Source organism: Stenella coeruleoalba, assembly GCF_951394435.1.
Source record: "Stenella coeruleoalba genome assembly, chromosome: 12".
In the NCBI taxonomy this organism is placed as follows: Eukaryota; Metazoa; Chordata; class Mammalia; order Artiodactyla; family Delphinidae; genus Stenella; species Stenella coeruleoalba.
This window is the reverse complement of record NC_137158.1, coordinates 61,531,158-61,675,336: the sequence shown is the minus strand read 5'-3', so window position 1 is coordinate 61,675,336 and position 144,179 is coordinate 61,531,158. Positions and strand designations below refer to the sequence as shown.

At 41.2% G+C, this 144,179-nt stretch overlaps 2 protein-coding genes across 3 annotated transcripts; one reads left to right on the top strand and one right to left on the bottom strand.

Moving 5' to 3' along the window:
* Positions 1–31,653: 31,653 nt before the first annotated feature.
* On the top strand, positions 31,654–90,189 carry SLC2A12 (solute carrier family 2 member 12). Its single transcript, XM_079938906.1, has 5 exons — positions 31,654–32,037; positions 51,011–52,351; positions 70,915–71,037; positions 74,705–74,837; positions 86,517–90,189. The coding sequence occupies exons 1-5, from the start codon at positions 31,923–31,925 to the stop codon at positions 86,668–86,670; spliced, it is 1,866 nt and encodes a 621-aa protein (XP_079795032.1). The 5' UTR covers positions 31,654–31,922; the 3' UTR covers positions 86,671–90,189.
* Positions 90,190–90,359: 170 nt separating this feature from the next.
* TBPL1 (TATA-box binding protein like 1) lies at positions 90,360–120,304 on the bottom strand. 2 transcript variants are annotated; one of them, XM_079938908.1, is made up of 7 exons: positions 119,674–120,304; positions 96,432–96,504; positions 94,849–94,931; positions 94,619–94,682; positions 92,993–93,096; positions 92,806–92,900; positions 90,360–90,990 (listed from the first exon to the last, which is right to left on the bottom strand). In XM_079938908.1, the coding sequence occupies exons 1-7, from the start codon at positions 119,793–119,795 to the stop codon at positions 90,911–90,913; spliced, it is 621 nt and encodes a 206-aa protein (XP_079795034.1). In that variant the 5' UTR covers positions 119,796–120,304; the 3' UTR covers positions 90,360–90,910. The 2 variants fall into 2 exon arrangements, with proteins under 2 accessions (XP_079795034.1, XP_079795033.1); XM_079938907.1 differs by having other exon boundaries at positions 90,375–90,990; positions 96,432–96,610; positions 119,674–119,807.
* Between the last annotated feature and the right edge of the window lie 23,875 nt (positions 120,305–144,179).

Here is a 144,179-nt window from a genome sequence, read left to right as displayed (position 1 = left end):
AAATAAAATAAAAAATAATGAAGTAGTCAATCCCTGTGTTTTACATAGAGAGAAAAGCTGACTCCATTCTATGGAAAGTCAAGGGCAGAGAGCTATGCTCACATGTCCCTTGGAAATATGGAGCTTTCAAAGTTCCATATATTTTTATTGCATTAAAGAAGTTCTGAATTACTGTGAGAATTGCTTCTAGTGTTTCATCAAGGGTAAAGGGGTAGATGCTGGGTTTGGTCATTGTTGAGAAACTTTTAAGTCAAAACTGTGCAAAGCTCCAAATTTATCAGTAGCCAAAGGATATATAAATCTGTTTGAAATCAGGATTGGGCGAATGAGTTTTATTTTATTACTAAGTGCTGAATCTGCTGCCTTATCATGTTCCAGCTATAGGTTGGATAAAAATATAATTTCAGACAGACATTCTCCAGTTTGATCATGAGATTTATCAATAAGGAACAATTTATGAACAATGGCAACATTTGGGATTAAAGGACATTCATAATTAAGACTTTGTTTCTAGAGTAAATGTCATTGTTTTGTTAAGATTTAGTGTTCCCTTAAAATATGTAACTAGGGTAAACTCTGAAAATCAGTTCCCAGGCTTCTTCACTTATGTTGTATTCCTTTCACGTTCTTGCTGATTAAGGACCTTGTACCACTTTAGTAAAATGTAAAATGATGGCTTGCCTCTTTTATACCACCGGCTTCCTCTGATCCCTCCTCTCCAACCCTCTAAGGAAGTTCTGTAAAGGAGTTTCCAAAAGCCAAACTCCTTTTCAATCTTCTATTATGTATGTCTGTGGCAAGATGTCAAAGCAAGATTCTGTAAATTCTACCCTTAGTCACTCCCCTTTCCTTGCAGGAAAAACTTTTCATCAGCAATTGGTATATGATTCCAAAACTGATAGATTCATCTTACCATTGAGCTGAATTAAATACAGTAGCAATGGTTAATATTCTGCAGTAAAAGTTTTAAAATCTTAACATAATCTAATCCTTAAAATAAGCAGCTTTTTTCTCTAAGGTAATGCTGAGTAGTGTGTGATGCAGCTGAAAGAACATGTCCTTGGCTCAAATTAGGCTTTCATCCTTTACGGCCCCTATGGCCTTAGATAATTTTTCAGATACTCAATTTCCTCATCTATAAAATGGGAATAAAAAGATAGTTTGTGAGGATCCAATGAGAGAGTGGATTCCAGACATCAAATATTCCATTTTAGGTTTCTGCTTTTCTTTTTCTTCTTCCTTTAAATAAGTGTGGATTGGTTGTACTAATCCTATAACAGAATACACTTAAATAGCGCCCATTGTACTAGGCACAGTGAAGTATACATATTTCATTTAAGTAGTCAAAGATCGTATAAAGGAAGGGGATGGAAAGGCCCTTGGATTCTGCTCTCTCGTCTTTCTGCCTTACCTTTCCTATGTTCTCATTCCTTCCTTTTTCAGCCTGAGCCTCCTTCTATTCTGTCTCGAAGGATGTCCTGTGGAGCCCTTGCGTTCTTGGCAGTCAGCCCATCCTCTGCTGGAGTGTTTTTTTTTTAGCATCTTTATTGGAGTATAATTGCTTTACAATGGTGTGTTAGTTTCTGCTTTATAACAAAGTGAATCAGTTATACATATACGTATGTCCCCATATCTCTTCCCCTATTTCTTCTTGTGTCTCCCTCCCTATCCCACCCCTCTAGGTGGTCACAAAGCACCGAGCTGATCTCCCTGTGCTATGCGGCTGCTTCCCACTAGCTGTCTATTTTATGTTTGGTAGTGTATATATGTCCATGCCACTCTCTCACTTTGTCACAGCTTACCCTTCCGCCTCCCCATATCCTCAAGTCCATGCTCTAGTAGGTCTGTGTCTTTATTCCCATCTTACCCCTAGGTTCTTCATGACCTTTTTTTTTTTCTTAGATTCCATCTATATGTGTTAGCATACGGTATTTGTTTTTCTCTTTCTGCCTTACTTCACTCTGTATGACAGACTCTAGGTCCATCCACCTCACTACAAATAACTCAATTTTGTTTCTTTTTATGGCTGAGTAATATGGACCAGCACATCTTTTTTAAATAGGGTGGACCATAATTAAGTTACCCTGTTTTTATTTCAAAGGGAGAAAAAAATATATTTTTAAAGCAACAGCTATCTATTATCACCAACATTCCTGTTTTTGAAAGGATATTTTAAAGATTTTCTTTTCTTTTAATGTGGACCATTTTTTAAAGTTTTTATTGAATTTGTTACAATATTGCTTCTGTTTTATGTTTTGTTTTTTTGATGAGGCATGTGGGATCTTAACTCCCCGACTGGGGATCGAACCCGTACCCCCTGCATTGGAAGACAAAGTTTTAACCACTGGACTGCCAAGGAAGTCCCTTTAAAGGATATTTTAATACCAAAAATATTTAGAAGAGCATAATCTCAGAATAAAGGAAAGCCCTTTAAACTGAGTGACTTTACCTTCATGAAAAACTCTCTGGATGTTTTTTATTTTTCTCATTTTGTTTCAGTCTGGTAAAAATGTGGGTCCAGGGGCTTCTCTGGAGGCACAGTGGTTAAGAATCTGCCTGCCAATGCAGGGGACACAGGTTCGATCCCTGATCCGGGAAGATCCCACATGCCACGGAGCAACTAAGCCCGTGGGCCACAACTACTAGAGCCCACGCAACTGGAGCCCATGCTCTGCAACAAAGAGAAGCCACCACAATGAGAAGCCTGTGTACCACAACGAAGAGTAGCCTCCGCTCTCTGCAACTAGAGAAAGACCACAAGCAGCAATGAAGACCCAATGCAGCCAAAAATAAATAAATAAATAATTAAAAAAAAAAATATATATATATATATGGGTCCAGGGCTGGCTTTTAAAATTCCCTCCATTTTTTTTTTCTTTCTGTCTTCTCCTTCACTTTATTTTTTCTTTCTTCCCCCCTTATCAAAATATAACTGCCTTGGGCTTCCCTGGTGGCACAGTGGTTGAGAGTCCGCCTGCCGATGCAGGGGACACGGGTTCGTGCCCCGGTCCGGGAAGATCCCACATGCGGTGGAGCGGCTGGGCCCGTGAGCCATGGCCGCTGAGCCTGCGCGTCCGGAGCCTGTGCTCCGCAACGGGAGAGGCCACAACAGTGAGAGGCCCGCGTACCGCAAAAAAAGAAAAAAAAAAGATGTCATTAAGAACCCACATCTCTCCTCTGTTATTCTAGCTGCGTAAATCTGACACCCCTTCACGTTCACGAGATTGTGGCAAATGCTATCTGGGTGACCGGTTTCTTCATCCACATCCCGGGAGAAAGCCTGTCCACAGTTGTGTTTATCATTATAGTTGGATGCTGGCCTTCTTGGCAGCAGAACTATTTTGAAAGTCATATCGAGTCAGACATATCTTTCATCAGGCAGCTGCCTGTGCCACCAAAAGACCCATTTTGAGGAAGAACGTTAAGGATTAACTATTTTGTTACTGGCCAGAGTCCCATCTTTCCAAAAAAAGACTTCTTTCTGACATGGTACAATGCCTGAGTTCCTGTGCTAAACTTCCAGTGACGTGTTCAGGGAAGGAAAAGTTAAACTATCTTTCTTCTCTTTTATCAATGATGAATTTTAAACCAATCCACCAAAAATGCCTATTATTTAAATTGCAAATGCTGTTTTAACAAGAAGAGGAGAATAAATTTTGGAATATTTATTTGCATTTTATTCTTAATTCCGTAAGAAACCTGAGGAATGAGAGTTGCTTTTCCTCCTCTCACATCCTAAGAAGCTAAATTCCATGTGCTCCATGGCTTCTGGGATATTTTTATTGCAGAACAGAAGGTGGAAGTCACTCAGCATAAGCCCTTCCCTGCCTCACCAGGCCTTCTGTTCTGGAAGCCCATTGAGAGTGGAGGAGCCATGATTGGTCAGACAAGGATGCTGGGGTTTTAGTTTGGGGTCCATGATGGGTGGGTGCCTTGAGCCCCAAGAGGATAAGACCTCCCTTATAAAGTAGCTCAAAACTGGTAGAGGAACTGAATACTGATGCAATGGGGAGTCCACTTATTCTTTTTCTTGATGATTCCTCCCATATGGAGAGACCTCCACAGGCATCAAACACCTGACCTCTCTTCATCCATAACTCTCAATCCCCCAAGGGAGGAGAAGCAACCACTCTGATGAATGAGTTAGGAGAAGGAATTAGACCTGCACATCCCAGGTCTTCTCCATTTTTCTTTGCTCTGTTCTACTGTCAGTTTTCCAGGATGTGCCCCAGTGCCTACAGCAGCCTTGGCTGGGTGGGTGAACCAGTCTAATTAGATGGGTGAATGAGTTTAGATCTGGAGTTTTAGTATTAGCAAACCATTTGGCCATTTTCCCCAACATAGTTTTATCAGTATCTAAAGTGGTATTTTTATCTCCATCTGTACTATTCCTACATCAATTTCTCAGTTGGTCCTGAACTTAAGCAGGGGGCAAAAGGGGATGCTGTGTATTAACCCCTCAGACACCAACAGCTAAGAGTCATGACCTTGGACACCTAGGTCACAGAACTTCTTGTCCACTTTGAATAGCCATTCATTCATTTATTCAACAAACATTAACTGACTACCCACCATGTGCTAGGCACAGTTCTCAGCAGTGGGAATGTAACAGGTGGGTGTCTCAACCATCGCAATGATGTGGTGAAGACTAGAAGTTTTTCTATGTTGACTCACCATGTGAGTCTTCAGATCCTCAATGACACACCCCTCCCCAACATGGCTGATGTATTTAATTTAGAACAAATAATATAATCTTTCTCACATGTAAGTACTGTAGGTCATATTCATAACTGCTCCTAATAATTTGTTTATTTTGAAAGGGTAGCTGTTACTGAGAGATTTGGAGGGTAGGATAGGAAGGGGAAAGCTAGGGCCTTCCCTCAAACTGTATAACAGCTACATGGACAGTGTAAACGTTGATCATGTTTTTGCACAAAACTACTCTATTACTTCGGGAAAAAAATCCAAAACTCAAGTAAATTAGGTTCAAAGAGAGGAAGGTCAAATGTTAAAAAAAAATAATAAAATAAAAGGCTAAATGTAGCATTCTGTTCTCTCCATACAAAAATTGTTAAAAGTGTTGTACAGAGAAAGAAATCCAAACATGCCAGTTTAATGGTTGTCAGATTTAATGCAATCTCTAAATAGCTGGATGGGCAAAATATCATATTTCTGAGGAGTGAATATTAGTTAATATGACAGAATAAAAACAAAAGATTTATCTTCCTCAAGACCTTTGAAAAATGCATTGCAGTCCCTGTTCCTTACTTATTTCAGAAACTCCAAGGAAAAAGATTTGAAGACCCTAAAATCATACAGATTATTCTTATTGTCACTTCTAATTCTTATCTTTGACTAGGGCAAAATGCCAAAAACATTTAAAATTTTTCCATTCTCTTCTCATTCACCGTAATGTTTGCCAAACCCAAAAGGGGAGTGTGAGAAATAGCTTTAGTTAAGATTTTTTTTTAATATGTGGGGGGAAAAAAAGACATATGACTATGCCAGTTCCTACGATGCTCTAATCACAGAATGTTGGGTTTAATTTGCATAATAGTTGTTGCAAAACTTGTTCCTTGGCAAGTAGCTCTGGCTCTCATCAATGTCATGCAGTGGGCAAACACTCTTCTGGTCCAACTTTCTTATGGCCTGGGCCCCACTCCACCCCTATTCCACTGTGATCTATTTCCCTTCTAGGAAATTCCAAATTTAGGGTTAGTGGATCTCCCCAAGCAAATTTCGATTTTAAGGATATGCAAATAAGAAATCCAAATGAGCAGCATGAGCTAGGAGAAGACTTCTAGGTAATTCTATATCTGTGTCTGTATATATGAGACCACACTGCGCCATATTTGTTTGTTTGCACATCTGACTCTCCCACTGGACTGAAAATTGTGCAGCACAGTCTCCTTCTTATTCACATTTGTAACCCTTGTCCCTAGCTCAGGTCATAGTATGCAGTAGGTAAGCAATTTATTTTTGATGAATTAATAATGAATGAATGTTTTCACATTTGGACACTTTGACAATATATGTTCTGTCTTTATACATATCAATGGCTACCTCTAATTCCAATTACATCTTTCCTCAAAAAGTACTTTTGAAAGTTGAATCTGAGTAAGCAAAATGGAAATGTAACTTCCATGGAGTGTAAGCAGAAAACAACAACTTTATTCTTCCTCTTCATTGCCTTTCAAACCTGCCCTGGGGAGGTATTTCTTCTCTGCCTGTTGAATAAAATTTAAGGCAGATCCTAAGAATCTTGTAATAACTCTCAGAAAATTTTAAAAAAGAAAATAAAAAAAGAAGACCTCTAGTTACTTCTAATTATAGTAACAACTTTATATGAATATCCATATTTTGGGTTCCCTGTATAGTAAGAAGTCCAGACTTATTAAGTGTAGGCTTCTTTTTTACCAGCTCAGGCTGCCCTTGCGCTGGAAACTTGCGGAGGAAAAGAGGGGCGTGGTCAGTTTCCTCTCTCTTTCTTTGAGCTTCTTTCTCCTCTCTACCAGCAGATCTGGGGCTCTACCTGAGGATGGGTAATGGAGGGTCCAAGCTGACTTTTCTCTTTGAGCACACCTGAGGGTTCTCCAGAGGCCCCTCATGAGACTCCACATTGCCCTGAAATGGGTAATGCATTCCCAACTTGGACAGTTGTAACAACACCTACCCTCAGCACCAGACCCGGTGGGCTTCCCTTGCCGTGATACGGACAGGATTACCTCACTGGGCTGCTCTCTTATGTAGGGCTCCTTCCGGATGGATTTAGTTACAATCCTCACTGTCTACTTGGTCCACAAAGCATCCTTGAGTACACACCACCTCTCCCCACCACAGTCTTCTTTCCTTTCCCTCTCTTCATACGTGTCTTCAGCTTAGCCTTTAAGCTTTGTTTTCTTATGTATGACCCAAACATGTTCCCAAACACTAAGAAACACTCATTAAGTTTTCCAGATGTGTCTCTGAAGCCCTTCTCACTAGGCTTGAGTAAAGAGGAAGTAGCCCTCTCCTTTCTATATGTCTGGCGTCGGGGGAAGAAAAGAGGCTCAGTCTGACAGCATCTTTTTTCAAAGGAACTGCCTCTTCAACCTTAACCCCTTACACCCTATGGTGGATGTTAAGATGGGAGGGTCACAGAAACAAATTTTGATCACCTTCCTTGCTAGCCCCACGCAGGAAGTGCAGCACCTCACTTAGGAATGTGGGAACATTTGCTACCTATTATTTTCAACTCAACCTTTTCAGGCTGTAGTCAAAATTGAGAGCAGGACTTCCCCTGGTGGCGCAGTGGTTAAGAATCCGCCTGCCAATGCAGGGGACACAGGTTCGAGCCCTGGTCCGGGAAGATCCCACATGCCACAGAGCAACTAAGCCTGTACGCCACAACTACTGAGCCTGTACTCTAGAGCCCGCGAGCCACAACTGCTGAGCCCGCCTTGCCTAGAGCCCATGCTCCGCAACAAGAGAAGCCACCACAATGAGAAGCCCGTGCACCGCAACAAAGAGTAGCTCCCGCTCACCACAGGTAGAGAAAGCCCGTGTGCAGCAATGAAGACCCAACACAGCCAAAAATAAATAAATAAACTTATAATTTAAAAAATTAAAACAAAAAACATTGAGAGCAGAAGTGTCCCATGCATCCTATACAAACACAAAAAACAGAGTTCACAGTCACCTACTCTTTCAAACCCAGACTCTTTTTAAAATAAAGGGGTTAGGTTTCTGGTTCAAAATGTTAAGCGAGTATATGGGTTATGAATAAAGAAATACAGGAAGGAAAACAACAGGCAAAGAGATTTTGGCTGATTTCTGGAATACAGCAAGAAGACTGGGGATTGAATGACAAGCCATTCTGAACGCCCTCAGGAGAAGGCATCAGGAGAGGTAGCAGCTGTTCTTTGCAGGCTCCAGGGAGGCTAAGCTCAGTATCAGCGGGTCCAGGGCAGGAGCGGGAGGCATCCATTGGAAGGCTTTCCGCAGAACGTGGTACTGGCGGCCACCTTCCCATCTGTTTTTCCTCACCTCACACTTAACAAGCCACTGGCCAATACTGTCTTTAACACTAGGGGGAAAAATACTGTCTTTTACACTAGGGGGGAAAAAGCACAGAGATGTGGTATCTAAAGAAAGGGATGACCTATCATACTGGGTTTAGGGCTCCAAGAGTGGACACTGGAACCTTAGAGTGAAGTTCTAGCCTTTTTGCCAACAAAATTAGCCAATGTATTTCCTACATGGCTTCCACCCAAAAGTGAACCCTATCATCAGTGCATGTGTGCGCATGCACACACAGACACACACACAGAGACGCACACACACATGCACACACAGACAGACACACAGAGACGCCCACACACATACACACACCTCCTCTACAGCATGCTGGTTTCAGGAAGAGCCTTGTTGGGAGAACAGACCTACTCAGTGCTTTCGGAACCCATGCCAACCACTTCCATTAATCAGTCTAACCCTTCATATAGAAACAGGAAAGAACAAGCAAAGACCACCAGACCACAGCCAAAGGGATCTGGGCAGACCCCAGAGGCTGTCTGTGGTGGAAGCAGGGAGGACCCCAGTCTCTCACATCTTGTAGAGAGGACTTCTTGATCTGGGGAGCAGCTGAACACATAGTGGGGCACCCCAGCAGGGACACCCTGATTCCTTTTGCTCTTGCTTCTTATAAAGTGAGCATGACAATGGTCTTGGATGTGAAAAATAAACATTTTGGCCTGGGGTACTGAGAAGTCTGAGCTTAGAACCTGGTTATTTAGGAACCTTCTGGGCAATGCTAGCTGTCCACATCTGGAGAATTTTAGGGGCTGCTAAGTGAGAAGTTGAGTTTGGGTACCAAGCTCCCACCCCAGTGGAGGCAGGCGGAGCCCTTGATTACAGAGGAATCTTCAGGCTCTGCCCTGAGAAGAGTGAACCATCAGGCTCAGCCAGTTTGTTGCCAGGTAACCAAGCAGCTTCCCAAAATTAGTCATCAAAAGAGAAGGACCAAGAAGAATAAACAGAATGATTAATTCTGGAGAAATCACAGTTTACCCAGGGAAACAAAGAGAATTGAAAAAAAAAAAAACTTTATTGTGCCCACCTCCCTCCCACAGTAACAGTACCCACCTACTCGCCTTCAGAGTAGAAGAGTTGAATTGTCAAAGCCAACTCACTTGAATCACAGATCTCATCTAGCACCAACCTTCACTAATAACTCAGAGACTACAGGCAAGAAGCAGGCACAGATGTGGCACTTCTTTTGGAAAAAGCCTCAATCTGTCAGACACAGCTTTTTAGAATGCTTCTTTCCCCCTCATTAGAATGAATTTTGTTTTCAGATTTCTGAACAAGGTATGTGGCATAGTTGCATGTTGTCCATTCCCCAACAGTCATGCTGCAAAACTCCATAAATTTTAAGCTTATTTACAGTAAGCAATCTTGACCTGACACATTTTCCTCCCTGGGATTCATTTTAAGTTTTGCTGAGATATACCCTCAATATTTTTTTTCAGGGGGTAAATGGTAGAACAACATCTGAGATATGCATTTCTGAGAATGCCTTTATTTTGCTTTCCTGTTGGAGTAATGATGTGGGTTATTATATAGCTCTAGGTTGTCTTAATTGATCACCTTGACACCTGGCAGCTCTCTCTCTCTCTCTCTGTCTGACAGTAAATATCATTAACATATTTACCAGGAGGTCTGGTCAAGGTCAACCATGCCCCTCCCATACCCACTCCGTTGGGAATAGGCCACATTCCTGCTCCTAACATTTCCTTCCCAACCATCATCCTTCCTATTACTATAAACTATCTAGGCTCCCATCTAAGGCCAACCTTCTCACTGGTGCATCAGATCCTATGCTCTCTTATCTATTAAAGCTTATTACTCCCTTATCTATTGAAGGTTACTGTTGTCCTCTTTCTGTCCTGTATCACTTTATTTTTTGCTCTTCTCTATTGGATCACTACCACCAGCACACAAATGTGTAAGAACTTCCACGTCTTAAATAATCTCTCTCTCTTGATCCTGCATCCTTGTCCAACTACTGCCCCATTTCTTTTGTTTCTCTTAATAGAAAAACTCCTCGCAGAGTTGTCTATAGTTCCTGACTCTAGTCCCTCTCTTCCCATTCTCCTTTGAACCCATTCCCAATAGGCTTTATCCTCATTATTCTACCAAAACTGTTCTTGCCTAGGTCAGGATGATCACATGTTACTAAGTCCAGTGTGGGAATGATCAGTCCTCATTTTCCTTGACTCATTAGCAAAAACCCCCACAATTTGAACATAGTTGACCACTCTCCTCTCTGAAACACATCCCTCACAGGACATTCAGGTCATCACACTATTGTGACGTGCACATATCTACTTCACATCTCTGTCATGGGCCTCTTATTCTCAGGAAGAACAGAAAAATAAAGAAGAGGAAATCTTCCAGAGCATAAATTAATGGAAAAAATATTTTAAAATAAAAACTGTGTGTGAGAGCTTCAGGGGATATGATTAAGAGACCTGGGATGCAGACTGACTCTAGGGTGCATCCCTTCATGATCCCCTGTTCCTGGTGTTCACACTCTGCTATAATCTCCTCCCATTGAGTGTGGGCTGGACTTGACAATTTCTTCTAGTGAATTGACTATGGTAAAGGTGATGAAGTGCCACTTTTGTGACTACGTTACCTTATTCAAGGCCTTTTCTTGCTAGAAGACTAGTGCTAGGGATTCTGTCTCCCCAGCTGGCTCTGAAAAAGAGAACAGCCGTACTGAAGGTCTGTGTGTGGCAAGTATCTGAGAGGGGCTTCCAGGATTTAAAGGTGGCCTTCAGTCAATAACCCCCAATAAGCCAGGGCTCTGAGTCCAACAGATGCAAGGAAATGAATTCTGCCAAATTTGGAAGCAGATCCTTCCCCAATCAAGCCTCCAGATGAGACTGCAGCCCAGTTGACATGATTGCAGCCTTTCGAGATCATGAGCAGAGAATCCGGCTAAGCTGTGCCAGGCTTCTGTCCTATGGAAACAACTGGGATGGTGTATGTGTTTTGTTTTAAGTTGCTGTTTAAGCTGTGATAATTTGTCATGCAGCAGTAGATAACTAATACATGGTAGCTCAAATGAAAATCTGGTCAATGGGAGTTCCAGAAATAGAAAATAGAGAAAATAAAGGGGAGAAAATAATAAATGAAATAATACAAGAATATTTCTAAAATATAAAGAAAAATTTAATTATTTAGATTGAAAACTGTTGCAAGTGACAAGTAGGTAGGGAGAAAAAAGATTCATACCAAGATATAAAATTTCAAAATACCAGCGATAAATAAAAGAGCTTAAAAGATTTTAAGAGAGGGGAAGAAAAATACCACAGTCTCTCGAGAAGGAAAGAAAATCAAGTGGGCATCCTATTGCTGGATGCCTTCAAAGTTCTTATTTTAACCTAGTTATATACTAACCCACACCATTACTCCAACATGAAGGCAAAACAAAAGTATTCTCAGACATGCCAAGCTCAGAAAGTTTTCTACTATTTACCTTTCTGAAAAAAAATATTGTGGATATACTTCAGGAAACCTTAAAATGAATCAAAAGGAGAAGGTATGAGGTCAAGAAAGAGGAGACAAACCCATGATGAAGATTATGCAGTGGACTGGGAAAACAACCTGTTCAAATTAAAACAAGAAGTCAAAGAAGGTCGGTGAATTCACCTTGACAAATATCATTAAGAAGATAGATGACCTTAGTGAGAAGGTAAAGGCATACACTTCTTTTAGGAAAACACAAAGGCAATTACAAGGTAAAAAAACAAACATCTATAAGAAATTCAAGGTTCAAATATGAAGCAATCTAAAACGTGGTATAATTTTGAGCAATTGATAGAGTGTAAAACAATAAATTATTTGATTTTTAACATTTGGACATGTTTTTTTCTCCTAGTGTCACAGCTTTTAGTGACATATGAAAACATTTCTTTATGTATCCTGTCTTATTACTTCACTTAGTTCTATAGAGAATAATATATTCATAATCATCTTGTTGTAAATGTTGTATAGTGAATATCAGTTTTTAAAATCACTCTATATGTTACCAAGGCTGTTGCCCCAGAATCACACCCCTGCCCCTCCCTTGAATGGGAACCAATTACTCTTATCTAAGTTTCAGGAGGAAGCTGCAAGGAGAAAAAAACAAGAACTGGTTAGAACTACTTAGGTCCAAGGTGGCAGAAGATTTAACTTCCATTAGACCTTGAGCCTCATTATATGCTCATTGTAACCCATTAGCATGCTAAAAGACACACCCACCAGCGCCCTGAGAGTTGACAATTGCCATGACAACAACTGAGAAAGCCCATACAAGGACTGAAAATGAGCACGGCTGCTTCAGTTCCAGGTCCAAACCACACCCCTGTTCTTGGATATGTCATGAATATTCCTCCTACTCTTTCCAAATCCTTTCTTTTTACCTTGACCCTCCTATACATCTTACGTCTCCGCCCAAATTGGGTTGAGAAGCTGATTTGTGAACTAGGTTTCTGCTTCTCCATTCTTTGGCCATTGAATGAACCTCGTGCTGTTCCACTCTCAGCATTGGTTTCATTATTGGTGGCACGAATCCAATTGGAAAAAGAACCTCTCTGGCTGAGACAGAGGGTCTCAGCCTGGGCTAGAACCCCTGCATGGGTCCAGTCGACTAATTCCGTAACACATAGACAAATCATGAATACATTAATTAGAGCCGAAGACACTAGAAAACGTAGATGCGATAAATATTGAGAATGTAAAAATTCGTTTGGTTAGAAAAGTTGGGAGGTGCTCTAGGGAGAACTGGAGGCCTGTGGAAAAATCCAACAGGAGAACTAAAAATAACTGTAATGAATTGGGAGGAAAGAAGAGGGTTGAGGAGATTTGTGTAAGTGAAGGAGCCAGGGGGGACTGAAATGCATTCTGCACTCTGCTCACCCACCCTTGTGAGTGAGCGGGACAGCTTGAGGAGCTCTGTCTACTTTGCTCCAGGACTGGGTAAGGAGAGGAACAGCCCCTCTGGGTGAACCTAGAATCTGTTCCTCTGGATTCTGCCAATCATGCCCCCAAATGCTCAACACTGTGACTATGTTGGGGGCGGGAAGTGCCGTTTCTCTAGGTGTGGAATCACAAAAGCCCCATTCCCTCCCCAGTTCTGGAGGGGAGCTCTTCCCTCCAGTAACTGAGTTCTTTTCAACCCCAGCACGGACTCCATTGGCTCTGCCTCTCAGGCAGCACAATTCTCCTGGATCAGCCCAGGCCCAGGCAACACAAAAGCCAGGGGGAGGGGTGCCTTGTGGGTGCCTGGCAACCGCTACTTCCTGCCGCGCCACACAAAGAAGGCTGGCTGGGAACACTGGGGCCTGGCTATCTTCTGGGATGGGGGAGGAAAACACACCCGAGCAGCAGGACACCAACTGCTATTTTCAAAGAACCAAACCATTCTCCTCCCTCTCCTAGCTTCCCACACAATCTGGGAGTCTCTGAAAAGAAAACAGTATTCCCTGCTTTGTCATCCCTCCAAGAGGACCAGGTCCAAGTTTCCCAGGATGTTAGCTTCCCCAGTGGAAGCAGCTTATCAGTCAGTGAGGGATCTTTCCTAGATCTACTCAGGACTACTAGGCTGGGAGCCCGGGTCTGCAGCCAGTGGACAGGCAGGCAACCCCCCAACGCATTACGCATTTCAGTCTTAGAATTTTCTTCGTCTGGTGAAGCCCCTAACAAGCCTCAGGTTTGGGGGAGCAACGTCTGGTTTAAAGGCAGCCAGAGAGGAAGAGAGTCAATTTTTGATAAATCCAGATCTGGTCCCCCAACTGGAGACTGGGCCCTCTTCTTCTTCACTGGTCTTCCTTCCGTTTGGGGGACCCCTGTGTGCGGAGTAAAGGGAAAACTGAAAGAGCCAGCTGAGCCTAAGAAACGTATTCTGTGGAGCAGCTCCACTCCCTGCTTCCCGCCCTGATTTGCTAAGGTCACTGCAAACGCGCCCGAGTTTCCTCTGTGCAGCTGTTTGGTCATTCCTGGGTTTGGTCTACCATAGAAGAAGCAAACTCAAGGCTGTTGGGCTTCCCTAAACCCTCAGTGGCTTGCTCGGGATCCTCCCACATTGGGCAAAGTGGGGCTCCTGGTTTCCACCGGGGCTTCCTCCACATTACGGTCCCTTCACTTGTGTCCTGGGCCGTTCCTTCAAGGACCAGGTAAGAGCCATGTCTCTTGGATGGGGTCCCAGACCAGAGGGTACTTTCTGTGCCTCAGCACCCTCTCCCAGGAGGCCACACCAAGCTCCCTGAAGCCTGCACGAGGGCAGTCAGGGCTTTTCGTTGCTGTGGTAAATTGCCATCTGTCACAGCAGGCAAGATATGGGTCGCTGAAGTCAACCCATCCATGTCTGGCTCCCGTTTTCAGGGAAGTGAACAATGGGCCCCTCGTCCCTCTCTTCCCCTTTTCTTTCACCTGATTCAGTGGATAGGAGAGCATTTGGAGAGGGGGAGGGAACACAGGGTCCACTGAGGATGAAGCGCTCAGCTGTGCATTCGCGCATGCCCGGTTTAAATGAGCAAGTTCTGAGCCGCTTGTTGCTACATCTCCCAGGCCAGATGCTTCTCTACTAAAGACTCTAATTCCAGTTTAAATACAGACCCCAGCCTTTCAGCAGCCTTTGGGAGGGGGTCTAGGGAATTGACCTACAGCATCCTCTGGTTTTCAGTGGACCCTAAATCCTTTTCTAAAGTTCTCAGATATTCAGGCACCATGTCTGAAGAAAGGTTTCTCCAAGCAGAGTCCCAATTGTACCCACCCCCCAAATTCATATGTTGGGATCCTAACCCCCGGGACCTTAGCATGTGACCTTATTGGAATTAGAGATTTTACAGATGTAATTAGTTAAGGAGGTCATACTGGAGTAGGATTGGGTCTTTATAAAAAGACTGGTGTCCCTATAAAAAGAGGACATTTGGACACAGACACACACAGGGAGAACTCCATGTGCAGACTGAAGTGATGCATGGCTCTGCTGATAGCTTGATCTCAGACTTCTAGCCTCCAGAACTAAGAGACAATACATTTCCGTGTTTAAGCCGCCCAGTTTGTGGTACTTTGTTACAGCGGCTTTGTTACCTTGCTAACTAATACACCTGGGATATTTCATCAGTGGATATCACTTCTGGCCTTGGCAATCTGTTACTGTGGCACCATCTACTCAATACTCCCACTTTTCTCAGCCTGGGACCTACAGTCACTTATTTCCTGATTGATTTCCACCATGGGCTTTCCCCCCCACCCCTTCCCCCCACTGCCACCCCAACCAATTCCAACAGCTTAGCCTGTAACTCAGACTATCTGACCGGGCTGGAAGACACTGGGGTTGCTCTTATTTTTCTAGAAAAGATTCATTTTTAAAAGAAATTAAGAATCTGAGATAGGCCTCAAAGATCTCCAACTACATTCTTCCCTTTTACGATGCTTTCCTGGGTTATGTAGCAAAATAGATCTCTTTAATAAACTCAAACAAGGCCATCTTTGTGTTCTCTTTCTGGCTTTTTTTGGTAGACACCTAGCCTAGTGTCTGCACGGGAGTTTTGAAGCACTTTATAGGGTTTTTTTTTTTTTAAGTATTAGTTCAAAATCCACTGGTTTTCCCCAATCGACAGTCACTTATGAAAGTCCTCGCTCAGCCCTGTTGACCAAAAGGGTCAAGGCCTTGTCAAAAAATCAAAGGCCTCCAGTTTTATGGATTGTAATCAGCCATGGATTTTACAAGAATTCAAATAAATCCTAGAACTCTTTTTCTCATGTAGTTGTTATGAATTTCATTCTACATCACAGGGTGTAAGAAATGTCACAGTTTTCGAATTCCTATAAATCAACTATATAAGCCCCCGTTGGCAGAACATTCAATCTCAGTCATCTGGGAGCTCCTTCTCTCCCAGGTTGGATGAATGATGTGGAGTTTTCACATGCTTCAGAGTGTTGAGAAGCAACGTCTGGTCACTGGTCAACAGCGATCATTGAGGAGCCCTCCACCTTACAAGCCCCGTAATCCCTTCACAAGGTGGTTTCAGTGCTTTGGTGCCACACTTGGACCCAGGGGTCTTTGCTGAAGTGGTAGTCATGGCCCTTTCAAGTGCACCAGGTAGCCATTGTGACCAAAGCCCTGGCACCCCTCCGGGGCCCTATGGAGGAGACATTGGGAATCCTCACCAGTTGTGGTACCACAAAACCCTCTGTCTCTTCCCCAAATTCTCAAGACCCTGCTTGTTGAGGGTTTCTCTGACTCTTCAGGCCTGTTCTGAATTAAACAGTACCCCCTCCCCACCAGCATTCATGTCTTCCCTGGACCCTCAGAATGTGACCTTATTTGGTAATGGGGGCTTAACAAATGTAACTAGTTAATACGAGGTTATATTGCAGTAGGGTGGGCCCTAATCCATTATGACTGGCATTCTTATAAGAAGAGCAGAAAGGACACAGACATAAAAGGAGAATGCCAAGTGACAACAAAAGAAGAGATTGAAGTGACGTGTCCACAAGCAAAGGAACACCAAGCGTTGCCAGCAACCACCAGGCGCTGGAAGAGGCAAGCAGAGTTCTTCCCTGGAGTCCTCAGAGAAAGCATGGTCCTGCCGACACCTTGATTTCAGACTTCTGGCTTCCAGAACTACGAGAGAATACATTTCTGCCACTTGAGGCCACCCAGTTTGTACCTCGTCCCAGCAGCCCTAAGAAACTCATAGAAGCCCCAGGCACTGGCCCACCCGCTATCTGCTGGGCAATCCAGCGCCGTGCCCCTCCATTAGCAGGGACTTTAGCAAATCAAAAGCCGGGAGGAGGTCACTGCTGCTTCCAGTCTGCTGCTCAACAGCCCCGATTCGGGGCACTCCAAGCCCTGCTTCATTCTGGGAGCCCAGGTGGGGATGGGCCAGGGGTGGGGACACACTCAGTATCTTCATAAATTGTCCATATGAAATTCACACAAAATTTGGAAAGCTGATGGGGGAGAAAGATGAATGAATCTTTAGATAGGAATTTTTCCATCTCCATATATATTCAGACCCTACCTTTCTGATATCATTACCCACCCCTGAACGGCTCAAACTCATAAGTAAGCACATACAAACAATGGCTTCAGGCACTCAAAAGAGCTCTCACAGATTCATGTTATTCACCGGGGGAGGAGCAGAATTGCCCCTCCCTTTATCAGGCGCTGAGCCTGTTTAAGTTTACAGATGCTCTGCGGGGGTAGGGATGGGGGAGTACCTGTTTTCCTTTAGCCTGAGGTTCCTTCCTAGGCTCCTAGTGGGGAGTGGAGGTGTAAAGAACACGTGGTGCAGGAAAAGAGATGGGTGCGAGCCACAGCCCCTCAGGCCTCCCTGGAACTCAGCGGATGGCCAGCCATCAGAATTTACAGAGGAGAAAAGCTAGCCTTGGGGCCCCTCAGGCAGCCCTGCTTTCCTGCCTCCGCCTTTGTCCTGAGCATGTGCACAGACCATGACCTCAATTCCCCAGAGGTAGCTGAGACCAGCCGCCACAGTTGTCACATCTGTAGGCAGCACAGACACAAAGAATAACAGCTCAGGAGCTCAGGGCTGGCCCCAGGCTAACTTCCTGCCATCTACCCACCTACCTCCTGTTCCAGAAGCAAACTCCTCTCACCGCTGGGCCTCCAACAGGAGTTCCCGGGGCACATCCTTCCCTCTCATTCCTGAACCTTCTTCCCCATAGTCCAAAAGAAAGGACTTTTCCCTCCAAGCCCACCCAGTCTCATCCCTGAGCTCCAAGTTTTCATTTTTGGTTTCTAGAACTGCCTCTTTTCAGGATGATTGTGGGAATTTCCACTTGCTTCCTGAAATTGCATCCTTCATTTAGAGGGGTTGACCTTCTCTGACCCCAGCAAGACAATGGTATCCACACACAGAGGACCAGTGTCGGCACCGTTCCCCACGCCAGAGCTAATTTAGTCGGGTACCACACCACCTGTGAGACATTCCCAGACAAGTTCAGATTGACTTTGGCCAAATCTAGTTCAGTTGTGTTTTAAAAAAAGAAAAAAAAAAAAAAAGAGTTTATTTTTAAGAGTAAGTTTAGGTTCACAGCAAAACTGAACAGAGGGTACAAACATTTCTTTTTTTTCTTTCTTTCTTTTTTTTGCAGTACGCGGGCCTCTCTCCCGTTGCAGAGCACAGGCTCCGGACGCGCAGGCTCAGCAGCCATGGCTCACGGGCCCAGCCGCTCCGCGGCATGTGGGATCTTCCCGGACCGGGGCGTGAACCCATGTCCCCTGCATCGGCAGGTGGACTCCCAACCACTGCGCCACCAGGGAAGCCCCAAACATTTCTTATATTCTCCCTCTCCCCACTATCAACCTCCCGCACTAGAATGGTGCCTTTGTTACAACTGATGAACCTACATTGACTCATCATTTTCATCCCAAGTCCACGGTTTACATTAGGGTTCACTCTTGGTGTTGCACATTCCATAGGTTTTGACAAATGTGCAAAGATGTATCCACCATTACAGTATCATACACAGCAGTTTCATTGCCCTAAAATTCCTCTGTGCTCTGCCTATTCATCCCCCCTCCCCACAATCCCTGGCAACCAATGATCTTTTTATATCTCCATAGTTTTGCCTTTTCCAGAATGTCAAATAGGTAGAACCATACAGAATGTAGCCTTTTTAGATGGCTTCTTTCACTTGGTAATATGCATTTAGGGCTCCTCCATGTCTTTTCATGACTTGAGAGTTCCAGTTGCTTTTTTTTTTTTACAATTTTTCCAATATGAGGCAGTCATTGGGCCTGCCTGTTCCTCATGCCAACTTCAGGTCTCAGGTTCCAACTCATGTAAACCTCTCTCCTTCTTTCCATCTATCATCAATCTATTTTAGAACAAGAATTCAGAAATGAGAAAACTGTCACAAAAGATGCACATTAATGTGGTTATTTGAACTTAAAAAATGAGTTTAAATATTTCCTCATGGAAAATAAGTTGTTATTAGACAGTTTGGTTTGACACTGAGGTCTAACACAATACGTGACAGATGTTATCCACAGACTGAATCTATAGTTCCTTGTTTTTAGTGAATATATTTAAAGGATATATACACTGTACAGTACCCTGGAAGATAGCGACTTTGTAAATATTTAAATTTATGGTAAAACATTTAGCTGTCAGCTTAAAAATATATGAAGAGGTGCAGAATTTCTCACGAGTTTTCCAATTTTTTTTTTTATGGTGTACTTGAGCAGAAATGTTTGAGGGCCACCAGCTAGAAGAAATTGTGTGAAAGAGTGAAATTGGCTTCATATTTTTGCCCATCAGCTACTCTTCAGGACATCGCAGTATGACAACTCAATACTCTCATTACCCAGAATAATCCAGAAAATATTCCATCTGGTTCCAACTCTATGTTAACTAAGGCAGGGAAGTGTGTAATGCATATAAGGATGATGATTAAAATAAAATTTCTCTCAGGAGGTTCATGAAAACTTTGGTTATCTAATTCCCTGACCATAGCAAATTTGCCCATTCTATGCATTTTTAACTGCCCTCTATGGGATTTAAAATGTTTCAGCATGTAGAGTAGGAAATGGAAAGTAGGTACCTGGGAGAATAACAAGGAAGAAAATTATATTTACTAGGGCTTATTGCCAGGAAAGAGATGGAGGGGCTAGAAACTGCCTCATGAATGTTCTTTTTTCTCTTTTTTTCTAAAGAAATTCTAAAATGCTCCATTTATTGTGAGCCACGCTCAGGATAATGACACTTTTAGATCTTAAGAATTCCATTAGAATTTCTTTCCAGGGTGAATGCCTTTCGTATTCAAGAGAGTTTCAAGTGGTAGATTCTGCGATCCAGATTCTTCCTCAGATCTCAGAACAAGACAGAATGACATAAGAATTCTGGAGACAGTGAAAATTATATGAACCCAAAGAGCCCATTTATGACTATAAAGCAAAGTGTCCTTACGAAATAATATTTGGGTCTGGAAAATTGTGAAAAGATGGCTGTTCTGTGCGGGAAGAAGAAAGAAACCTCAATCAAAGGCTTCAGTCTCTGAGAGTCACGTCTAGAGAAAAAGAATATTAGAGTCAAAAAGAAGGTCAGGCACAGGTGCAATGAATATAGTCAGATCAACTGGAAAGGTCTTGGGTTCTTGCACAAGAGGGCCTCTTTCGTCATCACCTTGCATTGGGCCAGGGTCAGAGTAAGCATATAATAAATATTTGAGGATAGGTGGATGAGTTTTTGAATGAATGCACATGTTCCCTTTACTCCGGGCAGGCGGGCAGGAAACACGAATGAACGGCTAACCGGAGCCACAAAACTCACAGAGCAGTTGACAAAAGCAACTCCTCAGATCGATTTGGTGCTCTCTTTTCCCAGTAGACAGCTGGCAGCTACTTACTGTTGGCAGTCTCCTGCTCCCTTTGGCCCCTTGCAGCTAGAAACATGCTCTTCCCTCTATCTATCAAAAGGGGGCAGCAGAGGACTTCCCTGGTGGCGCAGTGGTTAGAAATCCGCCTGCCAATGCAGGGGACGCAGGTTCCAGCCCTGGTCAGGGAAGATCCCACATGCCGCGGAGCAACTAAGCCTGTGAACCACAGCTACCGAGCCTGTGCTCTAGAGCCCGCGAGCCACAAGTACTGAGCCCACGTGCCACAACTACTGAGCCCGCGCGCCTAGTGCCCGTGCTCCACAAGAAGAGAAGCCACCTCAATGAGAAGTCTGCGCACTGTGGTGAAGAGTAGCTCCCGCTCGCTGCGGCTAGAGAGAGCCTGCACGCAGCAACAAAGACCCAACGCAGCCATACATACATACATACATACATACACACATAAATAAATAAATTAATTAATTAATTAATTAATTTACTAAAAAGGGGGCAGCAGAGAAGAGTTAATTCAGGTACCAGGGTGGCTGTGAGCAAAACCACCCCTAATAGCTTAATGCAGATTGCCCAAATTGTGTCCTCCTAAAAGTTCATTTTTTTTAAATTAATTTATTTTTATGGAGAAATTAAGGATTAAAACTAAGGATTTGGGAGAAATCTACCTTAAAATTATTTCATGTCTATACTGAAAATTTTCTTAAATATAAAATTTTTTTTGGTGTGTCAAGTACAGTATATAATATGGAAAATTTCTCAAACTTTCTGGCCGATGAAACAGCCTCTGCAATTTTTTTTTTTTTTTTGTATACAGCAGGTTCTTATTAGTTATCTATTTTATACATATTAGTGTATCTATGTCAATCCCAATCTCCTAATTCATCCCACCACCGCCACTTTCCCCCGTTGGTGTCCATACGTTTGTTCTCTACATCTGTGTTTCTATTTCTGCCTTGCAAACTGGTTCATCTGTACAATTTTTCTAGATTCCACATATATGTGTTAATATACGATATTTGTTTTTCTCTTTCTGACTTACTTCACTCTGTAAGACAGTCTCTAGGTCCATCCACATCTCTACAAATGACCCAATTTTGTTCCTTTTTATGGCTGAGTAATATTACATTGTATATATTTACCACACCTTCTTTATCCATTTGTCCGTCAATGGGCATTTAGGTTGCTTCCATGACCTGGCTATTGTAAATAGTACTGCAATGAATATTGGGGTGCATGTGTCTTTTTGAATTATGGTTTTCTCTGGATATATGCCCAGGAGTGGGATTGCTGGGTCATATGGTAGTTCTATTTTTAGTTTTTTAAGGAAACTCCATACTGTTCTCCATAGTGGCTGTATCAATTTACATTCCCACCAACAGTGCAAGAGGGTTTTTGATTCCTCAGAATGTCTGTTAACATCTCAAACCTCTGTAGAAGATGAATTAGGAAGTGCTTTCCTAGCCAATCCATTCCCATCTTAATGCCAAAGTTGATTCTCTCCACTTTACGATATCAACTTTCTTTACCAACAGGGAAAGAAGGACTGGGACGTTGACCCCTGCCATTTCATAGAGTAAACTCTCTGAAGATGGAGCTTGAAAAATAAAGATATACCCCCAATCCTTTATATTCTTGACACTCTCTCTTCTCCCCTTCTCTCCTGGTAGTAAGATCAGCCCCAAAATTTGTCTGAGAGTTAGAGATCTCACTAGGGGCCTCCAGCTGGACATGTGGCTCTGTGAAATGTTGAGTCAGGTCATGCTATTGTAGAGGCTGGAGATACGTGGACCTTTCTGGTTTATCACCACTCTATCAGTTGCCAGTCTATTGTCATATGCTGCTTCCGTCCTTATTTAGAAAGAGAGCCTGATTTGAACGGATAAACAAATAGACTGAGCATTAACTTGATTCTCTTCTACAGTTGTTATTGCTGTTTCATTAGTAAGTAAATTATATTCATATAGCACCTGAACAGTTTTCAAAGTGATTTCAGATACTTGTCTGATTTTATCTTAACTAAAATCTTTGAGACAGTTTATGTTAGGGACTCTTTGGACTCTGGTCAACATTAGCCAAAAACAAATTTGTAGCTGGGCTTTGGAGTGGTTTATAGGACTGCAGGAAAAAATAGGAAGAACGAAGTCTTGGGAGAAACCAGGAAAGTTCTGGAGAAATAGGTAATAGTGGGTAGAGTTTTCTGTTCTGCCATCAGGAATGACTGACTGTTCCACCCAGGTATTGACCTAGTGTTATCTCTCAAGACTCACATTCCAGGGATAGAACATCTAATTGTCATGGCAGGGGGTTACAAGCTGACCCCTCGGCTAGAGAGTGGTGCACATTAGTTGACAGGTCCTCTAAAATGGCACATCGTTTCCCAACAGGAAATTACAAGGATTTTGCTGAAAGAAGGGAGCTTGGCTGCATGGTAAAAAAATTAGCAGCTTTAGGCAAAGCAAGTTCATGTTTTCCTATCCTAGAGATAAGCAAAGAGCCTAGATGGGTTATTTGAATGGCCTCAAGTCATGTGGATAATAAACAAAAAACACGTTAGAATTTATATGATCTTACTCCTAAACCAGTAATATTTTTCCTAGTATTACTTATACTTCCATGGAGCCCTTGGGTGCAAAAACAGCTATCATTTATTGAGGATCATTATGGTCAGATATTGTTCTAAATAGTTTCTTTACATGAATACATTTAATCCTCACAGGAACCCTATGAGTTGGGTACTATTATTATCCCATTTTAGAGATGAGGAAACTGAGTCATAAAGAACTTCCAGAGACAGTAAGTGGTACAGCCAGAATTAAAACCAACTAGTCCAAGAAGCTACTTTCAAAATGATGCTTTAATGAAACAACACATGATCAATTTGAAGTTTGATTGTTTATACCCTCTTCTCCATCTTTTTCTTTTGTATTTCTTTCTGCAAATATTTAGTGAGTGACTCAAGGTTTCAGACACCACGCTGGACTCTGGGGGAGTGGCAATGAACAGGTGGTCACAACGCGCCCTCACAGTGGTTACCGTTTAGTAGGGAGAACAAGTTGGGAAATCATCACAGCACTCCATGCTTCTCCTTATGTCAGCGCTGCTCTCTGTGCCATGGGAGCAGAGAGGTGCATCCTGGGCCCAGTCTGGGGGAAGGGAGGACGGAGAAGACTGAAGCCTCTGGCAAAGGGGGATGGGGAGGGAGTGGGGAGGGAGGGAAAAGATCATACCACCCAATCCCTCAAGTACTGAAGGCAAGTATAAAACACAGCCAGACTTCATAGAAAGCCAAAAGCCAAGACCGTTCTCCTGGGGCCTTAGAGTTCCACCTCTCTGCTTCACTCTATGATTTTTCATCCTCCTGCTCTCTTTCTGCCGAGCTTTCTCTTATTTTGCGCATCTCCTTTGCTCCCTCTACCATAAATCTGGCTTGCACAAACTTGGCCTGCTGTGACTCTGACCCCAGGCCTCACTCCATATTAACCCAAACATTCACCCACCATTGGTGGATACAGTAGAGTGGCCCTCTCAACCTCCGTTCCACCCTCCTTCTTGTTGGGTAGATTAGAAAATTACATTTCCCAGACTTCTTAGCAATCAGGATCTAGACATCAGTTAGAAGCATCTGCAGGAAGGTAGATATGATGGGGAAGCTATTTTCTCTGCCCTTTTTGGGGGGGTTTCTACTAGCCTATGAGATCAGGTGATGTGAGATTTTCCTGAGGCAGCATTCGACATCTATAGCTTCTGGGAGAATGCAGTTATGGGGGTAGTTGTGTTTCAATCTGATCCCTGGATTTAAACAATGCAGTTTGAACTCATTGCTCCATTAGGTGGCCTTAGATATAAGAGCTCAGCTGATAAGTCCACTGTATATTATTCTGGGAGTCATTTCTGAATGCTTGGAATCTGATCTTTCAGGCCTTCCAATGATTTTATAAGCCCCTGATTCTCTGTGTCAAATTCCTTCCTGCTTAAAATTCCCACACAGAGCTCTGACTGATACAAAACCAGTCTCTAATTTAATTTAGAGAGAGAAGGCCCTCAAAGAGAGGATCCTGGTCCATTCTTTTGGTTCCCGGAACGTGAGAACTCTATTCATGGTTTAGTCAGTCGTGGGCAACCACAGTGAGGAGTGAGACAAGAGTGTCTAAAAGCCAATGAGGTCAAGGAGGCACTGATCAGCTAGCCCACCAGAGAGTCCAAGAAAGGACTAGACTGCAGAGCTTCGAGTGAAGAAGCAGCAGGAGACGGGCCCAGGGAAGTCAGCTGGAGCCAGACCATGCTGGGCATTTTAGGTCTCATTAAGACATTTAGACCAACCCTAAGAACAGTTGGAAGCTGGTGAAAGGTTTAAAACAACTGGAACCATTTAAGGGTCTACATTTTAGAGAAAAGCCTGGGCTGTATTATGGAAAATGGGCTTTGGGGATCAAGAATGCAGGCAGGGAGACCTGTTAGAGGTCATTGCAGCTGTCCACATGGGAGATGGGGAGGTAGTTTGGATTCAGAGAGTGACAGCGGGGATGGGAGGAAGGGAACAGATCTGAGAGATTTTTAGTAAGTACAGTCATCTGAGAAGACCTCGATCTCCCAACCATATTCATAGGGTCAGATACAAATTTTGAGGGGCCAGAAGTTTATTAAAATTGGGGTACTCCAATCTTTAAGAATATACAATTAGGTCTGAAAGTGAATATTTATTAAGATCAATTACAAATGTTTAAAAAGCAATCAAGTATTACAAACACCACACAATCCAGAAATTACCTGATACATCTCTATAATATTCCTTTCCCCCCCTTTTCTTCATAACAGAATTTTTTTTTTTGGCAATATTACTTTCTACAGAGAGAAGAGAAAGAACCCAATCTCTTCTCTAGCATGGCCCTCCTCTGTGACCCACATACTCCTGGCGCTGGGAGCCATATGACATAGACACAGGACACGGATAGACAACCTCCAGTCCTGAGCCCCTTCATCATCATGCCACATGAGCGATAATGTGGAAACTGTGCAGCGTGAGTTGGCACAGTATGAAGCAGGAGAATTCCTGGGAGTCCTTCCTTTACCGGGAGAGATAGCAAGAGCTTAACTACTCACCGAAGTGCCTGTGAGTCATCTAAGTGAAACCCAAACCAAATATTTTTCCAGCTTAACTGCCCCTAAACCAGATCCCAAATATCCCATGACCACTCCTATGTCACCTACACAAGGAAAAGGTGACATAAAGGATATCAGTGTCAGAACGCAAAGAATTAGGGGTCTTCACTGATTGCAGGTAAATATATTACTTTTGCAAATTTTAAGAAAATATACGATCCTGTGAATGCATTGCTGGGCCCCTCCCATGACCTTGGAAGGGCCAGTGTGAGTGAGGGGCCCTGAAGCTTAAATATTGTTAGCTTTGTGGTTGACCTGCCTCTGCATACGTCAAAAAGGACTCAGCTAGATGAGTTCGGGAACCAACTCCAACTTGGAGACTCTGCAGTCAAAAACAATTCCCCAAGTCCTGTTCTGAGCTGATCCAGCCGCCCCAGGGAAACATACCTCACTGTGTATGTCTAGCAGCCAAGGGACATGGCGGCCAGACCACTGCACCATTTTGCCAGAACAAAACCACTAAATCCTGTTGCTTCATGTTGCCAGCTTCTGATGCAAAACCTGGGGTGGGTGATATGTTAGGCAGAGCCTGGCCCTAGGTGTAAAGGAAGCCCCAAGAAGGGTCTTTCCAAGCTCTGTGTGGGAGACAGTCAATTTTCTATGTAGTGCCCTTCTCGCTGACCAGCAGATAGGAGACAATTAATGAAGGTGGACCAGTCTTTCAAGACAATAAAGACTGCTGTTGTCACATAGGATTGAGCAGTATTTTTCCATCATTATGGCATAAAAAGAAGGAAAACCTACAGGAAAGGCTTAGTCATTGAACAACTTTCTGTGGATGCCTCCATCCCAAGAGCATGGTAATAGTACTGAGGAAAATTTAAAAATTGAAAATATTGATAATTTGTTTGGAAAAACAGGTAATAGAATGGAGAAGGGTACTCATCTTATATAGCTTAGCTCTACAAAGGCAGATGTAGGCCAAACTAACGAATAAGACATTGCAATTTAGAGGAGGATTATAATTTGAACAGCCCCATTAATTGCCCAAATGCATCTTTGTGCAAATTACATTTTAATTTTGATTTTCTGGAAAACTTGTTTTATAAATAAACAAACTTCTGTTTAAATGAATGGGAACAGCCCACCTATAGTTGTGCAATGTATGGATTGCACAACAGTATATGGCAGCCCTAAATTTGAAGAACTTTTCTTCAGATTTATACTTATTAGATATACAGTATTATAACAATGTTAAGAAAATACTTTTTCAGAAAATACTTTTTACACGATTTACCCATGATTAGAACTAGTCTAAATTCCTTATGTGACCTAAGATTACCATCCCAACGTATTTGTTATTTTCAACTTTTCCAAGTTCCCTTCTAGTCTCTATGAATACACATATATATATATATTTTTTTCACATATATATTTTTAAAAATTATTATAGTGGTAATCAGCATGAAATGTTCTACTCTGATTTTTCCATTTAAAATAATAGAAACAATATTTTGTTACACTGCTATATTGTCTTTCTTTTAACAATTTATTTTATATAAGGTGAACATATAATGAATTTAACCATACTTCTTTTGTAATTTGAGGAACTTTAATCGATATGTTATGATTAGTAATATTCTGCACATTACAAAAAAGTTATATTGAAAACCTTTAGAAAAAGGAGTTATTTGGATAGTATAAACATGTAAAATAATAAATATTCCTCCAAAAAACTGATACGAAGATGAATATTTTATTGGAGGATGGCTAATTAAGACCTGAATTTGTATCTGGGTATTTTTTGTCTAAAGATTGTATTTCCCCATTTGTGTTTACACTGTAATGAACTATTTTAGGATAAAAACTCCGGAAGTACATTCTACATAAAATAGGGCAATGGGATGCACCACAGAGAAGCACCAGGGTGTAGTGGAAAGCATGTGAGTTTTGGAGTCAAACGGACTTGGACCGCTGTGCTTTGAAATGTTATGTTCTGCAAAAGATTTGTGCAAGAATTACTCATAACAGCTTTATTTACAATAGCCAAAACAAAACAGCCCAAGCGCCCATCAGTAGGAAAATGGATAAATAAACTGTGGTATATTTACCCATGGAATACTAGTCAGCAATCAACAGAATAAACTACTAATACACACAAACATAAGGATGAATGTCAAAATTATGCCCAGTGAAAGAAGCCTTACACAGGAGTACATACTGTAGGATTCCATTCTATGAGGAGTGAGAACAGGGAAAGATAACCCATGTGGAAAAAATCAGAGCATTGATTGCTTCTAAGGGTTAAGATGTAAATTTACTCAGAAAAGACATAAAGGAACTTTCTGGATGATGTTCATGTTCTGTACTTAGTAGAGGTTTGGAGTGTACATATGTATGTGATTTTCTGAATTTCTATAATGGTACCCTTGTATGAACATCATTGTATGTAAAATGTCTCAAAGGGGAAAAAAAAAAGAACCTAAACAAGTATTGGACTCTACTTCATGATACACATATCAAAGTATCCCAACTTGCTTGAAATGCATAAAAATTAAGATGGATCAATGGATGGATAGAGGGATTAAAATACAGATACATAGATGAAAGGGTGAGCATAGTAAAATGCTGAGTATAGAATCTAGGTTTTCCTGTATGATTGAAAATTTTCAGGATGAAACATTGGAAAGTGTTGGGTTTTTTGTTTGTTTTGTTTTTGATCTGGACATGTTTCAAAAACCTCTGTTTCAATTTCTGCAAAATGAAAGTAATAGTGTTTACTTCACAAAGTTGTTGCGAGGTTTAAGAAAAATTGCCCTAAAAATAGCCCTGGTATATACATAGTAGAGGTCCACAGCCTTGTGATGCTGTTTGCTTTCTCTTTCATCCCCTCTTATTTGTCTTGTCAGTTTATAAGCCATAATACACATTTTTGGATTTGGTAGCATTGCCTATGAACAGGTGGTCTGAAAAGGTATGCAGCAAAATTATTGGAATTATGGGAAATGAACTGTCCATCTGCTGATTACATATTCCTTAAGTGGAGGAATCACTTTTAACGATAGTAGTGGCTCAGACTCTATTAATGGAGGGACAGCCTGTGGTGATACTTGCTCTAAAGAGAGTGCCAGAAAGGAGAGAGAAACGACAAAGTGTTAGAGACAATTGTCAAATGGATTTTTAAAAACTACATAGTTATCCAGCTCACTAAATGCTCCATTTGTGAGCATTCATTTATTTATTTGTTTATTTATTTATTTGCTTGTAGAAATTTGAATGGAATGAAGTGAGGAAAAGGACTTTGCTCATACCCCTCAGCTCTGGCTGCCCATCTCTTTCTTCCCAAAGTAGTTTGCAGGGTAGGTTTTTCCATACACTGTAATCTTTTTATTTATTTATTTTTGGCTGCCTCGGGTCTTAGCTGTGGCACGTGGGATCTTTCGTTGCTGCGCGTGGGCTCTTTGATGTGGTGTGCAGGTTGCTCTCTATTTGTGGCGCATGGGCTCTCTAGTTGCAGTGCATGGGCTTAGTTGCCCCGTGGCATGTAGGATCTTAGTTCCCCAACCGGGGATTGAACCCGTGTCCCCCGCATTAGAAGACAGATTCTGGACCACCAGGGAAGTCCCTGCACTCATTTATTTAACACATATTTATTGAGGGTGTGCTGTATGCCTGGCACTGTGCTAAGAGCTGGAGACACAGAGATGGATGAGTGCCTGGGACAGACATAGGTGCCTGCCCTCATGGAACTTACATTCTGGTCATGCTAAAGTTAGCTGGATTTATAGGGATCAGTCTGTTAGCCAGCAAATATTTACTGAGTATTCATTCTGGCCAGGCACTTGTAATATCCATAGCAAACCAAACAGAAATGGTCCACTCTGTCAGGCAGATTTAGTCAAATCACTGCATGTAACTATAATAAAACTGTAACATGATAAGTGTGCAAAATACTGTGAAGGAAAAGTACAGGGTTCTTCAGGAAATTTCGGCAGGAGAATATGCCCCATTAGCCTAGGTGAAAAGAATTTTTCTCCTAAATTTTCTCTGAGTTTAAGAGAGTAAGTTGAGCACAGAACAGAGCTTGGAAGAGCCAGTGGCCCACATCAGGTCAACAGTGGAATGAAGAACAGAATTAGGGGCACCAGGAGCCACGTGTTCAGTCACATAATGTGCTTATTCCTTTGGATTTCACCTTGGTTTATGCCTTAGGAGCTCCTGTGTGGTTCGGCTACAGAAAGCAAAGTGAGAATGGTTGAATTGCTCTTCACCCCAGTAAGGGATTCTGGAATTAGGTTTATCTTCTACTTGGTCAAAGACTATAACAAACACCCTAACATGTCCATGGTGCCAGGAAGCTGCTGGAGACACGGGGCCTGAGATCATTAAACAAAGCAATTATACAACTGACCCACTGCAAAAACATGTCTACCAACTGAGTTCGTTGATTCCCAGCAGAGAGTAGATAGAAGCCAAGCGAATACAGAGAGCTGATGAGAAATACATGTGTCTCACAGACAAAAACTGTTGCTCCTACAATGATAACACATTCTGGAAACAAATAAAAAACCAAAGCATCATTGTACCACACATTCTTTAGTGGGGACAAGCTGATCTGTTGGAGTCTGAACTACTCACTTCTGAATCAAAAGGGGGCTGGGCTGGGCTTCCCTGGTGGCGCAGTGGTTGGGAGTCCGCCTGCCGATGCAGGGGACACGGGTTCGTGCCCCGGTCTGGGAAGATCCCACATGCCGCGGAGCGGCTGGGCCCGTGAGCCATGGCCGCTGAGCCTGCGCGTCCGGAGCCTGTGCTCCGCAACGGGAAAGGCCACAACAGTGAGAGGTCTGCGTACCTCAAAAAAAAAAAAAAAAAAAAAGGGTGGAGTCTGGGCTATGCTTAAAGTACTGCCATTTTCCAGCACTAGCAGCAGAGACATAAACAGGTGCATAATCAATACTAGTTGAATCATCACAGGTTTGTTTCCTTTGTTGCCTGATTCCCCGAAGGATAAGAAAGATACAGAAATATCTAGTGATGAGCAAAAGTAATGTACAAATGATAAGTTAATTTAGAGCTGTGTTAGGATCCAGCCAAAATGCCAAAAGTGAGTTCTGTGTAGTTCAGCTTCTGCCTATACAAGCAAGAACTCGTTTCTCTGTCCAGAGGAACGACTAGGACCAAAGCTGTATTTCATGTCATCTTCTTAAGGTCAGGAAGGGCTGAAAGTGACGGAAACCAAGAAAATCAGAGAAGGACAAGGCTGGGAGGTTGGGATATAGGCAAGTTATGGCATTAGACCACCTGGCTTCCTGGTCTCAGCTCTGCCACTGACTAGCTGTGATGTTTGAGGCAAGTCACTTTGCCTCCATTTTCTGCTCTGTAATATGGGTACATGCCTCACAAGTTTTTTTTCCCCCCAAAATGAATCATTTGGTAAGACCTTTATAGAAATATACTCACAAATCAGGAAAAAAGAAAATCTTCCTTCTCAGGCCCTGCTTTTGTTTCCGATTGGACGACACCACAGCCACACCATGGTCCATTCACTCTGGACGCTCAGAACTGGAAATGCCCCTCCTCCTACAATCAGGCTATCAGGCATTGATCTCGACAGAAGATTCAGGGTTGGTTCCTTCCTTAAAGACAGCTATGCATAAATAAACTGTGATAGTTTGCTGCAACCCCAGGGTATAAAAAGTCCAAAGAACCCGGGCATTCTGAGTTTGTGTACACTTGGTCTCAGGCCTTGATTTGTCTGACAGGCCTTGGAGAGGGAGAGTATATACCGCACTCGCCTAGGGCAAAATCAGGTTGAAACAATGAAGATGTTTCATGCTTTGTTGAATATGCTAAGTGTCACTGCTCTTGGAATAACCGTCTTGCTGAAAAATTGACACACTTTTCCTTCTGGTATGTCTTTGCCTAAATTGTTCCTCCCTGTGCAAGATTAACTAATACCATCTGTGAATATTCTTGGCCCTCACTCTCAGCCTGGGCTTGAATCTGCCTGATTCTTTTCTGTGCCTCTTTTCAAAGGTGCAGGAATACAAGAGCTGCCCCCCCCCCCCCCCCCCCCCCCCCGCCCCAACGCCCCCAGCTAAGCGCCAAACACTGTCAGAGCTCCGGTTCCCAAGCCTGGAAATCCTTTGCTTCCAGCTCTGCATCTGAAGGCAAAAAAACAATCCTCCGGAGATTCGGCCCTCCCACTGCCTGTGATAGGCTGCTTGGAATAGCAAGAGCCTGTGTCACCGAAAAGGGCAAAGCTTTCGGAAATAGAAACAAAGTTGGTCACAAATCACATTGGCTTTGCCCGAAGTTTTTTTTCACCTTTCTTTAGCATGCGACCATGGGGAAAGTGACCGCTCGTGTCAGTGGGGGAAGTCAGGGTGGTTTAGTGCCCAGGGAACGGCTGTAACTTCTACGTGACCATGGTACCTGTTGAAAACGCAGAGGGCCCCAGTCTGCTGAAACCGAAGGGGCCAGCAGTCGAGACTGATGGCAGCGACAGAGACAGCGGCGGCCGGCATCCTCCCTGGGCGAGAGGTAAAGCGAGGCTGCAGGGCTCGGGGACCGCGAGAGGAACTAGCTGGGCGCGTGTCTGTGTGTGTGTGTGTGTGTGTGTGTGTGTGCGCGCGGGCGCGCACGTAAGCGTGCTAGATGCCTGGAGACGAGGGGACAGGATCTGCTGGGAGGAGTGACAAGGAGCTCTGATGTGAAGGTTGAAGTCCCACTACTCATAAGCCGGGTGCCCTCCGCCGTGTTGACGGTATGATGTATAAATCTTTTTCATTTGGAGAAATTGACTGGCAAGAAAATCACACGTGTAAACACACCCACACACACCCCCGCATACACACACTTTTTCATTTATTGTCACAAATGGATAATCTGTAACAATTGGACATTATAACCACCATTCCAAAAATCAGCATTTTAAGGAAGCTTCATAAAATTATTAGTTATATAATGAATAAATACAACTTTCTTTTTAAGTTCCCAGCATCTGTTTGTAATGAATTTGAGCATTATTTACAGCCTAACACCTCTGCTTCGTCGCTCCTGCTTTCTTTAAAACTGGCCTTTCAGGCTGAGGTGTGTTTCATACTTTTCCTTGCGGAGGTGAAATTTGGAAAAGTTTTAATTTATTTCAGTTATCTTTGCTAAACCAAATGCCTTTCTTCACTCCCACATTTACAATTTTCACAAACACATTGCACACTTTTAGTTGCCTTTTCCTCTTCAGTTAGTTTGTTCTCAAAGGAATAGGAACTAATCGTAATATGAAATGAAATCAAACACAAATACTGCCCTTCTTCCCACCGCTTCCCTCAGCTCTGCTCCCTCTAATCATATAATACATTCCCACCCCATATATTGGAATTTCATGTATAACCAAAAACACTAAATGATATGAAAGGCATTTTACCTTTCACCTTGGGATGGATCTGTGTACTTATGTTTGCACAGCGGGTTTGATGATCCTGGAATTGAATCCACAACCCCTCTCAAGGAGGAACTGAGCGGCCCCTCCTTGGGAACTGAGACCCTCTCCTTATCCCCTGCCCTCTCCCTGCTCAGCCTTCCCTTGCTTCCCTCCTTCTAGTCAAGAATGAATATCTGGGGTCACCTTACACTATGCCTCAGCCCTCTCTTCAGCAGAGCTGTCCCTTTGTCTAAGTGTGATCTTTGGTTCCTAAGTCTAAGAGGAGACAAAAGAAACTTGTATTCAGGGGTAAAGAGAAAGAGTGGCAAAGTTCTTCTCTCTGAATTCCGGCAAGATTGAGCTCTAGGGTGAGCTGAGGTGGTGATATTGACAAAAGGGTTAACTAGATAGGGTCACTGATAAATGTCACAAAGAAGATGAAAAGAAATTTGTCCTGGAGGGGCCTCCATGGTAACAATAAAAAATGGACTATTTAGTTTTGATATGTCTTTGAAAGCACAGTGTACTACTCTTAATAGGTTAAATTGCCCAAGTTCACAGTGATCCCAAAGGAAGGTAACAGGTATGTGTGCTTGTAAAGGTTGAATACACACACAAAATTCAATTTATAGTGCAACTGTTTATGCCATTGAAAAGAAATGATAAATGAACAAATACCATAAATTATCTTTTACATTTAATTTTAAATGAACCTTTATCGTGTAGAAGAGGAAACCTAAATGTTTTTCTTAAATCCTTAATTAATACAGCTTTGATGGGTGCTGTATGTCGTTTATATTTAGACAAATACAAACCTTTTATTATTACTTTTGTAAGTTTTCATAAATTATCTTAAGCTTTCTTGGTACCCAAAGGCATTATACAGATCTATGTGTATAATGAATCCATAGTACGGACTTGCTCTATGGTTTTGACAAGTTATTTCACCTCTCCAACTGGGATTGTATTTTTGTATGATTTACGAAGATGTTGAGGTTTAATGAAATATTTGACAAATACTCCTTTCAACTTCTTTATATTTTAAACTTCCATAGTTTCATCCAGGAAATTCTGAGTATTTAAAACATGCTTAAATTATCCTACTTTTCCTGCATTTGAAGGTTGTTCTTCAATATAGCAAGTTGTTCTATATTCCTAGATGAAAAAATTAACGTGCAAAGAGGAATGAGTTATACAACCCAGGACAAGGTCATTAAAACATTTGAGATATTGAAAAATGAAACAAAACAAAAACCTTAATCTCTTTGATTGTACCCCCTTAATGTTATTGTGGGTAATGAAAAGTGTTGGCAGGTTTTCCTTGGCTAACCCCTCTAAACTGGAAAGAATGCTCTGTTTCAATGGCTAGAAGCTAATGAATTTAAATTCATTTTCAAAAAGCTATGGCTCAAAGTGGGTACATTTTTAGTAAACCTTTTAGTGTTCATAGACACGTTATAATTGACCTTGTAGGGCAGGTTGAGCTCAATTTTAAATCTCGCTACCTCGAGCCAACAACAGATATAGGTGAGGTGAGGAACATGGACTGCTGGGGCATCTTACACAAGGAGAGCATGAGTCCAGAAGATGTGTGGTTGGCCCACGTTCACGCGGTGGCTGATCAAAGCTGACCCTGGTGGCCTGTGGCCCAGGGGGCCTGCTCCTTCATCTCAGGATCTGGGTCTCCCAGGCTCTTCTAATTCATGATTCAAACAACTGGCTAGGAGGAGGGTTTCCTTAAGTCCCCCATTACCCCACCAGTGCTGCATTTTCCTCTCAGATCTGCCCAAAAGGTCAGAAACCAAGAACAATAGTCACCGTATGAGTGTCGGTTCTCCGCGCTGCAGATCCAGCTGCCGAAAGCAGTGGAACCCAGATCGCTAGAACTAGACTCCGAACCAGCTGAGATTTAAGAAATGCACACTTCTGCTAATGAGGGGAATACCCTATGGCAGTTGTTCTCAAACTTGTTTAAAGCTGTGAACTCCTTTTTGCAAATGGAAGCTGAGTAGGTGGTCAGTATGTTAAGACAAGTAAACGTGGTGCCTCTTTAGTGGAAAGGGGAGAGGTGGAGGAAGAAGGACCTGCAGCCTGGCTGCTTCCCTGCTCCTCTCTCATCCCTTGTGGCCCTGAGCCGGCTCCTGGGTCAGCATCACATTAGCAGACCTCAGGTCCATCACCACTCCGGTTATGCAGGCCGTGTTTTTGAGGTTGGGGCATATTTACTGTGCTCCTGTTGTGAGCCTTGGGCTCTCAGGATTAGCCTAAAACAGACCCTCTTGAATTGAGTCAGGTCTGGCTTTCTCAGGCTTCCTCAGGCAGCCCAAGGGGAAGTCTACTTGTAAGACAGACTGAGGAGACTTTGGGGAACAAACATCACAGGGGGAGAGAAGGTCAGACTGACCAACTTGACCTGTTAACAGAGCTTTGGCTGTGAGACCAACAGACTGGTCACATTGGGAAGACCCAGGCCTTGGCCATTCCCATTTTTCCAGGCTTTCCATATATTAAAAAGTGACATCTGAAACTAATATAATATTGTAAATCAGCTATACCTTAAAAAAAAGCAGAGATAAAATTTTTGATAAAATCTATACAGTATTAAGTATCAAAAGAAAAAGTGACAAAACCCTTGACAAAAATCGTGTCCTTAAAAACATGTGTATTTAACAAATTGATGGCAGTTACAGCGGCAAAAAAAAATGTTGTGTAGCTTGATATTCCCAAGGAAATGACGGAATTTATAGACACTTGAATTTATGAGGGACAATAGATTTTTTTTGACTGGAAATAAGACCAGATTTAAAGATAACCATCTCCCCTTTCTCTTCAGTCAGCTTATCTCTGGGGCTGTACCTTTAACCTCACTTGGAAATCATATCAAAAGTCTAAATTTGAGGCTTTTTGTGACAGTGAGGCATGGGCAAATGGCTTCTCTGGGATCTCAGAAGGGAGAGGCTCTAAATAAACATGGCGGGAGCTGTTTCACCGCCAACTCTGGGTGGTGTTTGGCTCGCGCAGCAGGGCTCTTTTCCTCTCTAATATCACATCACAGAGAGAGCAGAGAGATTGCCGCTTGCCACAAACCACCTCTAGGCTGCTGCAGCAAAAGGCATGTATTGTGAGTGCCTGTGTTGGCAGGGCCTGGCAGACAAGGCCAGGCCAAGGAGCCACCAACATTGCCATTGACCCAGAGGGCCTGAAATTACCCAGCAAACACCAGCATGCCTGAACAGGTTTTATAGCCAATGACTCTTCCGATAGGTCAGTGCCTCTGTCCAGTTGTTAAATATTTTAAACATTACCCTTCTGTCCGGTAACATTGCCAGCGGGACCTGAGTGGCTGCGTTCTTAGGAAAGAGACTGGTGGTAGCTGGTGGGACCCCACTGTGATCCCTCAGGTATGTTTTTTGTGAATTCTCAAGGAGGTCCTTTTCAGTGGTCTAGACCTTGTAGAAGCTGATAAAAACAGAACTCAAAATACAATAAGTCCACCCTGGAACTGCCTGCGGAAACTCCAATTTACACGTATGTATCTGAGGTGAATCTGAAGATGCAGTCTTTCGTTGCTGTAGATGTGTGGTATGGTATTTTTCATTCAAGAATACTTAGTTCTTCAACCTGGCTTCATTGCCTCATCTCACTAGGAGGAACTGAAGTATAATACTGTTTAGCCTCAGGGTTCAAAAAGTTCTAAAAGTTCCAAACAGGCCTGCATGGGTGTGGAATTAGCTTTGGGCTTTTAAAGGTTTGAAGCAGCTTTTTATTCAGGTTGTATGAGCAAGAACTGGCTTTATAAGATTCTTAAATTGAACGGAGTCGGGACTCCCAAGTTCAACTTTTTTCTCATGAAGTCTTCCCCAAGAGGATGAGTTAGTGAATAAAATAAGGCAATGAGGGCTTCCCTGGTGGCGCAGTGGTTGAGAGTCCGCCTGCCGACGCAGGGGACACGATTTCGTGCCCCGGTCTGGGAAGATCCCACATGCCGCGGAGCGGCTGCGCCCGTGAGCCATGGCCACTGAGCCTGTGCGTCCGGAGCCTGTGCTCTGCAAGGGGAGAGGCCACAGCAGTGAGAGAACCGCGTACCGCAAAAAAAAAAAAAAGGCAATGAAAGGCACGTGAAAGTACACCAAGTCACGGTGGTAAGAAAGGAGAAAAGCTGAAATGTGCTTCTTCCCAAGGAGCTATTTGACCAAATACCAAATGAGGATAATTTCCCATCCCATCTTCCCTCAAAAAGTACCCAATCTCTGGGACTTCCCTGGTGGTCCAGTGGTTAGAACTCTGCGCTTTCACTGCTCAGGGCCCGAGTTCAGTCCCTGGTCAGGAAACTAAGATCCCACAAGCTGTGCGGAACAGCCATACAAAAAAAAAAAAAAAAGGCACAGAACCTGAAATCCCTCCAAGTATCTCCCAGATGAAATGTTAAACCAAATATATTACTTCCATAGTAAATCATAGATTCACATGGGTTTTGTTTCTATTTTATTTTGTTCTGTTTTGGCTCCTTGGTATTACTTCTCTTCCTGCGTCGCAGCACATTCATTTCTGCATTTGCACAATGGCTATGCTTCAGGGATATACTAATTTTTCTATACAATTTAGGTAGAAGTAATAAGACAAATAATTTAGCACATTATTCTCATTTTAGGAGTTTTCATTCTTTTTGAGCATGACTCACTGTATACTGTTGTACCAAAATATCAGGGAGAAAAGCAGTCCTTTGTTTGACTTACAGGAGTATTTTTTTTTCCCTTAAGTAAATCAAGGGTTATTAAACTTTAAACTGGTAAATTGTGCTTCCCTTGGAAGTAATTGTTTCTCAAAAACATTCATGACACAGGTCTGCCTGGCATTACTAGGCTCTGGGGCTGTTAGCTGCAACCATATTATTTTATTTATATTATTATTATTTTTTATAATGTATTGCTCCTGCATGCACCTGTTTCCCACACGTTGTGGAATTTGGGAGCCATGTGCAATGCTAATTTAGATGTGACATCTCAGCCTCAGATGTGCAAGGTTTTTTAAGAATAGGGGAGGGAATTCCCTGGCAGTCCAGTGGTTAAGACTCCACCCTTCCACTGCAGGGACAAGGGTTCGATCCCTGGTCAGGGAACTCAAAATCCTGCATGCCGCGTGACGTGGCCAAAAAACAAAAGTAAAATAAATAAAATAAAATAGAGAAGTGAAGAAAACAGAATAGGGGAAAAAGTTGTAATTTTAATCAGTTGGTATCGTGAAAGAACATCCCTAAGCTAATGAATATTTCATTTCTATTGGGACACAAAATTGTGGAAAGCCCAAGGCAAAATCACAGGAAGAGTTTTTAATGATATAAGCCCAATTGTGTAGGTATTGCCAAAAACAGAGGAATTCAAGAATTTATGAAAAGGCAGAATTGTTATGCTGGAAGCAAGGTATCACTTTACTTCCTTTGCTATCAGTAAGAGACTGTTTCAAAGTTCTACTTCAGTGTTATGGAGATTTTCCCCCATAGACTCAGACTAAACAGATCTTTGTTGAATGATTTTTGTGGGCAACCCAATGAGGTAATATTACCCCCCAGTTCACAGATAAGGAAACTGAGGCTAAGAGAGCAACAGTTAGCATTTACCAAGCACTTACCAGCATGCACCAGCCACTCATCTATCTCATTTATTCTCATAACAACTTTATGAGTTATGTAATATTATCTTTATTTTAGGAATGAGGATGCAGAGGAACAGAAAAATTAAGGGACGTGTCAGGGTCTAGCTGGTAACTAACCAGACGCTCTGACTCCAGATTGTACCTTCAGCATCCAGCCAAGGTACCTCTGGGAGAGAAGCAAAGTGACTTGCTCCATGTAGCATGGATAATAGCCCAGAGATCCAAGCCTCAGTATCCTAAATCCAAGCCAGGGTTTTGCCCACTTGAATGATAATACCATCCAGCACCAATGTTTCTACTGCCTGGTCTGTTCCATGATCTGATCTGTGAATTTGGGTACCCAGTATACGCCTTTCAGAACTTTTTTGCATTCTGTTTTAGCTATTCTCTAATTTTCCATGTGACATGTCTTTTTCTATAAGATTATAAATTCCCAGATAAAATATATATTCTTGTACTTATCAGAGCTCTGAGCTAACTGCAAGTGTTTAGAAAGTACTGTGTAGCTCATAAGAGGGAGGAATTATGCCTTTTCCTCTGTATTTCCATTAGGGATCACATGCAAATGGCACAAGTACAGCCATCTTGTAACCTAGGAAATGTGTCAGCACTGTGATTGGATTGACCACCGTGCTGATTGCACTGTCCATATAGTTGAAACTGTTTGCCATCTGTGTCCAAGACAGTACTGCCATGGAGTACATGCTTAATTGTTAAATCAGTGAGTGAGTGAAGAAGTGTTTGTTGAGCTGAACTAAAGAGCATTTAATTCTGCAATACTTATTGACCACCTACTGTGTGAGACCACCTACTGTGTGAGAGGTACAGTGCTGGATACTTCACAGTAAAAAAACAAAAAGAAAGATATCTAAGACATTATCCAGGTCCATAAGTTTTACCAAGTCATCAGAGACATAAGAGTCTAAATAATGACAAGACAATCATTTAGCAAATATTGAGTGTCTCCTAGAAATCAGACATGATGCTAGACCCTGGGTCCAATGGTGAACCAGTGACATTCATGCGATGCAAATACTTACTAACAATTGGTGATGAGAGAGAAGAGATCAGGAAACCTACAAGGGAGGAGGTGGTCAGACACATAATGCCACAGTAGAGCACAGGGGGCAGCTCAGCCAGTTTTTGAAGGATCCTGGAAGACAGCATGGCTAAGCTGAGTCAAGAAAGTATCACTGAGGCCAATAGATTTACAGAGAGAATTCTAAGCAGAGAAGATAGCTTGTATACAAGCTGTGTACAAGCACATTCAGGGAACTATGAATATTTTTGTCTGATGAAAGCACAGAGTTCAAAGCAGGAGAAAGAGGGTTATGAAAACATCTGAAGGTGTAAGTAGGGACCATGTTATGAAACCTTTGTGTGATAAGTATCATGAGAGGAGGAATTCTTCGGAAGAGATCCTACTGGTTTATAGAAATCAAGAAAAGTTTCTGAAAGTGATGATAGTGGTGAAAGAATTAGGGAGTCTTGGAAAGCTCCACCTGCATGGCTGTAAACCCTTCCGCTCTATGGGATCACCATTCCTTTAATATTTAAACAAAAGTAGCTCCAGCTCCCATAACGTTATTTCCACACGCCCTCCACCTTGCTCAAACCCTGCCCTTGCTCTTCTGCCCTCGCCCATCCTCAAACACACCCAGTACACCTTAGGAGTCTTGTGGTTTCTGATCCCATTTTTTTTTTTTTTTTTTTTGTGGTACGCAGGCCTCTCACTGCTGTGGCCTCTCCCGTTGCGGAGCACAGGCTCCGGACGCGCAGGCTCAGCGGCCATGGCTCACGGGCCCAGCCGCTCCGCGGCATGTGGGATCTTCCCGGACCGGGGCACGAGCCCGCGTCCCCTGCATGGGCAGGCGGACTCTCAACGACTGCGCCACCAGGGAAGCCCTCTGATCACTTTTTGCACCAACTTGCTGTTTCCCCTGGATTTTTGCCCTTCAGTTCCTGCAGCTTGTCTTTTCTCTTATCCCTGCTCCAATCCATGCGTGGATTACAGCCCTTTTCCTTCATATACTCAAATCCCATTCACACAAGTACTTTGTCGATTCTTACTGACAATTTGAAGAGAGCTATAGTGCAATTAAATATTAGGTGGGCCCATTCATAAAATTCTCCTGTCAAATCCACCATAGGAAATTTCTTGTAAACCAACTTTTCTAAAAGCTACAGGCCTCTTGCACTATTGTTCCCTTGTCTTCATTCCCCATCCCCCAGAACTTGACAAACTCTCCTGACCTTTTCTTTCATTTATCTTGTTTCTGGGTTCTGTTGGCCATTCTTTCTTTTCTTTTTTTTTTTTTTTTTTTTTTTTTTTTGCGGTACGCGGGCCTCTCACTGTTATGGCCTCTCCCGTTGCGGAGCACAGGCTCCTGAAGTGCAGGCTCAGTGGCCATGGCTCACGGGCCCAGCCGCTCTGCGGCATGGGGGATCTTCCCAGACCGGGGCATGAACCCGTGTCTCCTGCATCGGCAGGCGGACTCTCAACCACTGCGCCACCAGGGAAGCCCTAGGCCATTCTTTCTTGATCCCACTCTCTCTCTCTCTCTCTCTCTCTCTCTCTCTCTCTCTCTCTCTCTCTCTCTCTCTCTCTCTCTCTCTCTCTCTCTCTCTATCTCTCTCCCTCTATCTCTCTCTCTCTCTCTCTCTCTCTCTCTCTCCCTCTCTCTCACACACACACACACACACACATACACACACACACACACACACACACACACGAAAATTCTTGCTTCTTGGCCTTTTCTCCTGTTCTCCCTCTCTCTCCCATAGCCCACCACTGTATTACCAACATGACGCACGGGCTTTCCCCTTGGCCCTGAGGTGGCCCTCTAGGTATTCATTTTTAGTAAATAAAGTGCTCTTCCTAAGAACTTTACATCCACAGGCTTTACAATATTATTTTTTCTGCATTTCATTTCCTTAACTAAAGAATTTTTAAAGCACTGAGGGTGATTCTCAACCATTTTTGAGTACCTGGACTCCTTTTTTAAATTGAAAAACCTGGACTCCTTTATTTATTTATTTTAATCAATTAATTAATTAATTTTTATTTTTGGCTGCATTGGGTCTTCGTTCCTGCACGCGGGCTTTCTCTAGTTGCGGCAAGCGGGGGCTACTCTTTGTTGCAGTGTGCGGGCTTCTCATTGCGGTGTCTTCTCTTGTTGCGGAGCACGGGCTCTAGGCATGCAGGCTTCAGCAGTTGTGGCACGTGGGCTCAGTAGTTGTGGCTCGTGGGCTCTAGAGCACAGGCTCAGTAGTTGTGGTGCACGGGCTTAGTTGCTCTGTGGCATGTGGGATCTTCCCAGACCAGGGCTTGAACCGGTGTCCCCTGCATTGGTAGGTGGATTCTTAACCACTGCGCCATCAGGGAAGTCCTAGACTCCTTTTTAAATAGAAAAACAACTTCAAATTCTCACGTAATGGTTTTCACAGTTTTATATTTATTGATTAGAAAATATAGAATGACAGAAAGCTACTCTGCATTCACTCGCACTTTGAATTAAGACCTTTTTTTTCAGTCACATCTACATATGTATGAAATCTTGAAGTACAAATATGTATGTTACTATTTTTCCCAATGTTTAATAATCATTGATGGGATGAGGATCCTTTCTGAAGACTTTGCCAATTTTCAAAAGTCCCTCGCTCACCGCAACTCACACACGCTGAAAATCTCTGGAGACATCAGAGGCCTCTGGGTAAAATGGCTGCTGGTTTGTTCTCCAGATTCACCCCCTCTTAACTATCTATTGAAAATCCCCTTGAAAAGATGAAAAGAGATGCAAAATTACAGTAGAATTAAAGCCAGATATATTCATCAATGAGTTAGAACTTATCCCTAAATAAAATGCAAATATCGACCTAATGTATAAACTAGGGCGGTAATATTTTAGCTCTCCACAAACTCTCACTCAGCACCCCTAATGAGAGAATTTTCATCAATCAAAGGATGACATCTCCACAGACTCCCCCGGAGCTGCTTTTTCGGAGGGTCAGAAGGTTTTGCTCCATAGTCCAATTCCTCCCACTCTATCCTGTCACCATCACTTCTCTTTCTATATCTCTCAAGGGCTACAATTTTCAAGATTTCAGCAACTCTGACTGGCTCGTTGCATTCTAGAATGTGAAATCAGTGTTAAGAAGAGACAAAGTCCAAATGAGCCGCTGGAATGGTACATTCTAGAAGTTGTAATTTTGCATGTATTGTTTATGACAAGCAAAAAATGAGAGTCTGTTCATAGTCAGGGGACCAAAAAGTGGAAGAAAAAAAATTCCTTTCTCAGTCCAGTGGGGTCACTCCAGAAAAATAACTTCCAGACATCAGAAATTTGGCTAGCAGCTGTGCACATCAACTGCTCCTTCAAGTCTAACTACGAGAGTTTCCAACTGCAGCTGGGTGGCTAGACTAAGGTGTGTCAGACACTGAAAACCCAACAGCTTTTCCAACTTCCTTCTTATTTCTTGGTCTTTCCCATCTGGAGAACTAGAAGATTCAGATACTCACTTAGTCTCTCTTGCAGCCAAGTTTGACTGTGGAACTCACTAGTTCTGGTCAACGAGACACTAGGGCAAGTCTTTGTAGGGGAGGAAAAAGTTTTCCTCAACCTTTTTAGGGCCTGTGGCTGAGTCCGAAAATTAAACTGACAAAGACTAACAGAAAAGCATCCATATTTATTTACTATAAGTTTTATGTGACATGGAAACCTTCATAAGGAAATAAAGACCCAAAGACATGACTAAGCCTGAGTATTTTTATGCTAGATTTGATGAACAGTGGACAGTCATGAAAATATGACAGGTCAAGGAGTATGAGGTAAGTGTAGTGAGCCAGGGGAAACTTAGCAAGCCTGTTTGTTTGAATTCTTCTTGGTGCCCCTTTGTCTTCTGAGATAAGGATGTTCTTTTCCTCTGGGTATAACAGAGAGCACCTCTCACATGAGGGTTTTATGACCTGCTTCGGGGGGAAGGGCAGGGGGAAGGCTAGAGCCACCTTCCTGTAACTGGCATTTTCTCAAATTCCTTCAGCTTAAAATATTCAATATGCCAAGGGGTTGTATTTTGGGGTAGCATGTCCTGAACCCCATCATCTTCCAAGGTGCTTCTGAAAAGTTCCTTCCCTGATAAAAGGAAAGAGGCACATGGGAATAACCCCTTGCCCTAAGCCTTCTTCCATTGTCTGCTGCCTTTGAGTCTGGTTGTGAAAGCGTCTAATATCTAGAGCTGTGACAGCCACCTTGCACATACGGTGACAGATTGGGGACAAAAGCCAACCCTCTGAGGAGGCAGGAACAGAAGGATTCATAGAGTGTGAATCCTTGTAGACACCAAATTCAACTTGGTCTTCTCACAAAGTAAACAATAAATGCCCATGTTTTGCAGGTTTTTGGTTTCCTGCCATCAGAAATATCATAAATGATTTGGGGGCTGGGTAAAGAGAATGTGGCAATCTGGTTATTGTCAGACACATTTTAAATACAAAGGCAAAGCATGCGTTTTAAGATTTCTCTTTACAGGAAACAAATACATTTTGGACAGCATCTGATTTCTGTTCTCTATAATTAAAAAAAAAGTGGACTCTGTGGAAAAAAGAGATGCACGACAACATCTGGTGATAAGAGTAAATTGAGGTGAAGATGGAACTAGCTGAGATCAGAGATGCTAATAGACCTAATATGAGATGTGTAAAGTGTCAGAGTCTAAAACTGCAAGAGCAGAATTATTATCTGAAATCTGTGATTCAGAGGATAAATAAGAGAAGCTATTCTAGGATGTACATAAAAAGAACAATAAGATAGAGATGAGGAAATGAATATATTTAGCTAACATGTAAATTATTATTCCAAAACAAATGGGAAAGAAAAACCCCTCAAAATACTAGAGGAAATCTTTTCTGAGTAGGAGAACTCAACCAGTAGCAAAAAAAATTTAGAAGAACCAAGTACTCTGACTTGTCCTGGTGCAAGTTTCAAATTGAAGGAAAGATGAAAGAGAGGAAGGAAAGAAAGAAAAGAATGAAAGTCCTACAAGGAATCAGGCAGAAAAGGAGTGTTAACAACAGAGCAAAATGCAGGGAAGTGTCCTTACGCCCCCTCTTTATACCTCCCCAGTCAACAGAATTTGGAGAAGATTAGTTTCAGAAAAGTGTGTCTGTGAAAGTACTACCTGGGGTTGGAAAAATAAAAGGAAAGAAAGTAAAGTTCCTACCTTTTTGTCCTAGAAAGTCCAAATAGTAGGTATAGAGGAAGGCCACATTTTCTGTTGTTCTGAGTTCCATTGCATGTTAAAGAGAGGATGGGGGTACGGAGAGAGGTGGGGGGAGGGTGGTTAGATAAAGGATAGTGCCCAATATTTACCATCACAGGGAGTACCACACATGGTCCAAGGCCAAGAGGCAGCATCTGGAACTTTTGACAGCTGTTGGAAACACCATACCGCAACACCACACTCTCCTCTCACCCTCTGAACAAGGGAGCTATCTGATTAAGCCAGCGCTCTCCTTCCCGGGCATCCAATAGCCTCTGCAGAGCTCTGGCATCAGGTCCTGTGTGGACCCCCCCATACAGACTCTACTCTCAAGGGACTCCCAATCTAAGCAGGAGACAGACTAACCCAGAGTGCTGTAAGGCCCTGGACACAAAGACAGAAGAGAGAAGAGAGATTAATGCTAACCACAGAGAGGCAGTCTGGAAGATTTTGTAGAGGGGGGATATTTGAGCCGGATCTTCAGAGACTCAGGTTTCCCTAGGCTGTAAAGGAGGGAGGCCAGATGTGCCACGTGCTGTAAATGAGGGACAACAGCATGAAGAGAAACACAAGTCTGGGAAAGGGCAGGCATTTTCCAGAAACAACCAGTGGTGCAGAAGGCCTGAGAATTGTGCCTGAAGACTGTTGTTGGGACACGAAAACTGTGTCCCCAGAAAGGAGACTGCTAAACATGGAATCTGAGTGACTAGTGAACAAGCCTGTGCATGGGGCTGACATTAAATAAAACATAAATATACGAGTGACAGTGGAACACTTTAGAGTCCCTGCAAATGGTGCCACATTAACTGGCTAATAACAGTGCTGCAAGCGCTATAGAAATACTGATTGCATGTTGTTCAGATGCTAAGCATTTATGTAAATATAAAGTTCCAGGTGCTAACCCTTAAGTCATACTAGGTATTAACCTTAGTCTGTTGACCAACCATGGGGAAGAGAGGACCAAGGATTGGCATTTGCAGTGCTGTTACCATTCATTCATTTATTTATTCGCTCAACAGATATTTATTGAGGATTGACCTTGTGCCAAAGACTAGAGGTAAGAATACAGATGTAAAGAAAGCAGGGTTTGGGGACTTCCTTGGTGGTGCAGTGGTTAAAACTCCATGCTCCCAATACAGGGGGCTTGGGTTCGATCCCTGGTCAGGGAACTAGATCCCACATGCATGCTGCAATTAAGAGTTCGCATGCCACAACTAAGGAGCCCTAGAGCTGCAACTAAGGAGCCTGCCTGCAGCAACTGAGACCCAGCGCAACCAAATAAATAAATAAAAATAAAAATAATAAAAAAAAAGAAAGTGGGGTCTTGCCTTCAAGGTCTTTCTGTGTAAGAGAGGAAGACAAACAGGTCAATAAATGAGTGACAGAAGTATGCCTTCATATATCTGAAACCCTACATTCTGTGCACAGCAGGAGTGCAGAGGGGCTGGGATGGGACAGCAGAAGGTGGCAGAGCAGGGTAGTCATCATGGGGGAGGTGGCACTTGAAATGACTCTTGAATGATGGGTTGGGATTAAAGGTATTCAGAGGGAAGGAGCAAAGAAAGAGGAGAACACAAATGCAAGGCCATTTGGGGGTCACTGCAAGTTTTTCTCGAGCAAAACATGAAGTAGGAGGTCTTTGAAATGTGTGACGCCTTCACAGTTGGTCAAGCTGTATAATGACCTGGCTGCCTGCTGAAAAAAGACCTGTGTGTGCACGCTGCTTTCCAGTCTGTTGTAGGATTCAGTCCTCTGGCAAGCGTTTGCTGTGTGTCCATTATGTACCTACGCTAGAATAGGCACATGGGGGAGAAAGGAAAGAAGAAAGCGGGCAGAAACTCAAATATTGTGAAAAATGGAGTGTTTCATGTGCTTGCCTGTTAAAGTTGTGGTTCTGTCTGAGTCACCGTGATCAGGAGACAATGCAGCTATTGTGAAAGCGGCTGCAGCCTCTTAGCCAGTGGGGCTTGCCTGTCCTTTGTGCCCTGGATGTGGGTCTCAGTGCTCATTTGCATAAAGCCTCTGAGTTGTGACCACATCTTCAATAGGAACAGTTTTACTTTATTATCTTACTAAGGAATTATCATCGCATCAAAAGGAACACGGCTGGTCTAACAAAGCAGCCGGACCCAGAGGGTAGGCATGACCCAGGAGCCTGTGGGTACCACTTGCAAGTTTCTAGATAGTTTCTACTTCCGTGATGTCCACAAAAGGCTGAGAATTCCCTATGGCATCTTTGGGGGGACACTGGGATGTAAAGAAGGGCTGTCGTGGATCGAGACCATGATCCAAATCGCCAGGAATGCTAAACTTCACCATGAACTTCAAGTGCGGACTGGCTTCAGGGCTGGATGTTTATTGAAAAGGCTCTAATTATGATTCCTCACCCTCCTCTCCCCTGTAGTGCTGGCTGCTTCTCCTCAGTCCACCCAGCTGCCCCAGACTCTGCCATTCGTGTTTAGGCAGACATCCTCTCTAGTTCCTCCCATTCTCTGTCAGACTTCTTGGAAACGTCATCTCTACTTTCTGGCATCCAGAGGATAGCATCCTGCTTCTATCATCATCAACCAAAAAGTAGACACAGAAAAAGAAAAACCCACTCTATGTCTTTCTTCATTTTATTTATATGGTAAAATAGCAGCAGGAAAATTTCCCATGGTGGAAGTCCTAAGGTGTCACACGGTTGAGATCCTGGAAGCGCTAGGGTCTAGCCTTCCACACTGAATTAGAATTCCAAATCCTGAATGGACAGCCTGAGGACTGCAATGGAACCTCAGCAGTAATAAACAGCAGTCATGAGATGAGTGGGGAAGCTAGTTTGGGTCAGTAGCCCTTAAAGCATATAATGGGAAGATATATCCTTCAAATAAAATTCGGTCAGTGAAGACCATAGCTTAATTCTGTAGCATACAACCTGCGTTGGTATCCTTCCCCCAAGCTATGTGAGTATAGGGTCATAGAATGTCCTAGTGCAACTGTATAAGCTTTTGAAGGCAAATTGCCTAGATAGATAGATAATACTGTGATATATAATTTTTAAAAACTTGTAATTTTGTAAAGAGAATTTTTTATTCATATGGAGACAATTTTATTTTATCTCTAAAGAATTATACTCAGTGCTAGCTGCTGGGTCTCAAGAGGGTCTGATCCTGACAAACCAGGATGGTTTCCAGACCCTTTGCACACATCCCAGTCTGTCAGTGTCCTATGAACCCTGGATAAAAGAACTAGGCATATGAAGTTAAGTCCAGAAAGCAGAAGAAAAAGCTGGGTCTCTCTTCTGTCAGGGGATATTTCCCCAAGACCACAAGAAGCTGGCTTTGGGACTTGCACCCCTCCCCCCATCCCCTTTCTTCCTTAACCCACTGCCTCGACTCTCTCCAAAGTAGGATAATAGAGGGCTTCCCTGGTGGCGCAGTGGTTAAGAATCCGCCTGCCAATGCAGGGGACACGGGTTCGAGCCCTGGTCCGGGAAGATCCCACATGCTGCTGAGCAACTAAGCCCGTGCGCCACAACTACTGAGCCTGCTCTCTAGAGCCCACGAGCCACAACTACTGAGCCCATGTGCCACAACTACTGAGCCCATGTGCCTAGAATCCGTGCTCCACAACAAGAGAAGCCACCGCAATGGGAAGCCCACGCACCGCAACGAAGAATAGCACCCGATCACTGCAACTAGAGAAAGCCCGCGAGCAGCAACAAAGACCCAACATAGCCAAAAATAAATAAATAAATAAATTTATTTTAAAAAAGTAAAAATAAAAATAAAGTAGGATAATAGAGCATCAAAGGAAGGAACTCTTGTATCTCAAGGGGTCTTTCTTTTCCTAGGGAGGCACTATTTCCCATCCAACAAAACGGGGAAACTAAGGAAGGCTAAGGAGAAGGACAAGGTGGCAAAGACTGTCTTCTGCTACTCACACAGCTCTCACATCTCTTCCCCTGTGTCCTTGACTCAGTACCCCATGCCGCCCTCTGTCCCTCTAAATCTGCTTCTGGGGTGCCTCACTCAACCTGCCTCTCAAGTGCCCCATTCTCCAGAGCCGCTTATTTCTCCAACTTGAATATTGGAGACCAACCACCAGAGCACACACCCTAATCAGCACATCAAACTTAGGTGTAAAGAACGATGACAAGAAGGGATACGGAGCAATGTGATATTCTCATCCAAATGTGAGAATCTGACTCAGATCACCTGTGGTAGAAGAATTTGTTGTTGAGGATTTTAAGATCAAGTGAGAAAAAAGAATATGTGGAAATTGAGAGCATGAAAGTACTTCAAAGTCATTTTGCATGTGAAAATTAAAAGAGTACATAAGAAATAATAGAAAATAGAGATATCACTAGAATGTTAAGTTTCGTGGGGAGCAAGAACCACATCTGTTTTGTTTCATTGTGATACATATATAGAGAGATATCTGTACATATATATAGATATCTCCCAGTACCTAGGAAGACGCCTGCTGTGTAATGATGTTAAATATTTGTTTTCTGATTAGCTGGTTAAATTGCTGATGTAGTTTCAATTTAATGGTTTGTATTAAATTGAAACAATGCTCATACACCAAATTTATTTTATTGTGGATTATTGCATTTTTATTTGCTCCTCCATCTAAATATTTGATGCTTTTTAAATTTTATTTTTGAAGTCTCCCATTTTCCACATGCCATCAGGATCCCAGAGATGTAAAATACCTTGGATACTTGTGGTGAGAGGCGATGTCAGATCACCTTTATCTGACCTGCTCCTTTCACCAAAGCTAAATGGCATTTTTTTTTTTTTTTTTTTTTTTTTTTGCGATATGCGGGCCTCTCACTGTTGTGGCCTCTCCTGTTGCGGAGCACAGGCTCTGGACGCGCAGACTCAGCGGCCATGGCTCACGGGCCCAGCCGCTCCGCGGCATGTGGGATCTTCCCGGACCGGGGCACGAACCCGTGTCCCCTGCATCGGCAGGCGGACTCTCAACCACTGCGCCACCAGGGAAGCCCTAAATGGCATTTTTAAATCACACCTCCTACTCCAGCAATGGCATAGTTGAAGAGCCTTAGCTCAGCTTGTGATAATTGTGTGTCCAAGCACACGTTTCTAGTTTCTAGTTCTAGTGTCGAGACGAAGGTGACAAGCTACCCCCTGCTACCGGTCTTGCCTTTTGACAACTAGTCTCCACACAGCAGCAAGAAGCTCAGAGTGTCTTCCCTCTTACTGGTCAGTGGGCATGGACCCCACTGTATTGGGAATACAATAAAAAGTTGTCACTGTGACCTGCCAGGCCTTGCATGAAGTGTTCCCTCTCTACCTACCCACTTTCACTGATGCCCCCTCCCACCTCCCTCCCCAAGCTCATGCTGTGCCCCCGTACATGACATGACGTCCTGGCATCTCATAGCTCCTAAAACAGGATGAGCGATTTTCTGTGCTCCGGCCTTGGAAACTAGTGCTTCCTGGACCTGTGATCCTCTTCTCTAAGCCTTTGTCTTTTTGTTTTGTATCCTTTCTGTTATGACAAGTTACAGACATGTAACAAACACTTATGCACCTACCACCGAAAATTAATGACTTTTAACATTTCAGCATTTTCCCTCAGATGTTAACCCTACAAGAATGGAACAATATAAAGCCCCTTTTGTTCTTCTTCCCCCTGTCCCATGCCCCTTCCTCCTTCCTCAGAGTGAGTGATGGATGCTGTCGGGTCCTTTCCCTGCACCTACTTCCGCCTCCTTCTTTCTGACCCAGCTCTGAATTCATGGAGGCGCTCACATCCTGGCAGAGGCTGCTTCACTCTCTGTCCTGCCCTCAAGGGTTTGCCTTAGACAGTGGGACCCGAGGAGCCACGCTCTCTGAATTTCTCTTCCAACACCAAGGCAGGAATGAAACCATGTTCTTGTTTATTCAGTCCTCATCATCTGTCATCTGCTTATCTCGCATATCTTTCTGCTCAAAACAAAAACCAACATCACATCACAAATAGAAGAAATAACTTTCTAAATGTCTCCACCCCTCTCCTCCCCAAAAATGAAAGAAAAAGGATTTTTCCTTCTTTATTCATGTTTTGGTTAGTGTATTATTTGACTATGATTATATGTGTTTATACTCAGTGCTATGAAAAACGTACTTAGACAAGCTTAAGTCTCCATCAGACACAATTCAGAACTGACCTGTTTCTTCTCTCTGCTCGTAGGTTGCGGTATGTTTACTCTCCTGTCATCTGTCACGGCTGCTGTCAGCGGCTTCCTGGTGGGGTATGAACTTGGGCTCATCTCTGGGGCTCTTCTGCAGATAAGAACCTTGTTAGCCCTGACCTGCCACGAGCAGGAAATGGTTGTGAGCTCCCTCCTCATCGGGGCCCTACTGGCCTCTCTCATCGGAGGGGTCCTGATTGACAGGTGCGGAAGAAGGGCCGCCATCATCCTTTCATCCTGCCTCCTGGGACTTGGGAGCCTGGTCTTGATCATCAGTTTATCTTATGCGGCTCTCATAGCGGGACGCATTGCTATTGGGGTTTCCATTTCGCTCTCTTCCATCGCCACGTGTGTCTACATCGCAGAAATTGCTCCCCAACACAAGAGAGGCCTTCTTGTGTCGCTGAACGAGCTGATGATCGTCATTGGCATCCTTTTTGCCTACATTTCAAACTACGCGTTTGCCAATGTTTCCCACGGCTGGAAATACATGTTCGGCCTTGTTATTCCCTTGGGAGTTTTGCAGGCGATTGCGATGTACTTTCTTCCTCCAAGTCCTCGGTTTCTGGTGATGAAGGGACACGAGGAAGCTGCTAGCAAGGTTCTCGGAAAGCTGAGAGCCATCTCCGATACAACGGAGGAACTCACTGTGATCAAATCTTCCCTGAAAGATGAATATCAGTACAGTTTTGGGGATCTGTTTCGTTCAAAGGACAACATGAGGACCCGAATCATGATAGGCTTAACATTGGTATTTTTTGTACAAATCACTGGTCAGCCAAACATATTATTCTATGCATCCACTGTTTTGAAGTCCGTTGGCTTCCAAAGCAACGAGGCGGCCAGCCTCGCTTCCACAGGGGTTGGGGTTGTCAAGGTCCTCAGCACCATCCCGGCCACCCTGCTTGTAGACCATGTCGGGAGCAAAACCCTCCTCTGTGTCGGCTCCTCTGTGATGGCAGCTTCGTTGGTAACCATGGGCATCGTGAATCTCAACATCCATATGAACTTTACCAATATCTGCAGAAACCATAGTCCTATCAACCAGTCTTTGGATGAGTCTGTGCTCTATGGACCAGGTAACCTGTCAGCCAGCAATGACACTCTTAGAGAATCCTTTAAAGGGTTGGCTTCCCGCAGCAGAAACTCGCTAAGGCCCACGAGAAATGACCTGGATAGGAGAGGAGAAACGACCTCGGCATCCTTATCGAATGCTGGACTAAGCCAAACTGAGTACCAGGTCATCACGGACCCTGCGGACGTCCCAGCTTTTTTGAAATGGCTGTCCTTGGCCAGCTTGCTTGTTTATGTTGCTGCATTTTCAATTGGTCTAGGACCAAGTAAGTATTTCATTTTTCATTCCTTCCCTCTCTCCCCTTATGAATGTTATATATTAACGTTGACCCGTCAGAGCATCCTACTGCTATAGTACCTTATACATAGAACTACTAGAAGGAAGATGGGGATGATACTGGCCACCTGATATTTCTGCTAATGAGGAAAGTATGGCTGGCTTATATCTGCCTTGTGAAATGCGCAGGGCTAGTATTCAACCAAGGATTAGTTTCCCATTATCTGTCACATGAGGATACTTTAATATCAGTTGATTAGGAATGAATCAGACCTTGAAAAATATTTGTTGCTCAAGAGAATATATTGTTTTATGAAAACAAAGTTGACTGGGACATTGTCTTCTATATCATTCTCTACTTTCTTCATAGGTGCAAGGAAAAAAAATTGTGTTTAGATTTTCTTAAAGACACAATAGTAGATGCATTCCAGTAATAAAGAAGAAGAAGGGAATTAAGAAGGGATTATTATGGGAAGGATAATGCATTATTGAAGTATATTTGATCGCTAGAGTAACCTCCTGGGGCACTTTACTCTGTCTATGAAACAAGAGAATGGGAGTCAATGCATTCCCATTGAACATAGTACAAACAATCTACAGGGAGGTAGCCACAAGGTTGTTTTATTTGATATAGTCAGTCTATTGCAGTGACAAAGTTTAATCACTTCTCTTGAGCAAACTCGAGTTTGCTAGAATAGGTTGTTTGTTGCAGTTCTTTCATCTTTTAGCCTCACATCCAAAGTCTAAACCTCTCTGTAGGGAAGTTGTGAAGGCTCTTTTTTATGCCTCACTAGAAAATGATGCGCTTAAAAATCAAGGGTAGTCTCTCTCTACCACCCTCAACTCCTACCTGTCACCTCTCCCTCCCACTATCATTCCTCTCCATCTCTCTCCCTTTCTTCCTCCTTCCTTTCCTCTCCTACAGAGTTGATATTGAAACTTTTGTTTACAATGATCAAGGAGCAGACAAATTTGCTCCCATAAAGGGAAATACTGGAGGTTCAAGAATAATGAGAAGACATAGGCTGTGTTGAGGGAGAAGGAATCTCATGAACACGTGCAGGTTTCTGGTGCCAGACGCTGGACAGTGTTTCTGGAGAGGGCTTGTGCTAGTGATCCACTCTTAACTCTTCATTCAAATGATATGTACCCAGTGACTAATTGTTTTAATAGCCATGAACTGTGCTCAATATTAGGGAAAGAGTAATGAACAAGGCAGATACTGTCCCTGTCTTCAAGGAGATTTTGGTTGAATGGATTGAGCTACGCTCCCTGTGTCTGATTCTTTCTGGTCAGCAACCAGCAGGTTTGACCTGCTTAATCTCAGTTAATTAATAACTGGACTTGCACATGGCCGATACGGCCTCTCCTTCAACTCTGCTTCCTCATCTTTTAGTTTCTACTCCTACGTCTATGTGAGATCAGTCTCTAGATACTGATTCATTCAAATTCCATAGAGGGAATCTGATGTACACTGCTTTTTGCTGTGCCAGGTCATAAGGGATTGTTTTAGTCTAAGCAGCTATGGCTAGACTGGACTACATGATCTAAAGCACTGGTGTCCAGAAGATGGCCCTTCCTTTCGCCCTATGAGTAGACAGATTTCCCCATAAGGGGTTGTGCATGGGCAGATAGAGGAAATGCTACAATACCATCAACCTCTGCTCTCTCTGACCCGTTCCTGGACCCTGACCCTGCTTCTTAAGACTGAAAATGATAAACATCATTAACGAACAGTTTCCTGGAAACAGGCTTCTACCATTCTTTCAAGATTCAATTATCTTGGGTGTGCACCTGTGAGACACTTGTTTTAATCAGTTTGGGTTGCCATGGCTTAGAGACCAAACAGTTATTTCTCACAGTCTGGAGGCTGGGAAGTTCAAGATCAAGGTGCTAGGAGATTCAGTTCTTGGTAGGGCTCTCTTCCTGGTTTGTAGAGGCAGACTTTTTGCTGTATGGGACAGAGAGAGAGAGAGAGAGAGAGAGAGAGAGAGAGGAGAAAAGTGACTAGATCTTTTGTGTCTCTTCTCATAAGGGCACTAATTCCACCATGGAGGCTTCACCCTCATGACCTAATTACTTCCCAAAGGCCCCATCTCTAAATGTCATCACATTGGGTATTAGGGTTTCAACATATGAATTTTGGGGAGCCATAACATGCAGCAATAACAATACTTATGTGGCCATTCTGATATATGAAGTTAACGAAATTTGAGTAAGCACCTTTTAAAAATTGTTATTTTCAGAAACTCTTTAAAGTCTATTAGAAGAGCAAGATATGAGTGCTACCTTGTACCAAGGAATCAACTTAACCTTGTCTGTGAACCTTTCTATATCAATAAGGTTTGCTTACTTGATAAACTTCAGGTGGTATTTATTGTTCCATTGATTCCCTTTGCTGACATCTTTTTTTCCCTATATATTCATCATAAAACTAAAAATATTTCTTTTTTGCATCAGTTTTCTTGATCCAATCTTTTGAAATATCACAGATCAATTAAGAAAAGGATGCCCTCTTTGTTTTCATTCAGAGGATCTCTCAGGTTGGCAGAAGTTATGACATGACACACATTATAATATGAGAGACATTGATCTTAAACTTCCAGAGCCAACCTATTCATGGTAAGAGTCCTCCCAAGCTCATGATACTCTTCTTCTCTTTAATTTTTGGGCAACATTGAAAAGTACAGTAAATCCTCAGTCACTCACATACCATTTGATACTTTATTGTATTAGAGCAAGAGTTCCCCTTTTCAGGAAGCTCAATCTGATTTTGGACAAAATTATTGGAGGCTATTTGTTATTTACCTTCTAGAATTCCTTAAATAGTATTCTATACTAATTTTTAAAAATACATAATTTAAGCTTTAGATTCAGCTAATATTTATTGGCACCTATTATGTCAAACACTGCTCTAGGAAGTTTTTACATATTTTGGAGTACTTCATTTTACCTTCACAACAAGCCTGGGAAGAAAAGTATTCACCAAATTTTATAAATGACGACACTGAATCTCAGAGAAGTTAAGTGACTTGCTCTCATGAAAACATCCCTTGTCTTCTGAAATGGCCAAGACAAGAATAGGCAGAACTGTGTTGGTCTTGATAGTAACTGTTAATTGTCAGTTCAGTCCTCTCCTTGAAGATATATTAGAAAAAAGAATGAATGAAAATAGTGTATTATTGTCCATCACATGAGGCTATTAATGGGCCACTGCATTTTATGCAGGATAGAGACAGTCTCTCTTTTTCTGAAGCTCTGCTAGCTAAGCGAGCATGAACAGTTTTTATAAGGCTGAGCTACAGGATAAAAGAGAAGGAAAATAATGATGAGAATGCAGAAGTTTTTGATGTGCATTTACTTGAATAACTAAACTGATTAAGATAATGTTTAGTGTGTATATTGGTTGGAATTCAAGCTCAGCTATAATAAAGGCCAAAATAACAGTGGCTTAAACAAGATAGCAGCTTCTTTCTTTCTGTTCACAGAGCTGGGTAGTTCTGGGTGCCGTGGAGGCTTCCAGCCCAGGCCCTAGAAGCCTATAGATAATGTCCCCAGACACCATGGTTTAATATTGGTTCCCAGTCTATCGTGATGCCTATTTAGAGATATTAAGATGAAGTTTAAAATTTCATCACCCGGGCTTCCCTGGTGGCGCAGTGGTTGAGAGTCCGCCTGCCGATGCAGGGGATGCGGGTTCGTGCCCCGGTCCGGGAAGATCCCAGATGCCGCGGAGCGCCTGGGCCCGTGAGCCATGGCCGCTGGGCCTGCGCGTCCGGAGCCTGTGCTCCGCAACGGGAGAGGCCACAACAGTGAGAGGCCCGCGTACAGAAAAAAAAAAAAAAAAAAATTTCATCACCCTTTTCTGATAGCTAATGATCCCTTGAGAATAAGTGAAATGCACAAAGTACAGTCAATTAAAGGGAGGCTAGGTATTGAAAGGCCTGGATGAGAAGACAGTGTGAGCAGTCCTAGCAGAAAAGCAGAACTGCTGTGAGTGATATGAGATAAGGAATTCTCTACAGGGATTAGACACTGCATAATTGTGAGAGCTGCTGAGCAAGCAAAGGTCTGGTAGGGGACGGTTAGAGGCAAAGGAGAAAGTCACTAATCAGGGCCGCCAAGAAAAACTGGTGGAGTCTGTGAAGCCTGCGGCTTCTGCATCTGGTTGCAGCCTGAAGTCTCTGCAGGTCAGCAGGGAAGGTGGGAGGAAAAGCTGGATGTAGAGCAGGGGGCAGCAAAGACAAGGGACCCTGCTAGGGCAAACTGGAATCCATAAGAAGAACATGGAACCCACATCTGTCTCCCATGTCAACTCTGATGACGCAGGCCACCTGCAGAAAAACTGATGTCCTTCTCCACAGAGCCCTGCCCATGTGCCTGGCCTGGTACTTGGAGAAGTTGGAGGAGGGGATCTGGGTGCACTGGCTGCTCCCCATGCCAACAAGGAGAACCAGCAGACCACAACAATGTGTACAGTCTGCACTGATGTCCAGGGCACCAACCCCCCAGGCACAGGGCTGAGTGTCACTTTAGCCTTCCAAGTCTCAGGCAAACTTCTCTTCTGGGCAACCCTTACCCAGAACTACACAGGGAAGGAAATGTAGTTCCAGCTTAGCTAAACTGACACAGTACAAAATGGCCAGAGTGATAAACTTGACTAAGAGAATAGATGAGAATCTGGAAAGAAATATTTCAGAAGGTCAAAGCCTCTGTATCCTGTCTTCAGTTTCTCTGATAGACATTCATTTCTTTTCATTAAGATATTACTTGTTAAACTATATGACTAGCTTCCATTCCATCTGGTTCTAAAGAAGCCATGAGGTCATTTCATTACTGTCTCTTGGCTTTTGTTTCTTTAGCTATAAAACCAAAAAACACTCTTTTGCTAATGCATGATAAAAGCTTTCATATTTATTTTCTCAGGAATGTTAATTGTCTCCCTTGAGCTGACCACTGTCACGTATCTCCAGTTCCGTTGCCTCACGTGACTTCTTGTTCCCTTTTTCCCAATGGTTGCTGAACTTTTCCATTTTGATGCTTCACCGTCCGCTGAACACAAAGAAGCTGAGGCTGAATTCTTATTCCCCTCATGTCAAGGGGACTTGTCTTTCTTTTCCACGGGGTAGTCACTCTGCCAGTCACTCAGGTCTGACGCTCTGGGACCGTTTCCCAATCCAGTCAATGACCAAATAAATGCTCTTGGATTTTCCCTCACAAAGGGTTCCTGTGTTCATTTTTCCTTCCCACTTCTGCCATCCTAGTCTACCCCCTTTCAGTCTCATCCCTAGATTACTGGGATACCCTTCCTGTGGTTCTTTCCCCTTCTAGGCCTTTCCCACACCCAGCCATCCTCCACACCAGTATTCCCTAAGTAATCATGTTCCCCATGTCACCACAGCTCACAAATCTTCCACGGCTTCCCACTTTCTTCCATATCAGAAGAACCAAATGCCTTTCAAGATGAAAAGATTAGAAATGACCTAGTCCTACATTTTCCTTTTAGAGAAAAGAAACAAGAAACTCTCAGAGATTGAGATCACACAGATTTAGGACTAGAACTCTGGACATCTGAAGCCGAATTCCATGCTCTTTCTATGACTATATCACTCATCCTGGAGGGAAAAGATGTGTGATTTTCAAGGTTCTCCATCATCCCACCCAACTCCATCAGAGTGTCTGCACAACTCCAAGGGGCACCATTTACATCGTAGTCTGTGGAGTTTTCTTTCAGGGCTACCATTCATATAGAAACACATATAGATTCCACATGGGATATAAGGAGAATGATGCCCCATGGCGTTGTGACATGAGGCAATGCTTTGCCTCTCTGGGCATTTTTATTTCCCATTGCTCCCCACCCAGGTCAAGAGACAGAAAGCATCTGTTGTGGCCTCTTTTCCTTCCCCCCTACTCTACCCAAGTGCCTCCTATCTTGAAAGCTCAGTGAAAGTCTTATCTCTTTTATGAATTCACTCCATTTCTTCAAGGTCTTTATTTGTACGAACTACTAGTTATTTCTAGTGTAGACTAGTTCAGTTCTGGGCTACAAAGAGCCTGAATTTAAAATCACAAAACCTAGGCTCTAATCTCCGTTCTTCTGCCTACTGGTTATATGTTTTTAAGTCATTTATTTTCTCTGAAGCGCTCTCTAAATCCATGAATTGGGCATAATAATACCTGTCTTATCTCACAGAGTATAGGTGAGCATCAAGGGAACTAATGCATGTGCAAGTGTTTTGGATGTTACAGTGTGTGATGTAAATGGAAGTTACCACGTGATAATACAACTTAGTCCTTAATGATATAGTGTACTGCTTTTGTATGCTTGTTTGGTTTATTAACCAGAATGTGGTTACTGGATTGTAAGCTCTTTGAGGGAAGACACGACATCTCACATTTTTTCCTTCTGTCCCTTTAAGTCAGCACTGTATATATCTGTTTGAAAACCATGCAGGGGTACATTTATGTTTCTAAGGAGGAGAGGGAAAGAAGAACTTTAAAACTAAGGTGAATATACAGGAAAAATCTTGAAGTGTGCTTCTTTATCTGTGTCAAGCTATCTAGTGGGTAGGCTAAGTACCAGGAAAGCTGGGAACACTAGGTTGCCACAGAAGCGCCTGTTCCTCCTGAAACCATCATGTTTTTGCAAAACAATCCATCACTTTGAAACCACACACCTCAGTTTGAGACTCGAACCCACAATCTTCTAATCTCACTCCTTCAGGTGGGACTCGAATCCAGCTGCACTTCAGTTGGGACTTGAACCCAAAATTTCTGGCTTAGGCGGGGACTCAAACCCACAATCTCCCAGCTGAAACCACACACCTGGTCACAGGATTTAATGGACCTCAGGTTCTTTACGTCTCAGCACAGAAGGAATTCAGTGAGAGGCGAAGTGATAGGCAAGTCGATTTATTAATATAGGACGCTTGTGAAGGATACAAGAGGGCAGGCAAGAGGACTCTGCCCTGAAAGTTAAGTGGGAAAGCAGGTTTATTTAGGGAGATACACACTCCACAGACAGAGCATGGACCATCTCAGAAGGCGAGAGGCCCCGAAATATGGGGTCGTTAGTTTTTATGAGCTGGGTAATTTCATAGGCGGACAAGTGGGAAGATTATTACAACTATTTTGGGGAAGAGACAGAGATTTCCAGGAATTGGGCCACGGCCCACTTTTTGGCCTTTAATGGTTGGCTTTGGAACTGTCGTGGTGCCTGTGTGTATGTCATTTAGCATAGCTAGTGTCTCATAATGAGCTTATAACGAGGCTCAAGGTCCTCTGGAAGTCAAATCTTCCACCATCTTGCACATATCTGTTCTAACCAGTTTTTGTCATAGCCTCAACAGCCATGTCATTCTTGTGCCTTGCCGCCTTCCCTCCTGTCTCAACTGTGGTGTGAGTTTTAAAAATCTCTTTCTGTTTTTGCCTCTAAGAAAAGATGCAGGAGAGTTAGCAGTGCTCAGAAATAAGTAGTTGGAGGCATTTAGGGCCTTTCTTTGTCAGGTCGTAAAGAGTTATTTGGGACTTTCACTAATTCCTACTTTTAGACACAGAGTATCTAAAAGTAGTCCCAGATTTTTTTTGGACACCTTTGCTTTTTGCTTTCACATGGAGAAGAGAGTCTTTTTGAGCGTTTCTTAGAACAAAAGCAATGCTAATGAGATGGAGAATCTCAGTCTGAAGGACGTTTGGGTTTGGGAAAGGGAAATAACCCTTCATCTCACGGTTTCTTCAACTTGTAATTGCTGTTCCAAGCACTGATCCGGATAGTCACGCCTGAGGGTAGAAGGCAAGCAGTCGGAGACAGAATCCCAAACATTCCCTCTAAGGAAAACAAGCAGTTAATTCACGTGGGTGGCTTGAGACTGTCAATTCTCTTAGGGTTTTTAGAAGAGATCTGAATAATTGTCCTTTATTTTTCTTGCTAAGAGTTAGCCATTTCTGTTTATATTCATGCTGCAGTTCATTTTTTCTTTTCTAAAGAAAACATACCATAAGAATTCCAATTCAGTCACCAAAATTGTATTCTAGAGCATTGGCATGAACCAGTTGGAATTTAAAGAAGATTTTTATTAAGAGCAAATTTTCATACCAGATCGTGAACGCATTATAAACGTATTAACCTGATGCGATTATTGCTCAGGTATTTCATTTAGAGAGTTTATTACTTGTAATAGAAGTAAATCCTTTGTGTAAATAGGGGCATAAAGGGAAAAGTACTTGCTGTTCCAAAGCAAAATCAAAGCAAGATTAAATCATCTTTATTAAATCTTTTAAAATATGTGTTGGCTTAGAACAACATTCCTTCATTGTATTAGATCACAACATAGTTTCTCTTGTCAAAAAGTATTTCTATTTTTAGGTTAAAGTGTATGCCCTACATCATTTTACTTTCTGGTCATCTGTTTCCCTGATTTTAGCATAAATGGGGTACCCTGGAATCTAGAATTCAGGAGGGGGCATAAATTTGGTACCAAGTAATCTCATATATTTTATTTTATACATTTAAAATATTATTCTATGAAGGAATCTGTAGGCTACACTAGCCTGCTGAGGGGTTTCATAGCCCGAGGTTAAGAATCTCTGCCCTCCATTTCTCTGTAACCAATACCAAAACTCTTCCATCAAATAAAAATCACAATATATACCCCACTGCTTTTATTGGAGATTTTTATGAAACATTCCGTTTTCCACGCTTCATCTCTCACTTTAAAATATGTTCGAAATCTTAACTTGACTTTCCAGTCTTTCTGGGGTGGTCCTGATCATTTTAGCTCCTTCTAATAACTGAACACTTTATTATTGTGGTTCAAGCTTCAGGGTAGAACCAAAAAGTCCTGACATTATGAGGACATAGAGCCACATAATGATTTCTCTTCTTCTTGGGCTTCAAAAGTAAAGCAGAGATGAGCCCAAGCCCAAGCCCAAGGCGTAAAGTTATTATTTCATGAGTTCATCTGAGGTAACACTTGTGTAGCTGCCCTCCTTAGAACAGTCTCTGTAACTCAGAAAAATGTGTGTGACTGTTCTTTTCACAACAATTATTAGGGCTTTTATAAAAGGGAATGAAATTGGGCCATTTGTAGAGACGTGGATGGACCTAGAGACTGTCCTACAGAGTGAAGTAAGTCAGAAAGAGAAAAACAAATATGTATATTAACGCATATATGTGGAATCTAGAAAAATGGTACAGATGAATCGGTTTGCAAGGCAGAAATTGAGACACAGATGTAGAGAACAAACGTATGGACACCAAGGGGGGAAAGGAGGGGAGTGGGGTGGTGGAGGGATGAATTGGGAGATTGGGATTGACATGTATACACTAATATGTATAAAATAGATAAGAACCTGCTGTATAAAAAATAAATAATAAAAATAAATAAATTAATTAAAAAGAACAATTATTAGGGCTTTTTTTAAATCCAAAAATTCCTATGTCCATAAATTAATTAAAGTCCTCTTCCATCTCATGACTAATATCTTTTCATTAGAGCAGATGGAAGGAATTTGTCCAAGGTCACATATTAAGTTCTGTAATGAGGCTATGACTGTCATCCTTTAACTGCCTTTGTATTCACAAGTTCAAGCGGAACTTTACACTGAAGACTGAATGACAGGTGACAGCAAATCACCTCCCCCAATCTCTTCTACCAAATAGGCAGGAGTTCCATCAAGAAAGCATCTTAGAGTGATTACGAAGAGAGGAGAGAGGGAGACAGTGGTAGGGATTCATCTGCTCACTTACTTGTCCAGCACGTGTGGATTGCTCACCACAACCCACTGGGCATGGTACCCATTGCTGGTGATTTAGGGATGGATGAGAGAGAGCCACACCTCGCCCCAATGGAGCTAGTGGTGGGGACAGGCAATAAGCCAGAAAATGAATACATGTATAATACAACTTCAGGAGGAGAGAAGTGTCAACATTTAGGTGGAGGTAAGAGTGATGAAGAAAAATCAAGAAGGATCAGGGATAACATCAAGTGGCCTTAAGGGAGACGTGAGCTTGGAGGTTTAGGAGAAGAGCAGAAAGCCTGTGGAGGCTATACAACAGTGTGTGAATTCAGACTACGCTTTGGCATTAGGCTGCCTGACCTTGAATCACAGCTCTACAGTGTAGGACTCCAGGCAGGTGAATCCATCTCCCTAGGCTTCAGCTTCCTGATCCACCTCACAGTGTAACTGTGGGGTTGAACAAAGCCATTTGTATGACGTGTACCTCGTGTAGTGCCTGGTGTGTGGCATGGACTCAATACACTTAGTCATTAGTGCTATTTTAAAATATCTGGCCGTAGTCTAGACAAGAGATGTATAGCTTTGGTAAGGCCAGCACTGACCCCAGCAGTCATTTTGCTTAAGGCACATCAGGAGACACAGCAGATGCTCCATAGCCACATATTGAATTATGATGCCATGGTCCTCCTCACCTCCCTTCTATGCACACCATTCCAGTTAGGTCAAGACTAAAGAAAATACATGTGTTGCTTGAAATATGGTTCATTTCTGCATTACCTACAGTCAAGAGAGTTTTCTAGGTTATCAGACAGGTGTTACAGAAAATTCTGAGTCTTTGGCGAAAGGTGAAAGGTGTGATTTAGGTTGAGAAACACCCAACTGTCCATTCTTCTAAGTTGGTGCAACTAATTTAGACTCTGTGTCCTGTGTGCACACAAACTTTGGCTTGTTCATTGTTGTTTCCTTGAGCCTAACCTAGGGCCTGGCCCACAATAGGGGCTCAAGAAATATTTGTTAGATGAGTCAAAAAAAGTTTCTGGAACTCTCTCAGCTTCTGTGATGAAGGGGAGCTGTCTCTCTAGTCTAGGGTTGACATATCCTGATCTTCTCTAGTATGAATCTGTGTCAATATCTAGGCCATCAGAAATAAAAGTGGTTTGTGGGGAACCCCATGCACATTTGACCAAAAGTTATATCTGAGTAAAACTATTCAACTGAGGATGTGTGGCCACCTCTAATTCATTTGATGACTAAAGAAGTTTCATGTTTTAAATTTACTAAAATTAAGGCCATTTAAAAAAATGTATGGTGTTAGCCAAAATATTCATTTCCAAATTTCCATATTTGCTCCAAATACAAGATTCAACGTTTCCCCTGGAGTGGGAAAAAAAAAAAAAAAAAGAGAGAAATTGAGATTAGTCATATCATGGGATAATAATTCCTACCTTGGTTTAGTAATTGAATGTTTTAGAACTTAACTCTTTCCAAAAAAGATTTGAGACAACGCCTTCCTGGTTTTCCTAAGAGAAATATGTAGAAGTCTGAGCCTGGAATTTGTTTACTTAGTTAGTGTTAGAGCTTATAGAAATATTTCAGTGGATTATCTCAGGCTTAACAATCACGTTAAATTTCTCAGATGTAAGCTGGAAGTCTAAAGTTAATAATAGCAATAAAAGATCTTTGTAGAAAAATCCTACCATAGCCACAAGTAATCAAACTCTCAAGAACTGTAAACTGGCTGATATTTGAGCCCACTCGCAAGCTTACAAGTTAGCCTCAGTTTCATGGATTTTGACAAAGACACAAGACTCCTTGGTCAGAGACAAAGGACAGTTTATTATTCATAGCAATAGCCATAGCCAGACTACCAGCATTTGCACAAATTCCCCAGGCCCCAATACCCACAGGGCATTATGAACCAGGCCAGGTGACACCTATACCTAGATTGGGTTATTTTAGAGGAGAGGAACCCCAAGCTTAGGGAACCCAAATCTTTTATAATAGACAGTAAGCCAGCCTGATTTTTCCCCTGGAGGGAGACATTATCTTTAATTTACTGGATAGTAAACAAAATTTTGCTCTAGAGGGGACACTCTGTCTTCCAAGGTTGTTTGTTTTATGAACATCCTTAGAAAGACAGCCTGGAACAAAATTGGTGCTTTTTCTCATGAGACATGCTGAAATGCGAGACCCATGAAAAATCGTCTTTCAACTCAAACACTCTGAAAAGGCCAATTTTCTGTTTAAAACAAGAAATTAGAACTTCTTAAGGTACAAAGATTGTAGAGCCTAGCTTTTTGTTTTGTTCGGTTTTATGGAGTTTAACCAGTCTTTTGGAGGATGGTTATCAGTAGGAAGCATATGACTCATCTGCCATAACATTTGAATTTAGACTTTATACCTAAATATCTCCAGCTCTTCCAAAAGCAATTGTTTATGTGTTGTTTGTACAGCTAAAAATTATGACAATTCCAGGGGTGTGGAACAGCAGGTTCTAATTTGGAAGTTTACTCAGCTGCTTCACTCTAAGATATACAGGGTTTAGAACAAAGGGTTGCAGACCAGAATTATATCAAATGTTTTCAAAGATATTTTGATATTCTTCATATTTCCTCCTAGACACCAGGCCCCTAATATTCCAAACCATCACCGTCAAAGACTTTTTAGTGCTCACCCTCTTTTTCTATCATTCTTCTTGGATAATCACATATTCTTAGAGAAGAGGCATATTGATTAAATTATTATTCTTTAAACAGGAGAATTTTATTATCAAATGTAGCCATTATACAATCGTATTCACACAATGGGTTTGTGTTAATTGTGTCTACCTTTAATATCTTTCAAATCTTTTTTTTTCCTTTTAAATCTTACATTTCAGTTATCATCAATATTCACACCAATACTGTTCCTTTTTTTTCCAGTTAATTAAGTTAAAAGTTATTTTGTTTGATTAAAGTGGTGATTTATATGGTCCTCTGGTGTTAGTCATTGCAATAATGCAAAGTAAACAAATAATAGTATCTGAATGGTTTTATACTAAATTTGCACCCAAGCAAGAGGAAAAACTTAAAGAAATATGTGCCTTAGCTAATTAAATCTCACTCTCCTCTTTGGAGTTAAATGATGCACAGTGGTACCTAATAGAACCAAAGGGTCTAAAACTACATTTTTGTAGCATGAACACAGCTAAACAAGGAGAAGTAACACCATTTACAACATTACCAAAGGCAACTCTTCACATAATATAATACATCGGTGTTTAACTTTCCTCTCCATCCCACGCTATGATCATAGGCCCATGCCCTTGAAAATTACGAATATCAGACAGTAAAGACATTAAAGAAACAGACTAAGTTTTTAACACTATCTTAATAAACACAGCATTCACCTGTTACTTTATTGTTTTTCAGAACACAATGTTAAGCATTTTTCCAAGGAACACCTGTAACATTAAAAACTATTAATACTTTCCTCATTGGAGTCTGAAGCATCATTCATGAAGAAAGCACAGCATAAAATGTTACATGTGAAGCATGACATTCAAGTTATAGTGTAAACCAGAAAAGACTAATTTCTTGTATCTCCTTCCCTTTTTTGTTTTGCCTTTTGAACTCTAGTTCAGTGATCTGCAAATTGGGATAAGCATAATCCTGGAGGCTACTTTCTGGAATATTCCTTCAATGATACATCAAAGGAAATCAATTTTTGGATTTTTAGGAGAAGTCTGTTTCCTAAAATTTCTTCTTCCCTGTCTTGCCAGTAATAACTATTCTTCCACTTAAAAGAAAGCACACCTGTTACCCACCAGAAATCTTATTATGATATATGTCCCCAATTATAAAAACCTTAGGAACGCTAATGCAAAAGACAGTTGGAAATATTGGTGTAGGTGTGGTATGGAAAAATGACTCTAATGACTAGATAATAATTCTCTCATAAGCCTAGATATTTCTAATAATTTACTTTCAACAAAACTGTAGGATGACCTAATCAAGCTATCAGCTGATATATCATTACAACAAACTTTTGTTGTTAATTTAAAGAATGTAGTGACACTCCTATTAAAAAACTTTTTCAACTCCCCATCTATTTTTATTATTCTTGAAAACAGTACATTTCATCTCCCTTTTTTTTTTTTTTTTTTGGCCTGTGCCACGGGGCATGTGGGATCCTAGTTCCCTGACCAGGAATCGAACCTGCGTCCCCTGCATTGAAAGCGTGGAGTCTTAACCACTGGACCGCCAAGGAAATACCCCACATTTCATCTATTTGAAAATGATGTCAACTTTATGTTAAATGCCTTATTGTTATATTTTTAAATGGATGAAGATGAGTATCAAATAGGTATTGTATTTAAATTCCACTGGAAATACTTGAGTGATATAATTATTCTCTACTGTAAATATAGAGTTTAAAAATACCATAGAAATTGCATCTTTTGCTGTCATTTAAATTTATATGGTAAAAAAATGTTAGATGTTGATTTATAAATGAAAGAAAGTACTTAGTTTTTCTAATTATTTTAAAGGCTACACAAGCAAGAAAGTTTGGAGACCACTGCCACCGTTCTTATTCCCAATTAGTACCTGATCACAAAAGGGTTCCATTTTTAACTCTGGCATTTTTTATTAAGGGTTATTTCATTTAATCCAATTTCCTAAAAAATATTTTAAGAAATCATTTCGGTTGATTCTGACTAGAAATCATTAAGATAGAAAGATTGGGAACATTGAGGTTTTATTTCATTGTTTTCCTGTTAAGTAATCCAAGATCATATTCTTGAAAAAAAGTATTTTAAAAGAGGCCAGGAGTAAGCAAAACTCAGAGAGACTGAGAAAAGGGAGAATACAAAAAATAAAAATAAAGTAAAGCTACAGTATCACTGATGATATTGGAGATGGTGGCCTACGGTGGAGTATATTTTTAAAGGACAAGACTTTCCCACTCAAGGAACTTATGGGGCCATAATTTAACTGGCTTCACTCCTACAAAGTATAGGACACTGGCTCCATCAAGTTGTTGAGAACTCTGCAGCCTAAGTGTAGAACTTCCTCCAAAGTTACTAGGAGTTCCCTGGTAAGAGTTTCAAGGCCTCCATGAGTCTTTCAAACCTGAGGCTGCCATGCCAGGTGGTTCAGAAAATGCTCAAGCCAAATGGAAAGCATGCCTGAAATGCTGCGGGGGTTGAATCTGAAAGCACAGGGAGAGAAATGACAGCCTCAGTGGAAAAAAATGTTCAGCAGTGGCTGAAATATGGAGGAGGGAGGAGCTAAGTGTGGCTGTTGATATGCGACAGAGCTCAGCCATTTCCACTGATTGGCCCTATTCATTCAAGTTCATGTCCTCCATTGCAAACAAAGACATTTCAACGTATTTGTCCTTCATGGTCTTTTTATGACACTCTGTACAGCCATAAACTCTGCAGATCTCATCTGGATCAGGCAAGTTCTGATGGGCAGCCCTGGTGATTTAATGCCATGTGAAATATGAGGTTCAATATTTGTGGACAATTAGCTCCCAGCAAGACCAAAATTTCCTCAACCCTTGTAACCTAGAGAAGACTTTAAAGACACGTGCAGACTCTGACATTTACACAAGTACATATTGCTGAGGTGGGCCTGGAATAATGGGGTTAAAGGTGAAATAACAGGCATCGAGGAGAATTGTTGCAGGGCCTGCTAAGCTGCAGTGAGTAGCTTCATTCACTGTAGAAGAGTTATTATATCTCTGACTACTCTGTGGATTCCTCACGAGCAGATAGCGCAAAGCACCCCCTGTGGGCCTGTCATCAGGGAAGGGGATAATGAGGACAGCCAGAGAGAGCCACCATTTTACTGTGGCATGTGACAATAGCTTGATTTTTGTTGGAGAGAAATTAGGCCATCTCGTTGGAAAAACATTAGGGATTCAAACAACAACAAAAAAACTTCCACCTGTTATTATTGAATACCAATATATATCCGCATGTGCTGATTTATACCTCTTTGCTCTTTACTTATGAATTGAAAGAGCTTCTCCATTCCTTCTGCTTTGGGTGCTCACAGCCCTTTTTCAGGCAACATGGAGGCCTATAAGATTCTGGCACCATCTTGCTCCTAAGTCTTCCATGGAAAGACTTTACCCTCTCAGTAAATTCTATCTTGCTGCAAGTTCCACTTTCAGATTTTTATTTCACACTCTCTGGATCTGATAACCTGCGATTTTTATGGTTCTGAGATCATTGTTAAAATTATTTTAACATTATTATTAATTAATTAATTAATTAATTAATTTACAAATATTTATTAATTATTTACTCTCCTTATTTTTGACTTGACAGGTTCCATATTGGGGGTGTTGAACCATCCTTGTCAAAACCTTTGTCAATTGTTGCAACATCCAGTTTGTCAATATTACAAAAACCAAGGCATCGATTCTTGAATTTTCTCCACTAGATCAAAAAAGAAGTAGTCGCATTCAGCAATGATATATTACTTTTGGAAATGTCAGGTGTAAGTTTTGCCTGACAACAGGGCCCATCAGAGACTGACGGAAGTCTGTTTTTCAGTATTCAGTTCATTGCTCACTGACTGGTTAAACTGCCCAAGAACTTGGCTCAGCTGCTGCACTGAATGCGTGCCTAGGACAGGCCTCAGTGGGGTTGCTGGGTGCTTTTAGGTGAGCCCTCGACAGTTCAGACTGAGCACTTATAACTAGTGCTTTGTGCAACTGTCCCATCTTCTTGTTGGTAAGATCCACCACTCTCTGTAACAGCAGGATCAGCTCATTCTCATCTGAGGACAGCGTGGAAAGGATTTTCCCCAAACCCCACCAAATAATTCCAAGAAGCCATCATGATGCAAGGTGGGGAGGGGAAGTGGGGTATATCAGAGGTGATGAAGTGGGGATGGAAGTAGATCAAGAAAACCAGTGCTAACTCTTGTCAAAGAAAATCAGCATGTCCATTCCCCCACCTTTTCCTCACGGCTGCTAGAGCAAAAGACCATAAGGAACGCTCTGCTCCACCCCTACCCTCACCAAATACCCAAGGCAGGAAGGGGCCTGGGGGATTGGCTTGCAGCATAGATCATTTATCTTCAACAGAGTGGACTTACATACTTTCATCTTGTATTTGCCCAAGGACAGGTCATTACAAAGGCTTCACCAGAATTATGCAGCTGTCATTCTACTCAGATCCAGATCCCCTGTCTTGCAAACCTCAAGGCAAGGTTACCTGAGCTTTGCACCCGTCTCCAAGGATATAATCTGCAAGAATCTAGTGAAGGTCTTCTGGGGGAAAGAGTGGAGGGGAGGGATCTGGAATGTTATTTTTGAATTCCCTATTAATTAGAACAATAATAATCATGTTCCTTTGGTTACGGTTCTTGCCCCCGCCCTACGTAGATTCACTTGGAGAAGATAATCAAGAAAAAAAAATGTGTTTCCAGCCCTCTTGTATAATTTAAATATTTTTCTTACTTTAAAACAGCACATTTACTCGGAGCAGGTGTTTTCTCTACAGAGCATGACCTTGTCGTGAGAGGTGACTTTTCAATCAGAGACACAGGTGACTGCTCCAGGATTCTGGCTGGCCCTGGCAGCCCAGGTGGTTGCTGGCGGGGGGCCGCTCCCTGGCCTCTCGCTTCTTCCCTCACACCGCCTCCTCTCGGGCAAGAAGATGCATCTGGTCTGTATCTGAACACCAGCTTTGCAACACAATGTGACTTAGCCAGCAGGGAGCAGGGCTGGGACAGCTCCTAAGCCCTTCTTTCCTCAGAATCAGAGGTGCTGATACTCCACATTTATGTATTCATTAACGAATATTTATTGAGCCACCCCCAAGAGAGCACCAAGATGAAGAAGCATGAGTTCCAGAGGCTGCCCAGGCTCAGCGCCACCTCTGCTGCCACCTCTGAGCTCTGGGACCTTGGCAAATTATGAACTCCTTTAAGCCTCCATTTCCTCTTCTATAAAAGAGGGAGAGCGATATAGTTCCTATCTGGTAGGAATTCAGCGAGGATCAAATGAGATAAGGTTTGTAAAGGTCTCAGCCCATTGGAAGAACTGGTAGCTATTCGGCAAACTGGATTTGATAGGCTGTGAGCAGAAGACAAGTTAATTTGCTCCTCTGCTGCCCTTTCTAATCCCGTCAGGCAGGTCCTATAATGTTTTGTGTCACTCTCAGATCATAAAAAGTCCTCTGATCAGTTTTCGTGCCAAGAGTCGTCTCCTTTCAGAAAGTCAAATGTTTGGCCTGGCGTAACACCGAATCCTGGAGCTCTGTCTAATTGAGAGCTTCTCTCCACCCAGCTTGCCACAGGCCAGGAAGCCCAAGTGGGGGAGGGGAGAGGAGCCAGCCTCCTTCCTCCGCCCTCCTGGCTCTACTTCCTACCCACTCAGTAGCTATGATGTTGGACTTGGCAAAGGTCGGGGGCAGAGGAGGTTACAGGTAAGGGTCCAGAGGAAAGCAGATAGATCCGGGTTCTGGCACTGAGGCTCATAGCTGCCCCTTGTCGTGGGCAGATGGCCCTAGCCACTGCCCTTTCTGTTTGCGTGTCTCAGGCCAGTGTCCCCTACCAGCCCTTTATGTCCCTCCCTCTACTTCCAGGGACCATTGTCAAGCTCTCTCAGTGTTTCTCCTGAATCCCTTCTCACTTGATTGGAGGTGAGGAGGAAGCACACTCTCTCCTCCCTCGTCCTGTAAAAGGACATGGCCCTGATCTCCAACCACAGATCACGAGGGACTAGGGCAGAGGTCAGTGGGCTGGCCCTCAGCTTCAATGGCTTTTTGATCACTTTGCTGTCCCCCACCCACTCTTCCTTGTCTTCCAGTGCCCTGGCTGGTGCTGAGTGAGATTTTTCCTGGTGGAATTCGAGGACGAGCCATGGCTCTAACTTCTAGCATGAACTGGGGCATCAATCTCCTCATCTCTCTGACCTTTTTGACTGTGACAGGTAAGAACTCGCTTTCCTCTAACGCCTTTTGTGCTCTTAGGACAAATCTTAGGGAAGCACACTCGCCTGAAAAACATTTTCTCGTCAACACACTCAAAAGTAAAGAGAATGGTAGTGAACCTGATGTACTGACCACCCAATTTAAAACTTTATCAGTCTTCATTTATGACCCCACCTGCTCTGCCCCCCAAATTATTTGGAGTCATTGTCCAAACATGTCATTTTGTCTCTAAAATTTCTGCAGGGACCTCTAAAAGATAAGACATTTAAACACTATAACTTCAACATCCTTATCACACCTAAAAATCTTATACTATTAATAGTCTCTTGGTATCAAGTATCCAGTCTGTGTTCACATCCTTCCAATTGTCTCATAATTATTTTTTATAGTTTGTTTGAATCACAATCCAAATACTTAATTGATATGTCTCATAATCTGTACGTTTCACCTCCATTTCTCCTCCCCCTACACTTTATATTTTTAATGAAGAAACTGGGTCGTTTGTTTCATAGGGTTTTCCCCGGGGTTGGATTTGCCGATTGTAGTCACATCACGTGACCCTCTGTCCTTTGTGTTTCCTGTAAACTGCTATTTAGATGTAGAGGCTGACAAAGATTTAGATTTTCTTGTTTATTTGCAAACTCCTTCCCAGGTGATGGCCTGTGTCCTGCCATCAGAGGCATGTCCTGTGTGCTTATCTCCCACTTTGTCATGCCTGCATCCTTTGAGGATCATTTCCCAGATCCGTTATCTTCATTTCATTATTCCTACTAAGTTTTTTATCAGCAATACTTCTCTTAAGGAGAAATTTCTTCTCATTAGTTATTTGCCTGCCCCGAAGTATGAATCATATAAGAAAGCCAAGATTAATGTTTGAAACTTTCTCTTTATTTTCTACTTTTCAAAATAATGAGGTAGTTCCCCAGCATCCTCCAAAACTGACCAATGAGCTGAGTTTTCATCCCTTCCTTTTATATGTATATATATAATGCATAAATATTAAATAGTATCTATAATACAGAGATAATATATATTGATACCATTTCAAAAGTGGATGTATAGTCAAAAAAGTATATATCTATATGTAGTACTTCTGAATCTTGTTGACTTTTTTTGGAGTCTATCTACTTTTGGAAATGAACTTTTAGAGTTATTAATTAAGCACAGTTTGGGTTTTTACACAAAATTTTAAAATATTTATGTCCTACATTTTTGGAAATAGCCCAAGATGAAAGGAAACACAGGAACTGGTCATTTGCATCAACCGTACGTCTCCTGCTTAGATCACACACATAGACCCGTGCTCTTCACCTTCTCACACACACACAACACACACACTTACCTACTGTTTATATGGAGAAGGAGAAATATAAAAGAAAATGGAAATGATGAAGGTTGAATAAAGACGACACGAATTTCTGGGAAGGATAGCTAATACACAGGACGAGCTTGATGAAGATTCAGAAGTTCTGCATGGGCTCTTAGAACAAATGTTGGGAAAGCATACTCATTAAAAAAAAAATTCTGGAATGAGCTCAAACCTATAAATGACATTTCATTGGACTAAGTTTGAAATTCTGTACTTCTTTTCAAAAATCAATTTTCCAAGTAAAAGATATAAGGGTTCTGCTTGGTGGCAAGCCCTTGGACACCAACTTTTAGCACAATTTCAGCTGTATCAATAAGAACAGAGTGTACCAGAGACACAGACATACTCTGCTGTGCTCATAATACAGTATATACTGTATTATGCAGTAATGTATGTACTGCAGTATTGCTCTCAGCTCTGAGTAAAATATTTGACGAGGGTTGCAGTGTGCCCACCAAGGGAGGGCGACCTGGATAACATGGCAGGTGACCTATGGTCTGTGAAGAACGGTTGCAAGAGTTTGGGAGTTTGACTTGGACAAGAGGATGCTCAGCAAGGGATGGAGGTGCATTCAAATATTTGTGCCATTTTTGTGAAGAAGGGATGACGAAGGCTGATCCAGAGGACAAAGCAGAACCTCTGAACCCAAGTTCCCGGAAGGTAGGCTTGGGCTTAGGAATGAGTGAGGAATGTGTTTGAAACAGACAGGGCTGACTCACAATGTAGTGTGCATTTTTGATAAGTGATGAGCTCCTTGTTACTGAAAATACTCAAACAGAAGAGCATATAAGTTTGCTGAGATGACGTTTTGGGTTTTTTTTTTTCCACTTTTTATTTTCTGGTTTTATGCCCCAGAGAGGAAAGAAGGACCAATTCTCCAAGCACTTTATTAAGCACTCTCTTGGACAAAACCCTGTGTTAGCACCAAGAAAAGCACAGAGGGAGCGGACTTCAATTAAAATTGCCAGAAGGACTGCAGAGCTGTTCCTTCTCTCTGCTTCTCCCCACCTCAGCCCAGCTGACCTATAAGCGGTTAATATGCATAGCTCCTTCCACTTTGCATTACCAAATGCCTTCCGCATAACTGCTCAGTCAATGTTCCCGACTGACCAGTTGTGATTTGTGGCCGCTAAGGGCTATTTGCATTGTTTCAGTCTGTGGCTGGTCTGAGCCTGTGTTCAAAAAAATCCAGCCTCCTCCTCCCTGCTCCTGGCCACACTGGACTTTCCGCTGAGCCTGGGGTGCCGCAGTGCAAGGGCAGACTCAAGTGCATCGGGGGCCACCTCTCACCAGCTAACATACCTTGACCTTGGTCAGTACTACAAAGGGACTGTACCTCTGGCTAGAAGCGCTCAGAGGGAAAACTAGGTTGGCGGGTGAGATCCATCAGAACCTGGAGGGTCCTGCTTCTTGCTGATGCATCTTAGCAAGTCAATGCCTTTCATTCGAACCATTATCACTTTTTTTCTCTGAATCCAGGAAGCAGTATTACAAATACTGCCAGCTACTAAAATGATGAAATATTGCCAACAGGAAACGATTTATTCAAATCAGAGAAAAGAAGGGGGAGCTCATTCCAAGAAGAGTCCATCTGTATAAATAGGTCTTTAAAAATGTCTACCAAGTAGAAACCAAACTGCTATGGCGGGGATTCCCAAGAGAGGAATGGTAGAGGGTGAGGAGAGAGGAGATAGTTTACCTCCTGTTTTATGTGTTTCTGTGTTGTTTGAGGTTTTTTTTTTTTTTTTTTTTGGCAATGAGCATTTCTATTACCATTTTGTTTGTTTTTGGTTTTGGGGTGTTTTTTTTGCGGTACACGGGCCTCTCACTGTTGTGGCCTCTCCCGCTGCAGAGCACAGGCTGCGGACGCGCAGGCCCAGAGGCCATGGCTCACGGGCCAAGCCGCTCCGCGGCACGTGGGATCCTCCCGGACCGGTGCACGAACCCGTGTCCCCCGCATCGCGGGCGGACTCTCAACCACTGCGCCACCAGGGAAGCCCTCTATTACCATTTTGAAGACGAAAAGTATTATGTTCACCAAGAAGATGGCATTGGGTTTAAACTGTGATATTTACAAGACTGCTATTCACTTTACCAGAGAAAGCTGGGGTTGTTTGTGAAAATGAAACTTTCAGAGGCTGGCTATATTTTTAATTTGTGATTGCTATTTCCCTGGGTACAACCAGCATGTTTGAAAATACATATGTTTTCATATATGCTGTAAGAAGCAGCTGTCCACAAATGGGATGAAAGCAACACAAAATGCATCTCTAACCAATTTCTTTTGTCCTCTCTAGATCTCATTGGCCTGCCATGTGTGTGCTTTATATATACAATTATGAGTCTAGCATCTCTGGTTTTTGTTGTTGTGTTTATACCCGAAACAAAGGGATGCTCTTTGGAACAAATATCAATGGAGCTGGCAAAAGAGTGAGTATTATGTGCACTGCTCTCCAAACAACACTCTTTGATCAAAACTTCAGCTTTTATATACAGTGGAATAATAATAATATCTGAAATTTTTTAGGATATTCCCTTTGGTGGAGAAATCATATCTCAAAGCATAATTCGAGTTTCTCTGCCATGCGTTTAATTTGGCTAATTCAGCTAAGGAATTAGAATAAGCAGAGCTCTCTAACAAGTGAAACTTTCAAAGCTCTTTTCAGTAATGATTGAAGAACCTCGCCCATCTCTGGTTTTCCACGCAGTGGGTGGGAGTTGCTTGGGGTTTCAGGTGGTCCTGGAATGTCATGCTTGCCTTGTGCTAGCACCGTGGGCTTCAGCCTTCCACCTCTATCACACTTGTAGGTCTCTAAGCCCTAAACACTTGTTAAGGCTAAGGTTACCAGGAAAACTCTTGGGCTTAAATGTCTACAATTATTCCAAATATGGCACAAAGTGCACTAAGAAAGATAAAGAGTTTCCTACATGAATAGGCAGTTAGAACACTGGTTAGATAAAATTCATAGGGAGAGACTGCTTGAACAATTTGACGTAGCAGTGGCCTGGAGAATACTCCCCTCTTCTTTAGGAGCAGGTCTCACAGCTCTGACTGTCGAAACTGTGGCCTGGGGGAGGAGAGGATGCACAGGGGCCAGGAATGAAGGGGAACTTGTTGCTCTTCCTAGGATTTAATCATTCTGCCCAAAAATGTAGGGATACTTGTTCGTGGACTTTAATATAACAGGAGGAAACTACATAATTACAGTTTGTGCCTTTCTTCTAAAACAACTTTCATTACAGTAGAGAGAAATGTACGATGGCTACAGAAATTGTGGGCATAGCGGTTCTTCAGCTTTTGTCTGAAGGAAGGGTAAAGCTGATAGGTGAATTGATGGTAGGTATGTGTACAAATATATAGACTGAGCTCTTAATCCTGGCTTATTAGTATTATATAATATTTTTTTATTATTATTAGGGTATGAAGTAAGTAGGAATATGGATGTTTTTTACTTTGTACCTTATATACTTTAAAATGGTTTACAGGGAATTCCCTGGCGGTCCAGTGGTTAGGACTTGGCACTCTCACTGTCAGGGCCCGGGTTCAATACCTGGTCAGGGAACTAAGATCTCACAAGCCGAGAGGGGTGGCCAAAAAAAAAAAAAAAAAAAGGTTTACATTTTAAAGACATTTCATTTTAGTAAGCAGAAAAACTTTTCTCTTAACTCAAGGTAAATGTCAACTGTAGGGATAATTTTTGATGCTGATAAGGTCCTATTTTGAAAGCCTTCAATGAAAATGAAAAGTATTCATTTACAAAGAGAAATATAATTGTCAGGAAAGCCGGCTATCTCCTTGGCCTGGCCAGAGCATTGCCTGGCTCTATTCAAGTTGAAGTCAAATAATTGGATTTCTCGGAGAGCACAGAAACTGAACGACAATTAATTACACATACATGATTCAAATAACTAACAGCCTCAGACCTTGATAACACAGTGCATTCATCTGTAAACTGTAACATGAGAGTTATCTTTGAAGAGTTAACCCTATAGCCTTATGCCTTAAGGGCCAATGCAAATCCTCATCTTCAAAGCCTTGAGTAACCCTAGCCCTGATAGTATTCCTTTCACCAGGATCATCAATATTTTCTAATCCCACTTTTTTTTTTTTTTTTGGTCACGCCACAGGGCATGCAGGATCTTAGTTTCCTGACCAGGGATCGAACCTGTGACCCTTGCAGTGGACATGGGGAGCCCTAACCACTGGACTGCCAGGGAATTCCCCCCATTTTCTTTTTATATTGCCTTAGCTAAAACTCCAGTGATTTCACTTCCTTCATTAAGTAGGTTATAAAGTTTTGGCATCTGGGAATGGTCTTGGCCCATTACCTTTCATATGTAACCTCTACAGTGCCTAGCTTGAAATTGATTCCTAGCAGATGATTAAAAAGTAGCCACTGTTCAGTTGGATACCTTGTGGTCAATCCAATGCTGAATTCATTGTGTGTGGGGATTAGATTAGGGGTAACAATATAAACCACAACAAGTTTTGATCTGTGGTTCACAGACGAGATTTAATCTTATGATCTAACAATCTGTGCAACAGCAAGAGGTATGTGTTCAGAAAAGGGAGACATATGGCCTGCACCATACCACTCCCTGCCCGCAACTTCAGAGATTATTCATTCAACTCATTGTTGATTATCTACTATGGAGTAGACACTGTCTTAGGAAAAGACTGAAAATATAGGAGACAAAGAACCCATAGCTCCTTTATTTGGAGAGGCAGACCAGAAAACAGACCACTGCAATACACTGTGCTGGCAAGTGCAAAGGAAGGGCATATGTACTGGGGTAGAGAATGCCTTTAAAAATAAAGGTTTGTTACAATTCTTGTGAGCAGTACTAACTAAAAAATTGAAGCAGGGAGAAAGCAGTAATGAATTCATTGAACGAAACTAAGAATCACTCCTCATTGCCCTCTTTTTTAAAAAGTCTAACTTGAAGGCAGAATGTACTCAACGAATTAAGGTTAAGAAACCTTTAGATTTTTTTTTTTTAATATGGGGCTGTCAGAATGGATCAAATTTCAAACCAAATGAAAATTTGAAGACAAAACTTAAGCCAATCTTTCCATCCAGTAGGCCTCCAGAATAAGACATTCCGTAAGAACATAGTGATCTGGGTGTCTAGGACTCAACAAAACATATTCATTCATTCAGAATTCGGGGTGGGGAAGAAATCTGTCTAAATTAACAAAACTCTGCATTATGAAATGTTTTTGAATTACTCAAACTTAAATCCAGTCCCTCTCCAAGAAAGTTTTAAATTGCAAATTAGGAGAGATCCAAAAGCCCGAGTACTACCCACCCCTAGACAGATTCCACAAGTACCAGGAGGTTGGTGTAGAAGAACAAATAGAGATAAGGGCACAGGTGAGAATTATGAAAGACGAGGTGGCAAAACAATTCTGCATTTCAAATTCATTTCTAGGAGGAGCAAGCAGCAGTGTCTACCAGGGATGCATTTTTGTGGGGAAAGCCCAGTACCTGAGGGCAGAAAGGAAACAGTTGCCTTCAGAAATCTTGGCTAACTCCGATTTCTGCAACATCAAAGAGCCTGGGACATGCCTTAGCTTGAAGCAGTAGGTTGGCAAATGCCTTAAAAATGAAAATGTAAGCAGCCTGAATGATATAAATTGACCAAAGTTATGTATGAAGTATGTGTGTTAAACGAGGTTCCCTGGAGGGAAATGGCAGAGGCAAAAATAGAAATAAAATACATAATGGTATTGAAAAGTGATCGAACTAGCTAAGTGAACGTGGGGGTGGTGGAAAGCCCCCGGGGACTTGTGAGGACACGAAAGTTGAAGTGAACTCGAAGATGGAGGACGGCTACTGCCGAGCTAAGGGAGTCTTCATGAACTTCGGAGTTAATGAAACAATTAATCAACTTTTGTCCCCAGGGAAAGAGAGTCCAGATGTGTATGTCCCAATGATTTCCTAAGCAGCAAGAAAGGAAACTATTTATAATATCAAATTAACTTCAAATTTGGTACTCCATACCGCTTGATATTTTCCTTTCTCATATTTGGAGTTGGCTTCTTTTCCTTCTATTTCTACAAGGCTGAGAAAACAAATATTCTTCCAAAGTTGTTAAGTTTCTTGTAAGATAAACAATGACTCAGTGGAGAGGTCAGAAAAGATTTCAGCAATAATGTAATTTGAAAGGATTTCATTTTGAACTTGTGCCCTGCCAGCTACAAGCACAAACACAAAATGGGACATTTGCCATATGTGCTGTTTCAGCTGTGACTTTCATTCTTTTCCCCAGTTTAAGTGGAAACAATTAGAGAAAACTAACAAGTTAATGTTTTGTAAATATTTTAGTTCTGAGACTTAGGTTATTTTTCACTTTTAGCAGCTCATTTTATGTGGTCATTCCTTCATTCACTCACCCAAATTCATTTATTCGCTAAATACTTACTGAGCACCTGTTCCGTGCCACGCACTGTTCTAGGTGCTATAACATTAATCAGTGAGCAAAAATGCCATGAGAATTAAGATAGTAAGTGTGTGTGTGTGGGGGTACTTTTGTTTTTTGGGGTTTTTGTTTCGTTGTACATTTTTATTAGAGTAGTTGATTTACAATGTTGTGTTAGTGTTTGCTGTACAGCAAAGTGAATCAGTTATACATATACATATATCCACTCTTTTTTAGATTCTTTTCTCATATAGATCATTACAGAGTATTGAGTAGAGTTCCCTGTGCTATACAGTAGGCCCATATTAGTTATCTATTTTATGTATAGTAGTGCAACACTTGTTATTTTCTATTTTTTTATTTTTTTGGTAGTGGCCAACCTAATGGCTTGAGGTGGTATCTTATTGTAGGGGGTACTTTATTTATTTGTTTATTTATTTATGGCTGCGTTGGGTCTTTGTTACTGTGCGTGCGCTCTCTCTAGTTGCGGCGAGTGGGGGCTACTCTTCATTGCAGTGTGCGGGCTTCTCATTGCGGTGGCTTCTCGTTGCGGAGCACAGGCTCTAGGCATGCAGGCTTCAGTAGTTGTGGCACGCGGGCTCAGTAGTTGTGGCTCACAGGCTCTAGAGCGCAGGCTTAGTAGTTGTGGCGCACGGGCTTAGTTGCTCCGCGGCATGTGGGATCTTCCCGAACCAGGGCTTGAACCCGTGTCCCCTGCACTGGCAGGCGGATTCTTAACCACTGCGCCACCAGGGAAGCCCAGGGGGGTACTTTTGACTGGTGATCTGAGAAGGTTATCCTGAGAGATAACATTTAAGATAAAATCTGAGTAGTAATGAAGAGCCAACCCTGCAAAGGTAGGGGGAAGGAGAATTCAGGCAGAGAACAGCTAGTGCAAAGACTAAATCAGAAACACACTGGACCTGTTCCAGGAACCAAAAGATGCTCAGGAGGCTGCGATCTTTGAGATCCAGTGGGGAAGTCGGTGGAGACTGACGTGTGGGGCTTTGCAGACTGAGTTTGGATTTCATTCTAAGTGCAATGGGAAGCTACTAAAGTATTTTCAGCAGGGGAGTGACGTGACCTCATTTACTTCAAGGCGTGCCAAGCCAGCGTCTGCAGGCACACAGCTGAACACGGCTGAGAAAGCACACGAGCACAGGGCTGGGGCCCAGGGTCAATCATCCTGACTGACCTCAAGAGGCCCCCTCCATGCTACCTGGCAATCAGCCATGTCCCTTGTCCATGAACTGTCTCTCCTAGACAACTGCTCAATGCCAGCCTCTCTCTGGAAACCTCCCACCTCCTTAGCCGTCCTCACTGCCGCCAACAGCCTTGCTCCTGACTTCACGGAAGAAATGAACACAATCAGAAAGGGAACTTCCTTACCCTTCCACCTCAACCCACACATCAGTATTTGCATCCAAATACACCACCATCCCTCTGGGTTCTATCTTTTAACTCATTCCTATGTGAAGCCAACCACTTCATGCCCTCTGCCCTTCCCTTCTCCAGAACATTCCCCAACAGTCCTCCCTGATCACCCCTGCACCATCCATACTTTCCCTCTCTCCTAGATCTCTATGTCACATCAGCAGAGCAACCTTGTGTGATTTTTTTTCCCCAGCTTAAAAAAAAAATCTTTTGATCCCATTTTCCTCCCTAGGTTTTGCTCTTGTATCATATTTTTAATTAGATTTATCTATTTTTATTTATTCATTTTTGGCTGTGTTGGGTCTTCGTTGCTGCTCGCGGGCTTTCTCTAGTTGCAGAGAGCGGAGGCTACTCTTGGTTGCCGTGTGCGGGCTTCTCATTGCAGTGCTTCTCTTGTTGCGGAGCATGGGCTCTAGGCACACGGGCTTCAGTAGTCGTGGCATGTGGGCTCAGCAGTTGTGGCTCACAGGCTCTAGAGCTCAGGCTCAGCAGTTGTGGCGCACAGGTTTAGTTGCTCCGTGGCGTGTGGGATCTTCCTGGACGAGGGATCGAACTTGTGTCCCCTGCACTGGCAGGCGGATTCTTAACCACTGTGCCACCAGGGAAGTCCTGCTCTGCTATCATTTATTTTCACCTGTATTCTTTGCCATCATTTATAGCAAAGTTCTTTCAGAGTTGTCTCTATTCACTGTCAGCAATTCCTCTCTTCCTATTCTCTCATGAACCTGCTCTGATGAGACTTTTATGGCCATTACTCTACTGTCATTGCTCCTTTTAACATCCTGGCTACCTCCATGTTGCTAAACCCCGTGATCAGTTCTCATCCATTGTCTTAATAGCTCATGCAGTGACCATCCCCAGCACTGACTGGGGTGAGCACGCCCTCCTTCCCAAAATACTTGCTTCACTGCCTTCAGGGACCGGCCTCCTGGTTGTCTCCTACCAGTCACGCCTCCTCAGCATCCTCTGCTGGTTCCATCTCATCTTTCACTGTCTTAAAGTTGGTGTGCCCTAGGGCTTCGTCCTCTGACCCCTCCTCTGTCCCCTCACTGGCTCATTGATCTCAAAGTTATGGTCTTTACACCATCCATATGCCACTGAATCCAACATTTACATCTCCAGCTTCAATATCTCTCCTGAACACAAGGCTTGTCTATTCAACTGTTTGCTCTCCAACTCTTTTCAAATGTCTAACAAATATTACAAACATGATCTGAATTGAACCCCAATATTCCCCAAACCTACTCCACTCGCAGACTTCTCCACCTCAGTTGATGTCAACCTTATCCTTCGACTTGCTCTGGTCACAAACCTTGGCGTCTCCCCTGACTCTTTCCCTCCCACCCCATGTTCAATCTTTCAGAAAACAGCGTTGGCTCTAATTTAAAAATAGATCCAGGGATGGGCTTCCCTGGTGGCGCAGTGGTTGAGAGTTCACCTGCCGATGCAGGGGACACGGGTTCGTGCCCCAGTCCGGGAAGATCCCACATGCTGCGGAGCGGCTGGGCCCGTGAGCCATGGCCGCTGAGCCTGCACGTCCGGAGCCTGTGCTCCGCAACGGGAGAGGCCACAAGAGTAAGAGGCCCGCGTACCACCAAAAAAAAAAAAAAAAAAAAAAAAAATAGATCCAGGGATTTCCCTGGAAGCGCAGTGGTTAAGAATCCACCTGCCAATGCAGGGGACACGGGTTCGAGCCCTGGTCTGGGAAGATCCCACATGCATCGGAGCAACCAAGCCCTACGCCACAACTACTGAGCCTGTGCTCTAGAGCTTGTGAGCCACAACTACTGAGCCCCTGTGCTGCAACTACTGAAGCCCGTGCGCCTAGAGCCCGTGCTCTGCAACAAGAGCAGCCACTGCAATAAGCCTGCACACCACAACGAAGAGCAGCCCCCGCTTGCTGCAACTAGAGAAAGCCTGCACGCAGCAATGAAGACCCAACGCAGCCAGAAATAAATAAATTAAATAAATAAATGTATTTAAAAAAAATATAGATCCAGAGCCTGCCACCTGCACTGCCCCTCCCTTGATCTGAGTCACCGTGCTCTCTCCTGCGTTACTGTAGTAACCACCTGCCTGGTCCTGTTTTCAGCCTCCATCCTCTCTGATCTGTTTTCAGCACAGCAGCCAGTAATCCCTTTAAATATGATCAAGCTCTTCCTTTGCTCAAATCCTCCAGCGGCTTTGATGGCCCGTACAGCCTACATATCCTTCTACTCTCCCCCTCTTTCACTCTCATCAGCTGCACTGGCCATTTTGCTGCATCCCAAACACACCACGCAATGCTCAAGACTCAGGGTCTCTGCCCTGGTTTCCTCTGTCTAGAATTCCCTTCCCTTAGATATCCACTTGTCTCACCACTTTATCTCCTTCTGAATTGTCCTGTTACCCTATTTAAAATCACAATCATGTCCCAACTCTGCATCCACTCTCTTTTTTCAGTTTTTCCCCCAAAGCTGGTACCTTCTATATTTCACTTGGTTTCTTGTCTACCTCCTCTCACTCCATTAAGTTCCTTGAGGGCAGGGAATTTTGTATACTTTGTTCACTGTTGTTTCCCAGCACCTGGAATAATTTCTTCGCATATAATTGAAGCTCATTGTTGAAAATGAATAAATTAATGAATTAACTGGATATAGGAGTAAGGCAATGAAGTAGTCAGGGTGGAACCTAAATTTTTAGCTTGCGAAACTGCACGGACGGTAACACAGGGGAGCCCTTTCAGAACTAGGTTTCAGGGCTGGAAGGATTGCAGAGGCGTCCATTAGACATCAGATGGATATAGCACTGGTTGGCAGCTGGATATGTTAAGCATGAAATTCTGGAGACACTCAGAGTCAGGGTCAGATTCGGGTAAGTGGTATTTAGGTTATGGAACCAGATGAGATCGTCTAGTCAGAGAGCAGAGAGGAGAATGAGGTGCAGGACCAAGCCCTGGATTACACCAACACGGAGAGAACAGGCAGAGAGTGAGTATCGAAAGGACTGAAAAGGAGCCAACGGTGAGGCTGGAGAGGAGCCAGGAGAATATGGTACCACTGAAGCCAAGAGGAGTGTTGTCAGAAGGAGGGACTGGATGATGCTGGGAAGGGGAGCAAACAGGATGATCATAACCTCGACTGTCTTTACCCATTGCTGCTCCTTTCACAAGCATCCCACTCACCCTCGGCCCACTCTGCATTTCAGCTCACTCTCTCAAGCACCTACCAGGACTGGGAATCCACTGAAGAGTCATCACCCGTGTCCTCACTTCCTTTCTTATCTTCCTTAGATCCCATGCACCACCCCTCCCTCTAGCCTGCCCTCTCTCCCTCCATTCAGGCAAACCTTAATTCTGATTAAGCCAATTCTTAGCTTGTTTTATCCCTGCGTCCAAGGAACTTGGCTTGAGATACACCCAACTATACTGACAAGTCCAGTTTTAAACTGATGAACATAAGTCTCAAGTAGGTCTTCAGGAATGTCCTGCAACCTACCACATGGCCCTGGTCAGTTGATTTTCCTACTGTCCAAGATGGTGGCCTCACACCCTGTCCCCTCTCAAGCCTCCAGCACTCCCTCCCACTTCCTCACTCTCTGCTGATGGTCTTGGGTTTTTAGTTCACTGAGAAAACAGAAAGAGCCCACTTCATCCTGCACACCGTCTATTCAACTACCTACATCTATGCCCACCTTCTCTCTCTCGGTGCAAAAGCCAATTCTTTCATTTGTCTTGAGCATGTCATCAATTTCCCCCTTCTATGGGATTATCATCACACACACACACACAGAGCTGCAGTACTCCCCATCCTAAACAACATACCTCCCTAGACCTCAAATCTCAAATTCCCCACCCGGTACCCACTCACTCCCTGCCCACTTTTCAGTTCCAGAGCGCTCTGTTGTCTCCAGGTCCTCACCTCTCATTCTTTCTTGAACTTACTGCTCTCAGGCTTTCTTTCCTGCTTTCTGACTCCCCAGGCTACTCACGACTTCTGCCGAGTTACCAAACCTCAGGGTCAGTTCCCGTGTCATGTGACTTTCCAGCAACACGTGCCCAGGCCCTCATGCTCCCTATCTTTAAACATTTTTTTTTTTCCACTTGTCTTCTGGAGTATTAGTTTCCTGGTTTTCCTCCTACCTCATTAGTCATTCCTTGGTCTCTGCTGCTTCCCCTTCCTCCCTCCCTCCCTTCAAATACCATAACGCCCAGGGCTCAATCCTTAGATCTCCATCTACACTCACTTCTTGGATATATTCCCGTGGCTTTACCAGCCATCCATAAGTTGATGACTCCCAAATGATTATCTCTAGTCTCGGACCTTTTACCTGATTTTCGAATTCCGAAATCCAACTGTCCACTTGACATCTGTGGTTGGAACATCCAACAGGCATCTCTAATCTGACAGAACTCTTGATTTCCAGTCCCCTTGATCACCCAGTCACATTTCCTCCACGGGTCTTCTGCTTGGGGGGAACTTCTGAGGCCAGAGGCTTAGGGTTCATCCACGCTACTCCTTTCACCCCACAGCTAATATCAGTAAGTCTTGTTAGCTGTTAACAAAACATATGAATATACACTTTCCACCAGTACTGTTCTAAATCCAAGCCACCATCTTTTATTTGGACTTACTCACCTCCAAACTAGTCTTCCTCTTTCAACTCCTGCGCTCCGCACGCTACCTTCCATGCAGCAGTTAGATGGATCTTTTATCTATTTTTTGTAATAAACATTTATTATTTCACACAGTGTCTGCGGGTCTGGAGTTTAGGAGTGGTTTAGCAGGACAGCTCTGGTCCTGGAAGTTGCAATCTAGCTGTTGGTCAAGGCTGCAATCATCTGAGGACTTCACTGAGGCTCAGGGATTAAATTTTTTAAAAAAATATTTATTTGGTTGTGCCGGGTCTTGGTTGGGGCAGGCAGGCTCCTTAGTTGTGGCATGAGAACTCTTAGTTGCAGCATGCATGTGGGATCTAGTTCCCTGATAGGGATCGAACCCAGGCCCCCTGCATGGGGAGCACGGAGTCTTATCCAGGTGCCACCAGTGAAGTCCCTAGATGGGTCTTAAAAACGTCATTCCTCAGCTCAAAATCCCATGGCTCCTACTACATTTTGAATAAAATTCAAGCTTCTTAACTATGGCTGCTACCCTCCCCTCCGACCTCACGTCTGTCATTCAGGTACTCGCCATGCTTTAGCCATATTGGACTTTCCGCAACACAGCACTTAGCTGCAATCCTTCACATGGTTCCCTCCCTAACTTTACTCCAGTTTCTGATCAGATGTCACCTGATCTTTAGAGATGCCAGCAGTATGATACAGTCCCCCACACCCCAACTAAGTCATTCTTTTTCCCTTTCTTGGTTTACTTTTCTCCTTAGCACTCTTACTGCTTGAAATTATATGCTTACGTGCTTGGCTCCTGTTAAGGTGTAAGCTCCTTGAAAGCCAGACTCTTTATCTCCTCCATCCACAGCACCTGGCATGTTGTAGCCACTCGATGAACTGGTTAAATTATAGGACAGGATATTTGAAAGGGGAGAGACAGGTTCAAAGGTGTTTATTTAATTATTATTATTATTATTTTTTGCGGTTTGCGGGCCTCTCACTGTTGTGGCCTCTCCCGTTGCGGAGCACAGGCTCCGGACGCGCAGGCTCAGCGGCCATGGCTCACGGGCCCAGCCGCTCCGCGGCATGCGGGATCTTCCCGAACCGGGGCACGAACCCGCGTCCCCTGCATCGGCAGGAGGACTCTCAACCACTGCGCCACCAGGGAAGCCCTCAAAGGTGTTTATTTAAATAAACATAAAATACTAGAGCATGTTTTTATGCTGATGGGAATAATGTTGCAGAAATGAATTGGTTAATGCAGGGGCGAGGGGATAATGCAGAAAGCAGAATATGTAGATATAAATATAGATAGGCATATTGGTAAGCAGAGTTTGAGAAAAGGGAAGAAATGAAAGAGGATCTGGGATGTAATCTTCAGTAGTTCTATGTAAGACTATCCTTGGAATCCTTCCCTGCAGACAGGAATGCCATGATTATGTTCTGAGAAGAAGGCACCCCACCTTACCCTTTGCATGAGATTGATCAAAGGTCTGTGGTGCACTGAATTTCATGGCACGTGGAAACGCTGCAATAAACCTTGGTCTATTTTTGCAGAGCTAAAACATTAAAGCCCCAGGGTGATTTTAAAAATTATAGCCTGCACATTTTTAAATACTGTAAATTAAGAATGACATTTTCATTAGTGCCTCTTTCTCTTTCAGGAACTATGTGAAAAACAATATTTGTTTTATGAGTCATCACCAAGAGGAATTAGTGCCAAAACAGCTTCAAAAAAGAAAACCCCAAGATCAGTTCTTGGAGTCTAAAAAGCTACGGGGTAGGGGACAGCCAAGGCAGCTTTCTCCAGAGACCTAATGGCCTCAAAACCTTACAACTGTTGACACAGTATGAGAACATTTAGGGTGTCTTCCTACCAATACATATTGGCCACTCCCATGTTTTCTCTTCAGTATCACAGAGCTAGTTTAAAAGGGACACCCTGAAATTATAGAGACAATCTTTAATCTCTACCCGCCCAAAAGGAACCATGAAAGGTAGGTGAGGAACAAGGTCCCAAGTGATCCCTTTCTTACTCTGAGCAGAATACCAGGTTAAAAAATAATGCCGGTTGGTTATCTTCCACCTTCTTCACAGAGCAGCCTTTGAAAGACTATGAACTAGTGACGAGAATAACTTTTACCTTAAGGTTTGTATGCATAGAGGCCAGTTGCGGCTTTATCATTAAGACACAGAAGCTGTCTGAACATAAGCTTATGGTTTTTTGCCTACCTACCAAGACACTACCTGCACTGGGTCTTGTGTAAAAAAGAACCAGGACACAATGTGGACAACTGCAAACATGTTCTAGGTTAGGATAGGGTCCTGGTTAGGATTTTAGCGATCAATTTCTAATTACAGTTCAACAAGGATAAAGATTATACATCCTATTTTATGAATAATGAACTACAATGTAATTCAAAATATCCTTTTATGAATTTGGTATTAGTATTATAAAATATTAAGAGAAACAACTCTGCAATAGTTGAGAAAAATAAGCATTTTCCATCCATTTTAAAAAAATACGGCTAGAAAGGACAATTTCAAAATCCTGGGACCATATTTATTTAGAAGTAGCTGTTAGTAAAACACGAGAAAAGAAGTCAAGCCAGTAGGTTATTTATCCAAATCTGTCAGTAGTTAGGTCTGAGTTACTAGGTCAAGCTTACACAGTTCTCTCTTTGTAAGGCTTTCCTGATACCTTAACAGCGATCCATAGTTTCCTGTGATTCTTCGCACTCCTCAGGACTATCACTACCTCAGGTTATGGCCTACAGGCTATAGCTGATGCTGACTTTCAGATGCCTGCAAACATAATAAATGACATCCAAACATCGGGACAATTCCCTCAATATGGTCTTCTCTAGGATGAAACAGAGATCACCGACTGTACCAGAAACTTGGGTTTTCACCCACGCAACAATGGATTGCTCTCTTCTGTATTTCACCAGTTGAATTTTAAGACGTGGGGAGGCACTTTACCAATAGAATTTGGATACGATGATAGAAAATCTACAATAAAGAATCTCAAACCACTTATGCAGTAACCCATTAAATGACTAATATTATAAACCATGGGAGACACACACAGAAAGTACTGAACAACCTAACTTGAAAAAGAACACAAAAATATGATTAACCTGAAGAAAGGAGAATCCTAAGAGTCAAAAGCCCTTTTTATTCAGCTTGAAAATTTTCTATTGGCCCATAACAAACTGTCCCAGTTTGATATAAGGAAATATGATCTACTGCATTCCCTTATAATGAAGTGATCTGACTACAACCTATGTAAGCAATAGTAAAACTGTATTATCAGGAACTCAGGAGAATGACTAAAAGCCTGGTGCTGAAACATACTATCTAAATTAAAATTGGCAAGGGAAGTTATCAGGAAGGGAGATTTGCAGTCTTCATTCTGCATGGTACATTTCATATGCAAGTTAGAACATGCATGGTTCACTTGTTTTGGAAGAAGGGAAAGTGTGTTCTGTAGAGGATCAATTTAAGAAATTTATTATGAACCTTCAGTGCAATTATACGCTGAGATTAAAAAAGGTCAAGACAGGTAATCAATATGAATTTCTTTTTCTTTGCCAAGCATCACAGATTGTAAGATGTTTAACAAAATTGTTACACATTTCACTGTGCAGTTCAAACACTGTATACACTTTAGCTATCTCTTGGCTTAGCCATACATTGTAAATGGGCAGGAAACTGTTATAAACCTAGTAGGTTTATCACTAAGTGATTTCAACTTCAGTATCTTAAACACTGTCTTATATTTTTCTTTTATTATCCAGAATCTATAATGAAACAGTTCTGTTTTCAAACTAATTTTTACCCAATACGCACCCAATTAGAGCTTTTTGACTTTCAAAAATAAAAAAGGGGGAATACTTATAATTTATATGTATATATTCACAGTTTTTATTTATTAAAAAAATGTACAGCACTTGTGAAAAGCCAGAAGACATCAGACACACTCATTTCTTACCAGCTTTGTTAAGTATAGTGGGTCACCCATGACACTTTGCCAGGCGATACTCAAGCAAGCAGCCCTGAAACCAGACCCGGTCAGATTGTCTTTCTCCCTCTTTTCTGAGAAAGCATTTTGATGAGCTACTGATCTACATAGTTTTCAAGTCACTCGAATACTGAAAAATATTACAACAAACATCTGGATCTGCACCTTGGCTATATAATCGTGTTTCCCCCCCTTTTCGCTATTTCTTTTTTGTGAACACTGCCAAACAGGAGGTCACTTAATTACTGTTAATTAAATCTAAGTGGAAAACCTCAAATTTTTGAAACAGTCTGCTCAGAACCTATAACTTTCATTGAATTTTCTTCTGTATATTTTTTGAGGTTGCCTATCCCACTGGATCTCAAAATGAAGCAAATAAACACAAATGTAAAAAATGAGAAGTCTTAAAATCACAATTAAGTCTTTCCCAAGAAAGAAAATATAAAAGTTAGCCATTGGCCCCAACTTATGAGGGAGTGAGAGGCAGGGTAGGGGAAGGCATTGAGAAGAAAGAAGATAAAAATAAACATAAAAAATAATACATATTGTTCAGTGCAGCTTTCAAGATTTTAGAATATGGTAGGGAAAATGGAGGTTAAGATGTTCCAATTTTTCACAAAGGTTTCAAAACATTTTGGAAATTCAAGGTTTTAGTGGAAAACTGTGTTGTACTATTACCTCTATTAATTTTAACTGAGAAGCTAATATGACGCTCCACTCAGCTTTATTTCTAGGTAAAATCATTGTTAGTAATTACATTGTTAGTAATACTAAACTCCTAAACACAAATGGCCGAGGACCACTGCAGCCTGATCCTATATTACCATTCCTGGGCCCATGGGTGAGCCAGAGAGCCACTGTTTCACAAATGCATATTTATTATAACTTTAAGAGGAGCAATCCCATATACTGAGAAGTCGCTCTTTAGCTTCACTAAATAAGACACAGCAAGGGGAAAGACTTATCTTGCAAAATGGCTTTCAAGTTCAAATTGAACTGTAGTATAATTAATTACACTGTGGCACAGAATCAGCTTTTGGGCACTTCTTGCTAAAACAGCACAATGTTTCAACTTCCGACAAGACTCTTAGTAAAGCCTTGAGTACCAACCTAAGATTTTTACTTTCCTCTAACCAGAGTTGAGTCTTTCCAGAATAACAAAGGTACATATGAGGTACAACCCATCACAGCTTCTTTCTTATATTCATCTTGTAGGTAAGAGTTTCTCTTTTTAAAACTACAACTTTATGACTTTTAAAAGATAGTTAACATTTTCTATCATGTTAAATTAGCAACACAAAACATTACGCTGAATTTATAAAGTTCTACTCCAGTTCCCTAGAATTTATATACATGTTTTTATTTCTAATCTGCAAGAAAAAAATTCCTATTTGATATTTGGTAACAGAGCATTAAAAGATACTATACACATGTGGCATATATATATTTACAAAATACACTTCAAAAAGAAGCCAACACACTTTAGCAAAAGTCTAAGCTTGCATAGATTAAAAAAAAAGAATTATGAATACAATTTTTGTTAAAATAGAAAATGGGGAATAGAATGGATATGAAGAGTGATCTTTTCCAAACTTTTATTTGTGCACATTCAATTGAAAAAGATAACTTTTACAGGTTCTTTGGTGCCCATATTCAGCATACAAAAATGTAAAAGACTATTCACAAATAAAACACATCAGCTCAAACTGGAAAAAAATAATGACAACAACAAAACACTTTAAGGTAGTGCACACTGTGACAGCTCTGCTCGTGGGGACATGAAATTACTGCGAAAATAAATAGAATGTCCTTTTGTAAAAGCAGCAATGTCATGTCTTGTAAACTTCCTTTTTATATTACAGCAAGGTTTGAAATAAAATCCAAAGGGACTGGAGCTTACACTGTAGCCGTGAATGAATAAAAGAGTCTATTTCCTCAATTACTGTTGGTCCAGTTTTCCTTTTGTTCTGAGTCCAATGTGCAGCAGGTTTTAAAAGGTGCTCAGTTTGGGATTCTAACCAATTACGTGATGACTTACAAAATTTCTTTCCTGCTTTCAAACACAAATGGGTATACCTGTTCCACAGCAGTAGCGACGGCCTTTACATTGGGCCCTGTAACAACACAGTGGAGGAAGGGGTGAGAAGAGGCAAAAGAGCACTAGGAAAAGCTGATTTCCCAGAATTACAAATAACCAAGTACTTTAGAATTTGTCAGGTTGTTTTAGGACTACACAGCTATTATGCTTTTGGTCACCGTAGCCTGGCTTTTGGTTAGGCTACGACTGAAGCTCACAGGAGTATCGAGGAACCCGGCAGAGCTAAACAAAGCTGCTACCAGAGCGTTGGGAAACCAGAGGGCCGTTATAAACTGCACGGTCTAAACATCCCCACAAATTTACTGCTATTTGGTACTCACATGTTTACTACTAATCTGGCCATTCACCCTTACAGCTTACTCTGCCCGTTAAAAAAAAAGCACCAGGGATGAGGTTATGTTATGTGTTAATTAATCTATATAATGCTAGGACTTTAAAAATGTGTAGCCTTTCATCTAAATAGCTAAAAAAATATATAAAAAGGATAATGAAAAAATATTTTTATAAAACTTATTCTGAATAAATACGTTTTTTCTACTAACGTAAACTTACCTTTTGAAAGATCCTAAAAAACGTCCATATGCATCCACTGTGGACCCTTTGAAGGTACTGACCACGTCCTACCCTGGGCCGATCCTTCCTGACTCACCTCAGTCCCTCCACAGAGTAGAGCTTTGCCCACGGGAACCACTCAGTATATGTCCACTGAATTAACAGTTCATAGGGTATTCCAGAGGTTAATATGTAACGCATACTAATTAACCAGGTCAATGGTCTTCAGTTTGCTACTGTGTTGTTTAAATCTATTAACTTAATATATATTTTACATATGCATTATTTTCTTCCATACTTAGTAGGGACTTGTCAATAGATCTGGAGGCCTCTGTAAGGTCTGGGCTCCAAAGTGTAGAAACAGAGAGTCCAAAGAAGGAAAGAGATGGACTTGCTCCCCCATTTTTAAGATTCAGGCATGACTCTGGCAAGAGCCTGTAAGTCTCCAAGGAAGATGTGAAAATCCATGGCTGAATCAGAACTAAAGCTTTTTTGTCGAAGGCTTACAGGTGTCAATAATTTTTATTTTCCTCTAAGGATTGAAGGAATAAAAAGAAAATTCAAGGACACTACAGAAATTTTCCTTAACTCAGTTTTGCCAAAGGTTGGGTCTGACTCTCAAGTAATGTCTCTGAACAATTTATAACCATAGTACCATTAAAAAAATCATCCTGCATGCTAATACTACCCTTGGACATCTATGCCTACCTAGTATTCTAAAACTACCCCTTCCAAGTAATTAAACAATTCAAAAGATATAACAAAATACACATAAAACATACCAAATAGGTACCAATTATATATGAATATTTTGCTCATGTAAAACCTCTATGAAGTTCATAGAATGGGTTTCTCTTGAGTATTTTAAATGCAAGATGTCATAAACTTAAAAATCATATATAAAAATACATACTAGAATATTTTAAATTCCCAACTGAAAACTATCCAAATGCCCATGGAACAATATATTCACGTACTGGGTACTAAATAGCAGTAAGAATGGCTGATCTACAGCTACATGCAGCAATACAGATGAATCTCACTAGGGTTATGATGAAGACAAAGAAGACCGACACAAAATAGTATACATAAGATTTCAAAATAGTATATAAAAGCAGGTTAAACTAATCTACTGTGTTAAAAGTGAGGAGACTGGTTCCCCTAGAAGGGCAGAAGTGGCTAAAAGGGACAAAGCAGACTTTATCTCTATTTTGGTACGGACACCTCTTATCTCATTCAATCCATAACTGACAAGCTTGGTTTCAATATCATAAAATACCTGTTACTGTGATACTTCCTGTTGAAAAAATCTGTAATGTAGCTCTTAGAGATTTTATCCGATAACACACAGCAGGATGAAGTTCAGGTTCGTAACTATGCAAAAAAAGCCAAAATTAATATAAATACTTATAGCCGGACAAGTAACTTCAAATTTGCTAAGTTATCTTGATTCTTCAAAGACCTACCTGGCATGAGGTCTGTTGTTCTTTGTGAATTCTGGCAAACGTATTTCAAATGGCATGTTACATACTGCCAAAACGTTAACAACCTTAAAATCTGTAAATATTACCTTTAGGAGAGAAGTAAAATGAATGAATTATTTTGAAACAAACAAAAAAATCTGCTCATCATGGCAATCTTAATCATTGAATTGTAATCCTTAAATATAAGAACAAACAAGATAAACAAAAACATTTAAAGCATGGATTTAGTGTTTTAAGTTATCGGGGGCTCCTTAATGCTATAATTAAAGGGGGGAAAAAGGGTCAAAAACTTCATTAAAAAAATAAACAATGCCTGAGATAACTGCATGATCAAAGCGCTACATCTGGGGTCTTCTGAATCTTATTTCAGTTTAATTTTTCAATACTTTAAACCCATTTAATATTTAATCTACTGGGATAAGAGGGAGAACAGTGAGGAAAAAATTAAAGCAGAGTCCTCCTTGAAGTGTCAGAATGCAAAGCCATCACTTAAAACTCAGAAAGTACTGGACACTGAGCTCCAAACACCTGACTTTTTCTTATATGCAGTCAGGTAAAATGGCATTTCTGCGAGTTTAGTTAGATGTTTGTTTCTTTTGGGGGACAAAATGAGGAACAGTGTGATAGAATTGTGTTTTTAACTCACTGGGATTTCTCTCAACATTTCTAATATTATGCTAAGAAAAGAGGCTCCAAGGCTGAAAATAAAGTCCTCTCAATATTAATAACTTCAGCCACTCCTACCAAGATCTTAATGGTTTTACCCTGTCATCTTTTCAACTGTCCCTAGTAAAACCACAGATCTGGATGAACTATCCTCCAGCTCAGTACCGGCACAAGGCAGTGGGAGAAAGTCACAAAACGTGCACAGTGGCCCCGCTGTCAATCATGGCTCTCTACCCTGCACTCCCATCCAGCACCAACACACTCATGTCCCCCCAGCACCTCAGTGCCTTCCTAGCACCTTCCACCTCAGAGGAGACTGAAGTCATCAGAGAGAAACTCAACCTCTCATCACCTCCCACCCAAATCCCAAACTGCCTAGGCCCACCTGTTCAGGAACCACAGCTCATCTTTTTCTTTCATTTACTCATCGTTTCCAGGTGACCTAGCAAGTCCAGGATATGTATTAATTTTATTCAAATGCATGACTCTACAAAATCACATTTGATAAGGCTGGCCTGCTAGTAACAGTCATTTTACAAGTGTGAGAGCCTGCTAACCAGTGTATACGTGTAAACAGGGTCCTGCAGCTCTCGCTCATCATCCTGATACAGCATTCTTGTGATGATCAAAAACAGAATTTTTTTTTTTGGTGAGAAGTGAAAAATGTAAAGAGTTGAAAAGGCAGTTAATCTGTAAGGAAACACGTCTCTCTCTCTCTCTCTATGGCGGAAGGATTTGGGAGAAAGCCAGGATTCCTGACAAATACCCACACGGGCAAGGTCTGCCACTAAATCTTTGTGTTGAAGGACGGTAATGTAGAAAAAGGTCAATCATAAGAGGACTTTCCGTGGAGATTTCTTTAGTCCGTTAAAAAAAAAATGCTAACTTTACAAAAGTAAATCCTTGAGTATCTGCAGCTCGGAGAGCTTTTAAAAACGTTACCTGAAATCCTAGTTTCTGGAGACTCCGGGCTAAACGTCTGGCACCAAATTTAGCTTCTTCTTCACTGTGGTTTGAAAGAAAGAAAAAGACGATCAGTTACACAGGAAATAAATTTTATACTGAGGAACACAACAAACTGTACATGTGATTTTGTTTTTAAGTCTAGAAAAATGTCCTTCCCATGAGGGGAAAATTAAAAAATGAAAATTGAAAACCCAAGTAACATTTACCTTGTTGCTCCAGTGCAAATAATTTTTCCTGAGGACCAAATCGTAGCTGTAATTCTAGGCTTTCTAAGCTTCATTAATACTTTCTGCAAAAAAAGACAACCAGAACTCCAACAACCTGATTACACAGTAAGTGTTGATTTTCACACACGGTTCTACTCTATGTGGCCATTTCATGTTTAATTACTAAGCCAAGCTTACCCAAGACTGAAATAACTGTTCTCCAAATGACCCATTCTGAAATCAAGAACCACGCTGAACACAAAGAACGTATTAATCCAAAAGGACATTTAATCAATTAAAAATTCAAGGCCTGTATAAACCTCTCACTGTATACTTGAAATCAATGTACCACAAGGATGTACACACTCCAACTCTCGTTCCACTCTGTTCACATAACTGGAATTTGCAATTTGCACACATCCTCGAACATGCCAAACCTGTCCACGCCTCAGGAGCTTTGCCTAGCTTACTTTCATCTGGAATATTCTTCCTTCAATGTTCTCCCTTCACTCAGGTCTCGTACCAGATGTCATCTCCACAGAGAGGCCTTCCCTGATCATTCCACCAAAGTACCCATCCCTTCACCCCTCCCTGATTTCTAACCCTGCTTTTCTCTGCTTCTTGGTGCCCGCCACTACGTTATACTGTATCTTACAGCTGAGATGCCCATTACATATTCAAGGTTGATGTGCAAATCCTGAATGCAGGAGGAATGCTGGAGCTGGAGATGTAATTTTAGATTCCTTAGAAACGAAAGGCACTTAAAGCTATGGGTTTAGAAGAAATTACCTACAGTGTGAGTATAAATAGGTCAAGGACTAAGGTCCAAGATAAAATGTGAATTTAAATTTTCACTGCAGCTTTTCATTTATGGCAGTATTTATTATATGGCCATTATGTATAAAAGAGATAAATGTTTACTGAATACGTAACAAATATATGAATGAGACATTTCTTCTTAAAACTCTTGTTACATTTTTAGTTCCTTCTTTTCTCTGTCATATGCCACATTATCAAACTAGAAAGCTATTAAATCTGGGGAGACAAAATTTACCACAGATGCAAAATAAAATCTGAGCTAAGATACATTATAAAATTTCATACATTAAGTGGCTGTGGCTGAGAAACATTGAGGTTATTCTACGTTTAACTGTCTTGCACTACCAGCTCGTCCATCAACTCAGTTTTCAGTTAACCTTCCTAGAAAAAATGACTTCTCTACCATATGGCATGCTAAAGTTCCAACGCAGCATAAGCCTTTTCCTCTCTTTTTAGCAGATATATTTGCTCCTTTTTTAAAGTGAAGATGGCATTATTGATGAACCTGAAAACCTTTCATTGTGATTCACTGAAATCTTTAATTGAGTTTAATTCATCTTTACTTAGTTTCTAGCATGAAGAACTAATGAAAATTTATCAAGGTATACTGGCACCTGATTTTTAGAGCTTAAACAGAGCCTTCATACACATTCTTAATTTTTATAATAAATACGTAAGGTAGTGTCATCATTGTTTACTTAGTATCTTCACAGCACTATAAAATTAGGGTAATGTAGCACACACGACAAAATTCAGATACTCACTCCAACGTCACGCTTATAAATTACATTTGCTCCCTCCAAAGCAATCTTTCTTAAGTTCAAATGGCATCTTGTTCTAAAAACACAGACTACATTTGTAATTAGAATGTCCAGTGCAACATCACTGTCTGCATCCATTGGGGTAGTTTAAAAACTTAGCTTCCCACCACGAAGATCACATCCTGAGAAATAAAACAAAATAAGATAATTAAACTCAAATGGTTTGTTAATATATTGTTCACAAGTAATCTTGAAAACTAAAATGCAAGAAGTCGAGCTCATTACTTATTGTTCAAATGGTACTCAAATCAAATCATATCCTTTCTTCTCCCCACGAAAAATGTCACTTTTTAAAAGATAACATGTCATATAAAATCCTTCCAAATCTGGACCTAACTTTCATTCCTTAAAATTAATCAGTAACTTTTACACGCCAGGAGCTTGCCAGACGTAACTGCAGCAACTTGCCTTTACATCCACCATGCTCCAGGCGTATTGCAGTTATGGCCATTCTCCATTTACACCATGTTCAAGGGCTGGACTTTGTGGTCCCAATGTCCAACTATTAATGGTACTATAACCCACCTCATACAACCTGCAAGGGCTATAAAAAGAATGACCTACTTTTCCGCTATTTTGGGTAGAGCCATTGACTTAAGTTTAAAGAGGCAGCAATATTAATTATAACATTTATTAACAGACTTTTCTCACTTACTAGTCATTCATTCATTATTCACTTACTGAACACCTCCATCCACTGAGGATACTGGAGGAAAAAAGGAATAAGGCAAGGTCTTTTGTCCTGAAGGAGCTCACAAACCTGTGTGTGTACGGGGGAGCTCTAACAGTTACTTAGCACAACAGCATTTTTATCAAGATCCCAATCTTCCAAAATATGTATCTTTTCAATTTGAATTTCTATAAACAAACAAGAACAAGCCCTTGTTTTTAATAAGCACATGATCCATGTCCAGATAAAATATTCTGAGTTTCCACATCTTAAAAAATAAGTAATGGTAATTCAGCTTACCTACCCCACAAAGAGAAAATCAGAAAATAGTAACAATACTATTATAATTATCTTTACAATTCCTTGAAGCCACAATATGAAAATGAGCTAGGATTCTTTATACGGATTCAAGTTATTATATGACTAAGGATTCAAGTTATTATATGACTAAAAAATGAAGAAGCCAAGAGTCCAAATAAAAAAAATTCAGTTTTGTTTTCCTGCCTTTTAGTTTCTGATAGGACACAATGAGAAGTCAGACCGGAACTTTTAGCATCTCTACAGGATCATATAGCATTGAACTCTGTACTACTTGAACCTCAACGTCATTCTATTTTCTCAATCTTATATTCCCTTCAATCTGCTTATCTTTTTGTTTTTCTGTTCTTTGTGTATGTTTGAGCAACCTCATATGATTCTTATGCACAAGAGGCGGGGCAGGGGTGGCAGTGGAGTCTGAGGGATAGATATATAGGTGGACAGATTAATAAGCAGAGGACAGAAACAGTTATCAGTGGTGATCTTAAGTGCAGACTCCATGTTTGACGCACCACCGACTAAGTTCTCAGGACTTAGGCCAGTTATGCATTCTGTCTGTGTCTTGGTTTTCTCACCTGTGACATGGAATAGACAGTGCCTACCAGACAGTGTTATGGGAATTACATAAAATGTATGAAAAGTACTTAGCACATATACTTGGAAAATAATAACACAAAAATAACAGTGATTAGGGATAAAAATAAGCTCAAAGCCACAGGCAGAGCAGAGATTTCTTAGCATTACTTCCCACGATTACATCACAACCCAGATATCGAGCCACCTGCTATTTTCCTATTAAAAGTAGGAAATAACTGTGAGGTAGAGGCTCCTGGCTGCTCACCCCAACATCTATTAGGGTCACTCTGTACTGGTCAAAGAAATGTAAAATAAATGGTTTTGTGTCTTTTGAGAAGTCTGCTTAGAGGGACCAAATTAACCAGCGAAGACCCTTTTGCCTTTCTGCTCTTCTTCATTGTTGCTGCATGGAGTCTGGACGTGAGAGCTGGAACTCAAGAAGCCATTTGGGATCATGAGATTATGAGATGAGTATGGAAGAATAGTAAGACAGAAGCAGCCCGAGTCCCTGATACTGTGAACCTCCTTACTAGCCCTGTACTTTCTAATTCTAGACTTTACAAATGTGAGAGAAAAATCAATTTCTATCTTAAGGGCCCATGGTGGACTTTAGTTATATGCAGCCTGACTGACACACATCCCATGATAAGAGGCCACAAAAAGCACTACTTAACAGAGAAATTACATATGAAGAAACGATGTCAAATTTACTGTTTCACATAGACTTTTTACAACAAACAGGCTAAAACAAATTGACTCAGATCTACTACTCTTGAGTATTAAACTGCTGAACTGTCTGGGAGAGAATACAAGGATAACATATAAGGTAAAAAATAAGTCAAGAAAGAAGGGGTAAAGCAAATCTTTGAGAATGCAAAGAAGCCTTAATTAATTTGCAATTAATTCAAAATTCATGATTGTTTCTATACATAAGCAACTTAAATTCTAAAAATGAAGTCATGGGCATAGATCATCATGTTAGGAATATTCATATTTATATGAGTAAGCTGTCAAACAGTCTCAGAAGATGTATCATTGCTTTAATAGGTTTTAAATCAAGAATAAAATATGAAGAAGTCAGTACTTAAGAAAAAAAAAAAGAGGCAAGGCATACTACATGAAAGATTCCACCTTTTTCAAGCAGTACCAAAAAAAAAAAAAAAAGGCCCATTTGCAGTTTATCTATCTTGTAAAACAAGAGTAGTACTAAATATTAACAAAGATTAACTTCTTAAAGCTAAAGCATTTCATATCACTTAGGATAATTCAAATGGCAATCCAGTGAAAGAGACAAATCTTAACTTCTACAGAGCATCATACCCCTTTCAATTCCGAGTGAAGCTAAATCATTTATCAATGGGTAAAAAATTCTACCTGAGGAAACTTTATTGTCAGCATTAAAGAGGAATGAATTGATTACCTCTTAAAGTAGTTCAAAAGGCTTAGATTATTCCTAAAAACACACACATATAACTTTTTAAACACAGTTTAAACACACACACACACAACTATAAAAAACATGGGGACAATTAATTCCCACTAGGGAAGAAATATTCCAAATTGCTTGTAACTATTATGGTACCTACAGTTAAACATCTGGACCATTTATTTCACCTACTAAATTCTGAAAGTCAAAGACTACATCTTAAATGTTTGTACACACCCATGGCTCAGCACCGTATCTGGCACATAGTAAATGTTCTCTTACTATTTGGTGAATGAATGCTAGAAAATCCAACATTTCAATCTTCAGCCTATATTCAATTTCTCATCCACCTAGAATTCCAAACTATTTCTGTTAATACTAGGCATGGAAAAACTTTTTAAAAACTAAAAGCAAGTCTGAAACTTTACTTCCAAAGGCACTCATTTTCATATAAATGAAGAAGAGCTAAGAGTCTTTTTCTTTCCCTTAATATAATATCCATGAAAATGCATATGTAGTACACTTCACTATATTGCATGATGGTTTACACATAAAACTTTTTAAACTTGTTCGTACAGTTCCAAGGGAAATGTGTTTAAGCAACTCCACAAAAAAGAATAGTATTTTAGAGTGGCATTTAAACTTACAAAGCTGTTAAGCCTGCTGACACTATAACGTGAAATACTTAAGATACATAAATGGCAAAAACGAACATCTATGTACCTACCACCCAGCTTAAAAAATAAAATTTACAATACAATTGATGTCTCCTCATGCACTTCTCCCAAAATTACATGCTCGTTCCTTCCCTCTGGAGAAAATCTCTACTCTCGCTGAATTGTTTTATCATTCTCATATATTCCTCTTAAAGTTATGACATATGTATTACATCCTTGAACCCAGTAAGTCATGTTTTCAAAAAAAATACATTGATGGATTTGGTTTGCTAATATTTCAGTTAGGATTGATATGTCTATGTTTGTAAGTAGAATTTGCCTATAATATTCCTTTCTTGGACTGTCTTTATCTGGTTTGAGTATCAAGGTGACACTGGACTTATTATACAAGTTAGGTTGGTTTCTTCTTTTTTTGTTTTCAGTTTTTATTTTTTAAAACATCTTTATTCGAGTATAATTGCTTTACAATGTTGTGTTAGTTTCTGCTGTTTAACAAAGTGAATCAGCTACATGCATACATACATCCCCATATCCCCTCCCTCTTGTGTCTCCCTCCCACCCTCCCTTATTCCATCCCTCTAGGTGGTCACAAAGCACTGAGCTGATCTCCCTGTGCTATGCGGCTGCTTCCCACTAGCTATCGATTTTACATTTGGTAGTGTATATATGTCAGTGCTGCTCTCTCACTTTGTCCCAGCTTACCCTTCCCCCTTCCCATGTCCTCAAGTCCATTCTCTACATCTGCGTCTTTATTCCTGTCCTGACCCTAGGTTCATAAGAACCGTTTTTTTTTTTAGATTCCATATATATGTGTTCACATACTATTTGTTTTTCTCTTCCTGACTTACCATAATTCAAAAAGAGTCATGTACCACAACGTTCACTGCAGCACTATTTACAATAGCCAGGACATGGAAGACCTAAGTGTCCACTGACAGATGACTAGATAAAGAAGATGTGGTACATATATACAATGGAATATTACTCAGCCATAAAAAGAAACGAAATTGAGTTACTTGTAGTGAGGTTTCTTCTTCTTTTTTTAAAAAAAAATCCTCTGGAAGACAGTTTTAGAAAACCTTATCTGAAAATGGTGTGGACCTGTTTCTTGTTTCCTTGGGGGATTTTAAAAGATTAATTCAATTTAAGAGTTTTAAGACATTTGATGTCTTCTATTTCTTCTTTAATCAGTTTTCCTAAATTAAATTTTCTTGGGACATTTTGCATTTCTTCTAAAATTTAAAATTTTATGGCATACAATTTTTCATGGTTTTCTTACAAATTTTAAAAACTCAACTTTAGTATACTTACCTCTTTTTCATCATAGTATCATTTATCCCTGCTTTTTTTCCTATCATCAATCTTGCTGAAAAGTTTTTCTATTTTTTGTTTCTTCAAAGGACAAACTATTGGCAGTTAGTTGATCCTCTTTATTAAATTTTTTGCCTTATGCTCATTATTTCCTTCCTTCTACAGATCTATTTTTTTTCCTAATTTCTTATATTAGAAAGTAAGTTGGATGCTTAATACTTCAGTTTTGAACTTTTTCTCTATTCTCGTATGAACATTTAAGGCAATTATAACCAAGTGCTTCTGGTACATCTGAAGTTGGATATATTATGTTTCCATTATCCCTTGATTCTAACAATATTTACATTTCCATTATTATTTTTCTTAGACTAATTAGCTATTTATTTAGAAAGTCTTTGCCTTTAGACATATATAGTTTTTAAATTTACTGGTAATGAGGAAGTGCTAACTTAAACGAATGAGATACCACTATTTATACTGGTAAGCATCAAACACTGCTGATGAAGATGTAAGTAAACCAGCATTCTCTTATAATTTGGAACAATTTCTACAGGAGATAATCTGGCAGTGTGTATTCAAATAATTAAAAATATGTGTATATGATGAATTGCAGTCAACCATTAAGAATGCATCTTGAGAAATTATTCAACTGAGCAAAGTATAAATAAGATTATATACACTGCAATTCTGTTAATAACAGAAACCTACGTGCCCATCTAGAAGGGATTGGTTAAATAAAGTATAGCAGTCTCATGTAACAGACTACTGAACAGACTTTATAAATTACAACTACATGGATGTAGACGGAGGTTCATAATGTAAAAAATAAATATATGTTTGATAGAGTTCATTTTGGTTTATATATCCCTGTATGTACTAAAAATGCCAAAATGTTAACAATTATTCTATTCAGAGAATTGGCAACACAGTGACTTTGGTAATTTCCCCACTGCCCAAGGCCTAATATTAAGACATGGTTTAATAATGTGTTTTGTCCTGTTTCTCAAGTAAATGCCTAACATGTGTTTGTCAAATATTTCCTTCTAATAAAAAGCAAAGTTGAAAACTGAAGCTGTCCTACTTCAAGAAGTAACATTTCTAGCACTGTATTAAAATGCATTATTGGAGTTGAAACAGCTTCTTCCCTGCTCACTGACTTTTATGGACAAGTTAGATCCTCTTTCCAGTGGTATTCCAACTACAACCTTAAAGCATCACCTGGAAAACATCGCCACCTCCTGGTTTTTAAGACAAATTACATCCGAGACTACTACATTTAAAATTTTCCACACCAGGAAAGACATTTTAAACTAAAAGGGCACAATAAACACTGTTATAAAAACAATGCAAAAATAACCCTAAAAATCTAACTACAAGCCAAAAGAATAAAATAAACATGAGAATACAGAAAAGTAGATTCTAGCTACTTTTAAGTGTACTCAAATTGCATCTGAAGATACTGTGGGTATCCTCAAAGGATTTGTGGGTCCTCAAAGGTTTAACCACGGAACTACTGTCCACGATTTGAGAAATGGCAGAAGGAGGGAATGACTGGATATAGTACAACTGCAAACACAGTGTGAACCCAGGTGGTGTCCTAGAGATCATTCTTCTACAAATAAGGTACGCCATCCAAACTAACCTCGTATTCTTTATAAAGCCCCCAAAACAGCAGCTTAGGAAAGAGACATTTTGTGTTCCTGATCCCAACAGATTACTTGATCGTCTCTCAACACATGCCTACGACTAAGATGGACAAAAGCCTTTTAGAAAGAGGGTCTTCTTTCATATCTGTTTAATAGTACAGCATAAACCTTACAAAAGGGCAGGGTGACTTAGTGTTTACACTTAGGTGTGTGATACTGGGTAAGTTACCTGACCTCTTTCTAAGTCTTCATTTTTTCTTCTGAAAATCGGCAATAACATCACTGCATCTCCCTGGGTGCTTTTAAGGATTAAATATGATTATTTATGTCAAGTACACAGCATACAGCATGTGTTCACTAAATGGTAGCTATAACTGTTTAATGGATTCACAGGTAGTAGAATATCGCAACCAGATAGTATGATTTAGTGAATTGACACAAAACTTGAGAACAGTCACATTAACAGAAAAAAACAGAGATCATAAGAGGTTAGGCAGGGGTCAGCAAACTACAACCAATGGGCCAGGGCCTGATTTGTTAAAAAAAAAAAAACAAGTCATACTGAAACACAGCCATGCTCATGTGTTTACATAATGACTCTGTGGCAGAGCTGAGTAGTTGTGACAAAAACCAAATGACCTATAAGCCTAAAATAGTTACTATCTGGTCCTTTAAGAAAAAGTGTGCAGATCCCTACACTAGTGCAATGGGGCGACAGCGATAAAATAAAATTTAGTGCTAATAAATGTAAAGCTCACATTTTTACCTAGAGTCTGTCATACAGAGTGAGGTAAGTCAGAAAGAGAAAAACAAATACGGTGTATTAACACATATATGTGGTATCTAGAGAAATGGTACAGATGAACGGATCTGCAGGGCAGGAACAGAAACGCAGGCATAGAGAACGGACGTGTGGGCACTGGGGTGGGCGGAAGGGGAGGGTGGGATGAACTGGAAGATTAGGTTTGACACAAATACATTACCATGTGTAAACAGATAGCTAGTGGGAACCTGCTGTATAGCACAGGGAGCTCAGCTTGGTGCTCTGTGATGACCTAGATGGGTGGGAGGCGAGGATATATGTAAACATATACCTGATTCACTTCATTGTACAGCAGAAACTAACACGACGTTGTAAAGCAATTATACTCCAATAAAAAAATAAATAAAGTGAATAAAACATCTGTATATCATGGTCCTTGACTGGTTCCTGGTTTGAACAAAACACTTATAAGAGGAAATTTGTATATGATAGATGACATTAGGGAATTACTGTTAATTCTGTTAGGTGAAATAATAGAGTGGCCATGTAGACAATTATGCTTATTTTTCAGACATGCATATTGAAATATTCACGGGGGAAATGCCATGTCTGTAATTTAAGATACAGGAATCTTCCACTGTCTGAACTCGGTAACAAATAGATTTGGATAAAGTTTCAGATGAGTCCCTCATTATCTGGAATCTTACCACAGGAACCAAACAAATTTGGACGATCTATTCTGAGGTACAGAATGAATCTGGATAGTAGGTATAATTTTATTTTAAGACAAAAAAGTACCATACTACTGCCTCATCTCTTACTAATGATTAAATCTAGGTGATAGGATATATGCGTATTCGTTACACTACTCTCCCGACATTTCTGTCTAAAAATTTCCACAATAATTTTTAAAAGCTGTTTTAAAAGAAAAAAAGAATTTCCTTACAGTAAGTCACACTAAGACAACATGGATTTTAATTATATTACTTACAAAAAAAAGAAAAACTAGGTTAGAAAGGACTATTCAGAGCAAAGGAATTACTAGCCTCTTTGCTACTAAAACATCTAGAATATCCTGACCTTATCATTTAAAGAGGGCACTGATATCCAGATATCCAGAGGAAAGTAGGATGGCATGAGATATAAAAATAGTTGTATGAGGAGAGTCTCAGGACATTTAGCACAAGAAAGGAAAGATAGCAGTTGCTCTCAAATGTCTGAACAAAAAGGAAACTGAAAGATCCAAATGAAGTCGCACGGAAGCAGGCCTCATAAAGCCACACCAAAAAGCAAATGCCTGCCAAGCAGAAGCCTCAACAGAAGGTAAGTGTCCCAAAAAAGGGGAGGTAGGGCAAAATATTAACCAAGTTAGGAATGTTATAGGATGATTCTCTTATTAGGTAGAAGATGCCACTAGATGGTTTCTAAGATGCCATCTAATTCTCAAATCCCAGGATTCCAACATCTTACATGAAGACATACTATAGACAACTTTACATACTAAATTTCATACTAGAATTACATACTAAATTTCAATTTTCATTCTAAAACTATTATGTTAGTTTAGTTAAATTAACATCCCAATTCTGAACTTCCCACCTTCCCTTCAATGAGCATTCGTGTTCAAACGGGCAGTAAAGGGAGAAAGATGCGCTGAGGGGCAACGGCGGAGGCAGATGACCAAATTGCAAATTCTTTGTTTGGCATGGTGACATCATATCATGAAGACATTTCTCCGCACGGCCCAACAGCTTATACTTTATACCAACAGTCCTTGGGGTTGGCATTTTTATGTTCTAGCCACACGAAGAAAGAAAGTTTTATTAACAGTATGCCTGGGCACAAAAACCCCTGTATATTCCAAAGGAAAGGATTATGTAGTATACCACTCATATAAAACAGTTCAATGCTTAAATAAAAGCAAAAGTATTTGATGTACAAAACCATCACTGCATTAAGTTAAACAGAAAGTTAAACTATCTTCATTACATATGTCTCCACCTTCTATCTCTGACTTAATCTAAATACCAATTCTGAAGACTGGCAGCAAAATGGTTATTACAATTTTTAAAAATCTACATTAAGAGAATTACAAAGATACTGTTTTTATTTTTTCTTTTACACTGGAGCATAGTTGATTTACAATGTTGTGTTAGTTTCAGAGGTACAGCAAAGTGATTTAGTTTGTTGTTTAGTTTAGTTTTTATGTATATCTATTCTTTTTCAGATTCTTTTCCCATATAGGTTATTACAGAGAAAGATACTGTTTTTTAAACAACTCTGAGGGTTGCCAGCAACTATCTATTAAAAAAAAATAGTAAAGAGGAGTATATTAATATGTTTTAATCAGTGAACATATTTGTAATGATGCCTAAAAGGTGGTGGAGGAAGATTTAAATGATGCTGATTTTCTGAAAATGACTGCTTAAGGAAAGATAACTCAATGGTTTACACTGCCATGAAAAAGTTCCAGTATAAAAAAGTATTTTGCAGTTTAAGAATACATAATCAATACTTACCCCATATTAATAATGCTTAAACAGTAGCCTGCTTAAGAATTTCACTTTTTTTTTTTTTTTTTTTTTTTTGGTACGCGGGCCTCTCACTGTTGTGGCCTCTCCCGTTGCGGAGCACAGGCTCTGGACGCGCGGGCTCAGCGGCCATGGCTCATGGGCCCAGCCGCTCTGCGGCATGTGGGATCTTCCCGGACCGGGGCACGAGCCCGTGTCCCCTGCATCGGCAGGCGGACTCTCAATCACTGCGCCACCAGGGAAGCCCAAATTTCACTATTTTAATATGTGCTAATATGTATCTGTAAAGTAAGAAATTTTGGATGTCTAATGGATGCTATGTGACTAGGGGCTGACTCTAAACTGTTTCTCCCCTTATTTGCAAAATACAAACAACACTATTTACTCACCATATGATTGATTTGAGGGATTAATGAGCACCTCACAAATTATAATATGCTCTATTAAAGTGTTGTCACATTAGTCAATGCTAACATTAATATTAATTTTAACTAATGTACTATTATAAGAGGAAAAAAGTATTTTACTGAATACAACTTGAAATCTGGCGATTCACACTCAAAAATGAGAAATCTGGCATACAGATTCCTTATTATGTAAAAGCAAAATTTATTTTGGATAGATTTCTTAGTATTTCAATTACATGGTCTTAATATATGATTTTAAAAGATGGCATGTCATTTTCTGATTACATAAGAAATACTTAAAGAAAAAAAAGTCATCCATAATCTCACCACAGTGATAATTACTGCTGTTTTTCTATGCTCATGTAGGCACATGAGCCTGCTAAATCCATATATTTATCTGTGCATATTAAACAAGATTGAGATCATATGCATATGGTGTCGTATCTAGTCAACAAAGGATTTTATAAAAACCTTTGACAACCTGAGATAAGAAAAATAGCAATATTGAATTGATTTTCCTTGAACACTAATGAAGGTGAACTTTGCAAATATGAATACTTGTATTTATTCTATGTTAACTGCCTCATACCCTTTGTTCATTTTCCTTCTGAGATATCCTACTGATTTATAAAAAGCTCTTATATGTAAAGAAATATCAGCCTTTTGCTTGCTTATGCTATTCCTTCTGCTAAAAATGATCAATCCCGATTTCTATACCTAGCTCATTCCTACTTGTTCTATAGCTCAGCATCACCTTCATTCAATCAATTCTATAACAATGAAACGGAAATCTAAGCATCAGGCCCAGTCCCAGCAGATGGGGGTCCAGCAGTGACCAAGACTTGGCAGAGGGAACAGCTGGTGTTCTCAGCTCTGAGGTGAGTGAGCAGTGTGAAGTGTTCAGATGTGAAGAAGGGCCAGCCTGGCTAGAGCGGGAAGACGGAAAGTGGCATGAGACCTGGCTGGAGATGCAGGGAGGGGTTAAATTATGCCTTCTAGGCCAAGTTAAGGATTTTCATGTTTATCCCAAGATAATGGTGGGCTAAAGAGAAGCAAGAAATGACATAATGTATTTGCTTTTCATGAAAATCTATCACTGCCATTTCTGTAACAGGAGAATGGACTGCAAAGTTAGAACAGGCAGAAAACTCAGTTAGGGTCTAGTGCGGCAGTCCTGGTGAGAGAGGACAGTCGTGGGAGCAGGGTGGATGAAGACGGAAAGAAGTAGATTGAAGAGAGACATTTTTGGGAGGCAGAGTGAACAGAGCTTTGTGACTGATATGGGAAAGAGGAAAAGGGAGATGGAGGATGACTCTAGGTTTGTGGCCTAAGATACTATCTACTGGGACAGGAACACTGAAGGGAGAGCAGGTTTGCAAGGGGAGATGGGAAAAGGAGGAGGGGTAAGGATTCTGTTTTGGACATGTTAACTTGAAGGAACTTGTGAGACATCCAAGAGGAGATACAGACAATCAGATAAGAGCCACTGCTCAGGACAGGCCTAGGTCTAGACTGGAGGTGAAAACTTGGAAACCCTCATACAGAAGGTAATTAAAACCATGATGGGTAAAATAAGAAATCAAAGGAACTACGACATCTGATCTCCAAGACTGAGCCAGAGCGTCCATTACCATGATGAATGCTCCGAGTCTCATGACCACGCTGCTAGTTGTACTACTACACAGCACTTTCCCACACTACAGTGAAATTTTGTATTTCTGTCTCCTTGGTAGACAATAAGCTCCTTGGACGCGTGATCAATTCTTACTTATTTTTGTACCCAAGTCTTGGAATAGTGCCCAAGGCATGAGACACATTCAATAAAGTGTCTATGAGAGGTTAACTGTTAGCTTGAGATTATTAAACAGCAGCATCTCTACACATGCGCACACAGACACAAGTTTTAAGAGCGCAGGCTCTGGAGCAGATTACTTGGGTTAAATCCAGACTCTACCACTTATCAGTCGTGTGACCTTGGGGAAGTTATTTAACGCCTTTGTGCCTCAATGTCCACATCTGTAGGATAAGGCAGATTAACAGCACCTAGTGCCAAGTGTTGGGAAAACTAAAATTTCATGCAGAGCATTTAGCATAGTACTTGTACACGGTAAGCATTCAAATTTAGCTATTCTTATTGTTACTATAATTATCTCCTTTCTTCATCTTCCACAGATAGAGAAATGTTCAAAAATGGAAAGGATTTCCAGTTATTCATTGTGGTTCTCCAGCTTTGGAACACAAAAACAGATCATGTTGCTTCAGGGCTAAAAGCAAGGGTAAAAATAAAGAATACAATTTTGATGTATCTGGTAAATGAAATCAGTATTTAAAAAACAACTAAATTTAACAGTGAATTAAAACAACAACAACAATAACAAAACCGTTTCAAACCAAAACAAAAAGTAGTTGTTGATTGTGTGGGTTTTTTGTGGGGTGGGGAGTTGGGAGTCTGGAGGAGAAGGAGAGAGAAGAGACGGGGAGAAGAGTCTCACCAAGTCTACTACAAATTACAAAACAGACATTTTGCCAACATTTACTTAGCTAGGTACCTGCAAAAACAAGAAAACTGAATATTAAATTGTAACAAAACTATTCATCTGTTCATTTCATTTAAAGTGTAAATTTATCAGTTCATTTTAAGTGTAAGGCCTCAGTTCTTCCCAGAAGGTCTTACATGCATCCCTATTTTCCCATATTATGAGCTATTATTTAAAAAACGAGGAAGTTTGTCTCTTTACAGAGAATCTTAATATTTGCCCTAAGTTACCCATAATAAGCAACTACAATTTGTGAGACTACTCTAGCCATTAAGCTGATGCTAATAACACAACAGAATTTTTTAAAGATTATCATTTTCTTCGCAAGTAAAAATATTAATTAATTAGGTTGCTAAAAAACGGAATAAACCCCCTCTCAGCTTGTGGTTGGTGTCAAGGTTGGCATGCATAAAGTTCAATTTTTTCCATAATCTGATTTTTATTTCAAGGGTATGAACACAGGATTCAAACTTGAACTGCTGACAGCTCATCAAGAATTTAATCCAGAGAAAACACTGCAAGTTGAAAACACAACAGGTGGAATTTCCTATTTTGACAGTTTCCTTTCAACTGATTTTACAGGTTTACCCTTCATATAAAATGTCTGCTCTAATGGAGACAAACTGTTTAAGGCCTAGGTCATGTATGACTGCCATTTTTTTAAAAAAGGAAGGTAAGAATTATGAAATTCTTATGTAGCTATTATGAAATTAGCTACTTGGAAAATACTGTACAGAGTTCAAACTTTTCTAGTTAAAAAATAGTTTTTACTATTTAGTAAAAAATGTAACATACTTAAATAAAAGCAAAAGGGACTGCAGAATGAATACTCTTTCCACATGTAAGCACCATTAAGAATTTCCTGTCTTACTCAGAAATGGGCAGATCTTTCACTGATTGAGGGCTGTACCACTCAAAAAAGATAAATATGTAGAACTTGGTTGAAGATCAGAAGAAAGCCATAGAATTTTTTAAATTGGAAACTAAGGTCTGTGAGAAGGACTAAAGGGCACTGATTTAAACCTAGCACAACAGTAAACTGAGTAATTGATAATAACGTACAATTAAAGAAAGTATTCTAACACAGACGCATAAAAAGAGTGATAAGGAGGTTTTCTGATGGGAACATTGGTTCTTAACTTTTAAGAAAAACCCAAAACAGAACAAACAAAATAAAAGCTATAAAGAGGTACAAGCCCCAAAGATATTGATTAACTAACCTTTGTAGGGCCCTGATTTTAAAAACATTTCCAAGTTGTTTCTAATGGGGCAGTCCGTTGAGAACCACTGGGCTGAAACGCCACAACAGGTCAACAAAATAATGGAATTTCCCTTTCAGCAGGTCCTTAAAATGGGTTATATTCTCATATCAGGACTGTTTATCATACAGAACATCAAGACTTCTGCACTCTTTCCCATGCATTGTTTCCTTAACTTGGATTCATGCATTGAACGGTCACAATCTGCCTTCTGCCTCTGCATGGGATGAAATGTTACAAATGAACTGCTCATTGCTGAATCCAATGTCACAGCTGACACTCCCTCCTACTGGACCTCTCCAGAGCATAAGCCCTGGGAACCCCTGATTCCCCCAATTCTTCCTCACCATCCCCTATCCTGGGCTTCTGAGGCACCTTTCCTAGGTTCTCCCCATCTCAAATACTGCTCTGTCTGCCTCTTATGTCATAAATTCTTCAGGGAAGTCCACGACAGTCCCCGAAGAGCTCAACAATTGGTTTCAGAGGTGCAAACCCCCTTGAAATCATATCCACACAAATGTGGATGTACATCTGAGGAGGCCATTATTTTCTTCATATTCTCAAATGAGTTTAAGATCCTTGAAGGTTATAAACAACTGCCTTAAATCCCTTTCCAATTTAAGCTTTCCAGACTTCGACTGCTACCCATAAATTTATGGCTCTTACTTCAATCCTGACCTATCAGAGATTTGAAACCATATTCCTGTCTGGTAGGCATATTCATTAAGGTAAACCAACACATCCAACACTAATAATTAATCCCCTCAGAAACACCTGCTGTCTCCAGATTCCTAATTTTAGTTAATGGAGCCGCCACCCCTCTCAAACCTGAATCCGAAATTTCAGAATCATCCTTCATTTCTTCTTTTTCTCCTACACCCAGTTAGCTTCTCGTCTAGCTTCTTTTCTGCATCCCAAGCGTCAGTGTTTGACGTTAGGCTTTCACGTGCCATTAAGGCTACAGCCTTCTAGTGGAATTCTCTGCTTGCAGTCTCCACAATTTAGTCCATCTACCAAATAAGCTACCAGAATTGTCTTCCTAACTGTGCCACACCCCTGTTTAAATAAATATCTCTTGGCTCTCTTACATAGACAGCTTGGAATGCAGTGAGTTTCATGTCTCCAAATTAAGTTTTATAACCTAATCTTCCACTTCCAACACACCTTAACTGCTTCACAACTTTTTACCACTCCTCTTGCAACAGCTGACCCTTTCCTGATTTTATATCTGCCTAGGATGCCCCTTCCCCACTCCTTCAACTAACAAACTCTTACTCACAACTGTATTCATTAGCATGCAATGGATGTGAACCAAGCACTACGGCTAGACACTGGGAATACAGCTCAGAACAAAACAGTCAGGTAAGAAACCCTCATGGCAGTTGTATTCCAGTGGAAGAAACAGACAATGAAAAAGGACAAGCCATGAAATTAATTAGAGAATGTGATCTATGTTATAAAGAGAAACTCTAGAGTGATCCAGGAAGGTCCCTTAACTTCCTCAGAGATGAGAGATTATTCTTAAAATGAGATCTGGAAGGCTAAGCAGGAGCCAGCCACATGCAACACTGACAGAAGAGACCCCAAGTGAGGGCCCAACAAATGTCAGGGCACTGACTGTATTGTAACTGTCCACTCTACTGGACTGTAGGCACCATGCTCCTTAAAGAGAACAATTTAATATAAATGTCTTTAGAATGTGGCTTAGTGGCTGGCACTTGGTCATCAACTCAACAGACTGGTTTTAGTTCAGACCCCCAAGTCCTAAAGGGCAACTGTGTTCTAGGAGTTTTCACAAATACAGAAATATAATACCGTTCTGATGTAAGGAAAGAATAATTTTGGTTAAAACACACATACAGACCCTTAGCACTTTTGGTATATATTCTCTTTCCCCTTTCCTAAGCTACACTCTCCATTTCAGCCCCAAGGGTCCTAACTCATCCATATCCTAAGTTTATTCCATGAAAGCTGGTTATAGACTAGCTACCCTGTCAGTTACCTTCAGCATAACAACCATCCTCTAAACAGGGTGCGATGATAAAGCCATTATTCCTCTCTTTACAAAGTGAGAGTGAGGATACAATACAGACAAATTAGGTTAAGAATATAGTTTCAGACATCGGAAACTCTTCTAATTTAACAGGCCCTAAGCAAAAAGCCTACAAAGAGTAACTAAAAGGCACACATTCTTAATGTACAGACAAATTAAACTATCACCTAAGTAGGTTTACACTATGCATTGAAGCAGAATTTTCAAGATTACCGGCCAGCCAAAGGTTTTCTCTAAAGACTTACATTATCAATATGCTGCTGAGATAATGGAAAAAGTATTATTCATAGAGCTTTTTATCAGTTGTGAACTGTTGAGCCACATCACATCCCTTACTTCAGGTCCTCCCCCATCAACAACAAAAAAGAGGAGAGAACTGAGTTAAGCAATCTGGTGGACCTTTGAGATGAGCACACCAGGTTGGTGTTGAGGAAGATCTAATGAACTGGTGACTGTGCCTTCAACATGGCTGTGGCTCCTACCACCACCCTAACCTGCCACGTCCTGGGATGTGGTCAACCCATGAGCAATTAACGGTTGCTCATTACAACCTCACTAGGTTGCACATACATACAAGAAACTGGAGATGCCCAAGAGGTTCACTGCAGCCATAAGCAGGTGAAAGATAAAAGGTTTTGTGGTTCAACAAAAGTATCTGGCAAATTAAAAAGAATGGAGAGGTTCTTGCTCCACATAAGCTGCAGCTTCATCGTGAATCTTAAGAGGTTCAAACAATGATACAGTCTCTAAGTGTTGGCCATACTCATAAACCAAATGCCCATCTTCAGATTTGCACTTTTGGGTTACACACTGATTTTATTATCTTCATATCTGAAAGATGGCAACACCTGTCCCTGAAAAAGGGTGGTGTTAAGAACACCGGGGAAACGTTAACAATGTATTAGACAGAATAAAACACCCAGGTTTTATTCTGGGCAACAGTGTTGACACTTTGGAGACCTGCTGTCCTAAAAATCTCCCAATACAATCCTCAGAATATCTAAAATTAAAGGATATATACATGTGCGAGTATATATATGAAACAGCCATGATCATTTCCTTGCTTATCTCCATATTTTTTTAGACCCAGAATCCATGATGGCTACAGGAATTATGTTAACAATATTATATCAATACCTCATCTATTCTGGCCAATGTAGTTATTAGTACGCAATGAAATCAACAGTATCAACTAAATGTCACTCTCTTCAATCAGGAAAACAGAAGTCATGCCTCTAAATACAAGCATATTTGCCAATCTTCTTGGCGGGGTGGTTATAAAAACCAACTAAAACAAAAACTGCACAATATAGAAGAAAGAATTATAAAACTTTATCCCTGTATATTTAAAGCAAAACATACTTTTAATAATGTTTTATATAAACTTCTATATGTTTTATAAAAATATTTCAACTAAAAACCAAGACCTACATATTAGCCAATATAGGAAAGAACAGTTTGTGATATATTGTACTTAAGAGAAATATTTATTTTCTAGTCAACAGTTTCAAAGGTCCACACAACTAAACTAAAACATTTGGATTTAACATGAAAAAGTTAGCCATTTCAATAGCAGCCTAATAAACAAAGCTATAATGATCAGGTTATCCCCTACTAGGCAGCCTCAGTATTTGGTGTCAGCCTTACCATAAACAAATAATCTTGCAATCGTATGCAGTCATTCCCGAGCCACTTGAATTATTGGAGCACAGCAGTAGTTTCAGCTACCTCTAAAATTACAAGAAAGCTACTATGTAGAGCACATTTATAGTGACACAGAAAACCCAAGTGATAATGACACCAATAAGTTTCAAGTTTACCACCACCTAAGGCTATACAAGTAAAAAACAGTGTCTTCTAAAAAAGGGCTAATTCTGCTAAATGAAACCACTGGGGTCTATTCCTTTTATTCAGAAGTACCACACAACTAAACAAGCAGTGAAGTCCACAGGGAAATAGCATTTCAATAGCTGCAACATGGTGCCAGACCGGGCTTTGTTGGCCGTCCTTTTCCAAGAAACAGAGATGTCTCTTTTTACTGAATCCATCTGCCATAAGTGATAACCAGATGTCTGTGTGATGATCCAAAATTAAAACAAAAGTGCTTCCCCCTCCCAAGACCTAACAGCAGAGATGAGTCCAATAGCCAGCATCACAAACAATTTCACTGTTTTAATAGCCTCCAAAGGAAAGAAACAAAGCATCTGAGTGGTCTAATGGTTCACCTTTAACGTACTACACCTCACACCACTGAGTCAAGCACCAGCTAGTATTTTTTCAGCTAACTCTGCAGAACAGTGTGCTAAGTGCTTTACACTTACTTTTCACAGCAACCCTATGAGGTAGTACTTATATGAACCCCATTTTGAAGATGAGGAAACTGGGGAACGAAGGCAGTGAAAAAACTTGCTCAAGGCCACACCACTAACAAGCAGCATCGCCACCACGCTGAACACAGGCAGCCTGTCTCCAGAGTCCATACTCTTAAGCGCTATACTAACCCTAATCCCAAGAAAGCGTAACTGATTTTGATCAAAACTGGTTTTACAGGGCTTCCCTGGTGGCGCAGTGGTTGGGAGTCCGCCTGACGATGCAGGGGACACGGGTTCGTGCCCCGGTCTGGGAGGATCCCACATGCTGCGGAGCGGCTGGGCCCGTGAGCCATGGCTGCTGAGCCTGCGCGTCCAAGAGCCTGTGCTCCGCAACGGGAGAGGCCACAACAGTGAGAGGCCCGCGTACCGCAAAAAAACAAAAAAAAACAAACAAAAAAAACTGGTTTTACAATGAAAATACTTGTAATTTATCAGAAGGAAAAAGGTTAATGCCTGACCTCTGGAACCATTTAGTTAATAAAAACAAATTCTGACTTTCAAAATGTTGTGAGTTCTCACCTAGTGAGTTAAAAAACAAAAACGTATCATGGATCAAGGTCTATGGACAGAAGTCTATGATGGTAAACACAATTATAGTACCAAGAGTCATCCACACATGTCCTGAGAAGACTGTCCTTCAGATGCAATCTGATTTTCAGTATTCTTTCTTTACGGATGAATACTGCATGGTCAAAACCGCCAGCCAAAGTTTTGTGCTGCATTTTTTTGGTGAAATTTCAAACAGCTTCATTACGGACTCCCATATGAAGGCTGATTTGAACTGTCCCAGAATTCACCTTGTGTTTTTTTAGCATTTAATAGGATCGTCAGCAGCACACCTTCCATTACAAAACAAGCCATTTAAACCAAATTGTGAATTCTGTCACCCTTTAGTCACAAGATAAGACCAGATAAGTACAATTTTTGATATGACCTGATTCCTTTCCACTAATGACGTACTTCTGGAATCTTGCTTTTTCACAACTGTACAAACACATACACTCCATTTTTCTTCTAAATAAATTGTGTCACAATACAAAAATCAAATTTGTCTACGTGGCCTGGAAAGACCTCAGATAAATATATTCTTTCACCCTTCTGAAATTACCCGAAGTGGCAGTCATGTAACAAGAGCAAATACTGTATCAACTCAAGGCAGTAAACCATTATTTTTATTATTTGAATTGGTTAAAAAAAAAAAAAAAAGCCCTAATCATGTTTGAGAAATTTTGCTGTTTAGAATTTGCAGCCAGTATAAAAAGTTAATTTTAGGCATCAGGAATTAGATTCCTAATTAGATTAGATGCCTAAAGGTTCCCCTCATCCACTAGATAAGTCCCTGAAGTGAAAGAAATGAAATATATATACATCCTTTTATTAATATGTTAATCTTCAAAATACACACATATGCAACATGAACATACAATATGATGGCGACTTACAGTCCCGATCCCCAAGAAACTTCTAATTTAGCAGGCACGATGAAATCCATACATCAATAACTATAGCACCAGGCAGTACGTAATAAAGGATTTAAAATTCAAATTTAGGTTTGTCATGTTTTAGTATCTATGCATGTCATTTCTCTGCTATCTACAAGTGCACAAAAAGCACCTGAAGAGAAACACTTCCATCCAGCTTTGTACACCTGCCGTGGCATCAAACATATTAAAGGTACAACAAACATGAGTGTAAATTTCAGGAAATCTTTATTTATTATTTCAAATGTCACAATACAGCTAAATTTTCAAAGCACTACAGGTGTTGAGCCATTGTGGAAACATTCTACTATCAATTCTACAATCAATTTACACTTTATTTTTCATAGCAATAATAATTCATCACATGGTCTATGATGCAACAGAAAGAAATCAATCACCAGGTAATTACGGGCCTCCTCACCTAAAAACAGCACTAATACCCACTCAACTAGATTATACAATATTTGCTGATTTTTAAATACTGTGCCACACCCGTGCTAAGAAAGAACACTCTCCAAAACTATTCAGCTATAGATTCTGCATGTATTCATTCTACCTTACAGCAAACTCTGCACATTCTATATATGTATACATCCACACAAATTTCGACATGACAATTTTCCACATGAAACAAAATTGTGGGACTCACTTAAATTGTTCCCTCTAATTTGGCAAAGTGTAATTTCAGTCAAGTATTCAGATGCAAAATGATCAGAAAAGATGGATGTTAAGAAAAGGTTTTTAGAGTACAAATTATGAAAATCTAAGGTTCAATTAAAAACACACAGCAGGCTCTACAATACTCTTTTATTTTTAAAAAAGTGACTACATCTCCAATTACAGTGTTACCACTTGGACTTCTGAAACACCTTCTATTCCTAAACGTTCAAATATTTTTACGTGTCTTATTTCAATGCAGTCTTGATTCTTGGTTTAAGGCTCTTACCTGTTGTATTCAGAATAAATACAGAGCATCTGACATGATCACTCCATTTTCCATATCAGGGGAGGGATACAGAAGGAAAATGCAACAGACAAAGTAACATTAATGAAAAGGATATACAGGCCAAGGACATATGTTGAAAATTCCATAAGAAACAGAAATAATACAAATATCATAAAAAATCACTTTTGATTGGGATGTGATTAAGTAAGGAGAGGAACTAAGACAACACAAAACGTTGGGAGTGTTGGAGCAGAGAGCAGGGAAAGCAGGGATTGTTAATAAAGGTGGAAGTCGGGGCTTAAATCCTTTCCCCCATCAAACACAGAAGGGGTAAGGGATAGAGGCAACAGCAAATAAAATCTAAACGAAGTGAGTGTGATGGCAGCCCTGAGACTGAGGGAACTCACTAAGTCTCATACACACTGAGAAAATCCTGGGACTCAACGTCCAATACCCTCAAGTGTGGTCACCCCCCAGAACAACATTCACAGAAGTACAGCTACATGAAGAGATTAAGAAAAAGTCCTTGATTCACTAACCTAAAGATGACAATATTAGGTTTTTCTTCTTAAGAGGTTTAAAATGCAATTTTAAGTTTCCCAATGTTTATACTTCCCATCTTTGTCAAAGGAAACTGCCCACCTCTTTGCACATATATGAAATTCCGTAACAAGAGATGCTGCACCTCAATTCCATGAAAATGCCAAAGTCAAAAACTCTGTTCTGGCATCAACCAGTCAAGAGCACAGAGCGGCAGATCATTACGAAAAAAGCGGGCTGGGGGACAAGGATGAAACCTATTTGCTTAAGACAAGCCAGACTTAGCGAAAAAGGTAAGGAACAAATAGAAACTGTGGTTGACATCACTGCTTCTGTTATTTATCAATTTTATTTTCATCTTTAATCTTCAGCTTTATATAAAGAGCTTTGTTCCCACTGGACACAAAAATAGTATCACTGTAGTATGCATACATGGCCGTTTCAGCACGCCACAGGAAAACCTCATTTACTGACCTAGAATGGTTTTGGAAAGCATAAAACCATTAAATAGTTAGAGACGCAAGGCTTAAAGAGATAGCATAAACTGGCATTTAACATATCAACTGCGAATAATTCTTTAAACCACACAGTGATAAAAATCCTTTCTCGATTTGAATGAACTGCCATTTTCTCAAACTTTCCAAGAGACTGCAGATTGTACTAGAAGAGCTGAACCTTCTCATATTTCTCTTTCCCAGTTTCCCCAAGGAATCTGTTATTATTTCTTCACACAATAATCACACCAAGCTTGTTTCCGTTTCTTTCCTTGAGCCAGTTTTAAGGCACTGTTCTTAACCCTAAATACACAAGCCTAACGCTGGTTAACTGCCAGTGTCGCTCTGGAACTGCAGGTGACAGATGCAGTCAGAGAGCTCACAGATGTGGATTGGCTGCAGTCTGAATCCTATCGCAATGAGCACACTGACACAGCCCGCAGATGCACATCTCGGCAGAAGGAGAGAGTTTAAAAACCGTCATTCCCAATTAAATTTACTTTTAGAGCTTCTACTGGCTATCATTAAGCGCTTGCTTATCCCGACTCTCAACCCTGCTTAGCCCTACCTACTATCCATTTTATCTTCCTCAGTTCCACATCCTTCTTCATCAAGTCTAATTTCTGTTAATTCTACTACTAATAATAACATAAAGCGAGGCTGTTGGCATTGCCAGAACCAGGAACCGACGAAGGTGCTATTTGGGAGCCGGCCCGCCGCGGCAAAGGCCGTTGGAAGTTTTCTGGGAAGCAACGGACCCGCTAGCATCTTTGCACGATTCCTCTTCCTCTGGGGGAGGGCTCCATAGAGACGGATGGGGAATCTCCCTTCTCCTGTCTTTCCCAGTGGTGGCTAACAGGAAAAATAAAATACCTCTTTTCTTACCCTACACCTCGCTGGATAACGCTCCCAGGCAGTGACGCCCCACCCCCAACCCGTTATCCCTGATGAGACCCCCAAATATCACCCTGTCCTCCTAAGAACTGGACCCTCCCTCGGCCCCCGGACCAATTTCCTACATCTGAGCGCCTCTCCCTCAGGCATCCGCCCGCACACACCCCACCCGCAGCACGGCCCCGGCTCCGCACACGCAGCCCCGCGCCAAGTCGCCCCGCACCCGGCACTCAGGCAGCTCGGTCGCCCGCGCTCCCCCCGCCCAGGGTCGCCGACCGGGTTACCGTGGGAAGAGCGGGCGGCGGCAGAGGACGCGGCGGCAGCGCTGCTGCCGGTTGCGGCGGGCGCGAAGGATAAGCTGGAGGACAAGGATAATGATGAGGCGGGCGCGCTCCCCAGTCTCCATGGAACTCCCGCCCCGGCCCGTTGCTAGGAGCCCCCGAGGCTCGGGCTCAGTCTTTCGTGCTTTGTTGTTCCGGGTACAGGGCGGCCGCTGCTTCCCCGCGACAATAAATAGACGAGACGCGGGGGAGCACAGAGACAGCGCGCGGAGGCTAGAGCGCCGCCGGACAGGGCGCTCCTGGGCTCCTCGCTAGCCAACCACTTCCGGCTCTCACTGCTCCCGTCACTTTCCCCCGCCCCTTCCTCCGTTTTCCTTTCCTCCTTCCTGGTGCCCAGGTCCGGCCCGGCCTGTTGGAGAGCTTGGCGAGGTGGGGCTGGTGGGTGTGGACTAGGCTAGGCTTGTGCTTGAAAACCGCTTGAAAAGATTTCGAGAAAACTAGGTATCCCTTGTACATCTTTAGCTGGTAGCTAAACATGAGCACGTAATTTCTGGCGTAAAGTATAATATAAATGGATTTTAGGGTTTTTTGTTTGTTTTTTGTCAAAACCTTGGAACTTTCGTTAGCTCATTCAATTTATAGAAAAGGTCCACCATTCAACATAATTAGCGAAGCTAGCCCTAAGAACTATTTTTTTTTCTAATTCTAACGAAGACATTTTCTGTGAAAAAGTCCTACTTCGCTTTTTCGCGTTAATTTACGACTTCGCGATCAAACTCTCATGAATGAATTCTAATCCTAGTCCTAAAATAGAGCGATAGGATATGAAAGATGAAAGAATGGATACACGGGTAAATTGATAGATTAGATAGATAGATAGATAGATAGATAACGCAGGGAGTTTAGGTCAAACTTCTGTCGCCTGTCCCTTCGATATTCCTTACTCAGCTTGGGTTTGCGATCAGGATTCTGCCTTGGGAGCCGGGAGGCACTTCCGAGGCTTCTAAGCGGCGTAGCCGGATCCAAGAAGGATGCGAGGTGGGAGAGGGCGGCTGCAGGCTGGGACTGGGGCGCTGGGCAGGAGCAGCGGCGGCTCGGCTCACGTGGAAGCTGGGCGCTTGGGACTGAGACCCTTCCTCGGCTGTGCTCCCAAGTAGCCGTGAACTGACCCGGGGGACTCCCAGGGGTGCACATTCGCCCGTTTGAACGGCTGCGCTGGGGTCCTCGAGGACCCTCGCGGGGTGACGTGAAAGGTGCTGCCTGTGGGAGCGAGACCCGAGTAACGGCCCTGGGAACTCCAGGCAGCGCGGGGCCCCGCGGCACCCCCCCGAGCCCCACTCCCAGGCCGGCACAGGCCTCTGCTCTAGGGCTGGGCTGCAGTCAGAAGCCTCTGGCCCTGGATGAGGCCAGTGGGCAGCTCTAATTTAATAAAAGGCCATGAGGCGGGCTCATGAGTACCTGGCCTCTGATTGGTGTGAATCCTGCATGAAAAATGATAACACCACAGTCCTTTTGAAAGACTTGGGCTGACTTCTGGGGGATTTGGGAGTAGACAACCATTTGAGTGTTTCACTACTTACGGGGTCTTCAAGGATGCCTCTAGATCTTTTGCTTCCCACTCTGTTCAGTAAAATATCTGACGTTTAAAAGCACTGTAGAATTATGGAACTTCCATTTTGTTTCATTTTCTTTACTAATTTATTTTTTGAATAATATTCAATAATTATAGCTTGTATTATAATTATTTAATGAAGAAAATGAACAAGAATATGTGTGATGAAGAAGAGGCTGGGTTAGAGAGTAATGTCTGCTGGGTAGTGAGGAGATGACTTTCGGGAAGTAACATTTTAACTGTTATCTGAAAGGGATGGGAGTGGAAGGGATGCACATAGTGTTCCAGGCGGAGGGAACAGTATGGGCTAGAATTTGCTGTGCTGGAGTATTAGAGTGGATGGGGCATCATGATCAGAGCTAGGGGTAGAGGACACGAGATGAAGTTGGAGAGAAACTAAGGCCTTGAACCTTCAGTGCCTTGCAGACCATGCAGAAGGGAGTTTGGATTTTCTTTCAAGTGCTAGTGGAAGTGAAGGGGTTTAAGCTGTAGAGTGGCATGGTCTGATTTACCAAGGAAGTGGCAGGGGAAAGGCTCTGTCCCAACAATTACTGCCACTGCTGAAAAGTCAGCTTTACAGCAATGGTGACTGGTCTTTATGAGGCACCCTCCTTGCAGGAGACCAGCAATATACCTGGTATCAAGCATCAGTTGCTTTGGGCCCCCTTTTGTCACAGGTCAGTCCACAGTCTGTCTCATTACAGTATTTCCTTATTCTGGAATTGGGTTTGATTTTACTGCAGGCACCGTTCTCCATAGACTCATTGAACGCTTTAGCTCAAACACCATTCCTCTGACCCAGGAGTTCATTTCAAGATGAAAGAAGTAAGACAATGAGATAAAGCCCATGGGCTTCACTGGTCTTATAATGTGCTCCATTATTCAAGATCCAGGTAAGATTATAATATTATTCATCATTCAGGTGCCAGGTAAGATTAGAATATACAGCGTATGTTCTGAACCAAGCCTCCCCATTAATACAGAAATTGGTATCTAGGCTGGGAAAACAGTAAACCTTATCAGTTAGATATGTGCTACTAAAAATGTGATTTATAGACAAAAGCCAGTTTGTAAACTACTGATCAACAATAAAATAGGTGTAGAAATCAAGAGGAGCATTTTGAAACTTTCAATAATCTGACATTACTGTGACATCTAAGCGTGCAGTTTTGTATTTATGAAAACACTTGTCTGTGTTGGGTTGGTAAATAAAAACAAACAAACCAAAACACTGATCCTTCACCACAGCTATGCCCACTAAGGCTCCAGCTTTATGAACTTGGTTAAGAAAAAATCAGGTTATTGGAATATGTTGGCTACTGCTTGTCTCCCTTAGTGCTTTGAGAGAGACAAACTGTGGTTCAGCACAGCCTTTCTGAAGAGACAGGCAATAGTGGGGTGGTACTTAGACAGCATTGTTAAGAGGAGTCCTTTCTGCCAGTGATTTAGTTATCCTGTACTGGTAGGGATTAGATAATATCTACTCTGCCAGTTGAAACAACAAAATTTTCTGCCCCACATAAAGTTAACATACTAACTAGGAATGCAGAGTCCCAGCAGAACAGTGGAGTTGGGGATCCTCATTTCTCAGGATTCTACTCGACTATCTCCTGCTGTACACTCTGTACACCAACTGAAAAAGTAATTCCTCCCATTATGCCAGTTGAGTAGTGTGCAATTTATAGGACAGAATGTGATACCGTAACCTGGCTTTATGACCCCAGCTGTTCCCTCCCTCTGCGCTCAGATAGCATAGTGTCTGTGGCAAAGACAGTGAACTAAGATCTAGGGAGAATGATACAGAGGCCAGGCCAGTTTCCAAGGGAGAGAAGCAGGAAGGGCAGAGTCCATATTCAAAGCTTACATCTCAGTGAGATTTCTGTTAACAAGCTAATGGATTTCCTCCAAATGACACTGTTTGAAGGTATAGCCAGAAAATCCTCAGCCTGGCAGAAGGCATCTCCTGGTATGCTGTCTCAAAGACAATGTCCCAGTCTCTGTCTCTGTAGAAAGATGAATTCGCTTGTTGGGGCAGTCCCAGGAGATTCCTTCTCACTATTCCTCTAAGGCAGGGTCTTTCAGGATAATAGATAAAGGAAATCTTGGCACTTTGATTGGCTCACCAGATATCTCAGTCCTCTGCTGGAGAAGAGAGTTGCTTCTTACCCTGTTACTCTTGTCCACCAGGATACATACGGTGTAATCTCACAGCCATCACATATTGCGTCTCCTTTTTGCCCTTTCTCGTTAGTTTTTGTTATCCCATCTCCCACCTCCTTTACTGTATATTTGTGCATTGGGGAAAATTTTATTATTCATCCTTTAGCTACATTTGGACCCGATCAAGATTGACTACACCCAAGGACCCTGAATCTGGGCTGGGTATGACTGAGTTTTCGCCTCCCACTGGGTAGGGATTGAGTACATTGTCAATTGTGTATGGATCATTGCTTTATGTTAAGAGAAACTATAGCTATGGAGAAATCAGTGTGTGTGTGTGTGTGTGTGTGTGTGTGTGTGTGTGTGTGTGTGTGTGTATACACCGAACAGCCAAGGGTGATGTGAAGGGAACATTTATTGTTTTGTCAACCCAGAACTCCCCTCTTACTTTGGGAAGAATACTCGTCCCTCCTATTTGGGGCAACTACTTCTACTCTTTATCTATCTCCAATCTAATATGTGTCCAAATGGGACGTGCAGTAGCCACAGTGATCGATAGAGCAGTGGGTTTCTGAGCTGAGCTAAGGCAACTATATAGTATCTGTACTGTAATTGAGTTATGGCTCTTCGTTCCAAATTCAGTCTTTGTGCCTGTTCTGTGAAGGTAGATCTCGACCCATTGAATATTCTTCTTTTGTTACTTATAACAGTGTTACACTTTGTCAGTAGAAAAAGTGCTGGAGCAACACTGAAGGAGGAAAAGGTTTTGCTTCCTGGTTCCAGTGTGCTTCCCTGCCAGGCACCTGAAGCATGGAAGGTTTTTCTAGAATCCACCTCCTGCAGCACAGGTGGCTTCCCCAGCCCCACTCAGGGGTCTGAAGGACAGTCAGTGGTGAAGGAAAATCTTCTAAGTGGGCATAATTCAAATAGTATATTTGTTTATTCACCATGTCTGGAGTGAGGGATGACCAGAATGGGCAGTTGCTAATGGTTTTTCTAGATGGAATGGGATTGGAAGATTGGAGATGAGGAAGTATGGGGAAGAGGTATATGAATGGATTTCTCTGAATGGTCACAGACTGTGAAGATATCTGTGTCCTATCTGAATGCATATTAAAGGTACCCACTATAGAGGAGACTCAATAATCAGGTGGATAAAATGGTGCACTCTGTGGGTGTCAGCCAGCCTCTTTGCCTAGCCACCCCAGTGCTTGCTCAATGGGCTCATGAACAAAGTGGCCATAGTTGTAGGGATGCAGGCTGTGCATGTGCTCAGCAACCTGGATTTTCCAATACTAAGGCTCACCTAGCTGATGCTACTGCCAAGCGCCTAATTTGGCAAAAGCAGAAAACAACATTGACTCCCTGATACAGTCCCAGTCCCCAGGGTGATGAACCAGCCATCTGGCAGGTTGATTACATTGGACCTCTTCCATCATTGAGGGAGCAAAGATTCATCCTCATTGGAATAATCACATGTTCTAGAAATGGATTGGCCTTGACTGCTCATAATGTTTCTGCCAACACCACTGTCTGTGAACTCACAAAATGGTTTATCTACCACTGATACATTACACACAACACTGCATCTGATCAGGGTGCTTGTTTTACAGCAAAGGAAGTGTAGCAATGGGTCCATGTCTATGAAATTAACTGATCTTACTACATACACCATCACTTGGAAGCAGCTGGCTTAACTGAAAAGTGAAATGACTTACTGACGACACTGTTATGATCCAGTTGGGAGGCAACACTCTGGAGAAATGGGATTCTGTTTTACCGGATATGTTTTGAATCAGAGACCATTATATGGTACTCTCCTTCCTACAGTCAGAATACATTTGAATCAAGGTATGGCAGTGGGAGTGTCTCTTTTCACTCTGAGGATTTTTCTTCCCTTACCTAAAAACTTTGACTGCTGCTGGTGTGGAGATATTTGTCCCCAAGGGGAGAATGTTTCCTTCAGGAGATGCAATGGTTCCAGTAAATTGGAAGATGAGGCTATCAACTGGTCATTTGGGGTTCCTTATACCACTGAAACAAAAAGCAAAAACGGGGTAATCTACTGGCTGGAGTGATTGATCCTGATTACCAAGGGGAAATTGGCTTGCTTATTCTACACAATGGAGGCAAGGAGGACAGCCTGGAGCCCAAAAGATTTTCTGGGCATTGTCTTAGTACTTGCATGTCTAGTATTAAGGATAATGAAAAATTAAAGCAACTAAAAATAAAAAGTAGGGTTCTTGAGGACTCAGAACCTTTGAAAATGAAGATCTGGGTCATTTCACGAAGTAAAGGATCCCAACCAGTTGAGGTTCTGACTGAGGGCAGGGGAAATACGGAATGGTTAGAGGAAAATGGAAGCCATAGATACGAATTATGATCTTGTGAACAATTACAGAAACAGGGACTGCAGTATCTTTGTATATTATCTATTGACTTGTTATATCCATGTGTTTATTTGTATTTACTAATCATTTTCTTCCTTTCTCTCCTTCCGATTTTTATTTTATATTGAAGTTGTCAAAGTTGTATTCGTTTCCTAGGGCTGCTATAACAAAGTACCACAAACTTGCTGGCTTAAAACAACAGAAATTTGTTCTCTCACAATTCTGGAAGACAGAATTTTGAGATCAAGGTATCGGCAGGGTTGGTTTCTTTGGGAAGCTCTGAGGAAGAATATGTTCCATGTCTTTCTCCTAGTTACTGGCAACTGGCTGCCTGGTAATCCTTGGCATTCCTTGGTTTATAACATATCACTCCAATCCCGCCTCCATCTTCATATCATCTTCTCTGTGTCTCTCTGTGTCTCAGATCCCCCTCTTTCTTCTCATATAAGGAACAGTAGCATTGGATTTAGGGCCCCCTCTAAATCAGGATAATCTCTTCTCTAGATCCTTAATTTAATTATATCTCCAAAGACCCTATTTCTAAATAAGGTCATGTTCACAGGTACTGAGGGTTAGGACTTGGACATATATTTTGAGGCCACAGTGCAACTTACTATAGAAGTTAGCTTTACAATCAAGTCTTTAGGTAACAGAATATTCAGTGGAACTGTGACTGAATTTGAGAATTAATCAATACAGGCAGCAGTGGATACAATGACTCCTAGGAGTCTGTCTCCTCATTTTGGGGAAAAGGTGAGACGTTCACTTGTAAGAAGGATAGCAGTATCTTACTAGAATACATAGAAACACAGCATTGATTTATCATAGACAGGTGCGTATGGAAGCTAAGTAGTCACAGGTTCCTGTAGTGCACGGGGCTCCTACAAAGTGAGTAGCTTGAGTGTCTGCTTCCTGCAAAACATGCAGCTCCCGCAGTTCCTAGCTCCTGCAGCTACCTCCAAATCTCCTCATTACTTGGTATTGTAGGATATTGCCTCCAGTCAGTCATCACCTTGTGAACTACATTCCCCAGCACCCAGGGCCAGTTTCTAGTGAATTTTTTCTGTCAAGTATCATAGCAAATTCTGTGTCACTTGGTAAGCCATGGCCATGCCCTCTCCAACAAGGTCTGGAGCTCAGCCATGGAGGGCTTTTCTCTTGGGTGTTCCATCTCAGACCTAGAGGTGGCATCTGTTCCTTATTTGCACTATTCCTGTATTCCTTAGAGTTTTCTTTATTTCACACTAGCCAATTCCGCAATACTCCAATCCCCTGTTATAGATAAGAATTATGTTGTACTGTCTCTGCTCAAATTACTGTGTGATTTATGTCTCCTGATTGGATTCACGACTCCACTTTCCTGGCTCCTGTGATTGGTTGGGAAGAGGACATATGACCAAGTCAAATCAAAGAGTTTTGTTTGTTGAGATGCAGCTAGGAAAAAGAACAATTTCCTTTTTTGGTAGTGAAACTGGGAAGGTGTGAAATGAGGGCAACAGGCTGACGTATCCTCTTCTGTAAGGCAGAGAATGATAATCACTAGGAGGTAACAAAGCCGACATGGAGACAGAAGATGGAGAGAAAAGAGAAGCAAGTGATTGGCTGGAAAGTTCAGTGGTATAGAGAAGTCATTTCTCCTCAATTGTATCTATAAATTTAATGTTATCCCAATCAATAGCCAGCAATAATTTTTTAATGAAATTAATCAGATTCTAAATTTCATCTGAAAAAGAAAACGCAAGAGCATAACATAGACAATTTTGCAAAAGAGGGAATATTATACTGCCAGATATAAAAACACATTAAAAAGCAATAATAATTAATGAAGTATACTTCGGGCAGGAATGGGCAAAAATATGAGTGGAAAAGAATAGAAAATACAGATCCATGTAGTTAAAGAAATCTACAAAGTGATAAAGGTGACATTTCAACTCTGTTGAAACAGGATAAACTATCAATAGATGGTATTGAGACAGTTGGCTATCCATTCAAAAAATATATAGTCATATCTTTATTTAGTAACAAAAATAATTTCCACATGGATTAAGGATCTCCACTGTCTCTGATTTTAGCTCCGTTTTGAAGAAGTTCTTGACATTTGTCAAATGCATGGGTTTCAAAGATCCTCAGCTCTATTAGGTTTTATCATCAAATCTCTATCCATATAGTTTATTTTAAAGTGACTACGTAATCTTTCATTCGACACATGTAATACATGAATACATTTCTCAGTAGAAATTCAGACAACACAAACATACACAAAGTGAAGTCTCCTTTAGTCCCCCACCTCCTGCCATCCCATCCCTCCTCAAAATTAACACTGTAGTGTGACATTTCCTTTATACGGTTCAGAAATTCTCCAGTGCTCTAGTCTTCTGGCATCATAGACTCCTTTTTAGTGCTCTGAATTAATTTTTATTTATATTTCTTCTGTTAGTTTAATTGAATTTTGAAAGACTAAGGAGGTAAATATGTTTTTAGGCCACCTTCTTGAAACAAAATTTACTTGGTCATTTGATTAATAATTCAATTCACAACTTAGATAAATAATAACATTATTTTGAAATATATAAAATAAAAAATTATTTTGAAAATGCATCTTGCCCTCTAGTGGTGAGAAAGTTATCTACTTGATTTCTACTCTGGAAATCCTGCCATGCTATTTAGCAGTTCAAGTAAGTTGGGAGAGCAAAGTGGAGTCTGATGCAAAAAGAGTGTCCTTAGATTTGTATTGTTTAAAAGAGGAGTTAAGGTATGCTGAACGTTAGACATTGTTGAGTTGTTAAATAAGATCACTAGAAGACTATTTCTATTATAAAAAGTAAAAAATAGACTATAAATTCCCATCTAATAGAAGGACAAAATTAAACAAAACAAACGGATGTAAAGTCAAGAGAGAAAGAAAACACAGAAATAGTAGAGCAAAAGAGATCATAAAGTAAGATAGTGGAAACAAATTCTAAATTTCCAGTAAACATAATACATGTAAATAGATTAACCTCACATGCAAAAAATCAGAAAATATAGTAATAGATTAAAAATAATTCAACTATATTCTGTCTATAAATATATTAAGATCACCAGTTAAAAAATAGAGATTGTTCTGGTGGATTAAAAAATAAAAAAACCAAGAGAACTATATTGTTTGCAAAATATTCTTTACATTTAAAGAATAGAAAGAGTGAAAGCTAAAAAATGCAAATGATTCCAGAAAAATGCTAACCATTGAAAACCAGTAGCCATATTAATATTGTCAAAACAAAAACAAAATTGATGATGAGAAATTGACAAATTTAGATCAAAGAAGATATCCCTATAAATCTCTCTGATTTATTGAACTATAAAGCAGTTAAAAATTAATAGAGCTATAGTTTTTTGTTTTGAATTTTATTTTATCTTTTATATAGCAGGTTCTTGTTAGTTATCTATTTTATACATGTTAGTGTATACATGTCAATCCCAATCTCCCAGTTCATCCCACCACCCCTCCCCCACCCACCCCCACCACTTCCCCCCCCTTGGTGTCCATACATTTGTTCTCTACATCTGTGAATAGAGCTATAGAAGTTTTAATCAACATAATTAACAAGTTTTACTTGCTTTAAAGAAGAAAGCCTGAAAATTGATATGGGAAGTATCAAGTCAGAGAAAGAAAAACAGAAGAAACTCCAAGAAAGCTGAAAAAATACATTCACTTCAAATGGACCAAATATATATGTAATGCAGTCAAGACCTTCTCTCCTAAACAATGCTGCAAAAGACATTTTAAATTCTTCTCTGTCTCCCCTATTTTAGACACCATGCAGACTATTATCTTTCTTTTTCTTTGTTTTTATAAATTTTATTTTATTATTATGTTTTTGACTGCACTGGGTCTTTGTTGCTGCACACGGGCTTTCTCTAGTTGCAGTGAGCGGGGTCTACTCTTCGTTGTGGTGCACGGGCTTCTCACTGCGGTGGCTTCTCTTGTTGCAGGGCACAGGCTCTAGGGCGTGCAGGCTTCAGTAGTTGTGGCATGCAGGCTCAGTAGTTGTGGCTTGTGGGCTCTAGAGCGCAGGCTCAGTAGTTGTGGCGCACGGGCTTAGTTGCTCCACGGCATGTGGGATCTTCCCGGACCAGGGATCAAACCCATGTCCCCTGCATTGGCAGGCGGATTCTTAACCACTGCGCCACCAGGGAAGAACCTGTTATCTTCCTATCATCTTATTTTTTCTTCAGAAGAGTTACAATATTACTGATTAATTATTGATTTTCCTCTGAAACTATGCCCTTATTGGATTGGAGTGTTTTTGTATTTTTCGTAGGAGGAGCTGTTAGAGTTACTTTCATTAGGAATTGATGCTTTCTGGTTTTCCTCTGAGATGGTAGTTTTATACATAATGATTGATTTTAGTACATTTTCTAGGGTATGGAAATTGAACACAACCAGTGTTTTCTAGGTCATTTATAACTTCCATCACAATCTCCCTAATTTCTTTTGCCCTGGAGACCCTCAAACATTCAAAGAGGTTTGCTGAGCTTGTTTTCTTACCTTCCTTTGGGGAAATGCTGGGAACACCTCACTTCATGCCCTCCCTCATTACTTCCTTACTCTTCACCTGTCCTGGTCAGCTTGCTCCTGAAGGCTTTGTCCCATCATCCTTTTCTCACAATCTTCGTAGATTCAAGTTCAGTGGCAAGTCACCTTTGGAATCATAAATCAGAGTTTGGAGATCTATTCAGTTCCATAAATAAGGAAGTAAGGGCCCACACTATTTTTCCTACTAGTGTCCTCCAGAAACTTCGGTCTGAATCAGTTGGTTTCTTCCCAAACTTACTACTCATTCAGTAACAATGAGGATCCCTCCTTGAAAATACAGAAAAGGAAATGAGAGACAAGGCTGCCATCGTGTGGCGTGATACTTGAACAGAAAAGTGGAGTTTATACAGAGAAGTGTGAGAATTGGGGAAATTACACAAGGTGAAATTTCCATTAGTTAGAACAGTAATTACCAACTTTTAGTAATTACAACTTTTGGACCTAGCCATGTAGCTGCCTGAAGTCCCAGGAAGATATTATAATTGACCCATGTCCATAGATTGAAAGGTCTATGGAAGGCACTTAGGAATCTATAGTTTTCATTTAAAATTATGGCTAGATATGCATAATTTTATTTGATAAAACAAAATATAAGATATTAAATTCTTAAAATTCTCTTTGTTCCTACCTTTTTCACAATCAGATACTTTTGGCATGATAGCCATGTTATATAAATGAGATAATTTAACTAAACAGAATTTAATGAATGCCAAGTGAAGCAAATATTTAAATAGATTTGCTCTAGTTTGAGTGTCACAGAAATGGGCACTGAGATCTTTTTTTGGTTAAAAATAAAGGGGGGCCCAAGAGGAATCACTGCTTGAGTTGCATAGAGGCCCGCTCTGTGGCTGGGATGCTACTAATAACCAGACGTAGGGTAAGAAGAAAGGCAATGAAAAATAATTTCGCCAAAATATTTGCCGTATCAGCTGCTATCTTCATCCTAGACAACTGTAAATTGCTCATGTCAAGTATCCACATGTCTGCCCTACCTCACTTGGAATTAATGAAAATGGGCAAGGGGCACCATATCAGAAACTCTTCTTTCCCTGCTAATCTAACAGGGTTAGAAATGGGCTTCCCCTCTAAGACTGCTTAACATTCTTAAAGAAGTCTAATCATCTCAAGGGAGCAATCTCTTTTATTAATCAAAAGCAACTGAAAAATGTATTAAGCCCATTTTTTATTTTTAAAACTTAAAAATATAGAATATTTGAAATAAAGAAAGTGTACAACACAGGGTAACTGGATGGGCCCTGGCCTCATGATCATGAACTTGAGCTCTGGAGTTAGACCTATTTTGGATTCAAATTCCAGTGCCACCACTTATGTGATAACTTGGTGAAATTATTCAACTTCTCCAATGTTCAGTTTTCTTATCTGAAAATGGGACTACTAACCGTACTCACAGGGCTGTGGCAAAGATTACAAAGCAAAAGGCATGCACAGAACTTAGCGCAATGCCTAGCATTTACTCACTGCGCCATAGATGTTAGGCTGATAAAATCTCCCAGCAGGGGACATGTGTGTACAACTATACTTTAAGTGTAATCACAATGAAGCTATCAAATTTCTTAAAGAAAACCAGCACTTCTATTTCATTTTTTAACGCATTCTTGGAAAAGATGTTGTCCTAAAAGTAACAGATTCTTGCCAGCAGGATTTCTCAAAGGCAGGACCTTAGTTGAGGCACCACGTTTTAGCCTAGAACATGGAATTTCTTAGCACATCACACAAAAATTAGTCTCTTGGTGCGAAAGGCTGAGTTAGTGAACACAGCAGCAATTTTCTAGTGAGATGGTCCTAGGCTTAGAATTTTAGATCCATCAGTTACTAGCTGTGTGTTCTTGAACTTTAGTTTCCTCATATGTTTGTTAAAGTAAGAAGAACAGTAGCATATACTTACATACTGCTTACTATTCAATATATAACACTGTAGATTGTGTTATCCTGCATCAGGGAGATAATGTATGCAAGCATCTGTCCTAGAGCAAATCTCAAAAACTGGTTTTTGTTGCCCTGGAATTCTTTGATGATGGTGGTGGTGATGGTGGTGCCTAAAGAAACCTTAGGGTTTGGATACCTGGGAGGTTGATTTACAGATCCATTTTGTCTGATGAACAGACAGGTAAAAACACAGGAAAAGAATCGTTTTGCCAGTGTTCCAGTTATCAAGGTATTGCCTCTCAGCTCCAAATCCACCCTTTTGCCTGCTCAGCTCTAAATCCAGTGTTCCGGAGCTAGATTTTATAAGCATCTCTCCTTTGCAGCTGGCGGGATATTAAGCTTTGTCAGTAGAGGGCGCAGGAGGGACACTGAAGGAGGAAAGGCACCCTTTCTGTTTCACCCATTTGTGCTCCTTCTAGCAGCCTCCTTCGTGAGCCAGCTTCTGCAGGCCAGGCTCCTGCAGTGTGTGTGGCAGCCTGCAGAGCCCAGTGGCCAACAGAACATAGCACCTCTCTGCAGGGGCTTCCACCCAGCATCTCTGGTGGCTTTACAACAACTTCTGAGGTGTGGCACCTTTTGTGGATGGTTTTCCCTTGTAGCATTCCCAGAGGTCGAATTCCCAGTGACTTCCAGCCAAGGATTCCAGTTTGCCAGGCTCTGTTTGCCTCCACCCCAGAAGATCGTTCCTTGCATGCTGGTCCCAGCTGAAATTCCTTGCTTGCCAGCCTCTGCTCCAAGCACCTGTGGACCAGCTGTGGTCCAGAGCAGCACAGAAATCTTCTCTGGTGGACTTCTGCGGTAAAAACTGAATCCTAGCCTTGGGAAGGGGGCCTCTCTTACAAGTTTCTTCCCTCTGTGGGTAAGCCCCATCAGCCCCAGGGTTCTCCCTTTCTAGTTAATCCTCTGCTGTAGTTAATAACTTTTTAAATTAAATTTTCCCTGTTCAGATAACTATATGGTTTCTGCTCTCTGATTGGACACTGACTATAAAGGTGGGTCCTTAATCCAACTTCTGTGGAAACCCAGTGAACTCTGCTCTACCATCAAAGTACCTTTCTTGTGAAAAAATTTCCTCTGTTTCTTATATCTTTCTGGGAAGTTCTGAATAGAATGGAGAGTTTGCTTTTCTATGTCGATCACGTCCCTTTTGTCAATCCATCCTTGGCTCAGATATATACATTTCACTAAATGGGCAAATCAATATTGATGGGAACCTGCAAACGTTATGCCTGTACCAGTTATTAGTTGATTTAATTTGGCTGACTTGTAGCATTCTAGAATTATAGTTGGCTTCATCTCAGTCTCTCCTCCCTTTTTTCTCTTCCTCTAACCCCCTCACCCTGCCAGTTCCTGACCCCAAAAGTTGAAACAGGAAGCAGTGGGTCTGGAGACTAGTAAGGGAAAGGAAAGATATTATAGGAACAGAGTATCATTATAACCTGACCCCAACCTTTCTCTTATGGGCACTGTCCCTTGTCGCAGACAGATGCATCTTTACATCAGGTGGCCACTTCAGTTTCTATATGTGGACTGTAACTTACTGCCCCTCTGCCTCTCCAGGTGGTGTGCTGGGACTGGACCCATGGTAACCTCATGCCTGCTTACTCTCTCCTATAGGGGGACAGGCTCTGGGTATATAGATCCCAGCAAGTATCCGACTCTTGGACCTGCCACAGGGGATGTTAATCTCTATGACCTCAGGGGGAGCCAGTCCTATCCTCCCCCCACAGGAATAACACCTAAAGCTCTGGGGAGGCTCCCCATCCCCCAGTATGGCAGGTTCCTCCTTGCTTCCTTGGTTTGGGGTGAGGTGGGGCTCTCAGCTGAGCCCTACACCACATGCAATATCTTCTTCCAAAGAGAGTCTTCACATGACAATCTCCTTTCTCTCCATACTTTCCTGTCCCTTTCATATTCTTGATTCTTCATAGAGGGCTCTGTTGTGAATCTTAACATCTGTTATCTTGTACTGCCTCAGTGAAAGCTTCTATATGAACATTCTCTTATGGGAGACTAATCCTAATGGTAATTATTTTTATGAATTTCTTTTATAAAGAATAAAGTCAATGCTATAATTTTTATATCAAAATTCATATTAATAATTTATATATTTATAATCTAAATTATATTTATATATAAACAATATAATTATAAACTATATATATTTCTAAACTATATATGTGTATGTATCTATATTGCTCTCTGAGTCTAAGGAAAACTTTAAGACAGACTTCATATATTTGGTATATTTGTTTCTAATTGCAGCTGTAACAAATTACCAAACAAACCTAGTGGCTTAAGACAACAGAAATTTATTATCTTACAGTTTGGGGGGTCAGAAGTTTGCAGTTGGTTTCACTGGGCTAAAATCAAGACGTCAGCAGGGCTGCATTCCTTCTGGACGCTTAGGGGAGAATCAGTTTCCTCATCGATGCCAGTTTCTAAAGGTTGCCACCATTTTGGATCGTGGCTCCTTGCTACCTTCAACACCAGCAATGGCAGTCCAGTCTTTCTCATGCTGCATCAGATTGCATTGGGCTCACTTGGGTAATCTAAGCTAAAGCCCCCTATCTTAAAGTCAGCTGCAGCTGAATGGCAAGCTTAATTCTATCTGCAGCCTTAATTCTCTTTTGGCACGTATATCAGAGAAGCAGAACCAGTAGGAGACATATATTAAGAGATTTATGGCAAGGAGTTGGCTTATGCGATTGTGGGGGCTGTCTAGGCATGTCTAAAATACACAGGGCAGGCTGTCATGAAGGGCAGCTGAAACTCAGGCATATGCGGAAATTTCTGTCCACAGGAGGAACTTTTTTTTCTTCAAGAAAGCCTCAGCTCCACCTTAAGCTCATTCAGTTGATCGAATGGGGTCATCCAAATTGTCCAGGACAACAGCCCTTACTTTAAGTCAACTTGAATGGATCATGGATTTTTTATTTAGTACCCGGGGACTATAGCCTAGCCAAGTGGACATGTCAAAAAGACCATTACAGTCCACTAGTTGTCTACTTGGCACACACACACAACTCCATAAACCATATTTAACCTCCACATAAAGACATCAACGGAATCGTACTTCCACCCGACATCACACATACTCCATACAACCAAACACACAAACCCTTTCTCCAGAAGAGGATGCAAAATCCTAGGGTAATATTCACTCTTCTTTTTGATATTCTTAAAAATGTGATATAAAGTTAATTGTCATTAGTATATCTTAGATGATAAAGGAATAAGAGGGAAGAAAACAAAAATAATTGCTTAAAATATATACAAAATATTTATAACAAAACCAGGAAGAAACACTCGTAACGATTATAGCCCTAATTTCTGCAGCTGGTTACATGGTTGTAGCTGGTATTTATAGCTATCTTCTTCCACTATCCATTTCATATTCCCTTGGCCCTCAGCAAGCACCTCAGCTAGTCGTGGTTCTTTACCTGGTGAAGTGACCCAAATCTTCATTTCTGAAGGGTCTGGGCCATCAGTGGTCCTGGCTGAATTCGATTTTTTACAGCTTTCCATTGATTTAATTACAGGATATGATGCTTAATTTTATGTGTCAACTTGATGGGTCACATTATTAAACATTATTTCTGGATGTGTCTCTAGGGGTGTTTCCAGATGAGATTAGCATTTAAATCGGTAAAGTGAGTAAAGTAGATTGACTTCCCCATTGTGGATGGACATCATCCAATCCATTGAGGGCCTGAACAGAACAAAATAGGAGAGAAAGAGAGAATTCACCTTCTCTGCCTGATTGTTGAACTGGGACATAGGTCTTCTCCTGCCCTTGAATTGGGACTAACACCATTAGTTCCCCTGGTTCTCAGGCCTTTGGCCTTGAACTAGAGCTTATACCATTGGCTCTCCTGGTCTTCAGGTCTTCAGACTCAGATTACAACTACACCACCGGCCTTCCTGGGTCTCCAGCTTGCAGATGGCAGATCATGGAACTTTTTAGCCTCCATAATTGCATGAGCTAATTTCTTATAATAAATCATATATACATATTATTTATATTTATACATAGTTATATAATCCTATACATTCTGTTTCTCTGGGCATGATAGTACAGTTGACCCTCATTATTCAGGGATTCTGTATTTTTGAATTCCCTTATAATCCTCCAATCAAGACTAGCAGGCTTTTGTGGTCATTTGCAGATATGGACAAGGCAGAGAAAAATTTGAATCAATTTCTGGGCATGTTTCTAAGTTAGGTTATACACAAGGCTACACTCTGCTTTTTGTTGCAGCTCTAATATAAAGATAACCAGACGGGGCTTCCCTGGTGGCGCAGTGGTTGAGAGTCCGCCTGCCGATGCAGGGGACGTGGGTTCGTGCCCCGGTCTGGGAAGATCCCACATGCCGCAGAGCGGCTGTGCCCACGAGCCATGGCCACTGAGACTGCACGTCCCCAGCCTGTGCTCCACAACGGGAGAGGCCACAACAGTGAGAGGCCCGCGTACCTTGAAAAAAAAAAAAAAAAGATAACCAGAAGGTACAGCCAGTAGGACAATGCAGTGATAGTACAAGAAGTTCCAGCTCTGGGGCCAGTTGGACAGGGTTTGAATTCCAACTCTGGCACCTGCTGGTGGGGTGGCCTCAGGCAAGTCACTTAACATTTCTGAACCTCATTTTCACTTTACAAAAAAATGAAACTTTTTGAAATAGTTGTAGCATTTTTCCTTTTGTGAAATAAAGAAAATGGAGTTTACCAGGATGAGTTGTTTTAGGATTTAAGATTGTAATCTATGTGAGAAATGTATGTATACATGTGAAAGACAGACATATTTCCCCTGGAAACAATGGTTCAATATTTACTACTCAGTGTTTGTATGGGCTTTGTAGAACATAACCACCACAAATAAAGAGAAGTGACTGTACTAACAGGTGCCCTAGGGTATCTCCTGTATATTCTTCTTTACTTTCTGTATAGTAGCAACTCAATTTCCCTTGTTAATCAGGATAAATCACTCCAGCCACTAGAATAACCCCTTATTTACCTGTGTATTCAGAGGCATGAGGACCCCAAAGTGGCCAGATGTCAGTTTCAATTTCCATTTCAGTGGAATCATTGTTGTGTCTCCTGGTGGAACCATTCCTCCCTTTGGAACTAGGACCTCTAGACCAGCCTAGACCAGCAGAACATAAGTTTGTGTGGTTAGGTAGCAAAATCTTTGATAGTGAATCATCAGTGATAATCGTGAGTGAAGCCATTCCCGTTGCCACCCTTTGATTCCTGGACCTGTGAATCCTGGTTATGGGAGACTGATTTAGAGGATATGCTGCCTCTTGGAGGACATTGCCCCAACCCAGGAAGGTATTGTCACTTAGCCAGTGCTGTAACTGAGTCTTCAAAAGGCCATTCCACTATTCCAGCAAACTAACTGCTTCAGGTTGATGGGGAACATGATAAGATCAGCGATTTCCATGAGTATGGGCCCATTGCTGCATTTCATTTGCTTTGAAGTGAGTTCCTTTATCAGAAGCACTGTTGTGTAGAATCCCATGATAGCAGATAAGGCATTCATTCTACAAGTCTACTCTTTGGCACGGTCTGAAGCTGCTGTACACAGGTAGAATTTCTTCTTGATTAGGAAAACCTCAGCTCTGCTTTTAAGGCCTTTCAAGTGATTGAATCAGGCCCAACCAGGTTATCCAGACAATCTCTCTTACTTGAAGTTAACTGATTATAGACTTTAATTACAAAATATCTTCACAGCACCTTGAATCTGTTGGTTTATGTCTCTTGACAAATTTGGGAACCTTTTAGTTATTATATGAGTACTTTTTCAGTCTTGTTTTCTTTTTCCTTTACTTCCAGGACTCTGATGATACAAGTGTTAGATCTTTTGTTATAATCCCACAGGACACTGAGGACCTGATCAATTTTTTTCAGTGTATTTTCTCTCTTTTGTTCAGATTAAATAATTTCTATTGTCCTATCTTCTAGTTCACTGATTCTTTCTTCTGTGCCCTCCATTCTGCCATTGGGCCCATCCACTGATGGTTATTGTATTTTTAGGTTTTAAAATTTCCATTTAGCTCCTTATACCTCCTACCTCTTACTCTTCTTGCTCTTCTTTTTCTTCTTCTTCCTCTTCCTCATTCTCTTCCCCTTCCTTTTCTCCTCCTCCTGCTAAAAGAATATGTTTAGTTTTGTAAGAAGCTGACAAACTGTCTTCCAAAGTGGTTGTACAGTTTGTATTCACTCCAACAATGTATGAGAGCTCCGGTTGCTCCACATCCTCATTAACATTTGATGTTGTTAGTATTCTGGATTTTGGCCATTCTGTTGCTGTGTTGTAGTATCTCATTGTTGTTTTTAATTTACATTTCCCTGATAACATATAAATTGGAGCATCTTTTTGTATGCTTAGTTGCCATCTGTATATCTTCTTTTGTGAGGTATCTGTTAGGTCTTTGTTCTTTTTCTGTTTGTTTAGTTTTTGTTTTTTCCCCTTCCCAGCCCTCACATTGCCTGCTCCACTGATGGATGGGTTCCCCTGGGGCAGCAGAGCTCTGAACTGCAAGCAACCTGTCCCCTGGAAGACTGTGGTGTGTGGGAGCAATTAAAATAACAAATCTACCTACCTGGGCCTGTTACACATTTCACCGTTACCCCCTCTTTTTACCCATTTCTTAATCGGTTTTTTTTTTTTATTACTGTTGAGTTTCAAGAGTTTTCTGTATATTTTGGGTAACAGTCCTTCATCAGATATATCTTTTTCAAATACTTTCTCCTAATCTGTGGCTTGTTTTTTTTATTAGCTTGACAGTATCTTTTGCAGAGCAGAAGTTTTTAGTTTTAATAAAGTCCAGCTTATCAATTCTTCCTTTCATATATTGTGCCTTTGGTGTTGTATCTAAAAATCATCAAACCCAAGGTCATCTAGATTTTTCCCTGTTTTATCTTCCAGGAGTTTTATAGTTTTACATTTTACATATAGGTCTGTGATCCATTTACGTTAAGTTTTGTGAAGGGTGTATGGTCTGTGTTTAGATTCCTTTTTTTTTACATGTGGATCTTCAGTTGTTCTAGCACCATTCGTTGAAAAGTTTGTCTTTGCTGCATTGTATTGCCTTTGCTTTTTTTGTTAAAGATAAGTTAACTATATTTAGGTGGGTCTATTTCTGGGCTGTTTATTCTGTTCCATTGATCCATCTATTCTTTCACCAATACATACTGCCTTGATTATGAAAGCCCTAACTTTGTTGTTCTTCAACACTCTGTTGGCTATTCTGGATCTTTTGCCTCTCCATATAAACTTCAGAATCAGTTTGTTGATATCCACAGAATAACTTATTGGGATTTTAATTGGAATTGCATTCAATCTAGAGACCATGTTGGGAAGAACTGACACCTTACAATATTGAGTTTTCCTACCTATGAACATGGAATAGCTCCCCATTTATTTAGTTCTTTGATTTCTTTCATCAGAGTTTTGCAGTTTTTCTCACATAGATCTTGTACAGGCTTTGTTAGATTTATACCTACATATTTCATTTTGGACAGTGCTAATGTAAATGGTATTGTGTTTTTAATTTCACATTCCACTTGTTCATGGCTGGTATATAGGAAAGCAATTGACTTTCATATATTAACCTTGTATCCTGCTACCTTACCATAATCACTTATTAGTTCTAGAATTTTTTTGTTGATTCTTTTGAATTTTCTGCATAGATGATCACGTCATCAAGAACAAGCAGCTTTATTTCTTACTTACCAATCAGAATACCTTTTATTTCCTTTTCTTGTCTTATTGCATAAGTTAGAACTGCCATATTGATTGTCTTTTTAAATTCATTTTGAGATCTTCCTGGTTCTTAGTATAGTAATTTTTTTATTGAAACCTGCGCCTTTTTGTAATGAGAAAATGGATCTTATTTAAGCCTTCTGTTTTAGCTGGCTTTTTCTGACACTACTCTGGCAGGGTGCCATTGTTCCTTGTTAATGCTTTGTTACTTGTAATCAAACCTTGTTACCGCCAGACAGAGGTAAAAGTCCAGATGACCCACTTGGCCTCCACTGAGACTCAAAGGTGCGGTGCTCCTTGTTACTGCTTGGACAGGGTAGGAGTTCTGGTACCTCACATGGCCTCCACTGACAATGCAGTGGCAGTGGTCTTGTTACTGCTGGACAGTGGTAAAAATCTTGATTCTCCAGTAGACCTCTAACACTACCTCAGCAGAGAAGTGGAGGGACACCGCATTACTGCCAGGTGGGAATGGAAGTCCAGTCTCCTCGCATGGTCTCCACTGACACTGCAGGAAAGTTACTCCATGTTGTTTCTTAGGCTCCAAGGTCTCTGGCTGGTTTCAAAGTCTATTTTTGCTTTATACAAAATGTCCAGAGTTTTTAGTTGTACTTAGCAGTCAGATAGAGAAAAATACATCTATTTCATCTTTCTGGGAGCAGAAGTCCTCAGCAAAAGTTTTAAAACTTTATAACACTGAATATTATCAAGGGTATGAGGAAATTGGTACTGGGAGTGTAAATTTTTTCAAATTTTGGTGAGAGCAATTTGATAGTAGGCATCCAAAAATTTGAACAAGATCAGCAATCCTACCTGTGAGAATCTATTCTACGCAAATACTAACATGAGTACATAAAGAATAAAGGTGATTATTTTAGCATTTTTTATAATAGGGAAAATAATCAGAAAAAAATTATCCAAAAATAGAGAAATGCTTAATATGGTATCCATAAATGAAATTGTATGACTTTTTAAAAGCAAGCTGAAAAATAAAACTTATTGAATGTTGTACACATACTAAAATTGTTAAGTGAGGCTTTTCCTGTTGCTTTGGGCAACTAAGGCTATGGGCTATGGGCAAAGGATCATAAAGTAACCTAGTCTACAGTGATACCCTCCAGGGAACCTTGAACATTTGCGGGTGACCTCTCTATTAAGGCTAAAAACAAGTGGGCAAAATTAGCTCTGCTGCCTCCAAACATTATCCTAGTACATTCCCTGCCCTTCCTCCAGCCTCAGCCATCATCTCAGTGTTCCCTTACAGTCCTATAAAAAGAAGACCTAGGGATAGTGATAGGGTTGGGAAAAGTCTTTGAAGTCAGATGCTGTTGGTTTATGTGGGATATCTGTTTATTCCCCACTGATTTCCATGGAAAAAGGAGAGGTGATGCTTACCCCCCACTGCCCCATCCGCACAAATCAAGTAAGGGAGAGAAGATCAGGAGAACTGCTTACAGACATTAAGGTTGCGTGAAACACTGTGAGACTGATCTCGTCCCCTGAAGGAAATTTTGGGATTTGGGCTAAAATAGTTGATCCATCAATCGGCCCATATACGTACATGAACAGGGGAAAACAGAACTGGAGACAGATGATAAATGGATGAGAGCTGACCACAGGGTGAGAGGACACCAGAGGCAAGAGGGAAGGTGCTGAAGAGGTTGGGAAAGCTAGACATGAAGATGTAGAGACAAATTCCACTTCATGGAACTGTGCAGAAGCGTGGCCTCATAGCATCCTCTCCCCTCCAATATCCCCCTCCCAGAAGAAAGCCTGCAGAAGAACTTACTCTTGAGCCCAGGTGAGAAGATATATTTGGGCCCTTGTTACATAGAGGGCAGCCAAGGCAAGTGAGAAGCAACAACCAGCAGAGGACCACCAGAGTAGGCAGTCAATAAAGAAACATCCTCTCTCATCCTCCCTTACAACCTGCACAACCGAAAATAAGTTCTTAAATAGGTAGAGGAAGAGATAAGCCAGACCTCTGTCCCCCTTGACTCCAACCCAAGTCAGTGAGCAAACTCACTGCAGGTCTCTGGAGCCATGGACCATGGCTAGCAGAGATGGGATCTGCATCAGATGAGATTGGAGTTTTAAACTGGACAATACTGAATTTGTCTTTTAATTACGAAGTGTTGGAAATGCTATGGTATCTGCCCAAGATATCATTAAGGATCTGTTTCCCACTCAGAAGAGGAAATTCGACATAGCATAGTAACAGGAGGAAACTGAAACTGGTTTCATTTTTATCCCTGTGAACTTAAACCTGTTAATCAACATGTTACATGTTCATGTGTGTATGCATGTATGCAAGTGTGCACATATATTCATTAGTCTATATGTGTATATATTTTCTAAGCAAAAAGAACTGTTTGGAAGTTTCTGTGCTCCATTATTTACAGTGGCCACAATCTGGCTAATATAAAGATGGAATTTATAACAACCAATAGGTTTTTAATTTGAGAAATAAAAGGGTTTTCTTTATCAATAATGGATGTACGCACTGTATGTTCCAGCCAGATAACAGCATGTCCATAAATTTCACAAAGTTGAAAAGGCTTCACCAATTGATGAGAATAAATCTTTCATATTTGTATCCCACACATCCCAATGGGCTAAGTCCCCACTGTCTTGCCTAGTCATCTATAGTCTTTTTCTTAATGAATTTCTAAGAGTTTGACCCTGTAGAGGGTCATTTTCAATGTTGGAATCTCTGGGGGACTGGTTGGGTGGGGGCAGGAGGTAGATTGAAGCATCAGGGCTGTCCTTTCAAGGTAATCAGAAACAGTGGCTTCTGGCTCCGTTGAGCCAGTGTTAGCACTTCTAACTTCCTGCTCGGTTTGAGGTTGACAGCTGTCAACTCTTGTCCTTGAACCAGCTTCTTTGGAAGAGCAGGCTCCCTGTCCTCCCATGGGTTTCTGCTGCCTCCTCTGCTAATCTCGGGACTGTTTCCTGGTATTCTTTTTACACTAACTATTGGAAGTCTTCTATTTCTGGTGACTCCCTCTTTAAAAAGGGGGTTCCCAGAGCACAGTAATTTGCTCATCTGGAATACTATTCTTTCAGCCCTCAGTGGCTGGTTCAGAGGATGGTCGAGCCTAGTTTTTTATTCTCCCTGGAAAAAAATGCTATCTTCAATATCTGTACCCTGCTGCACAGCTGGTCCACTCCTTTTCACTCAGCCTTCACTGTCTTTCCACCGCTCCAGATTACTTTGGGGACCCGCAGGTTATCAGGTCTGTACATCTCTTAACTCCAACTATAAAGAGAGTTTCAAGTGATTTCTCACAGGACTTCTGAGCTCCATGCAAACCAAGGGGTATGCCTGGGCATCTGTTCTATACATCCCTCAGTATTTCATAGCAGTAAAGCAAATCACGCAGCAAATGTGACCAGAACATTTAGGGAAACTCTACGGGGTGGTGGCGACTAACTCCGATAAACCATATAACTCAGCAACTACCCAACCCAGACGCTACCAAGGGAAATAACTTGCCTTTCCTAGCAATCTGAACAATTTTGGGGGCAGAAACTCACAGTCTCTCTCAGTAAAAGCTGTATAAGAAATAAGTGAAGTTACCCCGACCTGGCTGGAAAACAAGTTGGAAAAATAATGAGACATCTTTGACAAAGACCTAGAAGATAATGTTAAGCATTCATAATGGTTCATTGCAATGGGTATTCTTATATGCTGCTAGTGGGAGTTTGAATGGGTACGACCTTTCTGTAAAGCAATTTTGCAATATTTACAAAGAATCATTCTTGGAATCTATCCAAAGTAATAATCTAAGAGGTAATCAGAGATATAAGGGTGCATAAGGATGGTCAAACAGAATTATTTATCATAGGAAAAATTAGAAACAACTTAAATGTCCAAAAATGAATGATAGTTTCCCCATTAAATGGAAGATTACCCAGTCATTAGAAATCATGTTTCTAAAAAATTGTATGATGTAGCAAAAAACCTGCTTCATAATATTAAGTAACAAGTAGTAGAGTACGAACCGCATATACAATATTAACCTAATTTTGTTATGTTTATCAACCTATATCTCT

What these genes read in the sequence shown, in the direction of transcription:
- SLC2A12 (XM_079938906.1), top strand. Translation starts at nt 31,923, where the DNA reads ATGGTACCTGTTGAAAACGCAGAGGGCCCCAGTCTGCTGAAACCGAAG. An exon ending in TTCAATTGGTCTAGGACCAA is followed by an intron (nt 52,352 to 70,914) that starts GTAAGTATTTCA and finishes CTTGTCTTCCAG; the next exon opens with TGCCCTGGCTGGTGCTGAGT. An exon ending in TCAATGGAGCTGGCAAAAGA is followed by an intron (nt 74,838 to 86,516) that starts GTGAGTATTATG and finishes TTTCTCTTTCAG; the next exon opens with GAACTATGTGAAAAACAATA.
- TBPL1 (XM_079938908.1), bottom strand. Translation starts at nt 119,795, where the DNA reads ATGGAGACTGGGGAGCGCGCCCGCCTCATCATTATCCTTGTCCTCCAG. An exon ending in TCCAGAAACTAGGATTTCAG is followed by an intron (nt 93,097 to 94,618) that starts GTAACGTTTTTA and finishes TCTCTCCTAAAG; the next exon opens with GTAATATTTACAGATTTTAA. An exon ending in AACAACAGACCTCATGCCAG is followed by an intron (nt 92,901 to 92,992) that starts GTAGGTCTTTGA and finishes TTTTTTGCATAG; the next exon opens with TTACGAACCTGAACTTCATC.